This window comes from Pelodiscus sinensis, chromosome 6 (assembly GCF_049634645.1).
Source record: "Pelodiscus sinensis isolate JC-2024 chromosome 6, ASM4963464v1, whole genome shotgun sequence".
NCBI classification, from domain to species: Eukaryota; Metazoa; Chordata; order Testudines; family Trionychidae; genus Pelodiscus; species Pelodiscus sinensis.
This window is the reverse complement of record NC_134716.1, coordinates 45,000,334-45,122,229: the sequence shown is the minus strand read 5'-3', so window position 1 is coordinate 45,122,229 and position 121,896 is coordinate 45,000,334. Positions and strand designations below refer to the sequence as shown.

General features: G+C 40.3%; 1 long non-coding RNA gene and 1 pseudogene across 3 annotated transcripts; both read left to right on the top strand.

The window, feature by feature from the left end:
- The first annotated feature begins 384 nt into the window (after positions 1-384).
- Positions 385-100,834, top strand: LOC102450182 (uncharacterized). 3 transcript variants are annotated; one of them, XR_012905077.1, is made up of 5 exons: positions 385-511; positions 16,542-16,711; positions 19,132-19,225; positions 59,091-59,275; positions 99,854-100,834. It is a non-coding gene; the product is annotated as an uncharacterized LOC102450182 (long non-coding RNA). The 3 variants fall into 3 exon arrangements; XR_332499.4 differs by lacking the exon at positions 99,854-100,834 and adding an exon at positions 2,178-2,282 and having other exon boundaries at positions 405-511; positions 59,091-60,213; XR_332498.4 differs by lacking the exon at positions 99,854-100,834 and having other exon boundaries at positions 59,091-60,206.
- A 4,821-nt stretch (positions 100,835-105,655) lies between these two features.
- On the top strand, positions 105,656-106,831 carry LOC142830014 (uncharacterized; annotated as a pseudogene).
- Positions 106,832-121,896: the final 15,065 nt, after the last annotated feature.

Genomic DNA, 121,896 nt, shown 5'->3' with positions numbered 1-121,896 from the left:
AGTTGGACTGAGACTTATAGGCCATCAAAACTGTTTGATGGTAATGGCATCCAGTTACTTTCAGTGCCCAGTTGAAGTGGAGAGAGTGTGTAAAGAAGTCCCTTGAGATGTGTGATGGGGTGTCGAGACCCCGCACCCAAACCCCAGGACTTTGTGCCCTTACAGAGGGGCAACACAGACCGCTTACCGCTGGTGCGCCGGTTGTTCTTGCGCCGCGGCTCAGCTGAGCGGCGCCGCAACTCAGCTGATCGCCAACGCAGCTCAGCTGGAGCGACGTCTCCGCACAGCTGAGTTAAACTCAGCCCCTCCAGCAAGAGGGAGAAGGAGGAACGCGCCGCATCGGACGGGAAGGGGGCAGGGCACGTGAACTCCTCCGAGGTCGGCGGGGCTTTTAAAAGCTTGCCGACCACCGGAGAAGGGGGGGGGAGACGAGGAGAGCGCGAGGGCTACACGACGGGGGAAGAGACCAGGACGTGCTCACGGCAGTCTCCGCAGAACGAGACGCGAAGGCGTGAGTACCGACACCCCAAGGACGGGGATAGGCGGAAGAAGGAAGTAGACCAGGGCAGGGCGGCGAAATAGCCCATGGGCTGGTGTGTTTAGGGGCTCACCCCCGCCAGTCGGACAGAGACTCAAAATTAGTCTCTGTCCCTAGGGCCCTGGGCTGGGGCCCGTGAGTGAGGGCAGGCCTGGGCTCCCCATCCTTCCCCCTTCCGAGGAAGAGACTGACCTAGCCAGAATTGGCTCCCGGAGCGAGCTTATTGTACTACAAGGACGGGTGACCGCGCCTCGGGACAGATCGAGGACGGAGGACCCGGTCACAAGATGTAATTAAATAATTCACTATGTGCTGAAAGACCCCATATTTCATTACAAACCTCAATATGTCCAGTCTAATAAAAGATTTTTTCTCTAAAATGAAAGACTGGATAAGATAATGCACACCAATGGAAAAAATGCTACTCATCTCTGTCTCTCACACACACTCACTCATTCATTTTCTCTTCTTCCACTGATGTACAAAGAAATTAAATGTGTTCAGCCTTTATGTAACAAGGAGAAAATAGATACTCTATACAGCCGGTCCCTGAGTTATGAACTGGTTACAGACCAAACACTTGGCCGTAACTCGAAATGTTCATAAGTCGGACCCCAAGCTGTTCGTAAGCGCGGGTCGCGTTCGTAACTCAGGGACCGCATTTATGACCAAACCTCCCATTAAGCGGTCATAAATCGACCATTTGTAAATCAGGAACCACTGGCTGTACGTCCTTCACAATAGTCCACTCAAATGTATAATCTATTATCACAAAATTATAGTGAAATAATGTTAACATGTTTATAGTGCTAAATGCTTATTCACATCTTCCACAAATAATCAAATAAGGAGAAATGTAATCTTGAGAGAATAAAACACTCACAGAAAGAATGTTCTCAGCTGTTAGGAGTTTGACAAACTTACAAGCACTGAGAAATACTATGTGTGCAATTCTAAGATGTCATTTCATCTATAATTTAGGCATTTCATATGAATTTGACTATCACAAAAGTTACTGGAAATTATCAACATTTATACAGTTGGAAAGCTATATTTACGATAAATATAATTTTTCATTTTAATAAATTTACTTAAGTACAAATGTACAAAATACAGAGGTTTAGTTTAACTAACAATCACTAAAAGGCAATTCGGCATATGTTTACTGCAACAAGCACTGCTATGATCTAGTGGGACTACATAGAGGAATAAGTACTCAAAGCATTTGAACCTTAGTCTATGATACAATAAGTGTGGGGAAGGGAGGGAGAAAACCTTCACTATACCCCATCTCCATCAGCAAGTACTTCACAACAACTATCAGAGTAGACAGCCCAGAGTGCTCAGCTACTACCGTGATTTTTGCTTTAAAAATACATCAAAAGCACAAATAAACCATAGAACTGTCAGCTCAGAGGAAAGAAAAACTCATTTCACTTGTATTGGCGTGTTATTTAAAGCCCTCAGCTACACTGTATATCTTCTGATTGCTCCAGCCACAAGAGCTGCTTTCCTTTTTAATGAAGTGCATCATCTCACCTTATTTGTGTTGTACAAAGAGTCATTATTCTGTGTCTTTGTCCTCTGTGAACCCCTAAACCTATTTCAACTGCATTTTCTCTACAACTATCTTTCTCAGCAAATCTCTGAAGGAAAAATAAGGCATCCCTTGAAATCTTACAGGAATTTATAAAACCATCATTATAACTACTGAAGAGATGTGCAAGGACCCAAGAAATATTAGGTATTTTGTTGTTTCCTAGGATATATGTGAAAGGATGCTTCTTAACATCACACTTTGGAATAATTCTCCTTTGTTGTTCTCATCAATTCAGGGGGTTTAAACCAGAAATTCCAAATATTTTAAAATGGAAACTCCCCATTAAAATTGCTGAGGATTAGCATTGGATTTTCATCAGTTAAAAGATAATGTAGGGTTTGACCCTGCAGGCTACTGCAAGAAAGGAGTGGGGGGGAGCCAAAGTGCCAGGGATGGACAGTGTCAGGGATAAACAGACCTGGTCCAAAAATGGTATTTTATTTATTTATTGTTTTAAAGATTTTACAAAAATTCACTTTTCCCTGACATTCTGGTTTTCCTTTGAGTATTCCAACTTCTAGCACTCAGCTACCAATCGACTGGCATAGATAAATAAGGTAAAAAATGGGGGAAAACCTCAACTCTATGGTGAGCTAAGTACTGTGGAAGAGGAAGTAGTGGCAGGTTGTCATAATGGGAAAAACAAATTGGGGACTCTAATTAGTGTTAATTAGTGCCCAATTTTAAGATTCAACATTTGAGACTCCCATGAAACACTATCTCTCACAAGTAGATGTTCAATGCCCAACAAGAAACAGTCCTTGTCAGCCAACAAGCTAATCACTCCTTTCCCTGTACTTCACCTGATTGTGAGTAAAGAAGAACCAGGACTGCACACTCAAGTGTCTCGGCTCTATCCTTGCACTATCACCTTTTTTTATTTAACAAGCTCTACTCCTGTCAGGGATCGAAGCTGTATGGTGTTTTAGATGCTGCTTGTAATTATTAGAACTGGAAGCATTGGCTGTGGGGAGTCTGGAAACACAGGAAACAAGAAGGAGTGGGGAGAAGATTGGCAGGGACTACGGAGGGATGCAACAGCTTTGTAAAGAGGCTTCACTTTTGGTAAATAAAGTCCTGTTGAAGTTTGTTAGTACCTTGCTTGCATGATACAACAAGCTGCTCAGCAAATCACAGGATGCAATTTCCCTCTCTTACACTTAAACCTCATAGGGTTACACTGGTGTAAAACTGGTATAAGTATGATATTGGGTAGACAAGAAATTATCTGAATTTTTTCCCACTGTTTATAGCTTTAGTCATGCTAAGAGCACTCCTCAACATTAGCCCCAATACCATTTGTGTGCATCTAGACTGGCAAGATTTTGTGCAAAAGCAAGTGCTTTTGTGCAAAAACTTACCAGCTGTCTATACTGGCCTCTTGAATTTGAGCAAGAGCACTGACTTTGTAATGTACAAAATCAGTGTTTCTTGCGCAAATACTTTCACATTCCCGCTCAGGAAAAAGCCCTCTTGCACAAGAATACTTGCTCAAGAGGGCCAGTGTAGACAGGGAAGAATTGTTTTGCACAAAAAAGCCCTGATGGCTAAAATGGCGATTGGGACTTTCTTGCACAAAATCGCGTCTAGACTGGCCACGGATGCTTTTGCACAAAAGTATCCGTGCCAATCTAGACGCGCTTTTGAGGAAATACTTTTAACGGAAAAACTTTTCCATTAAAAGTATTTCCGCAAAATCATGCCAGTCTAGACGCAGCCTTTGAGTACACTATTTTTTAGACATGCTCAGAGCAAATCTAACTGGTTCCATTATGTTTCAGCTGGCTCCATTAGGGCTGTCTTCATTAGGTTCAGCTGAGCTGGAGTTAGCAATGAATATACATTTTTCAAAACTTTCCTTTGTGTAGACAAAGCTTGATAGAAACAGGCACATTCACCATAAAATAGGTCCATGGACATTCAGGAATATCTAAAATAAAGTTTATGGGAGATGGTTTCTATATATGTATTTTGTGAATTTTATGGATTATAGCTTTCTCCTTTTACATGTTTTCTGTTTCAACTTCATTACCTGCAAAGTTTAATGCTCTTTAATTCATGGAAAAATACAAAGCCAAATGAATCAATCTTAAAAACAATAATAGAATATAATCATTACTCTTCATTAATTTTTTTCTTAAAGTCAAACCATAAACATTTAAGTCAAACATATAAAAGCTGTCAAAAATAGATTTTCCAGAAATCAGGTAAAAAGAAAAGGGAAAAAAGAGGAACAGGAGAGTTATGAGACAAATATTTTAAAAGAGAACAGAAGGACAGAATGAGAGGAAATAAAGAAAGATCTGGAGTTTAGTAGGGAAGAGAAACTCTTAAAAAAAAGGAAAGGAAAGGAAAGAAAGCAAGTAGTTGAAAATAGATATCCAGAAGAAAACGTCTTATTAAATTAAGAGCTGGAAAAAGTATAACTATCTAGAAATCCTAAAGGGTTTTTCTTATATTTTCACTGTCATTCTTTTCCATTAGTATCATATAATGTACTGTCATGTACTGAAGGAGGTGACAGAGGTTCAGATGGAATTTTTATACTATATATTAAAACAACTGTCCTTCTTCTTGATGTTACTGCTTTATACATAGGGAGCTGTCACTGGTTTAGACATACTCTCACACTGAATAATTTGTTCACTCATTTTACTTCTAGGGTCACTTCTATACACTGATAAAAGAATTATTGCTATGGAAGGACTGTCCTCTCACACACAAAATGCTATCCTTAGCATGGCAATATCTTGGGCTCTGATCCTGCAAACACTTTATGTATGGTAGCAGTCATCATAGCCGTCAGTAAATCTAATCAAGTCATAAAACTTATGATAAAGACTTTGGTTTTGAATCACCTCAGCTGGTGGTTGTCACTAAAAGATCTTAAAAACAAATAATACTTTAAACAAATGCTTTAACTATAACATTGGACCAAAAATCACCAACTATTTCCATATTGGGGTCTTATAGTAAACACTGATCCATAAAACTGTGATGAAGTTTACTATACAGGTGTTGAGATCTAATTGTTTAAACAGCAAAAATAGATAGCAATAGCAATAATCTAAAAAAGTCATAAGCACATTAAAGTAGCAGTAAATGACCTACTGCTTTGAACAAATGGAGCAACTAAATGGCATGTTCTGATCATAGTAAGTTTTTACACTTTACACATTTTTAAGAATTTTTTGTATCATTTTTCTCAAACAGATGTAATATCTTCCCCATTTCTTAGGTTTTTGATCAGTACCCAGCACACTCAATGCTGCTTCTTTAGCAGCCTGAGGCAAGGCTAAAATATTCCTTTCCTATGCCAGTGATATCACCACTTCTCCTATGGAAAGATTTCTGAATCTATGTGTGCTTCAATAAAATCCAAATAAAACATACATGCTATATGACAGCTAGTCTTGGCCCAGCAACAGAGTCTTTTCCCCAGCAAGTGTTTGCCCCAGCATTAGAATATGTTAAGTATAGGCTGCCAGCAAATGTATCTGATAATTCTGGCTTGCCAAAAAACTCTTCCTAACAAGGGCAGGCTTTCCAGAAAATCAGTATGTCAGTGTTAAACTCAAATAAACTCAATTTGAAGGACAACTGTGATGATATATCAGGCAAATGCTATCTGGGAAAACACGGACCTGCCCCCCCCCCCCCCGAAGACCCTGTGCCTATGTAACACTAACAGACTGTGGTCATCAGTGGACAGAATTGAACCTGGGACCTCTGAAGCTTAATGCATGAACCTCTACTTCAGGGCTAGTCAACACACAGCCAATGGGCTGCATGCAGCCTGCGGCCCATTTGTTTGCGGCACATGGTGCAGTTTGGGATTACACGGGGTTCGACACATGGCCTGCAGGTGGGATCCTTTGAACATGGCCTCCACTGGATACACACTCCATAACAGTGAGGCATCTCCCATGTGGAGTGAGCATTGAAAGACGCAAGTGGGCAGGCTAGCTGAAACAGACGGGTACAGGGTGTGGGTGTTTCTAGCCCTCAGAGAGAAGGTGCCAGAAGTGCTGGGGCATTGTGGGAAGTGCTGGCTGCTTAGTCTTGTGGGTAGTGCCTGAGAGGAGCTGACTGGCTCACACTGGACATGTTTGTGTCCAGTGCCACAGCTTAATCTTTGCATTCATGCTCATCAGTGTGAAAGAAGCTATTTGCATATATATTTGCATGTATGTACAACCACAGTTCAGTTACAGCCCTCGGCATGTGCTGTGAGTATCATTGTGTCCCATGGGGCATCCAAAGTTGAGCAGTCTTGTTCTAATGCATGAGCTGAAAGCCACATGGCCCTTAGTTAAGGCTGTAGCAGACTCATTAATCTCTAAGTTGACTTAATATACATAATACCAGACATTAGAATAGTGTACCTTCAGTTGAATTTCCATATTCCCATTGTGGGAGGTCAATGGGAGAAAATCTTCCATCAACTTCCCTTACTCCTTGCGACTCTGTGGAGAAGCACAGTTGATGGGGGCACCATCAGTGATCAATTTTAGGGGGTTCTTACTAGACCCACTAAATCAACTCCTGGGAGGATGCTCTCTGGAGCGTCAGTCTCCAGGCAGGTATAGACAAGTCCTCAGCGTGCCCACAGAAAACCACACTCAGGAGGTGTTACATAAGAGCATTGTAGTGTGGGTAACTTGCAGTATTAGTTCACACTTTAAATAAAGCATATGATATTTAATATGCCACAGGTTCTGTGTGTGATGTAGTTTGATGTGCTGTCCAGACCACTGAGGGCTTGTGTCACCACTTGCTTTGCAACCTGGGTGCCTCACAGTGTTTTTGCTGCTATAGGTCCTGGTCTGGGATGCATACAGCTACCCTACATTCAGCAGCAGTAAGTCTATAAACACACACACACACACACACACACACACACACTCAGACACACACACAGCTGTTTCCGTCTGCCTTAGTCCCACCAAAACCAGCATATGTTGTAATATCTAACCTTTGCCTACACAGTTCAGAGAAAAATAGGATTTGTTTGTTCCTCTAAAGACACAAAACTCACCTTCTTGTTAATTTCACTGTAAGTACTGTACAGATTTCCCTTTCAACACAGCACTGGGTTGGTTTATAGTAAATAATAATAATAACATAATAAAATAAATGATGCTAAGAAAAGGGGAAAATCAAAAGGGTTACAAGCAAGTTATAGTGAAAGCATGTATGTACAATTCTAAGACTTAATCTTGACAAATATAGACTTTGTTCAAGATGGTTTCTCTCACCAGTCTCCCTTTTCCCAGCCATAGTTGACTTTCTCTTTTAGTCAGCGAGGTATAGCTGTGTCTATACACACACAGCGAGATATAGCTGTTAGTCTGTAACTTAAAAAAAAAGAGGTCCTGTAGCATCTTAGAAACTAACAAATATGTATAGTATCATCAGCATTCATGGGCACAACCCACTTCTTCAGAAGAGTGGAGCTTTAAATTTGGGTTTTTCTCCTTTTTGCTCCACCCATCTGAAGAAATGGATTGTGCCCACAAAAGCTCATGATACTATATATATATATATATATATATATATATATATATATATATATGTTTGTTAATCTCTAACAGTATGTCTACACTAACTCGTTAATTCGAGATTGGTCACCTCATTTGCCTACCTGTGTTGCAAATGAAGCCCAGGATTTAAATATCCCGGGCTTTATTTGCATGTTCCCGTCTGGTTGCTATTTTGAAATTTCACTAGCCTGAACTCACTGCCGCGCGGCTACATGCAGAAGTGACACATTAATTCGAACTGTTACTCCTCATTCCATGACTTAATTCGAATTAACTAAGGACTTAGTTCGAATTAAGTCCTTAGTTAATTCAAATTAAGTCGTGGATTGAGGAGTAACAGTTCAAATTAATGTGTCACTGCTGCGTGTAGCCGCACGGCAGTGAGTTCAGGCTAGTGAAATTTCAAAATGGCGACCTGACAGGATCATGCAAATAAAGCCCAGGATATTTAAATCCCGGGCTTCGTTTGCAACTCTGGTCGCCTCATTTGCCTACATAGCTTGAATTAACGAGTTAGTGTAGACATACCCTAAGGTACAACAAGTCCACTCATTGTTTTTTCTCTCAGCCAGGACATTCCAGAAAAGCACCAGAGCTTAGTATCCCTTGTCTTCCCTGGTGAAAGGTCTTTGCCTAAGCAGGTTTCTCAATTATAATTCAGTTGCTGGAAATTTCAACCCTGTGTTGGTTAAAGTATTCATCTTTTTCACCTTGCAAAATCTGTCTAAACGTGGATGACCAAGATGGCTTCTCTCCCTTTATATTCCAAATGGTTAATGAACTTGTTTCAAGAAATAGGAAGATCTCATGCTGTGATTTCCCTGTGCATGGTCTTCCCATGCCCCACCCCAACACACATTTTTTTTATTTTACATAGGAGACAAATAGCTGTAACATTCCCTTTTATATGAGCAGACTTGATATTAGTGAGTATCCATAATTCTTATGCAGTTTTTATACATACAATTTACAATATCAACAGTGTGTGATGGGCTTCAGAAAAAAAACACTTTTTTTACTTACTGTATGCCTGAAAGGCATAAAACTAGAGTTCTTGCCATTCTGAGTCTGCCCTGTTCCCAGCATATTTCTCACCCACAGCTACCCTTAGCTGTGCCAATGTCTTCACAAAGCAGTTTCTGGTCCATAGGACATTCCAGCTATGCCAGTTTCCTTGCTTTGTGGTGTTCTGGCCCACAGCTTTCCTAACAGTTCCAGACTTACAAAACTCCTAGCAGATCCTGAACAACAGCACTTTTTAGGCTATGTAACAGACATACCTAATACTGACTCGTTTCCCTGGCAGAGGTTTATCCTGTCAGCTACTGTGTCTAGCTGTGGTAGGCCTATTGCATCATTATGGAAAACTCAAGACAAAATGCTTCCCATATTTCCACAATCAGAATTCCAGAATATACTACAGCATCCATAATGCTTCAAGATCCAGGCAGGGTAATGGTGTCAACCCTATCCACTTGTGGTGGTTTGCTAGCATTTGATAAGGCACAACATTAAGTCAGTCTTTCCCCCTGGATCCCACAGGAATAATTTGCCCCTACTCTCCTAATTTGAACAGCCTGGCTGTGTCTACATTGGCCCCTATTCCGTAATAGGGATGCAAATGTAGCACTTTGGAATAGGCATGGCTGCCTTTTAATGCAAGGTATCTTTTAAGAAGTGGAAGTCCAATCCTAGTGAGATAAATAGAAAGGAACATAAACACTGTCAAATCAAGTGTAAACATGTAATAAGAAAAGCAAAAAAAGATTTTGAGGAAAAGCTAGCCAAAAACTCAAAAAGAAATAACAAAATGTTTTTAAGTACATTAGAAGCAGGAAGCCTGCTAAAAAACCTGTGGGTCCTCTAGATGATCGAGCTATAAAAGGAGCAATCAAGGACGATAAAGCCATTGCGGAGAAACTAAATGATTTCTTTGCTTCAGTCTTCACGGCTGAGGACGTTGGGGAGATTCCTGAATCTGCACCGTCCTCTGTAGGTGATGAATCTGAGGAACTGTCCCGGATTGAAGTGTCATTAGAGGAGGTTTTGGAACAAATAGAAAAACTTAATGTTAACAAATCTCCGGGACCGGATGGCATTCATCCTAGGGTCCTAAAAGAACTTAAATGGGAAATTGCTGAGCTATTATCTGTGGTTTATAACCTATCCTTTAAATCGGCTTCCGTACCTAATGACTGGAAGGTAGCCAATGTGACACCAATATTTAAAAAGGGCTCTAGAGGCGATCCTGGCAATTACAGACTGGTAAGTCTAACTTCAGTACCGGTCAAATTAGTCGAAACAATAGTAAAGAATAAAATTGTGAAGCATGTAGAAAAACATAATTTGTTGGACAAAAGTCAACATGGTTTCTGTAAAGGGAATCCTGTTTTACTAATCTGTTAGAGTTCTTTGAAGGGGTTAACAAACATGCGGACAAGGGGGATCCAGTAGATATAGTATACTTGGATTTTCAGAAAGCCTTTGACAAGGTCCCTCACCAAAGGCTCTTGTGTAAATTACATGGCCATGGGATAAGAGGGAAGGTCCTTTCTTGGATTGAGAACTGGTTAAAAGACAGGAAACAAAGGGTAGGAATAAATGGTAAATTTTCAGATTGGAGAGGGGTAACTAGTGGTGTACCCCAAGGGTCAGTCCTGGGACCAATCCTTTTCAACTTATTCATAAATGATCTGGAGAAAGGGGTAAGCAGTGAGGTAGTAAAGTTTGCAGATGATACCAAACTGTTTAGGATAGTCAAGACAGAAGCAGACTGTGAGGGACTCCAAGAAGACCTCACCAAACTGAGTGACTGGGCAACAAAATGGCAAATGAAATGTAATGTGGATAAGTGTAAAGTAATGCACATCAGGAAAAATAACCCCAACTATACGTACAGTATGATGGGGGCTAATTTGGCTACGAGAAATCAGGAAAGAGATCTTGGAGTTATCGTGGACAGTTCTCTGAAAACTTCCACACAGAGTGCAGCGGTGGTCAAAAAGGCAAATAGGATGCTAGGAATTATTAGGAAAGGGATAGAAAATAAGACCCAGAATATCTTACTGCCCCTGTGTAAAACTATGGTACGCCCACATCTTGAATACTGTGTACAGATGTGGTCTCCTCACCTCAAAAAAGATATTTTGGCCTTGGAAAGGGTTCAGAAAAGGGCAACTAAAATGATTAGGGGTTTGGAACAGGTCCCATATGAGGAGAGGTTAAAGCGACTGGGACTTTTCAGTTTAGAAAAGAGGAGACTGAGGGGGGATATTATAGAGGTCTATAAAATCATGAGTGGTGTGGAGAGGGCCGATAAAGAAAAGTTATTTATTAGTTCCCTAAATAGAAGAACTAGAGGACACCAAATGAAATTAATGGGTAGCAGGTTTAAAACTAATAAAAGAAAGTTCTTCACACAGCGTGTAGTCAACCTCTGGAACTCCTTGCCAGAGGAGGCTGTGAAGGCTCGGACTATAATAGAGTTTAAAGAGAAGCTGTATAATTTCATGGAGGTTAGGTCCATAAAAGGCTATTAGCCAGGGGATAAAATGGTGTCCTTGGCCTCTGTTTGTCAGAGGCTGGAGAGGGATGGCAGGAGACGAATCACTTGATCATTGTCTTCGGTTCACCCTCTCTGGGGCACCTGGTGCTGGCCACTGTCGGTAGACAGGATACTGGGCTAGATGGACCTTTGGTCTGACCCAGAACGGCTGTTCTTATGTTCTTATGTTATATGTTATGCCGCTTTTTTCCGGCTTGTAGATAAGCCGGAGAAAAGCGCCAGTCTGGACGCGATCCTCCGGAAAATAAGCTCTTTTCCGGAGGATCTCAAGTAGGAATAAGAGATCCTCCGGAAAAGAGCTTATTTTCCGGAGGATCGCATCCAGACTGGCGCTTTTCTCCGGCTTATCTACAAGCCGGAAAAAAGCGGCAGCCATGTTAATGCAAATACCGCGGGGGATATTTAAATCCCCCGCGGATTTGCCTATTCCAAAGTGCTACATTAGCATCCCTATTACGGAATAGGGGCCAATGTAGACGTAGCCCCTATGTTTGTCTTGGTCATTAAGCTTCAGTTGCTCCTCACTGGTGCTTAAATCAGTCACTTGGCCTCCATCGCCCATCTCTCCTCCACCAGAAACCTTTTCCACTCCTGCCGCCACAGCTCAGAACCTCTTGCCATGGCTATTGCCTCTGCTGGGGAAACATCGGCTTGGTCTCCTACATACTGTGTAGGACAAAGCATGACCTTGGTGCTGCTGACAGAATTGCCAAGCCCTTGGACAGTGTTCTCTGTAAAATGAGTGCTTGGGCAGCCTCCCAGGAGAGAGTCAGGTGCTAATTAGCAGACCTCCCCAACTCTGCCAGCAGCAAGTGTTTCTGTTGATGGTGCATTTCCACACATGCCTCAGTGCACATAAAATGTATTCTGCCCATGGATGGAAACAAATAGAGGAAACATTTCCCCTGTGAGAGGTGGGGCACAGGGCCTTGGGTGGAAGGGGCTAGGCTTGGGGCTAGCCTCCCCCAGATAACCTTCAGTGCTGCCCTGCCCACACCACCGGGCTTCAGTGGTGATTTAAAGGGCCTGGAGCTCTGGACAGTAGTGTGGTGCAGCAGAAGTGGCATGAAGCTCCAAGTCCTTTTAAATCACCAGAGCCCAGGGTGGTTGTTTCTTTCCACCATCACCACAACCACTCCCCCACTAGAAACCCTGGATCTCCTCTAGTCCCTGGTGGGGAGCAGATCTTTTCACCTCATAATCACTTAAAACTATGCCACTGAATCATTTGTTTTCAAATGACACCTCACCAGGTATACCTTGTACAATAGTATGTAGGGAGTGTCGACTATTTGGTGAAGAATTCTGGTCAGGGAATCCCACTCTCTGACACGAACATTGAGTTACTTTTTAGTGGCATTATTGTTACAGAAACCCACAACAGTAGAATGAATAAAACAGTGTGAAAAGATTGAACATTTTCATATGAGGTTGAAGTCAATGTATAAAGCAGCACAGATTTGGTACAAAAATTTATGTGTTTTCCTACCAAGAAGTGAAGAAAGAAACCAATTATGTTGAAGTACAGGATTGTTCTTGCACGATCAGAACTAGATTATCTAGTAGGCATTTAAAAAGGACATCAGACTTTCAATTATAAAAATGGTTGGGATTTTAATCAACTGGAGAAAATAAAATCTATTTTTCCAACACTGTTCTTGACAGTATAATACCTATCAATTTTTTGGGTTCCAGCTAATATAGATCCTCATTAAAGTGATCAAAAGGAATCAGAATTCATTTCAAACACAGCATTCCCTATACATTATGGCTGTGTCTACATTGGCACCATTTTCTGGAAAAGAGATGCTAATGAGACAAGTGGGAATTGCAAATGCCGTGGGGGATTTAAATATCCCCCATGGCATTTGCAATTCCGACTTGTCTCATTAGCATCCCTTTTCCGGAAAAGGGTGCCAATGTAGACACAGCCTATGAGAAGTATACGTAATAAGAAATAATCAATCTGCAGGAAATATGGCAGAAAGAGCCATAAAAAGTGTTCATATATATTACTCCTTGATAGTAATGTTACATTATTTTTCAGTTTGGGTAAATGTATTCTAAAAGAATGGCATGCTAAAATAATCACTGAATAAGTAACATAGATAACAGATTGATTTAGCATAGATGTGGAATAATTATACTAACGATGTCATCCTACTGTAACAAAGTTTCCTGTTAAACATTTAAAATAGAGAATTCCTTTTCACCTTCTCTCAGCAACAGCCAATCAATGGTTGTTTGCGTCATTCGGGGACTGATTAAAAAAGATATGTGACTGTGACCTAATTCACTGAGATTAGAAATGAAATACACAGATTGGGTAACTAGATGTGCAAATGGCCATTTATGAGGCCAGAGACCAATTTGAATGAATGTTTCTGACAACAGCATGCTTAATTTTTTGAAAGAAACAAGTCTTCATTACTTGAATTAATCTGACAACTAAGTATCTGATAGACTCAACAAATCTCCAGGAGAATCTAGTACTTTTAAAGGGACAGTTACTTCAGCAACCTGTAAAAGGAAACATACTCAAATAAAAATCTGTTCAAAACAATCCAAAGTTTCCTTTCTAAATGTAACCTGCTAGCTGCAATTCTCCTTCTGCAAAGATCTTTTTTCAGACAGTAGCACAAACAGATGGTTTTTTGCTCGTTAGGGAGCCTGTTGTAATAGTCTTAAGCCCTGAGACATAAAGGTCAATTTGTCATTACTTCAAATGACAGAGCTCAGCATTTATAATATGTCTTCTCCAGTAAAAGCTCCCATAAACATTGTTTCCTATTTCAGATGATAGATTACCAGGGATCTCCACTGTACCACTCTTTCCAAGATTTTTATTCTCAAATTGCTCATCAATATTTTCAAAATTGACTTCAGTAGAAGCTGCTAGGTGCTCAGCAGTTTTGAAAAAAAATAAGTCATTTATGTAGGATTCTAAATCTGGATTTAAAGGCCCAACTTTAGTTATTCATTATTGAAATCTTGAGTAGCAGTCTGTGGGATATCATATTTCTCATAGCAGATAGTAATTACTTTATCTTTTGGCGTCTAAGGATGAACGGTTCCTCTGATTGTCCTTAAAGTTCATAAATTATTTAGGCTCTCCCCTCTAAACACTCAAGATGACCCTTTTCGTCCTGTCCATGCATTATCTCAGTAAGGGTATGTCTACACTACCACCCTAGTTCGAAGTAGGGTGGTTAATGTAGGCAACCGGAGTTGCAAATGAAGCCCGGGATATGAATTTCCCGGGCTTCATTTGCATATTGCCGGGCGCCGCCATTTTTAAATGTCCGCTAGTTTGGACTCCGTGCCCGTGGCTACACGCGGCACGAACTAGGTAGTTCGGATTAGGCTTCCTATTCCGAACTACCGTTACTCCTCGTGGAACGAGGTGTACCGGTAGTTCGGAATAGGAAACCTAATCCGAACTACCTAGTTCGTGCCGCGTGTAGCCGCGGGCATGGAGTCCGAACTAGCCGACATTTAAAAATGGCGGCGCCCAGCAATATGCAAAGGAAGCCCGGGCAATTCAAATCCCGGGCTTCATTTGCAACTCTGGTTGCCTACATTAACCACCCTAGTTCGAACTAGGGTGGTAGTGTAGACATACCCTAAGTGACTATTTTGAGGGGGGCAACCCAATCTCCTGTTGGTATCACACCAAACTCCCTCTTGTTTGGTTGCCTAAAGCTGAGCAGGATTCTCTGATAACCAACATGTTGTCTGTGGTGCCATGAAGATAGTTCAATAGTATAAGAAGCAGATCAGCCTAATGTATTAAAACCAAGATCAGCAAAGAGACATAGGTGTCACTGCAATCCTCACTGCCCCAAAACTTCCATCAAACTCTCTCAGCACCTATATTTTTTCTATGTTCCCTAGGTAACAAAGTGTCTTCTGGGCATGCCTATCTCATGTCTCACATTGTGATTCTCAAAGGTAGTTTCCTGCCTGTCTCACCTGTGGGGCCTGATTTAATGGGTATGCTCTGAGCATGCCACAAAATGGCCCAGGGCTGGAAGGGAGGAGGCTGCCTATCTTATAATTGTTATACCAGTGATTAAAGGATTCGCCCATGAAGTGAAAGACTGCATTCAGTGCCCTGTCTACTTTATGAGAAGAAAGGATTTAACCTGAGGACTTTCCATGTCAATGCCTTAACTTCTAGGTTTGGAATATTCTGATGTGGGTCTCTCTCACTCACACCTATTGAAGTTGTTGTATGCACTGGGCTGGAGATGGAGTGAGTGACTTTATAGTCCAGGCTCTTTTACAGCTCAGGCTATGTCTAGACTGTAGGCTTCTTTTGTAAAAACCATTTTTTGGAAGAGAAAAGAAACTTCTTCCAAAAGAGAGCGTCCACACACAAGCACATTGAAAAAGCAATATGAATTTTCCGAAAGATAGCGTCCACACTGAATGGATGCTGTCTTCCATTAAAGCTGTGATTACTATGGCCACCAGGGCAACTGTGCTTTTTCCTCTTTCCTCTTCTTTCGAAAGAATTTCCTCTTCCCCATCCACACATGCCTTTTTCTGAAAGAGTTCTTTTGGAAAAAGGCTTCTTCCTCATAGAAAGAGGATTACCGATGCCGGAAAAAACCTCTGTTCTTTTTATTTACTTTCAGAAGAATGGGATTGCAAGTGTACTGGTAACTCAGGTTTTGTCAGAAAAATGGCAAAACTCTGTAGTGTAGACATACCCTCAGTAAATTCCTAAAAGGAAAAAGATTTTTGAAACTTCAACCATGATTGTGGAGATTTCTTTTATGATTTGTACTGCTGTCCCCACACTCTTTTCCAGTTATCAGTATCACAACAGGTTATTGATTATCTGATTCATATTAAATCAAAATTCAGAGTTAAAATGGATGTAGACGTTTTGTGCTGCTACCTGTTCTTAACCATATTCAGTGTTATATATTAAAACATCCAGAATCAGGTATGATAAGCAAGATGGACCTACAGACAACATATAAATTTGAGCTTAGTATTGCTCATATTGAAGTCAGTTTCAAGAATATCTCCTATTGGAATAGAAGCAGAATCAAACCCTACATTGGTATCGCATGGTACTGCATCTTTTGCAAAGGGTTAAAATACAGTCTTTATTAAGTGCTTTAGTATACACTATGCAATACATTTCCTGGACTTCTGATTTTGGGAATGGACGAGGCAGATTAGAACACTGCAACTAATATGCAATCTTCAATTTGACCTTTGATATATATTCCTTCTGTAATAACACACTTTCACTTGTTATTGATATATTTTGTTTTGCAGGGGATGGCTTTATAAGGCTGTGAAATAGCTATCTCAGTACAAGCTATATAAGAAAAGAACAAAATAAAGGAGGTCAGCAGCATCCATGAATGGTTTACTGGAAATCACTTTAAATGGCAACATCAATTCAGAGAGGAGATTTGTAATTTTCTTATTCCCAGCCTCTGTGGGTAAGTGATTTGTTTTCGCACTTGTGTATGAAGCTGGGAAAAATTGATCATATTTGCTTTTGCGAACATTCATGAAAGTAAAATATATTCATAAAAATGTTCTCCAGTCTCAATGCCAGGAATAGTGTACCTCCAACGGTATATAATAAGACTGTAATTCCATCATATGATTCTGGGACTGACGACACACCAGGATAGGGGAGCTCTGGTGGCATTTTCATGCTGTGAAAACTAGAACAGGGATTTATAGCTTTTATTTAAGCACAGTGGAAAGATATGCTATGCATTATAGTATTCCCAAACAACTAACTTTGCTAAAAGTGTTAGCGTTTAAAACATTTTTCAGATGAGTACAGCTAATCCCAAAAATCAATATTACACTTTATGTATAAAAATGATTCATTGCTTTAAAAAATGTTCAAAAATCTGGAAAGGGACAATTAAGGAGTTCACCTACCTCTCCGCTGCTTCTTCCCTCCTCATTCAGTATTATTCTCACTTAGCAATGACTTTCTGAAACATATGCTTTCATGATACACAATTGATAAGACTCAATATACATGTAAAACTGGTGAAATTCTTTTGTACTGTGTTATACAAGAGGTGACACTACATGAACCTATGAAAATTTACACTGACATCTGGCTGAGTTCCATTTTGTGGTTCTATAAATTATTTTAGAGATGGACCTGAACTGCAAATGTTGGTTGTAAATCCTGGATCTGCATAAAGTGAAAATGGATAAGACTAGTATTCTGGTTCAGGCTGATCTCTAAGGATCATAATCATAAATATGGAAACAGATTAATTTAAGGGGAAATCTCCAAAGACAAAAGGGAGTTTTGGACACCATATTCCCAGGGAAATCAATGGGAGTTCAGCACCTAACTTCTATTTGTGCCTTTGAAAATCTTCATCTTCATTGTTTATAAATCACATCTAGACTTAGCTGAACCTCTACAGTTATTGCTGTTCTTCACAGATAAGCGTTCAAAAACTCAAGTGAATATTCTGAGTTCATCAGATACTCCACTAATCAATGTCAATTTAAGTCAGATCAGGGCACAGATCCCTTTTTCCCCCTGTTTACAAGGATGCTTGTCTGGTTGCTGCTCCTTTCTGACACCTTAGGTCAAAGTGCAGAAGATTCAGTGGCTTCCTTAATTGAATTCGGCATGCCATTTTCTGCAGTCGGAGGCTTCCTCATAAGCTGTGCCCAGAGTGCATTGCATCATTGAAAAAAAGTCTTAGGACACACGTGATTTCTAGGTTAGAGATTTTTTTGCCAAGAACATAGTGCAAGATTGAAATCAATAATGATATTCAGAGTCCACAAAATAATCCATTGATGGCCATCAGAGAGAGCACTTGGACTACTAGTTAACAGAAGTGGAAGGTAGATAAAATATTGAAAGTCAGAAAAGATTTGTGAGTGAAGTGAAAAATATGAAGGTACAGAAATATAAGGAACTGGGAGCAACAATTCGGAGAGTGAGTAGTATGGTCTAGAGGATTGGACATCAGTCTCAAAGTTAGGTGATAGAGGTGCTCAGCCTAACTCCTTCCACTTTTTTATGACCTCGGATAGTAAGTGAGTAAACTCTTTAGTATCAGGGATGCTCTCTCAGAGGGTGTGTCTAGACTACAGGGTTTTGTCAACAAAGGTGGACTTTTGTCGACAAAACTATACCTGAGTCTACACTACCGCCGAGTTTTATCAACATAACGTTGACAGAACTTGGCAGTTTTGTCGATGATGGTAAACCTCATTCTACGAGGAATAATGCCTTTTGTTGACAGAGTTCTGTCGACAAAAGGCGTTATTGTATCTACACTGTCCTTTGCATTTACACTCTCATGTTGATAAAGAGACTTGCTTTGGCGACAGAACTGGATGTAGTCTAGATGCTCTTTGTCGACAGCATCTGTCGACAAAGCCTCTGTCGACAAAAGCGTGTAGTCTAGACATAACCAAAATGTGTATGTAGAATCTGGAACAAAGGGGTCTCTTGGCACTACCATAATAGAAATAAGGTATCTGGTGATCTTGGGAAAATCACTTCACCTATGAAATAGGCATGGTGATACTTCACTATTTTGTGAAGCACTTTGAGGTGTAAGGATGGAAAATGCTATATAAGAAATATTATAATAATCAGACCATGCAAACAAATACAATGAAGGCCCTGTTCATTCAAGCAAGTTTGTATATAGGAGTAAAAATGTCATGGAGCCAATTACAGGATTAGAATCTAGATCAACACTATAAAGACTGTAACAAAACCTTGTTCATAATCTTGTGTGCAATTCTTCCCCAAAAGCATTGAATAGATCATTGTAAACAGCTTGTTTGTCTTGAAAGGGTTATTCTACTGATGTGACTTGTCAGAGTTATTAATAAATGTTTTTTATTTCACCAGAACTTTCCATAGTGTCGAGATTAAGTGAGACATATTTCTTCACTTTGAGCTGAAAGGGAGAAAGCTCCACCTTCATGTCTTCTGTCACTGTAATGTAAGTGCGTTGAAAGCCTTCTACAGATACATTACCTCATGCTTGAAATTAAATGAAGCAAGGCATCAAATGACATTCATCAGTCTTTCTTAAATATTTGCCATATGTTCCATTGATGAGAAGAGTTCATTTGCAACCCAAACAAAGAAACTGAAGCATCACAACTGGATGATGAATATTAGCCATATGGTACAATAATTTAAAGATAGACTAATGAATAGAGCAAAACAAAGGCTTCGTTACAAGTTCAGTACCTGACTTCATTTCAGCTGAAAACTCATGATAGACCTGAATAATTATCATTCAAATGCAGTCAAAATACACTGATTAACCGTAGTTGAATATGAAACATATGCTATGTTCTCTTACTAACAAGTTTAAATGGATTTCACCTTTTATACAAGACTTTGAAGAATAAATTATTTATTAAAATTGATGCATAAAAATATACTGTTTAATTCCCCACACTACAAAGTGGTATGGAGAATTTTTCAAACTACAGCAAATTATAACCTTGTAATTGCACAGTGTATTATTACACAGTGTAAACATTTCATAATATCCCATATGAAACTTTCATTGTCATACAAATGTATACTCATAAAAAACTGGATTGAAATAAAAAGGTTAACATTTTGCTGTTTATTGGAAAATGGATTAAGTAGGACTACAAACCAGTATCTCAAACTCTTAGTCTACAAGATAAATAGAATAGGCATAGTAGTGTCTAATTTATCTCAATTTCTTCTGTAATATGAATTCAAAAATTCAAACTTTGGCTTTTCAAATGACCTGTACCAGTTTCAATTCATTCATAAATTATTTTCCAAGAAAACTTCAAAGAGTATTTGTTTAATCTTTTGGCATTATTATACACAAATGCTGCAGTGCTCCCATGCAAGAAAGATTTAAAATACAGTAATTCCTCATTTAACACGTGCCCACTTAACACATTTTCGCGATAGCATGATATTTTTTTTTTAGGGAACTTTTTTGAATTACACGACCATCCCCAGAATAACACGATTTCCCCAGCTGGCCCGTTGCCGACAGATGCGTGGCGCTTCCCCTGCCTCCCTACAAAGCAGCAGAGGGATCGCCGCTCGTCGCGCCATTCCTCGCTGACTCCCCCTTGCTGGACACCGTGCCCCCTCTCCTCTACCCCCGCTTGCAGGCTTGCAGCTGGGTTTCCCCATCCAGCCTGTCGCCAGCAGCTGCGCGGGGCTTACCCCACTCCCTGTAAAGCAGTGGAGGGTTTGCCACTTGCCACACCGTTCCCCGGCGACCCCCCTTGCCGGACGCAGTGCAGGTCCTGGCAGACCCATCACAGGGGCATACTCCCAAAACAATCCTCCTCCCCTCTCCTCCCCTTTCCTTCCCCAGAGCCAAACACCTCCCTTACCTGTTGTAACCCAGTCCCCTTTCTCCCCCAATCTTATGTCCTGGTCCCAACAGACACCACCGCTTGAAACACAACCCCCACCTTTTCCATTATTTTCAATGGGAAAATTGTCCCCGCATAACACTTTTTCACTTAACACGATCATTTTCTGAAACGTATCTATAGTGTTAAACGAGGAATTACTGTAGTAGTGGCATTTCTATAGCCAAACAAATGCATATCCAACTATATATTTCCTTTTGTTGCTGCTGGGCATCATTCTAGCCCCATATAACACTTATGAGTTTTGCCATTGAATTCATTGGGTGTAAGATAGGTACCACTTTACTGGATAAAAAAAAACAGAATTCTATCAAAGTGCATAATAAAGTTCTTTAACCCACTTCTTAAATTAAAAGTTCAAATCAATATTTAGCAGCTATGGATGGTACTCCCTTTCACTATCTTACTCAAATATAGAGAAAAAAAAAGAGAAACAAAAGACTACTATGATACATTTAAAGAGCAAAAGTATTGATTTCTTGAATCTACCATCTCATTACACAACAGAACAGTAGGCCTCTCTATTCTTTTATGTTGAAGGTAGTGTAAGATTTTCCACTAAGTTCAGACTTGGCACTAAGGATCCAGTCCACTGAAGGTAGCGGGCACTAAATGAGCAAACATATAATAGTAAAGAGAGTCAAAATGACAAACACAAAATGATTCCAGGGTACTATTTTCAATTCCAATATGGAGAGTTTAGCAAATAAATAAATTGTACTTGTGAGATCTCACTGCTTCTCATCCATATATTGAATCTCAATGCTTTTAACAGGCTAACATCCAAATTGCTACAAAGGTGTAATTATTAGTGATAAGTGAACCTCAGAAGACCTAGTTTGAATGTTTATCCAAATCTCTTTTGCTAAGCTATAAATATTAGAAGCTACTGGTGCAGTTATTCAGGAGTGGTCAGGATTTCCTGCCGAGGTGTCCTCACAGGCTCCTCTGATGATAATAACCAGACGGCTGCTTGCATGTATTCTCAATAATGTGTTCTCTGTTGACTTGTGCACTTAGTCTCCACAGCAGACCCCAAGAGAGTCCACAAAGACAACAAATCAGATAAGGACTGAAAGTGCCAGGCCAGGTTTATTGTTAAGCAAAGTACAGTAAAATAATTGTCAGTAGACTCTACTGAACCACTATGCATTTGTATCCCATAACAATGGAATGACTCAGTCAGTAGGAAATTTCCACTGCTCCTGAGGTCCTTTCCTGAACCTGATCTGTATCTGTGGAAAGTGGGTACCAAGGTGTCTTTTAATGAGCTTTCAACTTACGTGCTTTCAACTTATGACCAGTACCAATTACCTGAAAATAAGCGGCAGAATGGCACTTGCGCAAGAGGGGGGTTTTGCACAAGAAGGAGCAGTGTAGATTGATCCTTCTTGCACAAAAGCCCCTTGCGCAAAAATTGAGACTCATTATGCATTCAAATGAGGTGCAGCGATATTCATCACCATGCCTCATTTGCATATCTTCTTGCACAAGAAAGCTCAATGTAGACGTAGTCCTGTTCATGCTAAGTTTTGTGAGCAGAGACCTGCCTCTTGCTCACAGTTTAGCTTTGCTTTATATTAGCCATGTTTTGTCTGTTGGCTAGGCCTCAGGCCTCAAACCAGACCTATGTTACATGGGCTTTTGTTTTAGGCCTTCATCTTACTACAACTGGCTTTTTTGCAGAACTTTTTGGTGTCAGCTAAGTCAGAAATGTCATGTTGGTTATTTTCATATATTTGTTTCTGGTTTAGTAGAAATTCAGATTTTAAAAAGTGAAACTCCATTCATCCTCAGACTTTATGTTTGGTTTTTGTTTGAGATACACATTTTGTTAGTATTATGTTTTATCTGAGCTGTTTCCCACCATCTCTAATAATTGCAAATGTAGCAAGTCTTAAGCTGTGGGAGGAAGAGAGACTGACTCATTTGAAGCTTCTGCAAAATACAAAAATATGAGAATGATAGACACAGTTGGGATTAAGCTGGCATCATTAGCCATGGAAAAATGCCATTATCGTAATAGTAGAGAGGCAGAGACAGTTTAATTGGTATAATTAGCCATTAAAAATGCCATCGGAATTATTTCACTCCTTGAAAAGGAAAGCGATATTAACAACAATCATCAGCCATTAAAATTTGGCACTGCAGTACCCTAAAACAATCAAAGTTCAATTGGCTTGTCAGCCATTAAAATGCCATTACCATAATGAGAAAGAGAGATAGAAAGTGTTAAAGTTCAAGTGGCTGCCTTGTAGAACCAAAAGTATATAAATCTCCATTGTAGAATTTCACTTTTTGGGTATTTCAAAATATTGCACCAGAGGAAGCCAATTACAGTCAACAAATTCAGCAACAAATAGGCTGAAAGCTACTTTTACACATTTCCTTCATAATAAGAAACCACTTGGTTTCTGAAGAACAGGCAGAATTACACAATGACAATACATATATAGATAGCACTATGATATCTGTAGAGTCAGCTACAAAAGCCCAGCTGGTTTTCGAACTGGATAAGCCTATCTGATCTGATAACTGAGAAATATGGTTGAACTGTATATTATTTCTAGGCAGGAAAACCAGAATGTATATTCCATAGAACAGATCAAGATTTTGAAATTTGGTTTTGCCCCAATAGTTGGAAACAAATAGTTGAAATTTTGAAATGTTTTGGAATCATTTCATTAAAAATTAATTTCAGAGTTATAGTTTTTATTGTATCTTATTAAAATAAAAATTATGAATATGAATTATAAACACAGAAGTCAAACCAAAGCCAAAACCAAAACACCTTGACCTTATAAAATTTCAATAATTTCCCATGAAAATTTAGACAAAACTGATAGTACCCATGAAACATTTTAATTCATCAGTTCAGCATTTTCCAAAGATAAACTGTTCCATTGGACATTTTGTGATTAGTGCTAATTGTTTAATCAATAAAGTTAATCCCTCGGTATAGGATTTCCCTCTTGGAATAGGCAAATTGATCCTTTGGGGACTTGTCTGACAGAACATTTGATGCCATTGATCTTTTAAACTACCAACATGGCTATATAAAGTCACAGATCAAAATGCCTCTGAAATCACACAGCACAAGCACTGAGCCACATTGTGAGTGGCTTCAACATGATTGTGCAAAGGTGAGGGAGTGCATATGAGACTTCACACCACTCATGCATTTCCCTGCTCTCAGCAGCAGCCCACATATGATTGGAATCTTTATGTTCTCCTGAAACCACTTCTTGACAGCACATTGTAAAGACTAAAGCATCTCAAATGGTGCAGTGAGAAGGTGAGCTATAGCACAACTCCACTCTACCCCGCAGAGCTGGCTAGGTATGCTAGGAAATGTATAGCACACTTCCTAGAAAAGTATAGCGGTAGGTTTTATTTCCTTGAGTATATAGTTATCATCAGTGCTCCTGCTAATGTGGTGTAGCTCTACACTACTCCAGGATTTCAGGATTCAGGATTTCAACCAGATGCCAAAAGCAAAAAACCTATTGACACTTAGGGTGTGTCTAGACTACATGGCTCCATCGATGGAGCCATGTAGATTAGATAGATTGGCAAAGGGAAATGAAGCCACGATTTAAATAATCGCGGCTTCATTTAAATTTACATGGCTGCCACGCTAAGCCGACAAACAGCTGATCGGCTGTTTGTTGGCTCAGTGCGCTAGTCTGGACGCTCCATGCCAACCTGAAAGCCTTTTATCGACATCCCCGTTATGCCTCGTAGGATAAGGTTTACCGGGGATGTCGATAAAAGGCTTTCATTTCGACAGGGGAGCGTCCAGACTAGCGCTGTTTGTCGGCTCAGCGCGGCAGCCGTATAAATTTAAATGAAGCCACGATTATTTAAATCGCGGCTTCATTTCCCTTTGCCAAACAAACAAATCTACATGGCTCCGTCGATGGAGCCATGTAGTTTAGACGTACCCCAGGTGATAGTAGAGAAAGTGACAGCTATATTTCTCACACTTGTGAGTAATGTCTTCCATGCTGTGGGTTTTCCTATTTTAGAATCAACATATAAATACTATTTCAGCTATGATTTTTTTTTAAAGTATTTTTACGATGTGGGATCCCAGTGGATTCTAGCCAATTTAGGTTACATACAAAAATGTCTGGTAAGAGTTAACATAAGAAATTTACTGGACTTATTTGACAAAATGGTAACAATTGCACTCATGCAATGTAATCCTATATATTTTTAATCCCTACACGTAAGATCCACATTGTAGAAGAGAAAAAGGTTTCCAGTGCATCTATAGGTATTAGAAAAAGTTTTAAATAGGTGGAAAAAATCTCTACTCAGGAGATAAAGAAAATAGTTTACTGTTTCACTTATTGTTTCTGAAGATAAATGTAACTGGAAAAAAATCCTCAGAAACATGCTGGGTGTCAGAGGTTAAGTTATAATTTCTTATCTGGGATTTGATCCTTAATGGCTCAGTTCTCCCATCAATGGCTCTGTTCCCCAAGAGAACACGTGTGTCTCCCATTAATGTTAGAAGAATATAACATACCCCTACTTTACCAGTGAACATCTGTTTAAAATGCTTGTCTCAGCACTGTGTCCCTCTTGGAGGTAGATCAGGTTACACTCTACAACACTGAAAATGATGCAGCATAGCAGGAAAAAGAGATATTTAATTAGCAAAAAGGAATTGATTTTCTGTTATATATAACAGCATTTAAAACTGAGGCAGGGTCTTTTTTCACATCAGGATAGAACTATATAGAATATAATACCTATTTCCTTGCAAACGAGCTACCTGCATTACCATTGCTCATGAGGTGAACAGGCCCCCTGGGTCTCTCAGATTATGTAGCTGTGACAGATTCTATTTATTACAAAAATACCTGTGTAATAATATTTTTAACAGGACATGGACATCCAATCTTGCACTTTTCTAGGACTAGCGTCTCAGATGCAGCTTGAATGTCATGACATGCAGGCCTGTGAGAATGAGTATGCTTACTGTATCCCTGAACTCTGAATGCAGCCTCATTCTTACCAGGCACAATGTGAATATTTTTTAAGAGGAATGTCATGATCTAAAGATAATATCTCCTTGGCTTGATTTCCTAACGAAAAGGAAGACTAGGTCACAACAAGCCAAAGATCTCCATCAAATAATAACTTGTAATGGTCAGAGATGATTAAAGAAAGGTAACTACTCACTTCAATGATCGTAAGATCTCTCAAAAACAATGGAACTGTAACACACCAATGTGCATACATAAAAACCACCACACTACCAATCGAGAGCACAGTTGATAATCCTCAATACCAAAGGCAATAATCATCTACCACATGAGCTAAAGAAAACAGCTTTAATTGTGTGAGAGTAGCAAGCTGTGACAGTTGATATGGCTAGGCACTACAGGGAGATAGTCACAACACTAAATTAATGGTTTCCAGATATTTTTATAGGATAGAATCATCACAAATAGAGGTTTTTCGTGAACCACTTCTCTGACCATTTTCAATCACATAATATCCCTAGGGCAACTATAGTAATTGTCAGCATGGGAAAGTGAAATTAGGACAGTACTTAAAATACTTATAGTGTCTTTTAATTTGATATAGCAGCTGGAAACTGGCACCCTATGACCATTCAGCTCTCTGCTGAAAATCAGTAACTGGTCCACAAGTCACCACTCCAGTGGTCCGTGAACCACAGTTTGGGAACATCTGAACCAAGGCTATTTATTACAAAAAAGACCCACCTCTCTCTGATAGAGAAACAAAATTTCCCCTCTTCTATTTTGTAATATGAACTTGGAGAAGCAGGCCCGCTCCAAGTGAATTGTGAAGAAGCAAAGTACAATTCCTCAGATAAACATCAAATCAAAGCAGACAAAGCCTAAAAACTCAATATTCCTTTAAGCTAAAACCTGATTAGTAATACCTATAATCATGTTATCATGTTTTATCTTAATTAACACCAATTCATTTATTTAATCTATGTATAAAAGGGGTTTTGTTAACATCTTTTCATTAATTTGTTATTTTGAGGTTGATTATCAATTAAGGCATATCACACTTTATTATTTAAAGTATTTAATCTGGCATTTTGTGGATTCCTCTATTTTGAATCTGACTTTTAATTTACCATCCCAATTGTTTGTTTGTTGATTTATTTTCTATTAAATAATATTCTTGACTATAATAATCATACTTTGAAGATTGAGTGACAAAACATGTTTGAGTGTCTATTAATAGGAAATTATGCCCTATAACTTGCTTTTTATGCATGTGGCTGAAAGCCAAGTGTCTCCAAGCTCTGTTATAGATTTTGTTTTCATTGTCTAAAGTTATTACACAATTATCTTGTGAATAGGCACTTGATTGTCTGCAAAATACACTAGGTATTAGTTTGATTGTGCAATTGGCCATATATATGCAATAGTGTATTTGCTTGATGTATTATAAAAATGAATGTTAACAGTCAGGTGGGGCTGAATCAAAACTTCAGAAGTGAACATCTGCCTGACTTTTAGGAAGTTTAGATCTGGATCTAAATGTTGCAGTTCACGGCCCCTTGTTAAGAACAAGTCACTTCTGGGTGAAGTCCTGTTGAAAGCAGTATTCCTATTAGGAATTCAGAACAGCCATGCTAGATCAAATAAATCAAGAAGACTTTCGAGGCTAGTATCCCATGAAGAGCAATGGACAGTTTTAGCTGTGCTAGTGAAAGGTGCAAAATAATCCTGTTATGTGCAGTTCTGAGATCACTTGCTTCCATTGAAAGTTTCTTTTAAACCTCAATTAGAACCTGACTCATAACCTCAAATATGAAAGTTTATATCCCTTTCACAACTTGTGGAGTTTTTTTCCTTTTTTTAATATTTGCCTATTACAACTCTGAATATTCTTACTACCCATACAAAATGTCGATCTTTTTTGTGTACTACGAAGTTTCTGGCGTCATTATTAACTTATGAAATTTGTTTAGTAAAGCCTGAACTTGAGGATGAAAAACACTGCACAGTATAGAGTCTTTAGACTTTACAGATCTCAAAAATCTGTAGGGAACTTCTATTCTGGAGGATTGAAAATCAGTCCAATTTACTGTACTATAGTACATCTAAGTGTATTACAAAAAGTGGTGAGCAAAATAAAAATTAAAATTAATATACTTGCAGCTATACTTGCAGAAGGGCATATGTAAACATGTCTACGTTATCAATTTGATGTCTATTTATTGAGAACTGCTCATAAATGCAATTAGGATGAATGTCCCGAGCTAAAATTCTGACCTGTATTCTAGAAATATGCTGTGTGTTGAGCTAGAAAGGCTCAAATGGCACTAAACTTTAAGAAGGTAAAATCCTTAGCTTGTATTATTATGAAATTTTTATCTAAAAGAGAATTAAAAGCTATCATTTTGGAGAATAAGGAAAAAGTCAAAACAAACAAAGGAAACTGGACTCCTTAACTCCATTCATCTGAAGAAGTGGGTTGTGCCCATGAAAGCTAATGATACCATCTACATTTTTGTTAGTCTATAAGGTGCTGAAAAACTATTCGTTATTTTTTAAATTTCAGATTGGTAGTCAATATGTTATTTAAATAAACAAATGTCCTAAGTAGAACTGAACTACAAAGGTATCTTCAGATTATCAGTGGAGATTATTTATTTTCACAGATATGGATGTATTTAAAAAACAACTATAAGATAATACTATTGCTCCATACTTGCAATACAGTACACAGTTGAAAGATAACTGAACTTCTATATGTAGGTCAAAGCTCTCTAGTCCAGCAGAGTTGAGACCTGACTGGTGCCAAACCAGAGAATTTGCCAAACCACAGGAGGTCAATATTGTCTAGCAGCATCACCAGCACTTACACTGCTTAGTGGACTCTTAGAAGACATTTAGGAGTAAATTAGAGCTAACTAATTGCACAGAACACTGAGAGCCAGGACTGGTGCCTGCAAATAAACTTTATGGGACCATAGGAAAGTTGGCCATATCCATAATAAGTGGACATGTGACTAATTAAAATCATGCTGCACCACTGATGTTACCGTACCAGAGAGTACAGGACTAGAGAGATGTAACCTATACTATTGGAAACAAGTGCCATTCTTGCATTAACACACTTTCTGGCTATTTGGATGTTACACAGGAGAATTAGCCAAGTACACCTTTACTACTGCCACAGCAGAAGTTAAACATTGTGTTAAAATGCAGCTATAATGAGTGAAATTGAAATGAATGACAAAATTTCCACTTACTTCAAAGATCGGAATTTTACCCAGTGAATGGCAGATATGAGAACCACAGAAATTGATGAGCATTTTGTCAAATGACTCCAGTGGTTGTGGGATCAGAGGCACAAAGTATATGCATTTGCAGTTTCTAGAGAATGTTGTACAAAAAGTTATAGCATTCACTTATGCATCATCTTTTGGCTAATGAATCACATTTTTAGTGTGGTGAACAGTTTCCATCCTCTATGAATTGCTGACAAACACACTAGCTCTAGCACTTCACAGCTCCACTTATAAGTGCTTAAGGCAGGACCCTGACGAATCATTTTGGCAGACTTTCAACTAACATAAGGTATTGCCGTGTTCATAAAAGCATAAACAGCATTTTCTGCATCCATCTTCCTTAAAGAAAAGGCTTTTTTGAACACACCTATATTACATCGTAAATATAATAGTCTTCTTGAATTTCTTTTTGCATTCTGGCAAGGTTGAGCTGAAAGTAAAAAGAAAATAAAATTACCGCACCTCACTTTTAAATGTGGCAGCTGTTTTCCAGCTTGCTGAGGGAAAAGGAACAGTGCTTTGGTATTCATCAAAAGAATGGGAGGAGAGAGATTAAGAAGCTGCTTCAGAAAAGGGGAGTGGGTCAGCATGGAAACATTGACTTATTCCTTTGGGCCAGAAGGGCAGGGGGTGAAAAGGGGCATGCCTATCCAGGCATGAAAAGCAGAATTCTCCTTGAAGTATCAAAATACCAGGTTTGGTTAGGACCTGCTGCGTGTATCATGGTAGCTGCTCCCTTTTAGGGGAGCTAGGAAGGAATTTTCCCCTCAACTTGAGATTGACTTTGATGGAGTGTAGAGGAGTTGCCTTCCCCACAGCAGGTTCAGGCAGGGCTTTATTATGTGAGGAGTGAAGGGAGTGAGACTATATGTTGCAACAACAGTAGGGTGGTCATCCAGTGCAAGTACTCCATAAGGAAGAAATGTAGTAGCCAGATAAATGGGTTGGTAAAGTACTTAAAGAGAAGTTTGAAGGAGTAAAACAGAGAGATTTGGGACTCCTATGACTGGTGCAGCTGGGAGCCAAACTAATTTTCCAACAGCCTATCTTACCCCTAATTCAAGGGGGGAAGGTTGATAAGGTCCCAACAATGGGTTTGATTAGGGGATCTTGATGGAACAACAGCCTGGTGGATGCACCCAAGGATAGTAGATATTGAATGAAGACAGGGTTACCTGAACTGTATGCTTTTATCTGCTGGGTAATCTCAGACATCTAACAATAAAGATGCAGCCTGATTAAAGCCATATCAAATGGTGCCCTGTCCTTTTGGTATAGCTTGATAATAATGCTTTATTAGCTTGTGGTGCATCAATTGCTTAATGAATGTATTTTGATGCTTGCATTTCTTTATTTCTTGCACTAATTCTCCCCCCCCCCCCAACACACACACTTGTAAACAAAGAAACATAGGGTGGGGAGACAAGCCTAGAAAGCAGTTCACAGCCATTATGCAACATAATCCTATCAAAGAGATTATCAGATGGGAAAAGGAAGGCAATTTCCACTCTAGATATAGCCGTCTTCTCCAAAAGTTATATAATCCAGATGGGACACATATGTCCAGCACTAGTTTCTGGAACATTATCAGCAATGCTAGTATAACTAGATCAATCAGAAATAAATGTAACCAGCAGATTATCTGTTATTACCATTGGAGGGTGAAAGATTAAACTAGGAGCTACAAAAAAATCATCAAGTTTGAGTATTATCAATTTTTCAACCAAACTAAGGATAAAAGAATTAGGGGATGAAAGAGAATAAGCAAAGAAGGGGGTGCAAGCCATGACTAACAGAATGGAAGATGGAGCCCAGGGAGGCATAAAAAGAGGGGATGCATTTTCCATTGATAGCTGATTCTGCACAGATGACTTCAGCACTTAACTGTGTCAATAATGTAAAGAAAACATCAGAAGCGAAAAGGATATTAGTCTTTTTTTATATATATGTGAATTCAGGTATTCCCGACCGCTACCTTTATATTGCTAGTGCCCAACACTACCAGACGATGGCAATGTTACTGAAAGAAAGCAATGATATTTCTCCACACAAGTATTTATTGCGTATTTACTTGTCCAAAAACTTTGTTATGTCTAAAATATATATAAAGGAATGCCATGCACCATTTTCTGTAACTGGAATTGTTGGGGGTTTTTGTGTGTGCTTTTTTTCTGTAAATAGCATAAATTGTGTAATCTTTTTTATGACCAATATAAATACCATCACAAATGTGATTTGTTTTAGATTACCTTGCCACTTTGCATACAGAACCTACTGAAGAGTCTAGCAAGGAAAAGATTTTGAAATTCAGCACCAGTTCTATTTTGGCTACAGATGTCCCTATTATTCTAAGCATATATTCTGTACATCTACTTAGGGTACGTCTAGACAACAGGCTTTTGTTGATAGAGGCTTTGTTGACAGATACTGTCGACAAAGTCTCTGTTGACAAAGAGCATCTAGACTACAGCCAGTTCTGTGGACAATGCAAACTGCTTTTTCGACAGAGAGTCTAGACGCTCTCTTTTGAAAAAGCACAGTGTGGATACAATAGCGCCTTTTATCAACAGAACTCTGTCGACAAAAGGCATTATTCCTCATAGAATGAGGTTTACCACTGTCAACAAAACTGCTGCGTTCTGTCGACTTACTGTCGACAGAACTCAGAGGTAGCATGGATGCAGGTATAGTTTTGTCGACAAAAGTGAACTTTTGTCGACAAAACCCTGTAGTCTAGACACATCTTTAGTCACAAGTGAATGTCTTATGTACATCTTATGTACACCACACTGAACTGGGGTTTAAAACCATTGTTCTCCAAAGCCTACTCCTTGTTTTGATTAATCATTCATTTAAATACTTCATTAAAACCAGAGCTCGATGAACTACCATCACAAAAATGCTAAGTCTTTAACATGTTTGTGAACTTTTCTAAATTTTAAGTTCTGAAAAACTTGGGAAAAATACTGTGGACTAAAGTTTAGGGGAAAAAAAATCAGTAAAATCTGTGAATAATTCCCCAAATCCCTGTTTAGACTAAGAAAAAAATAACTTTTGCAGAATGCCTAAGGCCTCTGAGCAGTTCACCTTGAAAACATAAGTTAAGTAAATGAAAGTTAGAATACAGCAACTGAATTGTAAATGCAAACTATGTTACAAATCCTTCTGATGTGGTGTGCAGCATGAATATCCTATATACACTGTTAAAGCTAATGACAACGTAATAGTGGATATTGATTTGAAGCAGAAAATCAGCATGAAGTATTAGCTACAGTGCCAGTCTCTAAACTCTACTTTGAATTTGGGAGGAAGAATGTATGACAGCTGGGCAGCAGTTCAAATACAAGAGACAAGCAACAGTTGCAATAGCCAGCTAGCTATTACTGTACTACATTCTGTCACAATATCTAGTTCTTATCTCTATTGTGAATTTAAAGTAAGGGAATAGGATACAGAAAGATAAAGCTAATTTTTATAATTATTTTCCAATATGCACAGTTGCCAAATTTTGCATTCAATGACAATAGCTATAGATATCTATGCAATTGGGATATACAATATTTATGAAATTATATGTATTCCATTAAGAAAGTGTGGCCAATGAGATCACCATGGCTTCCCATTCCCAGTAGCTTTAGAAGTCCTGTCATGATTCCTAAGAGCATGTGACCCACACAAACTTTTCCCCATCTTTCAAAGTGTCCATCATCTCAAACTTTGCTGAGGTTCCATAACGGATACATGTATATACACAAGGTATATTTTGAGCTGTCTTTTGAAATGCAATCTCCTTCCCCTCTTCTCCCCCCCCCCCAAAAAAGTGTCTTTCAAAAGGTGTCTCTCCTAGTACTGGTACCACAGTGTGAATTGATCACCATTTCCCCAAGTTGTCTTATCTTTCTCAGAGACGATTATTATGATGTGATACAGTTTTGAATGGCACTGAAAACCACATGTGATGGGTGAAGGTCCCTTCAGATAAGCAAAGTACTGACAAATTTAGATGCTCAGCTTAATAGTTAATTGCTGTTTGAAAAATTAGACTGAAAAGATAAGTTTCTGGTAACTTTCATTTCTCTGGAAATTCTGCAAGAGCAGCCCATTTGAACATATTTTTGGAACTTCCAAGTCTGGGCAGAACAAGAAAGTGCCATGCTCTATAGTTGGGAACTGAGAACATTTACTCCAGTTTTATACTGGCTTGGGAGGTCCTCTGTGGAAAGCAATTCTTAGGGAATCATTTCTGCCCACTTTAAATGCTCCTAACATAGGCTTTGGGGAACTAAGAATTTTCCCTTCAGATTTTAAAGTGAAATTCAGACATATGGGCTACGTCTACACTGGCATGAATTTCCGGAAATACTTAAAACAGAATAGTTTTCCGTTATAAGTATTTCCGGAAAAAGAGCATCTACACTGGCAGGCTGCTTTTCCGGAAAAGCCCCTTTTCCAGAAAAGTGTCTGTGGCCAATGTAGATGCGCTTTTCCGGAAAAAAGCCCCGATCGTCATTTTCGCGATCGGGGCTTTTTTCCGGAAAAGACTACTGTGCTGTCTACACTGGCCCTTTTCCGGAACAGTTTTCCGGAAAAAGGACTTTTGCCCGAGCGGGAGCAGCATAGTTTTTCCGGAAAAGCAGCTGATTTCTTACAGGAAATCGTCACTGCTTTTCCAGAAATTCAAGGGGCCAGTGTAGACAGCTCGCAGCTTATTCCGGAAAAGCGGCTGCCTTTCCGGAATAAGTGGCCCAGTGTAGACACAGCCATGGAGTATAATGGATAAATTTTACAGGCCATTCTGTTATATAATTAGCCAGTTTCAGTGTTCCTTTCATTGAAAAGGGAAGGAGCAGGAATGTTAACTGAATAATTTCACATTATAGGCAGGTCCTCAACAAAACAAACAAAAATCCCTCACAAGTTAATTGTCTTAGAAAATTTGTAAGAAAAAACTAAAATATGGTGTTTTTCAGGGAAAAAAAGCTGTTCTGACAAAGTTGTGTCTTTGCGTGAGAAAACGTAAATGGTTTACATTACATTTAAACTAGAATACTCCCTCAACATGTATAATAACAAGGCACCAAATTCTTATGCCACGGTGAAATCCATTGTAAACTACTTCCAATTCTATGCGTATTTGAAGAGGTTTTCACCATTGACTTCAATATGAGTCTTGCAGACAGGTAGTTATTTTAGTAAAATAACCTAACCTCAATCACTACCCCTAAGCACCTCCAATCATTCCAAGGAAAAAAGTGCAACCCTCATCTGCAGCACTGAGATGAAATTCCCATTAAAGTACATATTGTATTTCATGTGTATGACCGCAGAATTTGGTCCATAATCCTGTTAGCTATTTAACTATCTGATCCAATGATCCTATGGCTTATTTGGGGTATATATTACAGGGTGAAGATACCTTTATTTTTTGTCTAACATTCATAATTTGTCCAAATTTGAATGAAAGGAACAATCCAGTCCAATCACAGGCACTAGAATGAACAGAGCTGGGAGTGCAGCAACACCCTGTGATTTGCAGTGGTTTCCATCATATTCAGTGCTTATAGTTTGGTTCAGTGGCTCTACAATTTGTTCCAGTATCCATGAGTCCATATGGTCAGTAAGAATTTTGTTTTCCTACCATAGAGCACAAAACTAGTGATGGGCACATCTCCTCGAGTTTTTTGGAGGTACATGACAGGCAAGTGCAGACACTAATTCAACTTAGCTCTTCATTAATATCAGCCACCTTTATAACAATGTGTTCACTGCAATGTGAAAATACCGTATAGGGAAAATAACACTTGATATTTCATAGGAATTGAACTGAACTTTATAATGCCACAGAATTTATTTCAGTTCTAGAATACCGTCCAAGTGCTATCAGCAGTTAACTTCATTATATTGACTAATAATCACAGAAATCATAGAAATATTGAATTGGAAGGGATCTCATGAGTCATGAAACCCACTCTTTTCCACCGAGGCAGGACTAAGTTTTATAGGCAGCGCCACATTACGAAATAAGCTATTTCAAAATTAACTCAAAATAAGCTATGCAATTTGCATAGCTCAAATTGCATAGCTTATTTCAAACTAAGGGTGCAGTGTAGATGCGACATAAAAATATGTCCACCCAGCAGTGTTATTCCAAAATAACTTAGTCCACATCTACACTACAAGCAGTTATTTCAACATTATATCAAAATAATATTGAGCTGGAGGACTTCTCACTCCGACTCCTGTAACTCTCTTTTTATGAGTAAGGGAAGTCAAAAGAAGAGTGCTCTTTCTCAGACTTCCTGCTGTGTAGACAGCACCAAAAGCTAAAGTAAGCTAGTTTGACTTAAGCTACTCAGTTGACATTGCTCAAGTTGCATAGCTTATTTTTGCTTTAGCCTTGCTGTGTGCATTTGCCCTCATAGACCATTAGTGATTTGACTGCCATTCCATGGAATGAGTCCTTTAACATGTTGACTTAGCATTTGCTACCCAAAAGAAAATATAATGTGATTTGTTTATACAGATATATATTACTTTTTTCTCTAACTTCAAAATTCAGGGGCAACTGGTGATGGGAGACATGAGGTTCACCAGTCATGTGACCAGCCCTGCCACATGACTCCTCCCTGTGCAAACCTTAGCCCAGAGAAGGGCCAGAACACCCTCTCTGCCACAGGCCACATCTCTCCCTACCCCTGTTCTGTCCCACCTACCCCCATTTTACCACTGCCCCACTTCTCTCTGCCCTGCCTCTTTCCCAAAATTCCCTCCCCCAAGAGATGTGGCCTAGAAAACTAGAGAGGCTGGAGGTCTAGCACTTGGAGCAACAGTTTCCCAGTACTCTCTAGCAGTGGGTGGGGAAAGCGGAGCTCGAGACACGGCTACATTGCTCCAATTCCTGCTGGTGAGTGTGGAAATGGTCCCATGCCCTACCCTGAGTAACACACTAGGAGAGCCAAGTGAGCTAGGGCTATGTTGCTCCACCCTCCCCCACTGCTGCCAGTGAGTGTGGTGGGGCCAGTTCCCTATGGCTGGTACCAGACCCTCATTCCTGCTAGTTCCCTCGGATGCCCAGAAGCTCTGGCCCCTTGCTCCTCCTGCCTACAAAATTTGATGGACACATGACCTCCTGTGATCCTCCCCCCCCCCCCACACACGTATCTCCCCTGTCTAAATTCATTTTGAAAAGAGGCATTGCTATCTCAAATGGTGCTGTGAAAAAACAACAAACATTATGCTAGGCCTCTGTCTTGCTAGTCTGACAATTGTTTACATTCAGACTGTTTTATGCTCAAGGAAGTCTAGTCTTTTTTTGTTTGTTTGTTTTTAGGTGCACATATATAGAGGAAAAGTGCATATCATTAGTTAACTTCAGGTGCTTGAAAAATAAGTGTAGGATCTGAGGGAAAATGATGGGAAAATATACAAATGTATATGCATGATCATGCAATGTGATTTAAGTAATCAGACACAGATGATAACAAAATGGAAAATGAAACAGCTTAGGCTTTGTTAGTGATGTATGGTAAATTGTAATAATATGAATAAAACAGTTTATGCAAAAAAGATGTAATGAACATAATTGCAATTGCAATGATTGCAATACTGCAAAGAGGTGTTCACTGAAAGGATTTTAAAGAGATTACAACTCTAACTAGGAGGATGGTAGAGTTTCATCTAATCAGAGGGTCTCCTCTTTTATCATGCAACATTTTTGGTGAATTTTGTATAACATTTAACTGAAATGTTTTTATCATGATAAAATGTCCATGCTTCATTACAGTATTTGCTCCATTTTGATTAGAACTGCTGCATGGTTATTCATACGTTCACATACGATAGTAGAGGATTTCTATAGATTCCATACTCCTGTGACTGAAAGATTGTAGGGATGTTAAATATTGGTTAATTTAATAGTCAGTTAACCTCATGAATTCTTATCATTTAGTCAACTATTCCCAGGCAGACCCTTTCTGGAGCGGAGGGGTCTGAGCTCCTGGACCCAGCCTGAGCTGGAAGCGAGCTTGGCTGCCTGACTTTTTATACACTCTAAATGCAGCGCCTCAGTGGGGGTACGTCCAGGACCCAGTGCAAACTGGGACTGAGCTGAGCTGCTGGCCAGCCTGCTAAAAAAATGTACTGGCAAGGAGTGGGGGCAAAATGTATGTAGTCAATAGCATTAACCTATAAGCTTTGGCTTATCAGTTAATCGGTTAATCAACTGTACTAATACATCCTACAAGATTTAATATACAAGCAACCAAAAGGCTAAAATCTCCCAATTTCTGTTTGGGATGAGGTTATGAAGCCTACACTGGCAGGAAAAAACACAGATCCACTCACAATTTATCCTCCTGGCAAGGCTTAAGGATTCAGTAAAATGTATGGAACAAGATAATATTATTTTCCCCTCTTGAACTTGGAACTCTGGTCTGGCATTTTGCCTGAAACTCTCACAAGTAGCATACAGAGTCCTAGGTATCTTATCTCAAGATAGGTCCCTACAAATGATAAGCTGAGATCTATTCATGAGCTCTCTATCGCTTTGAGAGTTCCCTGACTATTCAAAACTAAAGAGTTACTTCTTTCCAGCACTTTATTTTTTGCTTTTAACTCATTCGAAAGGATCTAAGTGTTTTTCTTTTCCCAACATTGACTGACTACTTTCTAAAGAGAAGCATTAACTTAATAACAAGCTCCATAAAGTGTTTTTGGACACACAACCTAAGTGATATCAGGTGTTACTGAGGGCAGCTTACCATACACTAATACACATATTAACTATCTCAGGATATTTGATTATCTGAAATAGTAAGTCCATAGGACCACATAAAATTCTGCAGCCAACTCTTCATAGACGGGACAATTGCTAGGTATAAAATTAAATAATCTTAAATAAATCATGGAAACCATTTCCAAATTTAGATCAAGTTCATACCATTTAGGTTTAATTCTGATCAAGTTTTTAAGGAAACAGATCACTTCTGAAAGAATTATTATATTCAAAATCAGTCATTTCTAGCACAATTAGTATGTATGGACTATTAAGTATGGGCTACACATCTGCTTATAAGGTTCTGTTTTTAGTTGCTTATAATTTTGCCAAAATTGAACAATTCAGGCTGAAATTTTCCATGAGTTTAAAGGGAAATGCCCACATTGAAAAACAATACCACCAGCCACTATGACCTCATGGTAAAACTAGTGGTTCAGGAGTGCACATTTGTTACTGCCTTTGGGAAATCTAATTATAGACTATGCCACCAGTTTGGGTGTCTATCCTTGTTTGCTGACAATCTGCCCTGAAATAGGCACTCATTTGTGAGCCACTCCAGACAATGTGACCAAAGACATCAAGATTCATTTGTACATCCTATATTTTCTCTCTCACCCACAAAATCTGACATGTTCTAAATATTTTTTGAACTTGAAGACATTTTAGGTAGGTGTAAACTTCTTTTATGACTTCTTCATTTACAATAAATTTTGCTACTCTGCGATGTAGAGAAGATTAATCTTACAATGTATCTATATATTCTATGATACAGAAAATTTTAGCTATACATTTGTGTGGCTATACATTTGGGGGTCTATAGTTTATTATGAAGTAGGAGTGGTTGATTTTACAACAGCTGCACATCGTTAATGACTGCTGCTTCATCAATCCTTTCCTCGGCCCTTTTTTACCCCATTAAGTGTCTCATTTCATAAAAAATAAAATATAATTTAGAATAATTCATAAAGTGCATTTATAAGATGCAGGCATCAAATATAAATAATTTAGTTAAATTTCAGTAAGAATGAACATTTGTCTCAGCTGCCAGCAAATGCTGCTTCTTTGGTGATTGGGTTATGTAAACTGCATAAAAGTGCATCAACCAAACCTGAATAGCAACAGATCCAACAAAGGACTATTCTCATCTTCATATGCTGGCATAAACATAACCCTAATTGAAATAATCTTCATAAGCCTTCCCTCTGTCATAAATATGTCTCAGCAAGATGCTGAGCAGTCTAGCCTTGTTCCAACAAAGCCCTGAGGCACATGCTTTCCTTTTAGCATAGTAGTCCTCCTATTGATTTCAGTTGTATTACTCATATGCTTATATACTTTGCTGGGTCACAGCCAGACTTCTCAGCACCTTCCAGAACTAAGCCCAGAGAGAATAATACCTTGTCAGCCGACGGTCAGGGCAGTGTGTGTGTGTATGTTTCCGAGAAAAGGTTTAACGTCCGTGCCTTTACTGCTAGGACCGGGGTCCCATCGCAGAGGGTGGCCAGCAGGCCAACAGACGCCCCGTTATATAGGAAGAGCTTATTACATCTTAGATTTCAGCTGCTAGAATTCCATAATTCCTTCGCAGCGGGCAGCCTTGAGGAAAGACTGAAAGATGCCCCAGTGGGTCCTGTCACCTGGGAGTGACACAGATCCAAACGCCCAAGCTCTCCCTATATCTGTCCCTTTATGACCGGCTGAAGTTCTTTTAAATTGTGCTTGGTTCTGTTACAGCAACTGAAGGAGTCAGGTTAAAGCTTAAACAGTTACAGGTTTATTGAGGAAGCTTATAAATCATATGGTTACAATGGCTATTGCTCTATTTCTTAACTATTAGCAAAATATAGGTCTTAAAAAAATGGTTACAAAAAAGAAGATAAAGATAGAAAAATAGAAATAATGGTACCAAGTAACAGCTTACTCTTGCTATGTGTACACTTAAGACAGAGGACCACATCCAGGTACCATTTTTACCCCCTTCTGTGCCTCTCGACTCCAGCATGTCAGGCCAGGGCCGGTCCCTCAATTCCTAGGAAAGACGAAAATACGAGGTGGGCGTCCCCATAGAACCTCGGGAGGTCAAACACCTAACCCGACCAGCAGGTAGAGGGTAGAATGACACTCAAAGTGAGTGTGTGCTGGGCCCATCTTTTATAATCATGGGGTCACGTATTTCTCTTTCTTATCTTAATTGCCAATTGATGCTGGTCTGTCTGCTGTGAGACCAGTTCTTACAAGGGAGTTGTGAACTTAATTTACACTTGTAAGAGAGATTTGAGATGATTAAATTTTGAAGTACTGGACATTGTTTTCTCAGTGGGAAATTCCTCTTCCTGGGACTGTGTGTTCGAATCAACATAGGTGCCAGCCGCAGCCTCGAGGCCAGCTTATTGACTTAACTGCTCTCTATCCACATATCTGTGTTTCAGCTTCTCAGGATCAGATGAGCCAGCATAGACTATGCTGATATTATTGCTCCTTCTCTGCCCTGTGCTTCAGAGAGGCAAATAAGATGGATGATATGGAGGCAGGCTGTCTGGCCACATTCCACCCCCTGATACGACACACCACATCCCAGGAATGCAAGATGGTGGCTTGCCAGTGCCTCTTGCCCACCTTGGAGGAATTTAAAAGTACCCAATGGCCTGATTAGAGGGTTTAGGATCTAGGAATTGACTAGGGATCTTTCCTGGTGCTGTGTATCAAATGTGCACACAAGAGATAGCTACATTATCTAGGCATTGCACAATACATAGGGTTATGCAGAAAAGGAGTACAACAATCAAAACAATTAAAACAGTGGTCATAATAGAGTGTAGGAAAGGAGTTAAGGAAAGTTCTAGCTGTTGGGCTAACCAATTTAGCCATGAGTTATTTACATTCTTAGTTACAGCATGTCTTATCCCATACCGTCCATTGCCACTTCCCTTGCCTCCCCCCAAAGTTATTTTGAGGACTGCGGTAGTCGCTGTCATCGAACCATACCGGTCCCCATCTGAAGATGTCACTCTTGTTTCACCAGTCATTTGGGCTGAGAGGGACAAACTCGATTCCCAGTCCAGTGGAGGAGTCAAGTAAGGTGTTCTGGTACAGCAGTAGCAGTTGGGATGAGGAAGAAGACCATGGCGAATTGGAGTGCCATGTCTCATTTCAATAGTCTGTACCTAACAACAGTGGTTGCAAGCGCTACAACAGCAAGCGGTATATATATATACAAAAGTTCATGGTGGTTTCCCGGATCCACACCAGCATTGGGAGGGATCCATCCCACTGGAGCGCTGTTCAGGGATATTGCCTCAGTTTCCTGTGATAAAACATAAGGTTTGCCGGTCTTGGATACAATCCAAGCCTCAGTAATGGTTATTGGTGTTCCAGACTCCTTTTCCCTTGTAGGAGTGCAGTGAATGGATTTGTGTTCCCAAACTGGGGTGTTGGGACAGGGCTATTAAGCGGTTTAGTCCCATGACTGTAAACAACCCTGTTGCCACTGGGGTTGAGTAAGTAAAACCAATTCCTGAAACAATTTCCACTTCAGTTAAAACATACTTCCACCCTTGCTTACTGGTGGGTAGTGTACCAATATAATCTACTTGCCAGGTTGCCCATAGTGCTTTTCCATCTTTTAGTTTGGCAAACCATTGTCCTTCTGTTATATGTTTCCTGAGTTCAGCACATAGGGTGCAAGCTTGTACCAGATCTATGGCTTGTTTGTGGGTGATAGGCCACCCCCTGGCATGTGCCTACCGCACTGGCTCATCGCTTTCTGTGTGTCCCAAGGTTTCATGTAGCCAAATGTACAGGCGTTCCCAATCCACCTGGGCAGCAAAAATTTGTATTGCTGCATCTGCTAGGTTATTTAACTGTGCAGTTAGAGTATTATTCTTTTGGACACATGACTTATGCTTAAGGCATGTGGGGTTGCATGCTGGTATATCCATTTCCAATATTCCAATCTATGGTACTGGCCCTTGCCTCACAAGCTAATTGATTGCTGCCAGCTCTGCAAGCTTGAGCTGTTCCTTCTATGTTTGTGGTCAGGGGTGCGGTGGATATGTCTGCTGAGACAGCAACAGCCTTCCCTGTCCACTTTCCTTTGAAATAGCCAGGCAGCCTGTATTCACATATAATGTTGAATTTAAAAGCAAGCCAAAAGTGTTATCAACTCAGCCTTGAAAGAGACAGTTAAGTTTCAAAGCTTGAGTTTCTAAACTAATAATTTGGTTTCTAGAAAGTTAAATGTCCTTTGAGTGCCCAACACAAGCACCAACCAATTTGTGCCTTGTCTGTTTGCAATTTTAAGCAAGCAGACATTATCCAAAACAAAATAAAACTAGTTCATTTGAAATCCACAAAATAGAGTTACAATATAGAGCTCATTCTTTATGCAGTTAACCAATTAAGTTTCAGTAGAATCCCTAATTTTCCTTTGCAGATTTAACAAAGGTGTTCATAGACAAAATGTTTACATTTGATTGTTTCTTTGCATAGATGGTTTGCATAGTGCTTAAGGAAGAGGCTGCAAAGAAACAAGGTGTCATTTTTAAAACAAGATTTCCCTTTACATATTACAACCATCACTTAATTCCTCCATTCTCCCATGGAGTCCACCTTTTATCTTCACATTCCCTCAAATCACTTGCTTTGTCCTTTCAAAGAAAATGTTTCTCATTCCTAGTAACTTTCCAATGTCTGCTCTACTTTCCTTATTCCTTCAACTATGTCCATATAGGGCTCCAAACTTTTGCCTTCCCCTTTTCACATGCTAAATGACTTTTCCCAATGACACAGGTTTGTCTACTATTAATTTGGTAAGGAGGGTGAGCTTGTTTACTAAGCCTCATACCTCCTGGTCCTTTTCTTAAGCATATTCCTGAGGGAAGAAAAACAAAAAAAGTAAATCTGAGAGTTGCTTTAACTCTCAGCACCAATCCTTAAGGGAATCTAGCTTTGTCTGAGTACTGAGGGACATGCATTTCTACCTCTCTATGTCTGCAGCAGAGGTATCAGCCAATTTTGAAGAACACCTCTTTACAGGTTTTCCACAGAAGACAAAAGTTGCAGCTGTTTCCCTCTCCTTTGAAGTTGAGGGTTTACATATACACAAGTAAGTTAGTCAATTTGTCTTCTAGGTCTGAAATTGTATGGACAGCAATTAACACTTGATCAGACCAAGGGCTATGCCCGAATCTTGTTCAAAAAGGGATAACATCTTTTACAAATGCCAATTTCTCAGTCTTCTCTCTGCCTTCTTAAAAGACTGCTTACATTTAAACTTTTCCTAGTATACCCAACCTCCTATTGGGACTAAAATAGCAATACCAGTACCTCCTTTTCTTTCTTTCTGGAGGGCTACAATTTGAACTTTCTGATCTCAGCTAGTTTGCTAATCAAACTTAGCTATTACCTGCAAAACTTCTTTGTGTTGCCAGCTAGGGCATTTACATCACAAAGGAAATCACAACCTGTTGTGGCTCTTGGAGCTTTCACAGCATTTTAGTCTGTTTGCAGTTTTTTGCTCATTTTATAGTTTACAGGAAAATGTGCAATCTTTGTTTACAACACTACTTAGCCACATTAAACTTTGCATAGAGTGTAACTCTTTCTTTATGCTTACAGTTTTCCTGTACCTTCATTAAACAACTTGGACTAAAATGGTCTTACTGAAAGTAAACCAAACCAATCTGTTTTAAACCTACAAACAAACAAGATTACTGGACCTTAAAACTTCATTTATTACTTACACTATATATATATATATATCTACACACAGATACACATACATTCTCTCTGAACCTTTCTTACACTATTTCTACATAGCTGTACAACAATTACATTCCCTTTTTATTCATTGGGGTAGTTCAGTTCCAATAGAACCCCCTCCCTTTAGAGTTCTTTTAGCAGTCTCTCTAATCAAATGTACAGATTTGAATCAAATTTGCCTGGATTATTTACAGACATTCCTTTGGAAAAAGGGCCCATTTTTCCTTCAGAATGACTGTAAAGAAACCACAGTTTCCTATCTACACCATTTTAGCATTTGCACAACTGCATTTGCTCTCCATTCTCTGCAGAGTTTAAATTCTGATTCTCTTTCTTAAAACACTTTCTTATCTCTAAAATAAAAACTGGCCTTGTTTCAGATATTACTCTTGTAAGTATGCTTAAGGACTTAGATTTCCAGTACTTACAGCCTTTTTCTCAGTTCTACCACAAGGCTTTCAATCTTATCTGTTACCTGCCTGCTTGTCTGGGCCTGATCCTGTTTTCCTTTTCTGCCTGCTTGTCTGGGCCTGATCCTGTTTTCCTTGCAAAAATGGAAAGTGGCTCCTTTCCACAGACTCAGGCTTTGTCCCATTCTTTAGCTTGCAGGCAGTTCTATACTTACAGAACTGCACCCACAACTTCTCAGGATTTCCCCAATCCTTTTCTAACATTTCTCTATCCCATTTTGGGTTGCCCCAACCTTCCTGGGCAAACCCTTTCTCTATACCACTAAAATCCATGTCTATCATGACAGGCTTCATGTTGCTGTATGTGAACCAGTAGCACAATCCTGCCGACTACGCCAATTCTGTCAGCCGACGGTCAGGGCAGTGTGTGTGTGTATGTTTCCGAGAAAAGGTTTAACGTCCGTGCCTTTACTGCTAGGACCGGGGTCCCATCGCAGAGGGTGGCCAGCAGGCCAACAGACGCCCCGTTATATAGGAAGAGCTTATTACATCTTAGATTTCAGCTGCTAGAATTCCATATGTCAGCCGACGGTCAGGGCAGTGTGTGTGTGTATGTTTCCGAGAAAAGGTTTAACGTCCGTGCCTTTACTGCTAGGACCGGGGTCCCATCGCAGAGGGTGGCCAGCAGGCCAACAGACGCCCCGTTATATAGGAAGAGCTTATTACATCTTAGATTTCAGCTGCTAGAATTTCATAATTCCTTCGCAGCGGGCAGCCTTGAGGAACGACTGAAAGATGCCCCAGTGGGTCCTGTCACCTGGGAGTGACACAGATCCAAACGCCCAAGCTCTTCCTATAACTGTCCCTTTAGACCGGCTGAAGTTCTTTTAAATTGTGCTTGGTTCTGTTACAGCAACTGAAGGAGTCAGGTTAAAGCTTAAACAGTTACAGGTTTATTGAGGAAGCTTATAAATCATATGGTTGCAATGGCTATTGCTCTATTTCTTAACTATTAGCAAAATATAGATCTTAAAAATGGTTACAAAGAAGATAAAGATAGAAAAATAGAAATAATGGTACCAAGTAACAGCTTACTCTTTCTATGTGTACACTTAAGACAGAGGACCACATCCAGGTACCATTTTTACCCCCTTCTGTGCCTCTCGACTCCAGCATGTCAGGCCAGGGCCGGTCCCTCAATTCCTAGGAAAGACGAAAATACGAGGTGGGCGTCCCCATAGAACCTCGGGAGGTCAAACACCTAACCCGACCAGCAGGTAGAGGGTAGAATGACACTCAAAGTGAGTGTGTGCTGGGCCCATCTTTTATAATCATGGGGTCACGTATTTCTCTTTCTTATCTTAATTGCCAATTGATGCTGGTCTGTCTGCTGTGAGACCAGTTCTTACAAGGGAGTTGTGAACTTAATTTACACTTGTAAGAGAGATTTGAGATGATTAAATTTTGAAGTACTGGACATTGTTTTCTCAGTGGGAAATTCCTCTTCCTGGGACTGTGTGTTCGAATCAACATAGGTGCCAGCCGCAGCCTCGAGGCCAGCTTATTGACTTAACTGCTCTCTATCCACATATCTGTGTTTCAGCTTCTCAGGATCAGATGAGCCAGCATAGACTATGCTGATATTATTGCTCCTTCTCTGCCCTGTGCTTCAGAGAGGCAAATAAGATGGATGATATGGAGGCAGGCTGTCTGGCCACATACCTTCATTGTGTTTACTGGCGTTGTGGACTAATCAAACTCAGAACTATATGGTCATTCAAGAATTAGCCCCTCCCTAACCGATTTTACAAGCAACACTCGCTGCTTACAGCACGAGCAGTTAAAAAGGTTTTGCGTTACAGTTTTAATATCAAATGTACTGTGATCAGTTCATTATCATGCCTGCAAATGTAACCCCTGTCCAGAAAAAATAACTTGATAAGTCAGACATCCTTATCAAAGATTATTCTAACACAAGCGATGAGGAGTCCTGTGGCACCTTATAGACTAACTGAAGTGTAGGAGCATAAGCTTTCGTGGGCAAAGACCCACTTCGTCAGATGCATGCATCTGACGAAGTGGGTCTTTGCCCACGAAAGCTTATGCTCCTACACTTCAGTTAGTCTATAAGGTGCCACAGGACTCCTCATCGCTTCTGCAGATTCAGACTAACACGGCTACCCCTCTGATATTCTAACACAGGCAAACATGAAGTTGAAAATACTCATCTACTTTCTCCCTTCTAATAATAAGAAAGGAAAGCGAACAACTTATAAAAATATGGCTTAGTAGTTAGCTGAACATTCTAACTGACTCCCAGTGCAGTAATGAATCATGTCATGCCGTGATCTGGAGAAAAATTTTCCTTCTAAAGAGCTGGTTAATGCTCTCTAGCTGAGCAACAAAAGAGTAGAAATGGAATGAAGGTTACTTTATGCAGCAGGGGTGAACTATCCTGAACAAATCATTATTTCCATTGTTTTGCTTTTGTAATTTTTCTACATCTTTCATAATCAAAGGATATCTGGGATTAATCTGACTTATCCCCTAATGGAGTACTTTACAACAGTTCACCTTGGGAATAGGGTCTGAAGTTGCTCTGGGAACTAAGCCATTATAACAATTTTGTTTAAAGATGGAGGTCCAAGGTCAGAATGCAGAAAATGCTCACTCAAGTGTGCAATTGCATGTGTTCCCATAATAATGGCAAAAATGTCCACTCAAATGTATAACAGTATAGAAAGATGTCTACCTAGGTTTGCCACACCCACTGTGCACAATCACAAGCTCCACAGACAGGAGCGCTGGTATGATAGCTCTGCCCCAGAAGCCAGTCTCATTTCTCCTCAGTAAAGCAGCAGCCATAAGAATTATGAACACTCTTTTCCACAAATGCAACTCCCTTAGGGTATGTCTACGCTACAGTGTTATTTCAAAATATCTTATTTAGAAATAACACATCTAGACACGAAATGCATTTCAAAATAGCATTTTGCTATTTTGAAATAGTGTGTCCACACTGATAGGATGATGAATCGCATTTAAGGCCAGCCGGAACCGGTTCTGGCAGGGCATCAGGTCAGGAGTTACCTTCAGGCAGCAGCCACACAAGGTATCTGAGACTTGTGCTTAAAGGGACTCCCCCGACAGCCCGGTCTAAGGTTTCCCTGCTTACTTGCCTACCCTCACTGAGGGACAGCAAAGCATTTTTGTTTCTCTGTGTGCTGTGGTTGCCCTCACTCAGGACACCACAGCACTCTGCAGCATGGAGCCAAAGCCGCCCCTGAGCACTTTGGTGCTTCTCCTGGACTTTCTGCAGGATGTAACAGTCTTCCTGGTGTGCCCCACTGGGGGCCTGTGCCTCATTCCTCCCTCATGTCCTTCCACTTACCCCTCCCTAACACCCCTTCCTGCTGTACAATAAAAGGCACATGTGTTCATTATGTTAGAGGGACTCCAATGTTATAATGTTTAACTGTTCATAATGGTTATAGTGAAATTGTTGTGTACAGAATTTGGGTAAGGTGCATGCTTAAAATGTCTATTGTCATCATTGATTGGAAAACAAAATGGAGATTACCATCAGAGCTCTGTCGAAAGATCTGGATTTGTTTCCCGCCAGAAGTATTTGCACTCATTACCAACTTAGGCACAAGGCACAAAGAGGCTTGCACCAGGCACACAGATCCTTGGCACCCAGCACAAAATTGTGCACACCACCCTACACAAGTTTTCCCTCCAAAGGTTCTACAAAAGCACTGCACCCCAAGGGAGGGGATGGTCAGTGTTCCGGTATGTGTCTGTGAGGACAGCACAGCACCATAGAGGGGAAAGGCAGAGGGATTATTCGCAACTGCGGTGGGTTCCTACACCATGCTGTGATGAAGGCTCAGCACTGGTGATCTGGGATACACCAAGCAGAGGTGATCTCTACCTGCCTCGGACCATAACATTGTCACCATCCCTGAAACACTCTGTTGTGGTGAAGGCCCAACAAGAATCATCTCAGAACTGCAAGGAATCACTTGCAGTTCCTCCCTAAGGGCTAACCTGAGCCCAAAGGTAGAAGGTAGAAGGTCGCAAGCAGCAGTACCACCATTGGCAACACAGAGACTGTTGTAACATTTAAATACCTTACCTGTATTGGGGATCTTTCTGTCTCCCTTCTCTTCTATTTTAGGGTTGGGGGTTGGATTTGTTGGTGCAGTTTAAACTCTTACAATATATTAGTGAACTCTAATCTGGACTCCAAGCATGGTTTTTTTGGGGGGAGAAATCACTGGTGATCAGATACGGTGTCAGGGGCCTCCCTTCTGGTAACCAGGGCATTTAACATCATCAACCAGATCCCTTATCCTAAATTCTAAATTAATTCAAAAGATTATGCTGGTTACTGAGACTCTGGGGTAACAATTACAACAAAGCCTCTTTATTGAACAAAACTATGGTAGAGGGGAATGAAACTGAGGTGAGACTGGGGAAAGACGGTGGGAGAGAGGAGGAGAGAGGGTGAGAGAGGGGAGGGGAAAACCTGGAAGAAGGGAGCTGGCAGGGGGAGATAAGGTGAGGAAGGGGGAGGAGAAGCTCAGGGTTCAGGGTTGGGGGTCTCGCCAGCCCAACTGTCTCCCAGCATCGTAGGTGCGGGGGCCTTGGTATCCCTGGGGGTGTTGAGAGGGTGGGAAGGAAGAAGCAGGAGGGGGAGGAGTGGGGGGAGGAGCGGTAGCTGGGGAGGCAGCAGGGGCTGGAGCAGCAGGAGGCAGCAAGCTCTGCCCCAGGGTCGATGACCAGGATGTGGTCCACGGCATCAAAATAGGGGCAGGGGTCTGGGTCTGCCCCTGGTTGGGAGCTGCTCCCTGTGGCCCTGGCATACGCCTGCCGCAGCTCCTTTATTTTCATGCAAACCTGGGTTCGCATGTGACCTTTGGTGGCCAAGCTGGCAGCCATCTACCTGTAGACGATTGTATTCCTCAATTTAGTGTGGAGATCATGGACGTTCGAGGCATCCCCCAAACCTGAATTAGGTCTCTGATCTCTGCACTGGACCAGGCAGGTGCCCACCTTTTCTGACCCTTGGCAGACTTCTGTGGAGGGCTGGCTGTCACTGGCTGCCTGACTCATGCTGGGGCCACTGGGTCAGGTGCAGCAACTGCTGGCTCTGGGCTGACAGGCTTGGAGGGAGAGGAATTTTCTTGGTTGTACCCAGAGTGGCCACCAAGGCACCCTGGGAAGGGCTGGAGGCCCCCTATTTCAAAATAAGTGTCTACACAACACTTATTTCAAAATAGCAGATTTGAAATTGGTGCTATTCCTCCTGGAATGAGATTTACCAATTTCGAAATAAGCCTTCCGCTATTTCGATTTAATTTTAAAACAGTGGTTTGGCTATGTAGATGCTAGGAAAGTTATTTCAAAATAAAGGCTGTTATTTCGAAATAATTTTGCTGTGTAGACATACCCTTAGTGATGCTTCATTTTTATACTAGTTGATTTAGCAAGTAAATGGAGGGTAATACTCTTTTTCCCTCCCTTCAGCCCCGCTTTTGATAACTTGGTTCATCTGCCTTTCCTTTTGCTCTGTATGCCTTTTGATTTCTTTTGCATCCTGTATTATTTTACAAAGTTTTTTTTTTAAATGGCTTCATTTATTTTGTTTCCTTTCTTATTTATAGGGATTTGGTTTTTGGACTAAGAAAACAATGCTCATAATCGCCCTTTAACTACTTTGTTCTGTTCACTTCCACTTTCTTGACAAGGGCTATTCAGCTTGTTGATACACTTGCAATTGCCAGGAAGACAGAATGGTAAGAGATCTTAGTTCATTGGGATGTTGTTGTTCTTCATTATATCTTTCAGCACTCATGTTCCTGACAGCCTAGTGAGCTCAAGCAGTCAAATTGGGAACAGACAGCTAACTAAAAATACATTTGATTACTGAGACATAATAGTAAACCAAAGTATTTGCAATACTTCACGTAAATAAGTCATAGACAAAGGAAGGGGAAATAGTGTTTTAGGGGTATAAATCATGCTTACAACAGGCCATTGTTTATTGAAAACCAGACCCAGACGATCAATTGTAATCATTAATACTGCAACACAGTTTCAGCCAACCACTCTATACTTAGTAGCAAACCTATTAAATGTCAATAAATAGTTCAGTCATGGTTTTGATTAATGTGTATTAGAATTGCAAGGTAATCCTGTGATTTTCACTTTGTCAAATACTGTGCCTTGTCAGTGCATGCCCACTTATTTCCAACTTGATACATTTTATATTATTTTACAAATTGTTTGATCCCTTTGTGACTTTTGAGAGAGTGTATCTCTAAAAATACTACTGCTTCTGTAACTTCCACTCCAATTCACTCGATGAAGTGGATTTTACCCATGAAAGCTTATGTCCTAATAAATCTGTTAGTCTCTAAGGGTATGTCTACACTTGCAGCCTAATTCGAACTAGGGCTGCAAATGTAGGCATTCCAAATTGCAAATCAAGCCCAAGATTTAAATATCCCACGCTTGATTTGCATCTTCCCGGCCGGGCACCATTTTTGAAATTTACAAGCCCAGAATAATTGCCCGCATCTACACGCGGCAGTGAAGCAGGCGTTCGAAATAAAGCCCTAGTTCGAACTACCTGTTATTCCTCCTGCAATGAAGTTTAATAGGTAATTCAAACTAGGGCTTTCTTTCGAACTCCCGTTTCACTGCCTCGTGTAGACACGGGTAGTTACTTCGGGCTTGTAAATTTCAAAAAATGGAGCCCAGCCAGGAAGATGCAAATCAAGCGCGGGATATTTAAATCCTGGGCTTGATTTGCGATTCCGAATGCCTACATTTGCAGCCCTAGTTCGAATTAGGCTGCAAGTGTAGACATACCCTAAGAGTGTGATAACACTGTACCATTATTTTGAAATAACCAGTGTTATTTCAAAATAACAATGTAAGCATCTACAGAGCCATTCCATTATTTCAGAATAATTCCAAAATCTGTAAACCTCATTCTATGAGGAATAATGCCTATTCTGGAATGGCTATTTTGAAATAAGGTGTGTGTAGACTTTCCACTTCTGCTGTTTCAAAATAGCCCCCTCCCCAGTGCCTCTGGGGTTCTAAATTGAGATAGCACATCTACATCAGAAAAGCCAGCCTCAAACTAATTTTGAGGCTTCCCTGCTGTGTAGATGTGTTATTTAGAAATAAGCTATTTCAGAATAACTATTCTGGAATAGTTTATTTTGAAATTGCTGTGCAGTGCAGATGTACCCTAAGCTGCCACAGAACTCCTCAATGTTTTTTAAAATATGCAAATTTTTCTGGTTTTATCAGAAAATCCCCAGTATATTTTCAATTAAAATATGTGGCACATTCAAAAAAGAAAACAACAACTCATATGCTCATATGTGTGAAACTTATTCGATGCATTAGCTCTATTTAAATTTTGCCTTTAAAAATGTGCTAACATTCCCACAGTTGTCACAAAAGAGTTAATTGTTCATTGTGTTAGGTCCCTTTTGTGTTTCTTGGTGTAGTGGGAGCACTAATTAGTGCCCACATAAAAACTCTACACAGGTAGTCCGTCTTAATGTTTCTAACATAGCAGACATGACTGGAACATTGCTGTTCTTTGCATACTTATGGATGAGAACTATCCCTTGATGTCACCAGTAGTCAAATAGTCTTGGGACTGCTCTGATTTACAGTGTGATTGGGAAAGCCCCTAGCTTGGGGGCTTCTCTAGAAAAGAAGCACAGGACCTCTGGAACATTATTTTTGCTCTCCTCCTGTGAAGTCCCTACAGTGACCACAGTTCAAACAGAAATGGGCATCAGATCTAGAATTCAGCATTCTATCCTTCTAATATGGTATAGCAGTTGTTTTTTCTGACCTCCGGGGATTCACAGGATATCAAATCCCCAACTCTACATAATTCTAACTATTATCTCACCATCCTTAAAATTCTTTTCAATGACCGCTATGACAGATATGACAGTTTTCTGCAATATCTTTGGGAGATCTTCCTGTATTATGTGTATGTATCATTGTGAGCAACTGATAATACATAATTCCATGGAAAGGGTGACCATAGTTTATCCTGGGATGGAGAACTGGGATGGTTATGCAAATTTGCTTAGGTTGTAACTTCTCCAGAGAGATACCACGTCCCCTATACTAGTTCAAATTGGATTCTCCAGGATTCAGGAGAAACTGAAATGCTGCCCAGATGATTATCAGAGTGCCCACAGCCAGGTTTTATGTTTTTAGTGGTGGTGCACATTTGCACCTATCTCAGTGCATAATTTAAAAAAATATTCTGTATCTGGACGGAAAAGATTAGAGGGAACATTGGTGATAACTTAAAACCATGGACTATTATGCTACATCACAACCTACAAACAGGAAGCAAATACATTCTGTCTTGCTGGGAATAATGCAATGTAGGTAGGGAACTATGTAACCTAAAATACTCTGATCAGGAGGGAGGACAGAATCAGCTCTCTGCCCAAGAGACATCTAGGGAGTCAGAAGAGTGAGAAGCTGTGCTGGACCACTGAGAGGGAAAAGATAGATATTTTCACGATAGCAATTGCCAAGAGGTAGAAGTAACGTTCAATGCAGTAGGAGAGCTTGCAATCCCAGTTTTTCAATGGCATAAATAATTAAGCACTGACTCTAGGAAGTTGTGAGAACAACAACTGCTAGAATTGAAGTAGGAGAAAAAACTGAAATGGTAATCCCAATAACCTCATTTTCAAAAGTGGATGTTCCTATGTACCAAATTATTTCCCTAAGTATTGTTGATTAATGTTATTTTTGAAAAGTGTAAATAATTTCCCAAAATTAAAGAGATAATTATTTGTCTCTTAACTATAAAAGAAAACAAACCTTTTGCACAAGATCTGTATATCTCCTTTTTTGAGGCATAAGGATCTTGCGCAAAAGGGTTTTCTGTGCAAAACGGACCCATCTACAGTGCTAGTTTTTGCACAAAAACCTCTGGCACAAAAAGTATCAGAAGAGATTATGCAAATGAAGTGCGAGAAGTTGCTAAGGAGCACTTCATTTGCATTGCCTCTTCTGCAAAAAAAAAGAGGCAGTGTAGCTCTAGGGTGCATCTACACAGCACCCTCAACTCAAAATAAGCCACACAATTTGTGCTATGCAAATTGCATCTCTTATCTCAAATCTATTTCAAAATAACAGGCTATTTGGAGCCATCCCTTCTCCCTCATGCAATGTGGTTTACCGGGATGGCAAAATAGTGTACCAGTTATTTCAAATATTTCAAAATAACGTGTGGCTTGTGGAGACACAGTGTAGTTATTTTGGGATACCTGTGCAGTGTAGACATACCCCTAGTCATTTCAGAGTGGCTTGGCATTCTTCCTTTTTGTGAGAATCCAGCTCAGGTAAGAAGTGCCTGAAAATCATTACTATATTTGACACATTGTTTGGTGACTCAAGTAAAAAGAGCAGAAGAGTGTAGCTGGTTTCAGTGATGTGTTCATGCAGTGGGGTGGTACTCTTTTGCTGCGAACACCCCATTTGGCCAAATGCATGTGCCTGCACTGCCCTCAGTCTTCAACCTTTTTGGCTACTCAGCCAGCCAAGTTTTGTGTGAAGACACAAGCCCTTCCAGGGTACACACCTAATAGTGACCAATCCTGGTGCCCTCTGCTAGTGTCCCTTTTATGTGTCAGTATGTTTCCCCACTTGGGAGAGAATGGTGCCTCTAGGATCTCTCCTCCTACAGACAATTTCTTGCCCCTAGGTCAGGGCTTTACCTCAGCTCACCATAGTTTCACACTAGCTCCCCACATAGCTATCCTTGGGTGCTTCTGCTCCCTTGAGCCAGTTAGCCACTCACTCTTCCCCTCTTCAGGAATCCAGAGACATTCAAATACTTTTATATGATCTTTGCAGCCCCTAATTGGCCAGTTCCTCCACAACCACTCTAGCCTCCTGGAGGACTTGTCTATGGCCTTTTTTCCGGGGCCGGCGTGTGGCAGAACCACAGGGCCTCCAGCAGGGGGGCTCGGGGCCTCATCCATCCCATCACAGTCCATTAGAACTGGTTTTGTCATCAATTTCATCAGAGTTGTCAGGGTTATCTCCAACTAATGGTTTTTCCTGGCCCTGGTCAATGCAATTTTTGGAGATGTTAAAAAGGCATGTAATTGTCCCCCAAATGCTACTAGCCTTACTTTTGTGCTCTGCCTTCAGAGCTGGGCTTTTTATCAGTAACTGCCATCTCTGGTCCCCCAGTTCTGAAGGCAGCAGTGCAGAAGTAAGAGTAGCATGGTATGGTATTTATACACTTACGTCTGCACTGCTAGTGGTGGGGCACTGCCTTAAATGCTGAGCTCCAGCCTAACAGCTTTATTCTCCTGTCATCCAGCTTTGAAGCACTGAAGTAAAAATAGCAATACTGTGACCACATTCCTCCCCCAAAATAACCCTGCAACCCCTCTGCAACTCTCTTTTTGGTCAGGACCCCCCTATTTGACAGACAATGGTTACCCCCATGAAATCTATATAGTATAGGGCAGGGCTGGGCAAAATATGGCCTGTGGGTCACATCCAGCCCCCCAAACCGCCAGATAGAGCCTGCAGATGCTGAAGGGAGCTTTAGGCAGGCTCCCTGTTTGCCTCACCCCACCCACACATCGCTTAGAAATACGGATGTGGGGCAGTTATTCTTTTAAAACTGTGAGTCCGTAGGGCAGAGGGAAAGCTTTAGGAGCTGTTCCCGCCCCAGCACAATCCCTTTGGTAGGTTTCTGGCCAGAAAGTGGCCAATGGGAGCTGCTTGTTTCAATAATAGGCAACCATGATGCACATGGGGCTCCAGAGCACATGCCTACAGCCTGTTCAGGGACGGGTCAGGTAAGGAGGCTGACTTAGGGTCTGCTGCTGGCTGGTAAGTCTCCTGGCACAGTCGACCTCTGGTACCCCAGTCCCTCACTTTTTCAACCTTCTGCCCTCCACTCCTGCCCCCTACTCCACAAGCCCAAATCCTCTACCCATAACCCCTCCCAGATCCAGCACCCCAATCCTGTCCCAGACCATAGTCCCCTCCTGCGCTCGCTCTCAACTCAAATCCCTGCACCCTCTCCTGTACCCCAATTCCCTGTCCTAGGTCACAATCCAACCCCCTCCAGCCCAGCGCCCCAGGTCACAACTGCCTCCTTCACCCAAACTCCCTCCCTTACTGCAAGCTCCCTTCTGCACCTAGCCTCCATCCCAGACCCTGCACCTCCTCCATTAATAGCATGGAAGAATGCGGCGCTCAACCACTTTCCAAATTCTTGGAATGGCTCCCCATAAAATATTATTGCCCACCCTGATATAGGGAATAAGTATACAAGACTAAATTTCATAAGGGGAGACCATATTTCAAAGTTGTGAATTTGGTATGGACCTACCTCTGGATAAACAGGGGTCTCGGTCGTAGGATCAGAAATGTAGCGCTGAAAGGAACCTCAAGCTAACACCTGACTCCATCTAGAATATCCCTGAGAGGTGTTTGTGTAACATTTTCTGAAAATCCTCCAGTAATGGGAATTCTACAGTTGCCCTCAGGAACCTGTTACAATGTTTCACTGTCCTTTTAGTTAGAAAGTTTCCCCTGATATCTAACTTAAATCTCTCTTGCTGCAAACACCTTAAAGCCTGGATTAATTCATCCTTTCTAGGGACAGGCCTATTAAATTAGGTAATGAGGATCGCAAAGTAGAAACTCTCTCTGATGACAAAATCAGGCAACTTTGATTTGAATCTGAGCAAATGATACCTATCACTTCATTTCCCACTTTTCCATTTATTGGCTCTGAATAATTGTAGAGATAGACGCAGAACAAAATTGTGCCCTAGGAGTAACATCCTGTGCCATCCTATTGTTTAATGTGTATGTAACAAATGTTGCTGTCTTGTATGAGATTTTATATGATTTCCTCAGCTTTGTAATTATGTAGAGTAATGTAGCCTGTATGAAAAACTAAATTGACTGCATCCACTTGAAAGAAAACAGTTCCAGTGACTGAGTGTGTTTGCCATAGCATCAAGGGAAATGATGCCTCTTATCTGCCAAGCTATTTTACTCTGAACTGCATGACCTATGGTTTGAAGTCATTACCACAGTATAGATATGCAGTATGTGGAATCAAGAATGATTGGGTTTTGGTTTTCATAAGAGCTTCAGATGACTGGAAAAGCTTTTCCCTTGATCTTAAATCACAAAAGAGCATAATGCCCTTCCAGATGGTCTCTATGTTTATTTAAAGGAGAACAGTTATTTTAAGCAGCATCCCTAATCTAGCCTCATTCCCTTTTTTATAAGATTTTTGTGGTGGTGTTATTTTAAAACATGATTATAATTTGTAATGCATGTTAGAAATTATAACTTGTGAAGGGGAAGTAGGGACTGCACAAATCTATGTTTTTCCTGTGGATATCTAAATTAGGATGCTTTTACACAGCAGTGTTATTTCAGAATAATGGCTATTATTCTGAAATAACAATGCGAGCATCTACACAGCAATTCTGTTATTTCAAAATAAATTTGAAATAACGGATGCCTTATTCCGACTTCTGTAAACCTCATTCCATGAGGAATAACATGGAATAACATAGGGTTTGTCTACACTAGCCCCCTAGTTGGAACTAGGGTGGCTAATGCAGGCATTCGAACTTGAAAATGAAGCCCGAGATTTAAATATCCTGGGCTTTATTTGCATGTTCCCAGGCGCCGCCATTTTTAAATACCCCATAGTTCGAACTCCCTGTCAGCGGCTACACGCGGCACGGACTAGGTAATTCGAATTAAAGCTCCTAATTCAAACTACCATTAAACCTTGCAAGGAGGTTTAACGGTAGTTCGAATTAAGAGATTTAATTCGAACTACCTAGTCCATGCTACGTGTAGCCGTGGGGAGTTCGAACTACGGGGCATTTAAAAATGGCTACGCCTGGGAACATGCAAATAAAGCCCGGGATATTTAAATCCCGGGCTTCATTTGCAAGTTCGAATGCCTACATTAGCCACCCTAGTTTCAACTAGGGGGCTAGTGTAGACATACCCATAGCTATTTCGGAATAGCAGTAGTGTGGATGCTCTACTGCTGCTATTTTGACATAACTCCTCTTCAGGGCTATTCAAAGTAATTACTCCTCAGTGCCTCCTGGGGCTCTAAACTGAGGTAGCATGTCCTCATTAGTCCACCTTGGACTAATTTTGAGGCTTCCCTGTAGTGTAGATGTGCTATTTTGAAATAATTATTTCGGCATATTTCTTCTGGATTAATTTATTTTGAAATAAGCGTGCAGTGTAGACATATCCATAGAAAGGAATGTGAAAGAAAAAAGGCTAATATATGTAATACTTTTACAAAGAAATAATATCCACTTACTGTTTGACTATCTAAATTGATTCAACAGTAATATATGATCATCAAAAGCAAGACGGGTTTTTTACAGTCCAATAGTATGTACATTTGAAACAGTAATTAGTTGCACTTTTGGACTGCACTATTAGACTTGGTAGCAGCAGAAAATAAAGTTAGTGACATGTAACCTTTTGCTGCAGGAGGCAAATGTGGCCTTTTACTTTGTAGAGATACATACTGTACCAAAAAAGAGTTAAAGAGCTTTTGATAGCACAAGAAGTACTTTCAGATGCTAAAACACATTAGGAAGTTACTTGTCGCAAAATCATAGTTAGGGTTGAATTCTATTTTACAGTTAAAGTAGGAATTCAGCCTTTATGTATGAAGAGAATATAGCATTTCTTCTAAAACTGATAACGCTTGCTGTTTGAATACAGAATGAATTTTCTAAGACTTTACAAGTGAATATGTAATTAATTTAAAATATTAATTAAAAACTGGGTTTTTAATGAAGTTTAGCATCTGTGCTAGTTTTCCTTATACATGAGTTATCTTGATAATGAAACATGGACTAATCAAAATATCCATATAACTAAAATTAAGTGACAAATTAGTGACACCATAAAATAGGAAGGGCATGAAAATCCTAATGTGTCTTTAAAAACAGTTTAACCCCAAACCATGGACACTAAGATGTGTTAATCATTATCCCTTTGTTATTTCATGGCATCATTTCAGGGCAAATTTAAAATTGATTAGTTAAAGTATTCAAACATTTGCTTAAAGGAAATGCAAATATTTTAACTCTATATTTCCTGAGTTTGCACTGCTAGCTCTTGGGAGTCTCATAATATTCTTGTAATGCTTTTTACTTTTTACATTGCTTTTATACTCATATCCTCAACTCTGTTTTAATGTAGATATTTTGTTTGGGTTTTTTTTAAGGGGGTGATATAATCTGCTTGAAATATTACATATCTGATTAAAATGTAGCACATAGTCAGAAAGTGTTAATCAGCTCATAGTCTGAATGACCAAGGTCAACCTTTAAAGACTCGTTGGGGAGATGTGTAAATTACATCAGTTGGGCCATTACATCAGGTTAGATTAGAACTTTGAAATGTGATCTTGCATTGTTAGAGTATTAGAATGGTAGATGTTTGCTCAGGTCATGTGATGTGAACAAATAATCCTTGCCTGTTACTATAGTTTTGATTCAAGATCAGAAGAGAATATTACCATTTATGATTAAACTTGATTAAAGCACTTTGTGTCTCTTTGAAGGCTGTGGTAAACTGTATGTGAACTGAGGCTTCAGGAAATAGCCGAGTTAGTCTGCTATAGAAAAAAACAACAAATGGTCTGGTAGCACTTTATAGACTAACTATTTAATGCAGGGATGGGCAAAAAACAGGATCTAGTTCACTAGAACTAGCTCCTGGTGGGCCGCTGCCACTATATTTACCTATACTTCCACAGAAATGGGCAATTGCAGCTCCCCTTAGTTGTGGATCATTGCTCACAGCCAATGGGAACTACTGGAAATGATGTCCCTGTCCACATCACTTCCCACAGCTCCCATTGGCTGAGTGTGGCTATCTATAACCAATGGGAACTGCAATTGCCCATACTTGGGGAGGTGCAGGTAAATATAGCAGCAACCTGCCACAGGCTAGCTCTGTCAGACGTCTACCATTTTATTGCCCATCCTAGTTTAATGACTAAATTACCTTGTGCTATTTGCCCTGATGGTTGGTAACAGAACATTACATTTAAAATGTATTATGTTTCCCAGGTCAAGATGCTGTTGCAAAGGAATAAAAGTCCCTTTCGGCGGGATCCATTTTTCTCTCAGATTTGCTTGAGGTTTTATACACCTGAAAACTCATCCATAAGGACTGAGATCCCAGTCATTGGCCGGAATCACCCAGGATATGGATTTGAACTATAACCATACACTAATTTCTAAAAGAACTCTTTGTAAGTACAAGATCACCATCTCTATTATGTATCTGTACCTCAAGAATTGAACTCACATCTATAGGTATATTAATCTTTTAACCAAAACTCTCTCTTTTTTCATTTAATATAAATTTTAGTTTAGTTAATAAGAATTGATTGGGGATAAAGTCTGAAATATTTATTGACCCGAAAGATAATGTGACTAATCCTCTGGGATTGGACAACTTTATCTGACTTGGGTTTCTGAGTAGAAGCCTGTGGCTAGATACTTCAAGGAAACTGTGTTATATGGAATTCTGATTAAACAATAAGGTAATACAGAAGCAGTTTTGTGATGATTTGGTAAATATAAATATTGGCTAATCAGCAGCTTTGGGGATTGGCTGTCCTATTTTTTGCAGTGCACTTATTTGAATGACTCCCCTGGAACTATGGTTATTGGGGGAGGAGGAAATGGGTTGCTTTTAAAATTTAGTTTAGAAGAAAGAATGAATACAGGAAATAGTATCATCTTATTATCCATAAGTGGCATATCTCATATTGACCTAAACTATAAGGTGTGCAAAATCTAAAACCTGATAAAGATGCTTCTTGGTGAAAGGTTGTGGTGTCGAAGGTTTATACAAGAGGAAATTGACAAGTCTAGTTGTAACCTCCTGTGTTTCAGGAAAGCAGAATTGTGTGTATTCTGTAAATAAACATTATCATACCCTGAATGTGTGTCACTGATTTCTGTTCCAATAAAAAAACTGACCTGCATGGCTCGGAGGTCTGCTACTGTCATCCATGAAAAAAACACTACCATACCTTGCTGTGATCTGAACCACGTGAAAAAAAATCTGGTCACCCTAGATATCCCTTGTATGGGAATTGTTAGCAAATGCTAAATATTTAATGTCAACCACTGCACTACAAACTCTATAAAATTAATGTTTTGCTCTCTTCCTCTTGGTACCTAATCTTCTGTTTGTTTAGATACCATTGGAACCGAAATCCAAGAAATGTCAATCTAGCACCATTTGAAAAAGCTCTGTAATAAAATTCAGCCCCTTAAAATGTGAAGGTTTGGGAAATTTGTAATACCAACAATCCTGTACTTGTTGGTTATATCAAAGATGAAAGAACAATAAATTTGAGTCTGTATAGCTGTGTTAGTATTCTGAATAAAACCTCACTTTTATCATTGTTCTTATTTGTAAACATGAAAAGCTAACAATTGCTTGCACTGTACCGAGAAAGCATCATTTATGATAAAAAGGGATGATCACATATACTCTAGACATGGGGAATAAGATTAGACATAATGTCTGGCTATGAATACTTCTTCAGGCCTCATGGAAATTTAATTTTAGCCATTTGATACTGAGGTCTAATGGCTCTACCAGGGATCTGGGCTTTTAGAAAAAAAATAAAACCCCTAAACTAGACAGCAGATAATACAAATTCTGGATTGTTTAGTCATTTTTATTATAAATGTCAAAAAGTAGAGCTTACTGTCCCTTAGCAGTATAACATGACATTGATTGAGTGCTAGAAATTGTCCCTCTCAGAGTAGCGGTTTATACAGTACCTGGGATATAACATGCCTTGAGAGTGAATGGATTTTTTGCTCCAATAAATATGAAAATATCAATGTTCTTGTTCAATTGTTGATTTTAGAGTGTCTCACTTCCATTCTTTTTATTAATTTGATATTAAATACAATATTTTGATCTTATTTAAATGCTATAAATTGAGTCATATATTTTATTAAATAATGCCAAAAGAGACTTTTTCAGAAAACAGTAAGTCCAACGCATCAATGCAAAAGAAAAGCCCCATCTTTTTAGTTCTAAGTGGGGAAAAATTAATAAGAATAGTCAAAGACATTACAATAAAGTATAGCAGGAAACACTTGTTTATATTGATTCAACCCATGGGCTAACTAGGTCTACACTACAGCTTTTTCCAATTTTTTTTCAGAAGAGGCTTTTCCGAAATTTGGCTCGTCTAAACTGGGCCAAATTTCAGAAAATCCCCCTCTTTCAGAAGATCCCTTCTACTTCTTGGAATGAGGAAGACAGGTCTTCTGAAATAGTGTGTTTGCACTTCCGCAAAAAAAAAGCAGAAGAGCAAATGTGTTCCCTGGTCGCAGAGGTATCCTGGAAAAACTCCGCAGTGTAGACGTATCCTAAGGGACATATCACCAGTCAAGAAATAGCTCTAAGACACATTTTCACTTGCTCAGTCTCTGGCCCAACCACTGGCATAATTTGTAGCCATTCCCTGGCTACAGTAGTTACCTAAAAAGCCACTCTGCTAGTAGGGAATGTCAGAAGTGAAGACAGTTCAGTCTTTTACCTTCCTGCCTGTGAAAACATTCTCAGTCTACCTAAACCACACCGCTATACTAGGAGAGAAAACAGGTGAGTTAGAACTAGTTTAGTGCAGCTTTACATCACACAGGAATTTTCTTTGTCAGGAGAAGTCACTTCAGAACAGCTCTCTGACCATCTGCTATGCATGATCTGAGCAAAAAATAAGGCAAGATGCCAGAATTGAACAGTAAATATTCATAGAATTTGTAGAAAAGAAGGTGCTTTATAATATGGTCTGTTTCATTATAATTGCTTCAGCACAGACATAAGAATTTTCTATAAATTGAACAAATGAACCAAATTGTCCTTCTCAATAAATGTAAAACTTTGTGCTGGAAGTTTAGACTTTCTTTCAATACTGTGTTCCTTCCTTTACATTTTAGACATCAGAAATAATAATTTAATTTTTCCTTAGTCATCAATCCACTTGATCCACAAACTCATTATCTTTCTTAAAGAGATCCTCTCAGGCTATGGCTAATCTGCCTGGGGGAGGGGAGGTTCAGAAGAAGATATGCAAATTGCACTCACATTTGCATATCTTCTGATTCTTTTTGCGGAAGAGGTTTTGTAAACCTCGATTTATGAGGAATAAGAGGTTTTGTGAAAGAAGTTTTTTTCCCAACATTTGGCCCCGACTACACAGCGCCAAATAGTAGCAAAGCCTCTTCCACAAAAAGAATCAGAAGAAGATATGCAAATGCGAGCACGATTTGTATATCTTCTTCTGAAAAAAAAGGCAGTGTAGCCGTAGCCCCAAGCTCCTCTGCTACAAGACAGCTTGAAAAAAGAAACAAAAGAAAACAAACTGTGTCTTTGATAGCTGACATCTCAGTCCAGATAGGCACACACACAGACCTCCTGTTTCTTTCCAGGACACAAGAATCAAATCATCACCTTAAAAAAGGTGATTTTATTAACAAAAGAAAAAGATATGATTGTAAAGCACATTTAGTTGCTAGGTGTTAAAGAGCAACTGAGTAAAGCAAATTAAAACACCAAGAGCATCTGTGGGTACGCTCTTAGAGAATGAATTGGGGATAGATTTACAGAGGGAAATTTAACCAAACAACCAAAACAAAGAAAAATGCCCTGTTCGCGACTAAATACACATTTTCCCTTTATTTACTCGTGATCCCTTCCTGGTTCAGTCCACTTACACATCCTGAATTCCTTGGAGGCATGGTAGTCCTGCTTGGGTTTAAATCATTCTGTTTTCCTACACCTCCTGACTTAATTTACTCCCACAAAAAAATCAGGCAAGATATCTTATACAATTCAAATTTCAACACCGTATCTCATTGGTTCTTCTGTTTCCCTGCCAACCCTTTTGCCAGCTACTTGAGCTTAACCAGTAGGTCACAGTGCTGGCCAGCACTCCTCCTATCTATCACAACATAACACATCTGTCAAATTGTAAACGCTATATTCGAGAAAATAAAGGCAAAGAAAGGTTAAATAAGATCCAATACACATAAACCCAGTGACTAATCAGCAAATTCATTTGAGATAGGTGCCACTTTATTAGTTTCTGATATGACAGAAATACAGTTTCTGCAATTGCTATCTCATGTATATTTTAGAACATCGGGGAAATGTGCCTTGCTAAACTGCTCTTCTTTAAGATAGAAAGGAATAAGTATCTTCAGATACTGGGAATGGAGCAGCCAAGAATCATTAAGCCATCCAAATAATGATAGCTGGTCCCATAGTTTTCTTGTGATTGGAATAACGGTCTGGAGCATGGAAAGGGTAGTAATAACTGCATCCCCTTCCCACTCATATAAACATAGCCAAAGACAAACTGTGAAATATAGTAACAAATGTGTCACCTAAAAGCCCATAAGCCAACAGAGATTGAGCTTTGTAAGGAAAACAGAGATGTGGACCGATGCCTAGGAGTGGAAGAAAAAGAAGCAGGATGCTGTTTTTCCTCACATGTGAAATAGGCTGAGGTTTGTCTCCTATGGCCATGTGAAAACTTAACTGGTAACTTTTTCTCCCCATAACTGAAAATAAAACATCCGGTGTAGCTGAATTCATAGACTCATAGGGTTAGAAGGAAACAAAAGGGTCATATATAATCTCACCCCCTGCCAAGATGAAGAACTTGTTGTGTCTAAACATCAAAGACAGATGACTATCCAGACTCCTTTTGAAAACCTCCAATAAAAGAATGTTCACAACCTTTTCCTCCCACAGATATGAAGTGTTAATGCAGTTCATCCACATTTCTCAATTTTTAGATGTTTAATAAAACTTTTTGTTAAAGTCCTGCTGACTGGGGAATTCATTAAGTCTTGGAGAAGAACAACCCTACATTTACCTTACATATGGAATCTGTTAGGTTCAGAACTTTGTAGAACTAGAGACTTGTGTTCTAACTGAAAGTTGACAGATTAGGAGATCCTCTTCCAGGGAAGTGTGTTGCAGATGGTTAAGGTGAGTAAATACATGGAGAGACACCAAGTGCCAAGAAGAGAGTTACAGTTAACATGTAAAAAGGAGAAAGCACTTAGGGGTATGGGTACGGGAATAAAGGGGGTCTCAGCATTGGATCTGACCTACACGGAGCTGAAGGCAGGATCCAGGCATAAGAGCCTGCCTTCATAATTCTCTGCAGAAACCCCAGCTTGGAAGTAAGATGACCCTCAGCTGAATTGGGGGCCCCTGTGTAACAGGAAAGAGGGCAATCCAAGGATTGCCTCAGGATTAGCGTCCTCTCATAAATTAAGCCACAAAGTTCCCTAATTTGAGGGTTTACTCTAAGTTAGGCTATCCAGTTACCCAATCTGCTGCCAGTAAAATAAGGCTTCCAAATACACCATATATGGAATCAATAGGTAGGGTCCAGGGAAAGGTAGCTGCTCCATATTAGGAAGCAAAGGAGTTGGGTCTGGGAAGGAGTAATCCTCACCATATTAGGAAACAAAAGGATGATTTGGAAAGAAAGGAATAGGGCGGGTACGAAGAGAAGGATAGGGATAAAAGATGCTGTGACCATACCTCAGGGATCACTTCGTTGGTTGCAAGGCGGAGGGGAATGAGTGGTCTGGATGCTGTAACCGAATAAATCGCTTCTTACTACTCCACCCGGCTTCATCCATCATTCAGCCCTGCAACACGGGGAAGATTTTATTTTATGGTTGCTGAATATCATGAACATAAAAGAAAGGACAAATATACTCCACACTTTGCTGTATAGAGAAGAACAAAGAATAGTCCAAATTTATGGAAAGATGGCACCTGGCTCCCTATGAACTCCAGCGAATCTTTGTTGTATAAGTCATATAGGTCTGAGTTTCACAGGTTTTCCAGGTCATCTGGAGATCTCAAAATGACAGAACAGACCTTCAGTGTAGCATGGTCCCTGGACAATCTTTGGTAGGAAGGACAAATCTTTGTAACATGAATTGAATTTGTGTCTCTCAAGTGAGTACTTTATTCACGGGGTTACTTCTATGGCCCAAGGACACTGCCTCTTTTTTTAAAAAAAAAATGTAGCAATGAAACTCCAGGAGAAGATTTACTCCCACTGATGGTGGAGCTTAGGCCACACTCTTCTTCTTGGCATTTCCTACTGGTTTGCTTGGACAGCTGGCTCCACATGCTGGCTTCCTAGATCCCATTCTTAGGCATCGGTCTCTCTCCATGTATTGCATGAAGAGCGTGGGCATGTAACTCAACACTAGAATCCTCTGGGGGGCATGGTGGCAATGCATCGCTAAGTTACCTTAGTAGATCTAGCACTATATGTTGAAGTATTCACTACTATCAATAATAAGAAAAACACTACATGTTAGACACAGTATTTTTCTGCTATTTCCTAAGTAAAATGCAAATGTCCTAAAGTGATTAAGGAGTTTTCCTGTGCATATTTGAAAAACTGACCTGCTAAAGCCTGGATCCTGCCCACATGGATGTTAATAGCTAAAATCCCATGAATTTCACTGGGAGCAGAATCTGGCACCATTTATACGTATTGGCTTCCATGTAAGTTTCATTTACAGAAGGTGTAAAGTAGGGATGAGCATGTCAGGTCTGGTCCACCAAGGTTATCTAGCAGACCCCCACCACTATATTTACCTGTGCCTCTGCAGGTATTGGTGATCACAGCTTCTGATTGCATCATCGCTCCTGATCAACTGAAGCTGTTGGAGGTATTCTGGTCCATGCCACTTCCCACAATTCCTATTGGTCAGGAATGGTGATCTACAGCCAATAGTAACTGCAATCACTGGTACCTGCGGAAGCGCAATTTTAGCAGTGGTGGCCTGCTGGGGGCTAACTGTGATGAACCACTACTGTTTTCTTGCCAACCCCTGACCTAAAGGATCAGGATCCTCTAAAAATGTTCCTTGGGACTGGGTCTTCTTCCAACCCCCACCATTACCACATTTGTCTTGATGGCATTTTGGCACTATACAAATAACAGGATGATAATCGGTTTTCAGATGTGCAGCAGTGGCAACCCAGGCAGGTGTGGGTTTGTTTCTATTTAGTTTGTTAAAAATAAAACTATTCTACCATACACTCTTAGAAGGGTAAAATTGCTGACCATTTCCAAATAATTTTCTGTAAGAGATGAGAATAAGTTGATTGGCTTTCACTATAGGTGTACATTTCTAATATTATGTATGCTGACAAATGATTGATAGCATTCCAACCCAAGCTCAGAGTGTGTGCTGATCATCTTAAATCACAGCCAAGTAAACAACTATATATCTCTGCTGCAAGAATCCCAAGGAACTCAACAGAATTTATGAACTAATTTTGCAGACATATCTTCTAGGACAAACCGCAGCTAGCATTTTAAAACTGGAGTGTGTACATTTTGGCTCTGAACCCTATATTTAGGCTCCTATATAAAGCCAGCTCGTTTTCAGATGTGCTTAACACCTGCAGCTCCCCAATGAAATGGTCAAAATGAGCTGCATGTGCTCACGTTTTTTGTGAAAGCCAGTTTACTTATTGAGAAGCCAATATATGAAATGGAAGTTAGCCAGGTTTGGAATTTTTTGTCTTACATTACACCACCACTATAGGCTATATTTCTCTGAAGACAGATTATAAAAGCAAACTAAAAGGTGACAATTTCCATTTTCAATTACCTATCAGTTAACATTACTTGTGAATTTTACTATCAAAACCTAAGTAAATATATTGCATTCATATGTGTGGCTATTAATAGGAAATGACATAGTGGTGCAATTTGCATATGATTTACCTTTTTCTATCCAAATTCATGACTGTGACTCAGTTTCCTCACAGGAGACAATCTCCCTTTGGCACATTGGCAGCTTGGCACTGGATAAACAAAACCTCAAACAAAATAAACAGGCCTTCCACAAACAAGATCTATAGATTTGGGGGTTACATAATCCCTTGCCTTCTCATGCTAAGCATTTGAAAGGTGTTCATTTTCCTATCACCATAAACCCAGCAAAGAGAATTCTTTGGATCTTGTCCCAACTTCTAGAGGCTAGCCTCTTTTGTTATTCCATTTCCACTCCAATGGTTTTATCTTGTTTAAATAAAGTACATACAATGAGCTAAGCAACAGGGATTTCCCCAAATAATTAAATATTTGATCCCCTCTGAATGTGGCACAAGAAGGGGGTGGGGGTGGGGAGTATCAGCTCTCCCAGGCTCTCACTCAAGGAACCTAAACCAAGAAGTACTTGTCCACTTCATTAAAAAATATACACCTCACTCTACTTCACTGTTCCTCAAGCTACATTCTGTTCTCCCTCTTTACATTTCTTTCCTAACTCTTCCTATCAGTCTTCCATGGAGTGCCTCTTTTTCTCCTTCATAGCCTTATATTTATTACAATTCTCTTCAGGGAAAATTGCCAGCCCTGGCCCTGGTCCATGTATTATGACTCTGACCCCAGTTATTTACTCAGCAACCCGCTATTCTTTCCAAATGCCTCTTCCTTCTCCTTGATTGTGAAACTTTCAGAAACTCCCCACTATTTCTTGTCTTCCACTTAGTAAAGGAGCACAACTGATCCTTTCTTCATCACTAAAAAGCCTCCTAACATACTGCTATTCCAGTAGAAGAGTCCCTAAAAAGGAGAAGACCTTTTATTCCATTTTTCTCTTCCCAAAAGAACTTGCTCTCAACTTCCTGTCACCTAATTTAGTTGATTTCCAGACTACAAGTGGAAGGAAATCAGGAATTCTTCCATGAGAATTGTTCTAGACTTACAGTGAAATGGTTTTGTTGCTTTTAATATGACATAAAATTTAAATATGGTTCTATTAGGCCTAATTATCAAGATGTAAATATTTCAATATATGATATTAGTAGACAGAAAATTTAGTTAAGTAGAAGTAAATGTTGTAAATATATATCTGTAACATATGAGGTGGAGGAAGGGGAACAACAAGAGAAAGCTACTTAAGATACTTGCTCAAAAACACATTGAAAGATATTGACAAAGATTTGTGATGGTTGATAGAGTTTGAAATCTTCATACTTTTGGGCCTTGAGTCTGCTATCAATCAATGAGGCATTTAGATTTTAAAAGATGAAACTTTATGACCATTAAAATAAACTGGCAACAACACAGCAAAATATACAATGTTTATAACCTAAAATAAAAATCTAATAAGTCTTCAGGCAGCAATGTTCTTACTTTGTCTATCTGTACATTCAATTATAATCAATGGAAATAATTTTTTCCCAGTTTGTATGTTCACAGGGGAATTAATGTTCACCCATACACATTGATAAAATTCTAATCCTTCCAAGCCTGCCAAATAGTCAAATAGTTTCCTGGAATATATCCCAATAAAGTAACCATTCATCTTCAGTATGTCCCAGTGATTCTTGTAATTATATTTTACTTCTATATATAATTTGTCCCAAAGTACTATGTATTTTTTCACAGTAAATATACACAGCTTCTGGTATGGAACACAATGGACAATAAGAACACTAAAATGAACACAGCACAATAATGAATGAAGGGAAGGAAAACAGCTTCAGTTTTTTAAATTGAATTTGAAAAATCCACACTTTATGTAATTTGTCTTGAAGGTGGAGGTTTTTCCCAAATTCTAAACTCACGCCTGAGGAAAATAAATTATTTCAAATCTGACATTTAGACCATTAAGCTGAGCCCTCCAGCTCAGCCTCCAATATCCATTGCTAATGTTTGCACCTTCCCTATTGTTTTCTTTTGTAATACTGCTGCTCTCTCTCTCTTCCTAAAAAAAGTGATTTTGCCAGACTCTCTTCTCTAATCCTTCTCAATTTACATACCCTGCGAGTATCAACACTCCCCTTCAGCCCTCAGCTCTGTAAAAAACATGAGGGCTAGCAAACAAAGGATTTTGATTTCTCCTGAGCAGTATTTCTCTTTGCTCTGCCAAGCTGTAGTATCGTCTAATAATCATACTTACACAGTGCTTTATATAGTCTCAGCATAGTGCAAATATTAAGTAATGAATTTGTGCAGAGAAATGCACAAGTAAGTTATTGCCTCTGATTTACAGCTGAGAAACAGAGACAGAGAGATTAAAGTACATGCTTAAGGTCAAATAGCGAATCAACATTGGGACCAATATGAGAACTCAGGTCTACTGACTTCCAAGGCTAGTGCTCTAAGTTGCTGAGTTCTTACTGCAAGCCTTCAGCATCTTGGTCCAACTGTAGAGAGACTACCTCCTTTTGGTTTATAGAACAGACTACAGATAAATTATTATGATCCTGGGAACTGGCTAAATACACTCAGGCTAAAGTAATGGTCCCCTTCTGCAACAGGTGGGTTTGCACATAGTGTGAGTAGCTGACAACTGGTTTGCCGCTGTAGAGAGATGGATTCACTCTCATTCCTCACTCTGCATGGTAATAAATGGGAATGATAGTAAATCGGTTCTAACTTTTCAGTAATCAAAACATTATGCTATTGGTACTTGTGTGAGGTAAATATTTTCTTATCTGGAGAAAGTATACAAAACAGATGTTTATGGCTTGATTTTCAAAAGGTGTTGAACAAAGAGAGCTCCCTCTGACTTAACTAGGGACCACAGAGATTGAATAAGTATTAATATATGTAAATAGAATGGTCTTATGATTAAATCACTCTCATGGACACAGGCAGATTTGATTTCAGCTCTTGGCTCTGTTAGGGTGCGTCTTCACAGTACCTTAAACTTGAAATAAGATACGCAATTTTCACCGCACAAATTGTGTATCTTATTTCAATTTTATTTTGGCACGTCTGCACATCACTAGATTTTTAACTAATGCACTATTTTGAGACATCCCTTAACCCTCGTGGAATGAGAGTTACTGGGATGCCGAAATAGTGCACCTGTTATTTCAAAAAATATTTTGAAATAACGGGCAGCTTGTTAAGATAGGAGTGATAATTCCTTACCTGAAAGAGGGTAGTGAAGAGGGTTATAGAAGTACACAGAGCGCGATGATTTCCATTGTACTATGGCACAATGCATAAAGCCAGTTCACAAAAATCTGAACTCTCCTCTCCCATTTACAAGGCCTTCAAACTTCATGAAGTATCTCCCCAATGCCACACCCAAGTCACTTTTTCCAAATTGCTTTGCAATGTCAGTTGGAGAACACAGGTTGGGAAAAGAGAAAAAAGAAATAAAGGAGAATGTGTCTATCTAAGTAATGAAATGGGAAAAGTAATTAGCTGTATTTCCTGCTGATCCTTAGCAATCACTGGCAATTCAAGAAGAATGACAATTGTTTTTCTTAAACATTTTAAAGAAGAGATTGCTAGAAGTCCTTCAAATGTGTGACTTATTTCACATTTTGAAGCTCTGTATTTCAGACTAAGGATGTTAAATTGCAGTTAATTGACTAGTCGACGGAATTACCATTGATTAGCTGATAGGCACTTCCACATTCCTCCTTTGAGAGCCCATGTTGGGGCTCTTGTCCATTTCAAAGGAGGAATGCGGAACTCTGTGTACAGCCTGGGACCAGAGTGAAGTCCCACTCACTCTGGGCTGCACATGGCGTGCCTGCTTTGAAATGCACAGTAGTCCCCACTGAGGGCTTTTTTGCTCATGGAGCCCAGAGTCACATTATTGGATTTTAAGGGAAACAGACACTGGAAGGCATTTGCCCCAAAGTCTGTACTAAGGGGGCCATGTGAGGTGTCAAATGAAAGCTTATGTTCTACTGATTCTATGTATGCTGTTCATGTACTTGTGTGATATCTGTATGTGGAGTTATGCATATGGACTATGTGCTTATACTGAGAATGTTCTCTGTCTGAGACAGAGCAATGGACTCTGGACTACTTGTTGTAAAGAGCAATTGTTTAGTCAATGACTATGCTAATTAGCAATGTTCTAGGAACAATGGCTCTCAAGGTGTCCAATACACACCTGAGGAATGCATCTGGAGACCTACAAACCAGCCAATATCATCGCTGCTGACATGGGACACAGGATAAGGTCACTTGGAGACATGACCCGCTCCAGCTTGGAAGGTACCAGGGATGGATATAAAGATCCCCGTCTAGACTGGCGCTTTTTTCCGGCAAAGTCCCGAGCCGGAAAAAAGCGGCAGCCATGTTTATGCAAATGAAGCGGGGGGGATTTAAATCCCCGCTTCATTTGCAATTGCGATGTGTCTAATTTGCATCCCTTTTATGGAAAAGGGATGCAGTCTAGACACAGCCAGGATGTTCACCAGAAACTTTTAAGATAGCAGTTTATAACATCTCTGCTATAAGCCTGCATCAAGAACTTGGTGATTGGTGCATGTAATGTATTCTCATTAGTAACCTTACTCTCATACTTTTTCTTTCTTCTGTTAATAAACCTTTAGACTACGTCTACACTGGCCCCTTTTTCGGAAGAGGCATGCTAATTTCTAACTTTGGAATAGGGAAATCCACAGGGGATTTAAATATCCCCCGCTGGATTTAAATAAACATGGCCGCCGCTTTTTTTCCGGCTTGGGGAAAAGCCGGAAAAGAGCGTCCAGACTGGTGCGATCCTCCAGAATAAAGCCCTTTTCTGGAGGATCTCTTATTCTTCCGAAGAAGGGCCAGTGTAGACGTAGCCTTAGATTTTAGATTGGCCCAGCATGATCTGTGGGTAATATCCAAAGCGTAAACTGACTGAGAATCTGTGGTTTATTCGGGGTAGGTGAGATTGGGTTTTATAACCCCTCACCTGTGTGTTAGGCCTGGGGCTGATTGTGGCACAGGGAGAGCTGGAGTGTCTGAGGGGTTTTGCTTGTAAGGCTTCCTGCCGGCCGGATAGGCATCTGAAGAGCTTGGCATGACTGGTTTGTGACCTGTTCGGAAAAAATCTCCAGTCTGGGGCTGTAAGCAGCCCTGTTTTGAGCAATTTTCCCTGAGCGGACGCCCTCAGTGGTGCCCAGACGCGGCCCAGTCTGTCACACCCAGGATTAGCGGGGGACTCATAGTCCCCTGCTGACTCCAGGCTCCATGCTACACTGCATGCCGCTAGGAGCCGAAGGTCATCTGGGGACTCCCCAGCTGATCCCGGGTTCTGGGAAAATGCCATGGGGTGCTTAGGGTCAACTGGGAGTCCCTGTGCAGTGCTGCCACTTTGAAGTACCTCTTCCCTCCCCCTATCTCAGAGGCAGTGGGAGGGGGGAGGGAGGAATATCGACTAGCAAATGCTTATCGGATAGTCAACTATTCGACTAGACTTTAACATCTTAGTTCAGACCTAACCTAAGATCAGGACCAAGTCCCATGTTTCATAGAAGTAGGTGATGGTATCTAAAGATACCATGCATAAATCACATTGTTTGGATTAAAAGAAAAAGAAATAATAAGAAATAAAAAATTTCTGCTGGAAAAATGTCTTTGAGGCAAACTTAGCATGAAATCAATATAGACTTTTGTAGAGGGAAACCACAAGGAGCTGAATCAAAAGAAGGTCTCTGTTTATTAAAAGACCAAGCAATTTACTTAAGAATTGGATATAGCCTAATATGTGAGACTGAGGTGAACTAGTAAAAAAGTTTGTCTGAAAAGTATTATGATGATACAAAGGAACCCCGAGCTATAGTGACTTTAAAGTTACTGAGTTACTCCCAAAGGGGAGCGGCATTCTGAACTGTAAGCATATGGGCTATGTCTAGACTGCAGGCTTCTTTCGAAAGATGCTCTTTCGAAAGAGCATCTTTCGAAAGAGCATCTTTCGAAAGATCGCGTCTAGACTGCAGGCGGATCTTTCAAAAGAAAAATCCGCTTTTTCGAAAGAGAGCACCCAGCGAGTCTGGATGCTCTCTTTCGAAGACGGCCTCTTTACATTGAAGAACGCCTTCCTTCGAAAGAGGAACTTTCGAAGGAAGGCGTTCTTCCTCGTGAAACGAGGTTTACCGCCATCGAAAGAAAAGCCGCGTTCTTTTGAAATAATTTCGAAAGAACGCGGCTTGAGTCTGGACGCAGGGGAAGTTTTTTCGGGAAAAGGCTACTTTTCCCGAAAAAACCCCTGAGTCTGGACACGGCCATGGTGTCTAAAGTACACAAGACCTTCAGCTATGATTTCCCTGGCTGTTGGAATTCTCTTCTGCAACCTGTCACAATTCAGAAATCATTCAGTTCTTAATTCTCATCTTAAAAAGTAAATTTTTAGTTTTAAAATACAGTTTCCAGGAAAACACTTTTGGTACACCATGAAAAGCAGGAGTACAGAGTTTGAATTCAGTGGCCCATTATTTTGAAATAATGGGCTTGGTAGTGAGGATTCACAACTTATAAATTCAACCTGGGGGGAGGAGGGGTATTTCAAAATAAGGTCCTAGAGCAGACCAGGGCTGAGCTTTATTCTTCCTCTTTACTCCCCAAACCAACTTCAGGTCCTTCAACCAGTGCTGATTTTGGGGAAGAGCAGCAATCCAATCCATAATTCCCTGTCTCAATTGGGTCTTTTTGCAGGATGACTAAGCCTACTTTGCAGCTAAGTTTAAAGACCAATAAACTAACCATTATGTGGCTAGCGTACATACACTCTGCAATGCAGTCAGTATTTGGGGGTTTTGTGATTTTAAGCACTGATTAACCTTAACCTCTCATATTACAAATATGAAATCATAGGAGGGCTTGATCTTTCAAGGTTCAGAGGGCATTTAATAATATCCTCTTCAGTTGGTTTTATCAGGGAGTATGTGGGAGAGGAGGAGATCCTGAAAGTATAACAGATGTCATGTACTTCTTGTAAGCAGTAGGTTGCAGAGCAGCTACTAACAGGTAAGCTTCTGTACCAGATATTGACTGACTACAGAGCTTACTTTCAGGCAGATACATACCATCAGAACCCTTAGTGCTGTGCCAGGTACATTTAAAGTTAGCTAAAATAAGGTATTCTACACACAATGCCTGAACACATAATACTATTTAGCATTTCATTACCATAGGGATGGAAGAGATATATGGAAAAGTGAAAGAGGAGAAATGGGGAAGGCAAAAGGTAGTGGAGGGAACACAGGGAAAGGAGACATAGAGGGTATTTCTAGACTACAAGCCTCTTCCGACAGAGGCATGTAAAATAGGCTACCCGACATAGTCAATGAAGCCGGGATTTAAATATCCCCTGCTTCATTAAAATTAAAATGGCCACCACGCTGTGCCAGCTCAGCTGATCGTTGGCACAGCGCGCGAGTCAAGACGTGGATCGGTCGACAAGGGAAGCCTTTGTCAACCGCTCCTGTAAATCTCATTTCACGAGGCATAAGGGAGCGGTCAACAAAAGCTTCCCTTGTCAACCGATCTGCGTCTTGACTCGCGCGCTGTGCTGACGATCAGCTGAGCCGGCACAGTGTGGTGGCCATTTTAATTTCAATGAAGCAGGGGATATTTAAATCCCCACTTCATTGACTATGTCGGGTAGCCTATTTTACATGCCTCTGTCGGCAGAGGCTTGTAGTTTAGATATACCCAGGGAGTGTGAAAAGAACAACTGTAGAGGGAATAGAGTGGAGAGAAAACTAGGGTGTAGGAAATATGAGAGTCAGAGGGGATTGTGATGAGGGAACAAGGCATTAGACTGATTTGGGTTTTGTGAAGGTGATTGATTGTGGCAGGAAGAAATCACATGCACTGAAAAATTTCAGGGAACTGCAGAGAACTGCTGCAGGTCTTCTCAAAAGTTGTAGGCTCTGGCAACGTAACATGGATGTATGCTTCAGAGGTGATGGGCCTTTAGCGTCGGAAGTGATTTTTCTCCAAATATATGCTGTGAAATCTTTCCAGTGAAAAGGCGCTTTATAAAAATATGTGTATTAATGAATCTTTATTGCTTTGCAAATCAGACCCCAAATTCTGTAGCGTTGTTGCTTATCTTCACTGGTGCATGTCAAGAGCAAACACCAAACACCAAAAAAGAGAGGTCGCATTTCCAAATACTATTGAATGGTTATTTTTCCTAATGATAAACTTTGAAATATTTCCTAAGGGATTCTCTAAAACTTAGATTTTAAATTGCTTATTTAACATATTATACATTCTTTCAGACATGTTAAACAGGCAGACTTAAACTATTAAAATGAACTTGTTTTTATTTCTTTCCTCCCAGGAGTAAGATAGCCTTCATTTTATGGTTTTGCAAATACAGATAAATTAAGCGGCTGGGGTGTGGGGAGGGGGAAATAAGCAAACTTACACTTTTCTTACCTAACAATTTCAGCAGTTTTTGATAAAGCACACTTAAAAAAGACTGAAAAGAGTGAGCTTTGATGCCTTAACAATGCGTATGCAATGCAATTCTACCAAAAAATAATCTCCATGTAATCTACAGAATTGATTCCCCAGTAAGTAATGTTGCTATGTTCCAGGGATTTGATGAAGATGTACTGAAGAAGCTAGCTGAGAAATTAAGTAAAGCACCATTTAAAAACTCACAGTCCAGAGGGATGGCAGAACTAAGGCAGCTTTGAGCCACTTTTTCATGTTACCAATCCTGGGCTGTTCCAGAGAAGGCAGAGGCCACAGGCATGAGTTCAACAATGTTGGTGGCTTGTCTAAGTCACAGAAGCATCCCTATACTGTTCCTTGGGCTTCAGGGAAAACCAGAATCTTTGTAGCACTGCATGAAAAGCTCTAAGTATATTGATGTTGGAAAATCAAACATTCCTGTAATGGACACATGCTAAACTTTTATGCAATTCTTCTGCTTTCTATTGCCTTCTTTCCTCCAGTCTTGTGTCTGTTTATTATTTATTTAGGCTATGTCATGTTCTTGGGGCACAAACATTGTCTCCAATTAATGTGACCAGATGCCCTAATTTTATAGGGATGTACTTGATATTTGGGTTTTTTCTTATATAGGTTCTTATTACCCTCACCCCCATCCCAATTTTTCACACTACAGTGTCTCTATCACTCTGTCTCCAATATACCTAGTACATTTTAGCATCTGTTAAATAAGGAATTCAAGTTTTAAAAACAGATCAGCATAGCATGTGTTACAGTATATTTGTTTTTCATAAAATTGTTAATATCTGAAAAGACCTTTCTGACCTAAGAGCTTGGGAATTTGAATTTTTGGGCTGGTGTCATAAAAAAAAAGATCCCATTATCTGCCTTTCCCAGTTCTTTGAGGGATAAGCACTATGATGATTATAACTGCATATCAAACACTTGTCTGTATTTGTGATTAACAGGTTAATTCTTCATAATGCTAAAGTAATGTAAAACTCAAACTTACATATACCTGTGTTTTTAGCTCTCTCATCTAAGTGACGACACATTTTAAGTTGCACTAGAAGACTGCCTTCATACTAGAATCTACTGGACATGAATATTCTGTAGAACATTTGGAGATTAGTGGTTCATGGAACACATTTTCACCTAGGTAGTTGTTTATTAATAAAGACATTTGATTAATCTCCTGAAATTATTTTACAGCCATCAAATTATTAAGAGGAATAGTTTAATGGCAGGGACCCACATACAGTTATTTGGAGAATGAATTATCTGTGATAGTCACAGATGAAATTAAAAGTTTAATGTAAAGATGCATTGCAAAGAAATGAACAAATGGAGAACTTTGCCACTCCAGACCCATCTGGTCAAGTGTGTGTGCCTGGACTCTCTTTATGTCAGCCTTTTGGCTTCCTAGCCTTTCAGCCGAATCACACCCGTGTGTGAATCACTCAAAACCCTTCCCAGGATACACACTTAACAGGGGCCCATCTTGATGTCCTCTGTAATGTGCCTCAGAGTCTGTTTCTCCACTCTGGATGAGAGTGGCACTTCCAGGTCTTTGCTTTCTGTAGTCAAGTCCTTGGCCCTAGCTCAGGGCTTTACCTCAGTTCATTAGTCTCATTCCTGCGCATCCAGAAATATAATTTATGCTATCATGTGCCGAAAGTGTCCATCTGCTATGTACATTGGACAAACATCTCAGACACTTCGCCAAAGGATCAATGCCCACAAAACAGATATTAGACAGGATCACAAAGAAAAAACAGTTTCTTGCCATTTCAACCAGAAAGGACATTGTCTCAACGACTTAACTACCTGCATCCAACTTCAAAGACCTTTTAAATCTGCACTTGAAAGGGAATCCTCTGAACTGTCATTCATACTAAAATTCGACACTTTACAAGTGGGTCTCAAACACACACTCTAGTTATCTTGCCCATTACAAAGACAGCTTCTCCAATTATCACCTCTAATATCATTAGCCCACAGACATTTACCCCCTCCCCATATCCTCCTTCTGCTCTGAAATTTGATTTGTCCTTTTCATATGTGTTCATTTTTTAAAAATTGTATCCTTTGGTATATATGGTTGTAACTATTTTCTTCCACTATTTGATCTGAGGAAGTGGGTCTGGCCCACGAAAGCTCATCATCTAATAAACCATCTTGTTAGTCTTTAAAGTGCTACATAGTCCTGTATATGGGTATGTAGCCAGCATGGGTTTGTGAAGAACAAGTCATGCCAAACTAATCTGATAGCTTTCTTTGATAAGATAACGAGCCTTGTGGATAAGGGAGAAGCGGTGGATGTCATATACCTAGACTTTAGTAAGGCATTTGATACGGTCTCGCATGATATTCTTATTGATAAACTAGGCAAATATAACTTAGATAGGGCCACGATAAGGTGGGTGCATAATTGGCTGGATAACCGTAGTCAGAGAGTGGTTGTTAACGGTTCTAAATCCTGCTGGAAAGGGATAACAAGTGGAGTTCCTCAAGGGTCTGTTTTGGGACCCGTACTGTTCAATATCTTCATCAATGATGTAGATATTGGGATAGAGAGTACGCTTATTAAGTTTGCAGATGATACCAAACTGGGTGGGGTTGCGACTTCTTTGGAGGATAGGGACATAATTCAGAATGACCTTAGCAAGTTAGAGAAATGGTCGGAGGTAAACAGGATGAGGTTTAATAGAGAGAAATGCAAAGTGCTCCACTTAGGAAGGAACAATCAGTTCCATACATACAAGATGGGAAGCGACTGTCTAGGAAGGAGCATGGCGGAAAGGGATCTAGGGGTCATAGTGGACCACAAGTTGAATATGAGTCAACAGTGTGATGCTGTTGCAAAAAAAGCAAATATGATTCTAGGTTGTATTAACAGGTGTGTTGTAAGCAAAACTCGTGAAGTCATTCTGCCGCTCTACTCTGCACTAGTTAGGCCTCAGCTGGAGTACTGTGTCCAGTTCTGGGCGCCACATTTCAAGAAAGATGTGGAGAAATTGGAAAGGGTACAGAGAAGAGCGACAAGAATGATTAAAGGTTTAGAGAACATGACCTATGAAGCCAGGCTTCATGAACTGGGCTTGTTTAGTTTGGAAAAAAGAAGATTAAGGGGGGACATGATAGCGGCTTTCAAATATCTAAAAGGGTGTCACAAGGAGGAAGGAGAAAATTTGTTCCTCTTGGTTTCTGAGGACAGGACAAGGAGTAATGGGCTTAAAGTGCAGCAGGGGAGGTTTAGATTGGACATTAGGAAAAAATTCCTAACTGTCAGGGTGGTCAAATATTGGAATAAATTGCCAAGGGAGGTGGTGGAATCTCCCTCTCTGGAGATATTTAAGAACAGGTTAGATAGACATCTGTCAGGGATGGTGTAGACGGAGCTTGATCCTGCCTTGAGGGCAGGGGGCTGGACTCGATGACCTCTCGAGGTCCCTTCCAGTCCTATGATTCTATGATTCTATGATATTTTTTACAGTCTTTTACTCCGTAATTGGAGCTGTCCATGGTTCTGACATTCCCTCAGTCAACTAGTCATCTCTGGTCTTGTTTAGTTCTGCCCTGCAAATAATAGCTGCTTTGCAGTTCCTTTTGTAGGCCTTCCTGGCCCCTGATTGGCTGGAACTTCCACAGCTTCTGTAGCCTCCTGGAGGACTTGTCTATTGTCCTTTTCTAGGATGTGGTATGGTAGAACCACAGGGCCTTCAGTGGGAGGAGGGAGGACAGGGCCTGGTCTACCCCATCATAGTGCTTAAGAAAAATATTCAGATCTCTAGAAACCCCATTCAAATGTCACCTAAATTCCTTAAGCACAAGAGTTTCTGCTGGTAAAGTCCCCATGGCACTTAAATTTACGCCAATGTGCATATGCAAAGCCAATCAAGTTTTGACTCTCAGTTTATGCCTAAACTCCAGCGGGATCTTCAGATTAGTCATTTCCCAGCTGTGGGTCCATTGCAAGGTGTTTATGGGGGCAGGGAAATGAAGGAATGGTTCTTACTTGTTAGAGAACTCACTAAGAAGGTGTTATAGTCAGGTTCACATCTCCAGTGTGCTTCATGTGGAGCAGGAACTTGAACCTGACTATCTCAAGTGAGAACTTTAATAACTTGGAGAGTCAGCCACTCTCTCTCTCTCTCTCCAATGGACATCTGAAAAAATGAGTTAGAATGAACTTTGGAGCTCCACCTGCTGTTTTTCACAGTATTTTCTACTTGCAACTTGTTAAGGGTAAATGGAAAGTTGTAAGTAATACTATTCTGGGATAATGTTCCTAATTGTATGGATCACCTTCTTTTATTTGCAATTCAAAATAGAGTAAGAGGACAGACTAAAGAGGTCAGGATTCAGTCCTTCTCTCATTGATCTCAATGGAACCAAAATGAGCATAACTAACAATACTTAAGACCTAGTCAACACTAAAAAATTAGGTCATTTTAACTACCCAGGGTGTTAAGTTGACTTATGTAACCATATAGATACAACTAGTATACAGAATAATTCTTCCATCAATCTGTACCACCCCTAATACAGGTAGATTTACTATGCCAATAAAAGAACCCTCCTGTTGCTAGAGGCAATGTCTACTCTGATGTGCTACAGTAGCACTGATCGCTGTAATACTTTTCAGGTACACAAGCCCTAAGATTGTGATTCATCAGTGAGCTTAAGTACATTTCTAACTTTAAGCATATATTTGTTAAGTTAATGGAACGATGAATAGTCTTAAAGATAAGCTTGTCTGTAAGTACTTATCTAAAGCAGGGACTCGGGGAATTAGATACAACACTATGCACATATGTGAAGGATGCAAACCCCAAGAAATCAGAGTAACTCATTTAGTGTAGCCTAGGGAGTGTTACTGTCTAACTGAGAAAGCAATTAAAAATCAAGAGTTGACAGCAAATACCCATTTCACAAAATCAAACTTTTCAGTGGGAAAAATCTGAATGTTGCTTAAAAAACAGCTGCCTGTCAGGAAGGTTCTTGTCAGCATCACTTTCTGCCTTCAGGGAGACCATGATATTGACAAGATCCTTTCCAAGTAGGCAGTGCTATACTGAAATTTTTCATTTCAAGTCTTCCAAAATGGAATTTTAAGGAATTACTCACTCCGTGACTCAAATTCTTGTTTTGGTCACAAATTAGAATGATTTTTCCTCTCACCCAACCCCCAAATTTTCCATAGGTGGGAATTCCATTTCCGAGCTAGCTCTAATTAAAGCCTTTTCACATGAGTCAATTTATACTAGATAGGAAAAAATGTACAAAATGTATATCACCAAGGGAACAATACTACATTAGGTGGGCATGGATAATATCATCTAACAGGTAGTTTTCTTTATTTTTCATGTTTCCCAAGACAGGCTTTTGCCAGTTTCTGATTTCAGCTGCCTTTTTCCTAACAGCTATTTTTTCTTTTAATTCACAAGAGCAAATTAATAATCACGAAAAAAAACCTTTTAAGATAGATAGATAGATAGATAGATAGATAGATAGATAGATAGATAGATGTAATTGTTTAGTTTGTATCACCAGCTGTGGGTCATGATCAATTAATATGAAATTATTTGAAGTAATAATACAGTAACAGCTACTGTAGATGAAAGACATGCTTTCATAATTGAGAGTGAAAAAGTTTAATAACAAGTATCATTTGAAAATTGTCTTTGATATGGAGACAGTAAGAAAAAAAGAAGCAATCTATCATGGGGTAGTAAGTTTCCATAGCAATAGAGGCAAACAGCAGAAAAAACCAAAGTAACAATGTCTCTTATTTATTTTCTCCCTAATATATTAAATGACAAAATCACACCAAATATCATAATGATGTAATTATTTTTCTTTAAGGTGTTCTTAACTTAATGTGACAAATTCAGTACTGATAGCAGTGATAAAACTTAACTGAAGTCAGAAAAATAGATTAGGAAACAGAAATGAATTAAGAAAGAATAATCTGAGTCAATAGGACATTATTCAGGATTAAATGAATTGTGTGTGGTTGAAAAATTAATGGTTTAAAGAGAGGTAGAATGGCTAGCTTTCAGTCAAATTGACACTAATGTATTTGAATATAAACATCAATAGATTGATCTCTGATATGAGGAAAAATGTGCCAGTATGAAGTAGGGACTGAAGGCTGCTGCCACATAGATTTTCCAACCCTATTTCCACACCCATGATGAAGACACACAAGGACAGCAGTGATTGCTGCAGAGCTAATGGAGAAACAAAATAGAATCAAAACTTACACAAAATTACTACATTCAGAGCCCAACCAAATACTGTCCCTTTTATGAGATCAAATGGACTCTATGTTCACTCACACAAACAATCCTTATCAGTTGTACATAAGGTGTGTACACCTTAATCCTATTCCCTTTGAAACTGCATGTGTTTGTGCTTGTCATTGGAAAAGCCAATTGCCAATCTCTCTGGGTATGTCTACACTTGCTTCCTTGTCTGAACTAGGGATGCAAATGTAGCATACCGAAGTTGCTAATGAAGCACAGGATTTAAAGATCCTGCGCTTGATTAGCATATTCGCGTCCGGTCGCCATTTTAAAAATCCACTAGTCTGAAATAACTCGCCACGTGTAGACGCGGTATTCCGAAAGAAACCCCTTCCCTCAGATTAACTGTTACTTCTCGTGCAATGAGGAGTAACAGTTAATCCAAGGGAAGGGGTTTCTTTCAGAATACCACATCTACACGCGGCGAGTTAATTCTGACTAGCGGATTTTTAAAATGGCGACCGGACGCGAATATGCTAATCAAGCATGGGATATTTAAATCTCACGCTTCATTAGCAACTTCAATACGCTACATTTGCATCCCTAGTTTGGACAAGGGAGCAAGTGTAGACATATCCTTTGACACTGTGGTAAAGATTGTCCATATCTCCTGTGGAAGTGCATGCATAACTGTACGTGACATTCACTTACCCAGGAGGACCTGCTGAAGGCCTTCAACACTAAGGCTGGAGGAGGGGATCAAATTAGATTTTCAGCCTTTAATCTACAAACGAGTTCAACAGTTTACTTATGGACATTCTTTGCAAAGTGCCTATCACTCAGCGGGGCAAGCAATTCACCGCAGATAATTCATTTGGTAAAAATGATCCCTTTTACTTGTTTCTGAATTGCCTATAAACAGATTGATTTTTATTCATTGGCTTACTAATTGCAATTATTTAACTAGTTTCTACCAAGTGATGATTGCTCACAAATGGTCTGCTGTGAATATTCGGATGAGAAACTAATATATCTGTGATTTTATTCTGCTTACCCAGGTTACATTATATTGGTTCTGTTTCAATGGGATTCCAACACACAAGCCTATGAATAAATACAATAAGAGCACTTCCAGAGCAAATAATCCAGAGCACTTCCAGAGCAAATAATTCAGTCTACAAATAATCATGTGAACAAAAATGGGCTTGTACAAATGCTTTCAGAAAACTGAAAATGGGATAGAAACACCACATCAAAATTGCATTAACTCCTATTGTTTATTTAATGATACATGGTGGTTTTCTGAGAGCCACTAAAGTGTCTATTCTCTATTAATTTAAAAAACACACATATACCTCTTTGATCATGCTATCTGTTTTGGGTCTGCTGTATTCATTTGTCAATGAAATGCAAAATTAGATCATATTTACAGTCACTATTTTCACTTTAGACTACTTCACTGCAATTAGTTTAGGAAAATAATCTACCAGGGACCTTTTGCAGGTTACTGAAAGGTTTATGTTTGCAACATTATTCCATCCTGATTGAATGTCCACAGACAGCATGATGCCGCTAACTCTTTATTAGATAGTTATTACACTTAGAGAAACTGAATTAATTTTGATGAAGGGGTTGTGATGAATAGTTTACCTAATAATAGTTACATTTTGCTTTATATAGTGTTATTCTCTGAGCCAAATCCCTAGAATTATTCAAAGCTGTCAATCAAAGTCTATTAAATGTTGAAGGTCAACAGTGTAACATAATTTTAAAAAACAGAGACAAATCTACTATCACTTCTAATTAATATAAAACACATCTATCTATTTTTAATGATGAATAATTGGTTTCCAGCCTGGAACAACTGCTGGGTATGTCAGTATTTGCAATAATAGAAAAAGGCTTTCGCTGACATTAAGTTGATGTTGCACACAGAAGAATAAAAATCCAAAGTTCACATTGCAAAATATATATTATCTGAAATGAAAATCTAGCAATTAAGATTAAGTTAACAAAGAATTCTATTGCATAAAAGCAGATATTGTTCTTTTTCCCAACACTTACTTTTTCTGCTTCTTAAGCTGCAAGAGGCAGAGTGCATATTTAGACTGGCATGCTTAACAAACCAAAGAGAACAATGACTTTGCATGATAACACATATTTTGTGTACTTTTCAAGCTGCAAGACTGGCAGAATAACGGTAACACAGGGAACAACAGAAATCAAGAGCAAGAGAAGAGTTAGGCAGAATCACTTACAGAATGTCAAAGCAATGACATTTCAGGGACAGGAGAGCAGAGCAGTAGTGCCTTCTGACACATGTTGAAAGCAAGAAGCAAGACTGACTGAGAAATTAGAGGAAAAGGTCAGTCAGATAATCCAGATACATTTTCTGAATTATTGTTATCTGCTCTGGAGCAAAGACCATTAAATGAAATTTAGCAGATAGCAAACTCTTGCTGTTTAAAAATATAGGTGTCCATCTGGTGACTGATGTATCTGTGTATCTCTGAGGATTTGCTTTCAAATCATCAAGCGTCAATGGGCTTTCCTTCCAAAGTACTGAATCCAATGACCTTTGTGAAGGCTGCCTGTTATTTCCACTTTTCTTTAGCTAGCAGATGGGTCTTTGGGAGAATTGTCAGATGTGAACAGGATGGCCAGGAACATTTATGAAATCTTTAAAATTTTATCTATAACACTTTAAAAAAGTTGTTCCACACTCTGAAGGTGTCTCCATTGATCTGAAAGGAAGAAACCATTCAGGTGAATAATAACTTCATCTGCTGCAAGGTTTCCCTAACATCTTCATTTATTGCATGAATGCATCTTTCTATTAAATTCTCCTATCTCCTCCCCTCACAAAGCAATGAATACTATACCATCTTTGAGGGTATCATTTCTAAAGCTAACTTCAGTTAATTCTTATCAAAGATGGTTGAATTCCAATACAGTCTAACTCCAAGAAAGGTGATAGTACCACATCTCAAGTGTACTGGCAACATCATGTTGAAAATAAGCTCCATTTTTCTCTTAGTGTGGAAATTATGTACTTCCATTTTACAGTGAAACATGCCATTCACATTATAAAAATAGATTTCACTTCAAAATAAGAAGTTTAGTGAACCTGATGTATTCACATTTTCTAAACACAATTTCTCAAACAACAGCATAAATATCTGTAAAGCTCTAGTCTTTTTATAAGAGTCTTTTCTTGTTTAAAAACAAATCAGAGGCACAATTTTCATGTGGAGGAGAAAGCCTAGTCTGAGTCTTATAATAGTCCCAGAAGATTTCTTGGCTTCTGCATTGTGTTCAAACTGCCAATTTTCAAAGATGACTCAGGATTAACTTTTCAAAAACATCTAACCATCACAGTAAGTGCCTGTCTCTTTTAAAAGTGTCAGTAAGGCCCATAAATCACTTAGTTTTAATGGGAATTTTAGAACAAAATCCCTTCGTCAGATTTGAAAATTTCAACCAAAGTAAAAAATATTTTTATTACTCTACTTGTGAATACTGAACTTGAAAACTCTGTTGAGTCTCATACAAAAGTTTGTTACACTTTCTTTCTTTAATCTGCAATTTTTGTGTTTAGCTAGGAATAGAAATAAAAGTGGCAAAATATACATTCTTGAAAAGATGCTCTAGTCCAATTGGAAAAAAATATAAAAGAAAAGCTGAAGGAAAGGTTTCCCTATGGAGATTTCCAACCGAAACAGATTTAGAGAATTTCTAGATTTCCTATACCTACAGATACAAAGCTTCTCAGGATTAGCCTAACCCTTCTGAAAAAGATAGACTAAGTTAGTTCATAAATGTGGGTCCCTTTTGAATAAGCCCTTTAACTAATGTTTAACAATAACTCCTGGTCAGCACTAGAAGATACATTTTAATTCAGATTCGCAACCTTAGCTAAGCTAATTGCATAGCTAAAGTCAAATATCTTAGCTCGAATTTTGGCACCATCCACACTGCGAAAGTCAAAGAGAACACTCTCCCTTTGACTTCCCTTTCTTCTTGAAGAAGCAGGACTGCTGGCATCAACAGGAGTCTCTCAGTTCAAATTAGAATAGCTTCACCAGCCCGCTTATTTGAACCCTGGAAGATTGAGTGAGGCTGTTTCAATCTTCTCTGTGGTATAGATATGGCCTAACATGGTCGATTCATAGGTAATGTCCACTGTGATGAAATTTCATTTCAGTAAGATAGGTATAATTTATACAGAGGGGACAGAAAGAGGTAGTTCCAGAATGGGTGAGAAAAGGATATAAAAAGTATATAATAAAAAAAGAGAGAGTGCGAGTTAACAGTTTTTCTGGCCTGTAATTTAGCATAAAATTATGAACAGTAAATTGTATCACCTTCTGTATCGCTTCTGAATTTGGAACTGAACACCGAGTATCAAGAGTTTCACAGGCATTTAGGTACTAAATGGGTGTTCAGTGGCATCAAAATACCTTTAAACATCTAACCCCAAGTTCCCAAAACACAAGTCTAGAATCTGTTTTTACCTACTTTTCAGCTCTCATGTACAGTGGTTGTGTATTCAGCTGATTTGTCACCTAAGTAACTACTTATGGGCTCAGTGATGTTGTGATCTGACTATGAAATGCTGGGATTTTTTTTTTAAGTGCAAGCTTATCCTGAATTTCCTTAGTCTACTTGCAAGATTTGAGCTCCTCATTGATTTCTTTTTTCAATTCCTGTTTATTTTAGTAAAGATTTTAGACTGGAAGTTCCCTTAATTTGTGACATTACTGTTATAGCCAATGTAAATAAATATTACATATGTATTTTCTAGCTACAGAAGGGAAAAGCATTAGAAGCATTTTCTAGAGTTTACCATGTGCTGATTTTTAAATGTTATCTTTAAACAAAATGGCTGGTTCAATTAATTTCAATTACTGTGAGATATTTCTTTATTGGTCAGAGACCATAACTACCTAATTTCTATCTACAATTCCATTACTTGTGGATTTTACAGCTGTGTGGGGAGGGAGATAGGGAGAGGAATCAAATCATGTTTAAACTGGTGCCTGTGGTTGTAACTATGGTGTGGCTACAGTTTGAGAAGTGCTTTTGGGATCCTTCACATTTCTTTTTTCTTTAATTATTGATTAAATGAAACCACTAACATTAATATATTTTCCTATAAAAATTCAGTTTGCTTTTAAAAAAAGGTATTTTGAAATTAAAACAAAGTGTCATGCACAAGTTGGCAAACTAAGATTGCTATTTCCATTCTGTCAGAAGAAAAAAAAATCTGACTAGGAAATAAATATGTTGCTACGTTGCTTTGTGTCCAACTTTAATTTCTAAAAGACAATTATAAAGTAATGAGCTGGTCCAAAAGGCTACATGTACCACTCTGCATACCTGGCAGTATATTTGAGTTTGAAAGTAAAATGAGTTGCCAGAAATAAATCAGGAACATAAAATAATGAGGACAGACAGCTCCATTCCTCTCCAGTCTTCTCACCTGCTTCAAGAAAAGATTACTTCAGGACATTGGACCTGCATTCCCTCATACACAGTATGTGTAAAATAACTCTTAAATATGTGCTGATGGGCACATATTGCTTCTGCATTCATAGTTTTATAATAGTGCCTATCAGAGTCTCTAAAGGTGTGTGTAGACTACATCCCTCTTTCAACAGAGGGATGTAAATTAGACACTTCAAAATTGCAAATGAAGCTGGGATTTGAATTTTCCACACTTCATTTGCATAATCGCGTCATGGCACTCTTTCGAAAAAAGTGCTATTTCGAAAGTGAAACCGCAGTCTAGACACGGTTCTTTTGAAAATAGAAGCCTTTTTTTTGAAAGATCCTGAAAACCTCTTGTGCAAAAAGCAGTTATTCTTCATAGAAGTGGTATACCTACACCGCAAAAAGCCCTCTGTTCTGCCAGTTTACTGTAAATTTTCATGCGCAAAAACATGCTTGAGGTATGGACATTCCATGTGTTTTTGCGTAAAAACCCTGTAGTGTAGACATAGCCCCTGTGTCTACAGCTACAAACTATGCAATCTCCTGCAGCATATGCAATCTCATTTCAGATGGGATCCGCATGCCCCAGTCAGAGGAAAGTTATCAGAAGGAAGCAATGGGTGGGAGTTCCTGCCAACAGTCCTGCCAGCCAGGCTTCTGACGAGATCGAATAAACTGCTTCTCTTTTCTGGTGGCAATGAGAGATGTGGAGGCAGGGTTAGCCCTCACAGTACTATACTTGTTAGTTGCTTTGGGGGTCCACAGTAACCAGCTGAGGCTATGTCTATACTGCACCCGTTTTGCACAAGAAATATGCAAATGAGGCTAAGCATGACATATCACCAAGCCTAATTTGCATAATTAATGAGTGCCCACTTTTTGCACAAGAGGCTTTTGTGCAAAAAGGAGCCATCTACATGGCTCCTTTTTGTGCAAAACCCCCCTCTTCCACAAGAGCCATTCTTCCACATTTTTTCCAGAAAAATGGCTCTTGTGCAAGAGGAGGGTTTTGCGCACAAAGGAGCTATATAGACGGCTCCTTTTTGTGCAAAAGCTTCTTGCACAAAAAGCGGGCAGTCATTAATTATGCAAATGAGGATCAGTGATATTCCATGCTTAGTCTCATTTGCATATTTCTTGCGCAAAACGGGTGCAGTATAGACATAGCCTGAGTGAAGCAGCCTGGAGAGCAGAGCATCCTGAGGAACCAGAGATAAAACCTCTTGAAGCTGCCTACAAGTTGGCTACCCCCCTAGTAGGGCAAACCTGGGGAGAAGGAAGTTAGAGATGGATGCCATCATGAGAGCTCAGACTCATGGATAGAATGAAGGTGCCTAAAGAATCATGACATAAAGCTCATTTGTGAAAGTGAATTTTTACTTCAAAGACCGGTTGTCTGCTTTTCCATACTTTCCACAATGTGTCCTATCCAGGTGCTTCATTTCTTTATCAAGAAGCACCGAGGATATACAGCATTTCCAATGCTTTTAACCATAAACTGACAGCGTAAACCTATTCAGGTTTGTGCCTGTAATAGATGCACCATTCTTTGTAGCAACCCAGGTATGCCAATAGCAGTAGGGAGGAGGGCCAAGGAAGTAGTTGCTCCAGGGCTCAGAGATTCTAAAGGGGCCCAGGGCTCCTGGACATCATCATGGCTACTGCAGCAGTGGCAGTGACCACAGACTTGACCCCTTTAAAATCGCCACCCAGAGAATCACGTGGTGCACTCCAAGCAGCTCAGAAGCTACTCTGTACCCATGCCTTCTGCCCAAGGCCTTGCCCTATCTAGGAGCATGGAGCTTCCTCCCTGATCTCGCTCAGGGGCCTGTGGCGGCCATAACTACACTTAGAGTAATCTCTTATGGCATAAACATCCGTCTCAATTATCTTCCTCTAGATTTCAGTGGTCTTATATGGTGGTGAGTAAAACATCATAGTTCTATAGCTTCTATGGAATCAATGTCCCTGACATAAAATACTGGACAAAATCAGCACAACTTCCTCACCTTTTCAACAAATGCGTTTGGCTTCTCTTTGGAGTCCCTCATGCAAAGATAACCCTTCCTCCTCCTCCCCTTCCCACCCCTCCTCCCCCAAAAAAACCAGCAGCAGCAAAATATAAACTAACTTCTACCCATCTCAGGCCTAAGTCCCTAAGTTTTCCCTAGTTCTCCATTTTTCTATAGAATGCTGACAGTACTACTGCTTCCCTGGACTTCCTTTTTCAGAGCCCATCACAAGAGTTAACTCTAGTTCTGTAGACTTCTCATGGGTCTCACTTTGTCTGGTTGCTATTAGATCATTAATTCCACAGAGAAGGAACCTCCAGACTATTTTTTTCCAGGGTCCCCTTCTTCCAACTATTTTTAATTTCTTCCATTTAACACTTCCCTGAGTCAAAAACACCCTCCTGCTGTAAAAAGATGGTGCAAATGAACTCACAAGCTCCAATTAGCCCCTTCTTGGCCTATAGAATTTATATACCCCAGAACATGTCCATATTGTATTTACTGCACAGCAAAAAGTATAGATTTTTCTGAACAATTCTCTAAAATTGATGTTCTTTGATATTATACACACATGTAGATTGCTGTGTGTGTGTGTGTGTGTGTGTATGTGTGTGTGTGTGTGTGTGTGTGTGTGTGTGTGTCTAAGAGATGTATCTGACATTGCTCAGGACCTTAATCCAATTAAATTTTTAAATAAAAGGAAAATATACATGCTTCATTGAAACTATTATATTTCTCAAAAATACAGTATTATTTTTATGAAGTTAATGTTAGTATTTTTAAAAGGGAAATTCTATCAAGTATATTTTATTTCTTCACCCCCTATAAACTCTTATAATTCACTATGTTTTAACAAAGAGTTGTACTTAATTTGGTTTCCAATAACATTGTCTCCTAGTTTTCAAACCATAACCATTGGTTTACCTGTACCTAAACAGAGCAGTACTCCAAATTTCACCATTTTATATCTTTTTCATAAGATGTAATGAGAAGCCATCCGATTCCAGGTTCATCCTATTTTTCTGGCTCATCTTGGTTCATCTCTTTTAACATTTGCAGTTATGTCAGTTTTGAGGACTGTACTTAATCTGGTGATTCTCTCTTTTCTGTTTGCTTTTATGAGAAGCAATCCCATTCTATGAACATCCTGTTTTTCTGGCACAAGTAAACTTTTACATTCCTTGAAGTTGTGTTGAAAGGAAGCTGAATTTGGTGGGCCTTGCTCTTACCATTTAGGAGGATCTCTTGATCAAATAGGCAGACAATATATATTTTTGTCAGGACAATGATCTCGATTCTATCATTATGGAACCCAGTCTTTCATCTTCTTTCACAGCCATCACTTGGGAAACAGCCATGAAAACTTGGAGGTTCACGTATTTTCCATGTTAATGGAATAGAATCAATCAATAGGATCCTATCAATGAATACAATCAATGAATAGCATGCTCATAAAGAAGTTCTTATGTACCTCCATGTATGGAAATTGCTTTCAAAGTAGCTTTTTCTGTATATGTGGTTTAGCTGATACAATGAGATCTATTAAGGCAGTGAAGAAAAAAAATACAATGTTCCTGACTATAAGAGTAAGTTGGACATTAGGAAAAAGTTCCTAACTGTCAGGGTAGTCAAACACTGGAATAAATTGCCCAGAGAGGTTGTGGAATCTCCATCTGTGGAGATATTTAAGAGTAGGTTAGATAAATGTCTATAACGGATGGTCTAGACAGTATTTGGTCCTGCAGTGAGGGCAGGGGGCTAGACTCGATGACCTCTCGAGGTCCCTTCCAGTCCTAGTATTCTATGATTCTAAGAGGGCATCAGTGGGAATATCATCACTTCAAAATGCATCATATTATTGCTGGTAAGGTATGAGAGCAAACTGAATGGCTGTAGAGAAATGTGGCCAATGTGCCTTTTATAAATTTAAACAAATAGGAGTAATTAATTTCCTACAACTAAAGCCGTGACTCTGCTTCCCCTTAATCCACCAGACAGTGCAAAATTAGTTGTACCTGTTAATAGGGGTATCACAATGCACTCCCTACACATAGCCCTGGCCTATACTAGGGAGCTATTTTGAAATAACATCCCGTATTTTGAAATAATAAACAGAGCGTTCGCACTACCAAGTCTGTTATTTCAAAATAACGGGCTGGTTATTTCAAAATCTGTACTCCTGCTTTCATTGGAGAATATGCTTATTTCAAAATAGTTATTTCAGGAGTTATTTCAAATTTAGTTACTTTGAAATAATTTCCTAGTGCAGACATGCCCATATACACTTACCTGCCACCAAGGAACAAGAAGGTGGGGGTGGGAGAATTGGTGACTGCTGTCTCTTGGATTGGCACAACTACATATCATCTCTTACTCAAAGCTCAGTCTAGTCCTTTTAACACTTATCTCTGCCTTTCTTCATTCATTTCCATTTCCTTTTCTTCTCTTTTTTCCTGATGTGCCAGAATATTTAATTTCATTTTGTATAGCTTTTATCCTCTTGCACATCATTAGTTTTCCTCACTGAAGCTTTGAACAGTCATTACTATGGCGTCTTTCTTTTATCTTTCACTTGCTTTGTATTTTGTTTCTGCTTTTGGGTTTTGACCTCTCTGTTTCACCCATTGTTTATTTCATTCCATTTATAAAATAATTAGGGAGGTTTTTTTAAATGATTTATTTTTCTTCAACTTGTTTGCATTTTTATTTTATCATTAAATTATTTTAGTTTGCTCTTTCTCCATTTGCTTTATTTTCAATGGTAGTTGATCATCTTATTCTGCTCCTTCACTAAGTCCACATCCCTTAAATGAATCAGCCACAGTAGCTGGCCACCTTTATGGCACATTACTTGGCTATCTACTGTAAATGGCTCATTACAGCTGAACTAGCAGCATAGCTATACAACAGTAGGGGGTGTTTAATTGCTTAGCAACTACCGTTATGCTCAGATGAATATACACAAATTTGAGGCTGTAAAAACAGAAGAAAATTCCCAACTTCCCTCTCCTACCAGACTAGATACTTCTCACTATTTTTCTATTTATTAGCTGAACTTATGTGCTAGGATATGATCAAAATTCAAGTGCTTAAGAAAGGCTGCATAATGGATATCACTTAGTGCCATGTCATTTTCACCATCTCTTGTATTTGTGCATCAGCCATGTGCCACACAATTGTTGTTAATGTCCTCCTCACACTGAGGAACTGCTTGCTGCAGGATGAAACCTGTATCTGCACTTACAGAGATGGGAGAAAACTGGTTTGCAAAGTGAGGGTACAATGTCTCAGATCAAATGCTTCATGGGGTAGCTGAGTTAGTCTGTACAGGATAAACTTAAAAAACAACAAATGGTCTCGTAGCACTTTATAGACTAACATCTGAAGAATTGGGTCATGTCCACAAAAGTTCATGATACCATCTACATGTTTTGTTAGTCAAGAAAGTGCTACCAGACCATTTGTTGTTTTTTAAGTTTATCAGATCAAATGGTTGAGGGGACAGAGAAGATCTTCACTCTCTCTCTCTCTCTCTCTCTCCCAAAAGCAACATGGAGAGGACAGGCTGACCAGAAACATTCCAGGGGGGAAGCTTTCATGAGATGGAAACTATAATAAAAATCTAGGGATCAGAAGAGTAACCCTAGATATGTTAAGCAAACAGCTTCCCATTTTCACTGCTTGTAATAAATCTTGCCTTTGTTCAGATTACTGTTCTTGGAGTGATTTCATGCAGTTTGCCTTCAAAGAGAAGAAAACCCTGTTGCTCGGACTGCTACTGAAGGGTATAAAGTTTACATATCCCCATTCAGCATTGGTCCAGATGTCTTTTCCCAGTGACTTGTTGTGTTGCCATCAGGCTGCTTTAATGGACAAACTCCTTGTTGACTTCTACAGGAGATACTAAAAGTTCCTAAGGGAGATTAGTTCAACCATAACATTTTACTGACAGGATTAAAACTAAGGCAATCAGCCAGTGACAGCAGGGAAGTCAACATGAAGGGCATTCCAAGTAATAGAAACTATACAGAAGCAGAAACAGTCCATTTAAGAATAACTCCTAACAGAACTAACAGCATAATAGCAACTAATAAATATGAATCACCAAAGAAAAAACAATATCCTGTGTAACCTTTGCTTTTTTAATGAAATTATGCAGGTAAAAGTTAATAGCAATTGAAACTATTGGCATGCCAGAGTTTCGTCTGATCAAAAGGTGTTGGACTGATCTAATAGCAATAAAAAATACGAAAGGATGTTATCTGAAGTAGCTATATGAACTAAGTGCTTCTCTATGGCTACGTCTACACTGCAGGCTTTTTGCACAAGAACAGCTGTTCTTGTGCAAAAACTTGCTGGGTGTCTACACTGCATGCACGTTCTTGCTCAAGTAAATTTACAGTACAGCATCGGACAACAGGGCTTCTTCCAAAAGAGTTATTCCTCTCCCCACGAGGAATAAGCCCTCTTGCACAAGAGCTCTTCCACAAGAAGGCAGTGTAGACGGGCAACATGATTTTCTTGTGCAATAAACCCCTCTGGCTAAAATGGTAATCAGAGCTTTCTTGTGCAAGAGAGTGTCCACCCTGCTATGGACGCTCTTGAGCAAAAGCACATCTCTTCCACAAAAGCACATGGCAGTGTGAATGCACTCTTGTGGAAGACCTTTTGCACAAGAACTCTTGTGCAAAACAGTTCTCGCACAAGAAGCCTGCAATGTAGACGTAGCCTAATAGTATAAATTGCATTGGGTAAAAGCGAGCTACAAGCAAAACCAGTTTATTTTTAAAACTATTTTTCATTTGTTAAATGCTTGGTAAGAAGTAAACCACTGGGGGCTCTTATTTACATAAGCTCCAGTAATTAAATCAATTCCATGTCCATTAAATTCAGTTCAGACCAAAAGTCTGAGCAGGAGATGTACCAGAGCTCCAAAAGCATTCACCATGTTGAATATTTTCATGCACAGTTTGCAAAAACTGAGTGACATTTTCAAGTACAAAATTAATTAGATTGAACGTCAACAAGAATCTTTTTCAAAAAGTCTTTGAAATGAAAATGGTCACATCTGCAGCATAAGTAGATTGTATGAAAAAATCTAAGATAGAAATAAAAAGGTAGAAGGCAAAAAACTGTACCTAAAATCATTTTTGCTGAATTCATATTCTTTACTGTAAAAGCCAAGGGAGATTTATTTCAGGGAAGTTGTGCAGGTCTATGAAAACTAAAAGTTAACTCAGGAACATTCAAGTTTTGGGTTTCTCATTGGGTTTTAATGGCTTTTCAAACCAATTATGTATGGCGTGAGTTGAAAAGGAGGCAATTATTAAACATACAAAGCTGTATTGAGCTTTTAACAACAGAACAGTGGCTAAAAATTGGTCATTTGAGGGATGAACAAAAGGGAACGCCACCATCCTGGAAATCGGTAGGAGAATATTATGAGTTCACAGCTCCAGCAGAGTGAGCTTTAAAGCTCTACATTACAAAAGCCCTATCTTCCTGTGGAAAAACAAATCTGTCTCCAGACACACCACAGTAGCACCTGAGATTAGTTAAAGTGCTCAAGATAATAGTCCTTAGATTTAAACATCTGGGACTGGGGCCAGTGTTCTCAGTTGTGGGCCAGTGACTGTGGAATTTATCACTCCCATACCAGACAAAGTCTGATTCTACAGAGCTTCAGGGAAGAGTGCCAGGTTGATCTAATCTCTCAAGCATCTGCTTGAAGTGGGAGTTTGGATAGACGGACTTTTACTGTTTGAACGTAAAAAGCAACAAATAGTCTGGTATCACTTTAAAGACTAACAAAACATGTAAATGGTATCATGAGCTTGTGTGGGCACAGCCCACTTGGTTTGGCTTTGTTTCTTGGGGTGAGGAGGGGGGAAAGGGGAAGAAGAGGCAAAAAATTGTAAATTTTCTACCCAAGTCTATACAGATATTATGAATAATAACCAAACAAAAGTCCTATCACAATGATATCCTAGTACCAGTTGGCTGGTGACAGAGGGCATTTGAATCCACATCTCCAGGGAAAATTCACTCGGTTGCTTAGACCGCCCCATAAGATTAGCTCAGTTGCTCTAATGGTCTCAGTGGCAGATGCAATATGGTGTGAGCAGGGCCAGGGATCAGCTATTTGAGGAGGTTGACTACATTTCTAAAATTGAAGTGGAGCTGCAGCAGTGCTCTATGTAAATCACCTCCAAGAGGGAGTAGCTAAGAGATCCAAGAGCCTGTTTGCACTGGTGCTGTAATTTGCTGCACATGAGGAGAGAAAAGTGTTTCGCACCTCTGAGCCAGAAAGGTGCAGTGTAGCAAAGTGGCAGTGTACACTTAGCCTGGGAATGGAACTCCAATTCTGGCTCATTTTTCTAAGCATTAGCAACACTGTTCAAGAAGACTGCCACTTCTTATCTTTGAGAGGTGATTGCTAAACAAAGTAGACGAAAAGGGAATGGAACAAAGATCTGAACTAGATTTCAGCATAAACCACAAATTTTCCCAAACCCCACTGCTGTTGTTGACTGAGCTCCATTTCAGAGCTATTAGCACGCTCTCAGGCTGTCCTGGTTGACTGAGTCAACAAGATGAATTCCAGCACTGCTTCTGACACTGGGAAGATATTTTCCCTGCTATCTTTCCCTTATTCCTAAATTGCCATATAGGCAGTTTTTTGGAACAGAGATCTGTAAAAAGCTTCTAGGAAGGAAGGTGGGAAGCTGTGAATTATATATATTCTATAGGTGAGGATAGGGGACAGGAATAGGTACCCCAAGATGAGTAATAGTATGGGTGGTTGTGAAGGACAGGCATGTCAAATGCTTCTGAGGTCTCTGAACTATAATAGTTTTTGTGCTTAGGACTGAGGCCTTATAGTAAATAATTTGAAATCTCTAAACCAGTGTTTTGAAACTACATATGTTGCTATTTTGATGTCTGAAATCAAATGTGTTCTTGTCTTGCAGTCTCAGAAATTAGGTGGTTGAAGGAAAAAATAGCTTTTTATGCTTAAAATACTCACTTCCTACTGTTGGTGACATGCTCTTCTCTACAAGGGAAGTGTTTGGATGACAAATTAATTCTCTCTGCATCAAGATGAGAAAATACCACATGCTGTATTGCTTGCTGTTTCAAGATAAAAAACAGAAACTCTGCAAGTGTTTTACAACATGGTTGCTTAAATGAAGTCTTACAGTTTCTGGGATGCTCATCAGACCCAATGGTGTTTATACATCACTGTTCATACAATGCTAAAATGCTGTTTTAGTCTTTAGATTCAAATCAGACACTAAATTGTGATCAGAGTTGCTTGCTTACTTAGGTTATAGCTTTGGAATAATTTATTGCTCTAAGTGTTGTGCAAAACATCCAACAAAAATACCAGTTGCAGAATTATTTACTGTAAAATGAAGCCACCTTCTGTAATGAACAATCTCTGCCTTTTTCTACACTTCAGGCTTCTTGCTCAAACACTTGCAGACTGTCCACACTCCAAGCCCATTCTTGCACAAGAAAGTTTACAGTAGATCGTCAGAAGAGAGGGCTTTTTGTGCAAGAGTTATTCTTCTCCCCATGAGGAATAAGCCTTTTGTGTAAGAACTCTTGTGTAAAAAGGCTAGTGTGGATGAGAATCTGGCTTCTTGCACAAGAAACCCCTATGGCTAAAATGGCCATCAGAGTTTTCTTGCACAAGAGAGTGTCCACACTGCCATGGACGCTCTTGCACAAAAGCACATCTCTTGCGCAAAAGCACATAGCAGAGTGGACGCGCTCTTGTGCAAGAACTTTTGTGCAAGAACTCTTGCGCAAAAAGTTCTTGTGAAAGAAGCCTGCAGTGCAGACATAGCCCAAGTGTTTTTATTTTTCTGTTACTAAATGCAGACTGGAAAATTTTGAGGACGTTAATAGTTTTGAATGGTAGATAATGTTGTGGCATAGTGGAGTATGTCAGCTATTGTTTTCTCCAATGTTTTCAAAAAGTACTATGAAATATTGATCCAAATCTGTGAAATACCTGCTATCTATATACAAAACTTGTGTGTCTAAGAAATGCTGTTTGAGGCCAGACCTTTTTTTTTTTTTTTTAATTATTGAAGGCTCTTGTCATTCTTCATGAGGTTTTATTATTTTAAGAGTAGGGGAATACCCAATGAATATTTCTGTCTGTGTGGAAATACAATTTATCTTGTTGATGGATGAGAACATTTCAACAATTCTAGTAAATGTACTGTATACAACAAACGAAGTGTTCTGACGACTCCACTGTGTGTGGTTGGAAACCAAATTACTCATTCTATCTTAACTGGTTGTCTTGCCACTAACTTTGACCTTGTATGCAGCTGTCAGGCAAACAGTGATAGTAGAACAACATGTATAGTGGTGGTGCTGAGAGCCATTGACCCAGATTGTAAACCCTATATATCATTGTTGGGGTCACTGGGCATGATCTTAGGTAACTCGGGGGAGTGGAAGATCACAAGGATTGATGAAGCGCCCCCACTCTAGGTCCAAGCACCCTAAAAGCCCCCTTCCCGAAAGAGAATGTGCCCCCATGATGGCAGCAGAGACTCATAAATAGGGGTGTCAGGGGAAACGGATCATCCTGCCCCCGGAACCCCGAGTAAAAATGAGGGTGGGAAATTCGGAAATAAACTTTTTAGTGGACTCTGGGGTGGCATGAACCGCTGTAAACCAACCCCTTCAGCTGCCCGTGGCGGACTCCCTCACTGTGGTGTGTGCCACAGGAAAAGGAGCCCAGTGTATGCCCCAGCAGAATGCACTCTGGGAAACAGAACTATAACTCACAAGCTGGTCTATCTCCCCGAGTGCCCAACGCCGCTGCTGGGACAGGACCTGCTTTGTCGCTTAGGTGCCACCCTGCATTTCACCCAGGATGAAATAACCCTTACCTTACCCCCCAAGAATGCCTGGATAATGACTCTGGCAGCTGAGCCCTCTGCTGTGCAAGCCTCTGAGTGGAGCCAGTAGGAGGATCAGGTGTACCCCTAGTATGGTCATCAGGGGTCCCGGGAAAGGCCACACACCAAACCCCTGTCAGCGTTAAGCTCCACCTAGGCAAAAGGTTTGGAGCCCTATGGGCATAGTGGAAGGAATAAGGAAAGTAAGAATACAGTCATCAGAAAGTTAAATTAATAGGAATAAGAAACATTTTCTTTGGAAAGACGAAGCAAGTGATTTGAGGGTATGTGAAGGTGAAAAATGGACTCTGTGGAAGTGTAGAAGGAATTAAGCGATTGCTGTAATATATGAAGAGAAACCTGCTTTAAAACGTGACCTTGCTAACCTGTCCCTCCCTTAACCCGGCCACTCTTTTACCAGAGACAGAGCAGCAGGAACATGACTGCTTGGAGATAATAGATGCCCAATACTCCAGCCGTCCGGACTTAAAGGATCATCCGCTCTCTAATGCGGATTGTGAGTGGTACACTGATGGTAATAGTGTTGTAGTAGACGGGCAAAGGAAGGCAGGCTATGCTGTCGTGACCCTCCATGATACCGTGGAAGCCGAGGGTTTGCCTGCTGGGACATCTGCCCAGCTTGCTGAACTGGTAGCCCTGACCTGTGCACTCGAACTGTCAGCGGGAAAACGGGTCAACATCTTTACCTACTCTAGATATGCTTTTGGAGTACTACATGCTCATGCTGGTCTGTGGAAACAGAGGGGCATGCTGACAGCCCAAGGCTGCCCGGTCAAGCATGGGGCCCACATTCTTCGGCTCCTAGAAGCAGTGCAACTCCCCTCGGCAGTGGCGGTGGTACACTGCAAGGCTCATCAGAGGGACGACCAAGACGTGGCAAAGGGAAATGCCCAGGCAGACAGGGAAGTCAAGTGTGCTGCCACCCTGCAACCACTGGAAGCATAGAACGCCTATATGCAGGCCCTCATCCCATCCGTGCGGGAGCTCCCGACCCCTCAGTATTCACCTGAAGAAAGAAAACTGGCCACCAAGCTCAGGCTCCGGGAAAAGGAGGGATGTCTCCATTCCACAGAAGGAAAGATCCTCCTATCGAAGGACCTAATCCGACCAGTGCTGCGGAGACTACATCAAACCACTCACGCCGGCAAAGAATCTCTAACTCAGCTTATGAATAAATACTTCTTAACCTCTGGACTTCGGCCCCTAGCATCTCAGATACAGGCCAACTGTCTGGTCTGTCAAAAGAACAACCCTCGACCAGGATTTTCAGTACCACCAGCTACTCTGGAACCCACCCCAGGCCCGGGATTGGTTTGGCAGATAGATTTCACTGAGCTCCCGCAGACTCAAGGGTTCAAATACCTCCTCGTCCTGGTGTATCGATTTAGCGGATGGCCTGAAGCCTTCTCGTGCCATAACTGTACAGCCAAGACTGTGGCTCTCAAGTTTGTCAAGGAACTCATCCCCCGCTTCGGGCTTCCCCAGTGGATGGAATCTGACAACGGAACCCACTTTACATCCAAGGTTGTCCACCACATAGCAGCCGCCCTACAAATACCGTGGAAGCTCCACACGCCATGGCGACTGCAGGCCAGTGGAGTGGTGGAACGCACAAATCAGACCCTTAAGCATCACCTCTTGAAAATCTGTCAAGAAGCCTCCCTACGGTGGCCTGATGCTTTACTCATTGTTTTGCTCCGCATCCACACTCTCCCAAAGGGTAGATTAGGGCTTAGCCCCTTCGAAATTATGTTTGGAAGGGCATGGCCTATGAATGGGACACCGGCTATGGCAGGGGAGTGGGAACAGGGATGCGGCTTTTTCATCTCAGTATACGTGCTCTCTGTCTGCTGTGCTCTCTTCTCTTCACAGGTACACCAAAGACTCACAGCCTCTTCCACTGGATGCCCCTGTCCACTGCTTGCAGCCGGGAGACTCCGTGCTCATTCGTACCTGGAAGGACGAGCCTCTCCAGGAGAAGTGGAAGGGACCCCACACCGTACTGCTGGTTTCCCACACGGCAGCAAAGGTTGAGGGACACAAAAACTGGATTCATCATTCGCGTCTCAAAGTAGTGCCCACATCGCTGCCAGCAGAACAGTGGACTGTCCAGCCCGCCAGCGCATCATCCACTGACACTCTGGGACTTAAGCTGTTGTTTAAAAAGCGCTGAGGGGTTAGGGGTTCTGTTGGAAACATAGCTGCCCTGTCCAGTAGACTCACAATGGGTTCTAATGCAGAGTTTGCCCTACTAATACTTTTGGCCACAGATGCCAGTCTCTTGTTGTCTCCCGTGTCGCCCACCATGCATGCAGGATGGGGAAGGGCCTCTGCAAACTTGGCTACTAACACATATGAAACCCTAAAGGTTGCCTTCGCCCGCGAATTTAATCAGCTTTTGTCCTCAGAATATGAGAAAACTCAGACAAAAGTGTGTTGAGTATTCTCAAAGGAGGGAGCTGTTGGGGTTACTGGGCATGATCCTCGGTAACTCGGGGGAGTAGACGATCACAAGGATCGATGAAACGCCCCTGCTCTAGGCCCAAGCACCCTAAAAGCTCCCTTCTCCCCCTTCCGCCCCAGGCATAACTTTTCTCTAGCTCGCTGATAGCTGGGAACGGCAGCAAGACCTTGAAATTGCCTAGTTACTATCAGTGGTATAGAAGAAGAATTCAGATGTGTTTCTGTAGAGGGAGGAGGAGGGGGGGGGCTGGCAGCATGTCCCAGCATGGGAAACTTGCTACAGTTCACTATATTCCTGTAAGTAAACAACTTGGGTATATAAGGAGGGAAAACTGCTTACGTAGGTGTGCTTGATCTGAGGTCTAGTCTCCTGGCACCTATTTGAGCGTTCAAATAAACTTTTTTTGCTTCTCCACACCGGTGTGTTTATTGGAGCACGCACACCGGGCAACGAACCCAGCTGTTGCTCCCTCGGGCACCCTGTGTGCCGGCAACATCATGGAAACCATTTCAAGTAAGGGTCTCAGGCAGCACTCAGCACCCCACCTATGGTGGCAAACTGAAAATTTCCCTGTTACTTCATAAGGGTGCTGTCAAATGTTAATATTTATAAAATGCTTTGAATTTTAAAATCACTATACTGCACAGTTTTTAGCCACCTTTTTGGGTGAACTGAAAGAATTTTGTTCCAGAACTCAAGCCCCTATTTAAAGAGTTCTACACCATATTACAGGAGAGAAGAAACTATTGGGCCATTTCATATCTGATCTCTTCCAGATAGGTCTTTTGGACCTGTGCAGAGAGCACAATTAGCTGACTCTTCAACAGCACCCCCACCATTTCACAAGCTTGATGGAGGTTCTCTCTCGAACTGTGTAAAATGACAGCTACATAATGTTGGTGAATTCAATTCCTATTTAGGCACAGAACACGTATAAGAGCACAATATTCTCCAATAGCCCCACTAGAACATCTCAACTGTGTGTGGTAGTACAGGGATCAACTCTTCATGCATCTCAAATCTCTGAATATTGCCGGTAAAAGGGGGTCAGAATAAAACTGGGCCCAACTAGGAACAGACCTCTCCCTAGCACCTCTGATCCCAGAACTAAGATGGGAAAACCCTCTACTCCAGGAAACTAGGGCCCAGGATATAGTTTCCTTTTCCCCCCAGACATGTTGACTGAGAAAAACTGGACCTGCAGGTCCAGGATACATTTAAACGAGATGAAAATGGTACAGGCAATGGAAGGCAGAATTATAAGCAGAAACTATCACTTTTCTATAGCTTTCTCTCTGGGGATTCCGTAGGCAACCACCAACTGGGTCTAGATATATAAAGCTTTTTTTCAGTCATGCTGCTGTAGAGGGTGCCCAAGAACTACAGCTGGCATAGAGTCAAGGAAGGAATGAAGGCAGGCAGGTTACCCTAATAGAGGAATCTGGAAAAATCTGTGTGGGAGTCTCTTAGATTCATGCAAGAGATAGTTCCCTGTGGATGGGATTATCAGGCCTTTTGTTATTAGCTATTTAGATATGGAAAGATTTCCAAAACTCTGTAGAGGGAAACCACTGGTATTGATGTGTGTGTGCAAACAACAACATCTATTAAGAGCATCAATTTATGCATTATCCTCAAGAAGACAAGACATCACATGCTCTGTGGGCTGCAAATGCCACCACAGCTAAACTTTTGCATGCAAAGATGGCACTATGACAGTTATGTGTCTCTTCAAGCCTTAAGAGGATTTTAAGCAGTGTATATGTATGTTATGATATAAAAACTCTAGGCCGTTATTTTTAATTAGTGACTTTGTGAGTTGCTATCATGGGAGGCAGATTTAAATTATATTACCACAAGGCAAAAGCTATTTTCAGCAGCAGGACAATCTCAGAACTAGAACTAGGAGTCAGCCATGTGTTTTGTCTGATATTTTGGAGGAGATATCTAGCACCAAACCACTTTTGAATGTTACTAATGAACATTTGCCTGAGAAGAAAATAGTCTCCTGCATTTATTTTAAATATTATATTTTAGGACTGTCAATTAACTGCTGTTAACACATGCAATTAATGCAAGCACAAATTAGCATTTTTTAACATGCATTTAACCATAGCTCCTTTGGGCAGAAGTGCAGCAGCAGCTGCTCCAAAGAACCTGGTCTGGTCAGGTAGAATAATGCAAGCTGCGGCTGGTGGGTGGGCAGAAAGAGAAAAAGCTAAAGCTAGAAAGAGATGTATTTCTCATCCTGGCTCCAGCGAAGAAGTAAAGACCTTTACACCTCCACCCATGTGACCGTATTTCTTAAAGTAAAACTGCCAGAAGGGCTTGCTCAAGCTTCCCTTTTTTGCAGGGCTCACCTAAGCCACCTTCCCTATGATTACAGGGGGCCAGGGCTAGCCTCCCAAGCAGCATCTGGGACTGACCTCCCTTCAAAACTCCCCACTGTCCACAGTGGCATCTGCCTCCTCACAACCCTATGCTGCCTGCATCTGTAGCAGGAGCTGACCCCTGGCCCCGAGCCCTGTGCTGCTCAGAGATGGGGGTGATCCAGAGCCATGTACTGTCTGCAGCTGGGGCTGATACTCCCCTCCTCCCAAACACCATTATGAGCTCTGCGCCACCCACAGTTTGGGGCTGAGCCCCTGTGAACTCCACACTGCCAACTGTGTGTCCCCAGCCCCCCACTGCCCGTGGCTGGGACTCACCTCCTTCCAGTCCTGTGCTGCCCACATCTGGGACTAGGGCTGACACCTTCCCCATGCTGCTTGCAGATGGGGGCTGATCCCCCTCCACCCCAAACTCTGTGTCCCCTGAGGCTGAAACTAATCCCTGTCTCCCCCCAGTTCTGTGCATCCCCCGTCTGAGGCTGATCCCTCCCCCCCCCCCCCCCCCCCCAGCTCTGTGCTGCCACCACTCTCTGCTTTGCATCAGGGACAAATTTCTAGATTTGGTGAAAATGTAGGGACAGCTGGGACAGAACTGAAAAGGGAACCATCCTAGCTAAAACAAGATGCATCTCCACCTGGTCAGCCCATACTTTATTTCTCCTGGCTGGCCCCTCACTCCTGGGACCTATTCTCCCCCCACACACACACCTCTGCATTGTGCTGCATTGCCCATAGCTGGCTGCTCACTCTGGGGGTATCCCATAGAGCACATAGGTTTGGGGAGCTCAGTTTCCCTGCACCATCCTCTCCCCCTCGCCCCCAGAGTATGATGAGTCCTCAAATTAATCCGCCCGCTGTTGCAAAAAAGGGCTCACTCTGCTGAAAGGAGCCCACCTGACTCAGTGAAATGAAGTGAGCCTGGCAATCCTAAGATCAGAAACCACCCTTCCAGAAGCAGGAGCAAGCCATCTCCCTCATCAGCCTCCCTGCAGTTGGGGCTGACCACCCTTCCCCACCCCCAAGCTTCCTGTTTTCCCTGATTCTCCTCCTGCACAAGTCACTATCAGGCCTACCAACAAGAGGGATACTGGGGGGCAACTGTTCTGGGACTCAGTGACTCAAAAGGGCCTGGGCCTCTGTTCGACACTGCTGCTACTTACATCTCCAATGGAGCACTGCATGCTCTGGGCAACACTGAAAGGCTGGCAGGGGGAAACCACAGCAGGTCTGGGCAGCACTGACTGTTGGCTGCCCTTAGCCCTGCCCCTTCTATCTTAGGCTCCACCTCTTCTGTAAGTGCAAGGTCAGACTCCTCCCCCACCTTGCCCAGGGGCCCAGCAATTTTGTTGGCTCCCCTCTGGATATTGTTACCTCTCCTTCCATGTTCTTCCCCCAAAATTAAATGCAGCAATCTAAGATAAAGATCTCTTTGGACAAGAGATGAATCTCGTGAGCTCAGAAACCCAAACCAAGAAAAGCAACATGAAGAATGTACCTTTCTTCTCTGAAGCATTTCTCCAAAGTACTCACTTTCTGAGATAGTGTTTTTTTACTCTTTTAATAAGCCAAAACTCCTCTAAAGGATACATACAAAATAGGGTTCAAATGGCAAACCCTGCAGCAGCAGATGATAAAAAACCCTCCTGTGCAATTCACTCCCCTACTGAATGTTAATCCTGAGGTAAAAATCTTTCTATGTCCATGGCAAGGACTCTTTTAAATAGGACACAAATATATTGATTATATAGAGGAATTTATTGAATCATTCCAGACATTGACACAGTTCTACTCTGTTTTCATGATCTGGAGTTAATAAACTATCAGAAAAAGTTAATAGATCAAAGCAGCAGCATTTCAGGTCTTTTGAATGAGAAGCTTATGTTTAATATACTTCAGATATTTCTCTGGCTAAAAAGACTTATCTGTAGTTACTGTTGTGCTGAGTTCCAATACCACAGAAGCACTTCAAGTCTGTAGTACCATCTACGTGCAAAGCATGCTTTTACCTCCAGATCTTGTGCTATAGATAACCTACCACCAGCAAATGAATCTAGCCTGCTGCAACCAAGTACAATTGCAGAGTTTCAGGATTTCTACCATGCCATGGATCAAACAAAATAAATTTTAACCAGTGCTATTAAAAAGTGGATAGCTATGGACTGCAGACCACTCAACATTGTAAATGACAGAGAGCTAAGAGATGTTATTCAGATAACATCTTCCAATCAGTCCAATACCTTGCCCTCCTGTGGAACCATTATATAATAAACACATGACCTATAAAGCAATGAGAGGACTACAATGTTTGGGTATGTCTACACTAGCCCCCTAGTTCAACCTAGGGAGGCTAATGAGGGCGACCAAAATTGCAAATGAAGCATGTGATTTAAATATCTCGCACTTCATTAGCATGTTCCTGGCATGTTGCCCTTTTAGAAATTGACTAGCCCGAAGTAACTGCCCGCGGCAGTGAAACAGGATTTCGAATTAAAGCCGTAACTCAAATTAGCTGGTAAACCTCATTGCAGGAGGAATACCAGCTAATTCGAGTTAGGGCTTTAATTCGGAATCCTGTTTCACTGCCGCTTGTAGACGCGGGCAGTTACTTTGGGCTAGTCAATTTCTAAAATGGCGACTGGCCGGGAACATGCTAATGAAGCACAGGATATTTAAATCCCGCACTTCATTTGCAATTTTGGTCACTCTCATTAGCTTCCCTAGATCGAACTAGAGGGCTAGTGTAGACATACCCTTGGTGCTTCTGAAAAATGCACCGGTGATCAGTAGTCATCCTTGGGCAATCACAGCTGTTTTAGTGTCATGACTCACCTTGTTGATGCTTCATTGGCACTGCAATTGTTCACTGTAACAGTATCTCAGACTGAAGAGAAGCATTATGCTGAAGTATGTGCAGAGCACTGTGTGGATGTTGTAAAAGAATGGACTATTCAAAAAAATTAACATTTAGTACTGACAGTACATGTAATGTGATGGTAGCAACAGCTAGTCACTTGCCTTTTGAACACACAAAATGCATGTAGTGCTCAGTGATGATGGTTTTGAAAACATGCTGGCAAAATGTAAAAATCTTGTGGGCCATTTCAAACACATTCAGGCTAACAGTACAGAGCTAGGAATCCAACAAGCTGCAAATGGACAGAAACAAGAACTTCTCGTACAAAATATTTCAACCAGATGGAACTCCACATTAGCTATGATTCAGCACCTTCTTGGCAAAAATGCTACTCTCACAAATCCACATTTGCTCTCCCAGAGCACCATCTACCAGGGTTCTGAAAAACTGCAAAAGCCAGAAACACTGGTTGAGCCTTGCAGGTTTGTGACTGAACTCTTGATGGGGAGGGAGAGCAACTGTATGTTTCCTGATCTGATTTTTACCCCCATTCTGCTATATACACCACATTATGGTCGTCTCTGATGATGTTTCTCTCCATTCTTTAACATATGTTGTTAGATTTAAGAACACTTTTATGGCAGATTTGACAAAACACAAAGAAGGTACTAATCTGAGATTTCTAAAGATAGCAACCACATTAGACACAAGTCTTCAGAATTTGAAATGCCTTCCAATCCGAGAGGAACGTGGTGTGACACATGCTGTCAGAAGGCTTAAAAGAGCAACACTCTGATGCAGAAACTGTAGAACCTAAAGCACCAAAAGAAAAAAAGAAAAGCAACTTTCTGCTGATGGCATCTAACTCAGATGATTAAAGTGAACATGCATCAATACAGACTACTTTGGATGGTAATTAAGAAGAATCCATCAACAGCATGGATGCATGTCATCTGGAATGGTGATTGAACCATGAAGGGGCATTTGAAACTTTAGCACATCTTGCTACACCAGCTATAACAGTGCTATACAAACACCTGTTTTCACTTTCAGGTGACACTCTTAATAAGAAGTGGGCAGCATTTTCACATACAAAGCTTGACAGACAAGTTTGTCTGAGTGATAGGCTGAAAAGGAAGTAAGACAGAGTGGACTTGTAAGCACTACAATTTTACATTGTTTTATTAAGTATAGTTATTCTTTTTTATATAATTCTACATTTTAAGTTCTACTTTCATTATAAAAACATTGCAACTACAATATTTCAATTAGGTGAATTGAAGGGGTTTTTTTATAGTGCAAATGTTTGCAATAAAAATAAATATGAAGTTAGCATTCTGTGTTATAACTGAAATAAATATTTCAAATATATTTGAAGATGAAGTAAACATCCAAAATATTTAAATAAATGGTATTCTATTACTGTTTAACAGTGTGATTAATCATATGAATAATTTTTAAAAAAATATCTCAACAGCCCTATTATGTTTGTATAACTCTGACCATTTCAAAAAGCATGAACAGCTGAGTATGATAATAATTCAGTTTTTTTTATGCTTCAGAAAAGTGCCTTATGGCTGAACACTCAGATTTACTATAGCTAAATATATAAACTATGACATGCATGTCTTTTGTGAACTTCCTACATACATATCTACATCACTCTGGTTTATTCAGTATTGTTCAGAATATTCATTATTTTAAATGAATTGTGTGTGTGTGTAACACAGATGAGGTTTATAAATAAATAAATTCCCTATTCATTCACATAAACACAGAAACACCACAATATTCCCCAACTATGTGCTAGAGTAAAGACCTTTTCATTTATTCACCATGCTTATTGACTCTTGAAGCCAATGAATAGGGGAGAGGAGAATATGGGGCTCCACTAGCATTCCCCCATACCATCTAGATCTGTGCAGAGGAGACCATCCACATACACTCCATCACCCAAAAAATCATAGAACAACCATGATGTTTGCTGCCGTCACATTGTTTATTCTGCTTCTGTATTTTCTCTCTTCTCCTACTCTGTGTCTGTCTTCTCTATTTGGATTGCAAGCTCTTTGGGGCAAGGACCATCTACTCACATATTTATATAAAGCCTAGTGTGAGGAAGCACCATTCATGGATAGCCCTTCAGAAATGCTGTAATGAACATGATTAATAATTAAATACATTTGATTTTATGCTGTTTCCATTCTCCAGTGGGGGCACATATGGGGTATTAAGATGAAGCAAAAATCTACAGCTACTACAACAGATGGATATAAACCTGGAAGAAAGCAAGAGAGAACGACATTTTTACATGTACATTTTTAGATAAACTATGCCAAACACATTTACAAATTAGGAGAGTGAGCAAAATTTGCTCACTTTTTTCAGCAATCTTAAGTGTTTCACATAGGTGACAAAGAAATGGAAACTCTGTCACATTTGCTTGAAGCCAACATCTTAGATTCACTCCTATTGAGGAGAAGTTGTCTGTGGTTGTTAGATAAATGTTTAAATCAGTGTTTTCTAACAGATAAACTGAATATTGCATGGTAAGCACCGATTTGATTAAAAATAGGAGTTTTAAAAACAAAAAGAAAACAAAGTTTTAAAAAAGGACGTTACTGTGCAAGACTAGTATTAAACTGTTCTGAAACCTAGCAAGGTGCACAGTATTAAACAGCTTTGGACCAAGGATCTAGCTAATCAGATAGCCACCATATTATCAAAGGAGATGTGTTCCCTTCATTAAAGGTTTAGAGTCCAGTTCATTCGACTGAAGAATTCAAGTTGTGACTGCCAGAAATGGATAGTGCCTGGGAAACAGAGGGACAGTTGTACAAAACCACAAACTCCCTTCCATTGGGAATTTGGAACCATCTAGTTCAGCCCACGATAGTGAAAAGGCCAGGAATCTGAGGAACTAAGTTAGAGTACCTGGGACATGTACTGAAACAGTACATCTCCTGTAAAGTTCCCACCAGCAGGTCTCCAAGGGCATATCTACACATCAGGGCAATGGTCAAATTAAGCTACACAATTCGAGCTATGTCAATTGTGTAACTTAATTCAAAAGAGTGTATTTCGGCTTTTGGCACTGTCTACACAGAAGGAACTTGAAGGAAGAGCACTCTTCCTTTGACATCCCTTATTCTTTGTGAAATGAGGGTTACAGGAGTCAGAATAAGAAGTCCTCCAGCTCGACAGTATTTTGAAATAAAGGCTTGTAGTGTAGACATGCTCTTTGTTATTTCAGAATAAGGTCAAATATTCCAAAATAACACTGCTGTGTAGATATAGCTCTAGTGGCCCACATGAGGGGTTGAAATTCACAACCCCATTAGAAAGGAAGTGATATGAGAACAAGATCCAGATTTACCATAATGATCTCTGGAGTACCATCCATGCTAAAATCCGTTCAAAAGGGGCTCTTTTTACAATATTTCCATACATGCGACAAGTGCCTGAAATTTTGCTAGAAAACCTTTTGGAAAATATCCAGCCCATGTGGGTAGGCGATCCAACATTTTATAGACTCCAGAGCCTTCAATATCATCCGAAGTACTAATAATTATCTGAACTTAAACCCAAACATTTGGGTTTGGCTAGATGAGTCCTCTGATCTTGACATACCGAGAAAAGTACACAAGATTTTCCAATTGTTTTTCTCTCAAACCTTTCCCAAAGTAATATCATGCATGTTCATCCAGTAGCTATTTAACTGACTTCCTCACAATACACAAGTCTTCTGAATTGATCAGAAATCATTTTAATCAATTCCATGCATTCCCAATTCTTAAGCTGTGCTTTGGATTTTACAAGAACCCACTGAAGCCCAAATACTTTGGGATTTATGTTTATTACTGATTTCTTGCTAAGAAAGCCCTTTATAAAGTCAAAATGTAGCTAGTTTTCTCATGGCATTTTATTATCCTTTAAGCAGTAGAATACCAGAATCAGAACACATGCCAGAACCATAAATAATTCCCAGAAACATTTTTTAAAAAAACAGTGAACCTGAAACAAACAAACTAAAACAAATTTTCACTTGCACTGTACAGGGCAATATAGTATGCTATGCTGCATTCTAAAATAAATATATAGAACCTGCAGATTCTACTACCTGCTACACTACATCAAAAATAATACATACTGGCATATCATATCGCCATCTTCATACCAAGTCCTATTCACACATACTGTAGTAAATACAGGAGGTCTAGTAGTTTCTGAATCACAAACCTAGTTTCTGAATCACTACGGAAGTCCAAAAGCAATAGCATGGTTTATCTCAAAGGACAGCTTTCTGGTACATGCTGCAAACAGTAAAATGGGAAATTTCTCTAGTTTCTGTAGAAAAATGGATTAGCAAATGACGAACTACTGTTCTAATATTCATAAACAAATGTTAAGTTGAGAAGAGAATTAGGTAGGTGCCAGGATGTGGCATCATACAATATTAAACATGAGCACACAAAAGGCAAAATTTGCTAATATACAACAAGTTTGTTTCTGCTTTTATGGCTGAAACTTATTCACATAAGAGAATATTCCTGGAGCTGTCAGTATTTGTGATTACAGGCAGTCCCCGGGTTACGTACAAGATAGGGACTGTAGGTTTGTTCTTAAGTTGAATTTGTATGTAAGTCGGAACTAGTACATATTGTAGGGGAAACTCTAGACAAACATTTCTCCAGAGCTCAGTTTTATTCTCCCACACCTCACTTCCCTCAGTCCTTTATTCTCAAGCTTTATTCTCAAGACCCTCCTTCCAGCCGACAGCGGGGGGTGTTGGAGCTGCCCAGGGGCATCCGCTGGGCCAATGGACACAAAGCTGGAGGGGCGGGGTGCCTCCCCCACTGTCGCTGCCTCCCGCGGCACGGGGGGCGCTTCCCCTGCAGTGCTCAGGGCAGCGCCGGCTGAACCGCCTGTCAGGAGGCACGTCTCGGAACACGACCAGGTACCTACGCAAAATAAACCCAAGGACAGGGAATAGCAACACAAGTGAGGGATATCTACAGGGTGAAAAACTGCAACGAGCGTTTCTCCATTGAGTGTAGTGCTGAGGGCTGCGGATAGACATAGCTCTGGGACACCTTAAATTTCAAGCTGCTGCCGTGCAGGAGCCTGGCTGGCGGTGCACAGGAAAGAGCCGAGCACACAGCAATCCCCTTCCAACACCCCACCCCACCCCACCCCCGGAGGCTCCTCCACGGAGCTGTGCAGAAGCGGCGGGAGGGGGGGGGGCACGGACGATCTCTTTTACACACGAAATTATTAGCAGGAAAAGCATGGAGGAAGGGAGGGAACAGGTAAAATGTCAGCAGGAGCAGAGTTAACCCTTCGCTGCAGGCAGAGGTGCCGGGGCAGCCTTTGGAGGCGAAGCGCCACTGCCGCCCCCCATTGCTGCCCCCGCAGCCCCAGGGAAGGTGGGGAGGGGGTGGAACGTTCCCCGTGAGTGGCGCGCACCAGGCTCCCCGGCCAGGGGACTCTACGGCACGGGGCTCCAGCGGCAACAAAAATGTCAGCGGGTGAAAAATTTAACCCGTCACCTGCCAGCCTCGGCACGGGGAGGTTTTTTAAGTGGCTCTGGCGGCACTTCGCATCCCCTTCCCCCACTCCCCCCCCCACAGCCGGGCTCTGGGGCTGGGGCAAAGCGCGCCCCGTGTGCCCTGACTGGCCGCTGCAGCGCCCGGAGGCCGCAGTCCGGCGCAGGGCCGGGTGTTTAATGGCGGAGGTGGATTCCCCTTTAAATCTCCCCGCCTGCCCCTCCTCCCCAGTTCTCCCTCTTACCGGCTCGCTCCTCGCCCTCCCTCCGCCTCCTCCTGCGAACGGGACTCCCAGCCCAGTCCCACAATGCACCGGGCGCGCCGGGCTCCCTCAGCACCGCCTCAATGGAAATGCCGCCGCTGGGGCGCAGCTAGTGCGGGGTGCCTCCCCCACTGTTGCCGCCTCTGGCAGCGTGGGGGGCGCTTCCCCCCAGCAGACCAGGGAGATGCGCTGCAGCTTTTTTCACTGCGGAGGACACGGGTGGCGGAACCACGGCACATCTCAGCGGTCCCGCCGCCCACGTCCTCCGCGGTGAGAAAAGCTGCTCCGCGTCTCCCTAGTCTGCTGGGGGGAAGCGCCCCCCACACCGCCAGAGGCGGCGACAGGGGGGGAGGCACCCTGCACTAGCTGCGCCCCCCCCCCTTTGTAACTAGGGATCCAACATAAGTCGGATTGATGTAACCCGGGGACTTTCTGTATCCTAGAAAGGTGGATAATAGAGCAGCTACATGAATGGCTCAGATATAACATGTACATAATTCCTTTTGATTATAAAGGAAAGTCTGAAACCAAGCGTCTTTTCTTTCCAAAGAAACTAAAAGCGTATGTTGTACAGCATGCCTGAGAGATTACCGTATATTATATGGGCCATGTAGATGCATCAGAGCTTGCACTATATGGAGTATTATGATGCAAACAAATACTGCAGACAGTGTATTTTATAGATAATTCCAGGAATCCAAATAGTCTACCAATCTGGCTAGCCATCTTATGGATTTCTTTAGCACCTATAGTACTTTTATTTAAGAGCTGACAATGATCACTGGGCACACCACTTGTATGCAAAAGAGAGATTTAAAATCGATTCAGCATTATTCTTGACTGTTCAGCTATCTCCTATGGTAATTAATGTGTTGCTTTGATAACATGCTGAAGTGTCTGATCAATAATTAAAGCCATAATTTCAAAAGTCATAAAAAGCACTCTTCTAATGCAGTTTTAGTAAATTAAGAAATTTTCAAGCTTCTGAATGATGGTGGAATGTGGCAAATAATTCATTTATGATAGCCACCGCTGTTACTTCTTGCTTTTGTAATTTTGTAGATGAAGCAAGATGTTGAGTTTGTTTACTCACTTCATTACTTTCACTTGCACAAGTAGTAATTTTTCCCCAGGACTTCTGATACTCCATTTAAAACTTAAAGGAGCATTTCCTTATTTAATGTTTTCGCTTCTAAGGGAACAGTGTCAAAATCTTTTAGTTCTAACTTCTAAATTATCTAGCCCATGTTCCAGGAATCTTTCACACCACATGTTTGTGCTCTACAAGGGACAGATATGATGACAGTTACAGGAATGCAGGGAGATCTCATGGCACCCTGAGATCAGTGAGGCACTGGGAGATCAGTGACACAGCACAAGTCACTCTGAGGGGAGCGGATGCAGAAAAGTCATAACTACACTCTCTCCTTCCACAGCAGCACCTGGACCTTGCTGGGTGAGCCAGGCTATGCAGTTTGCAACATCCAACAGGAGTATTCATATTGTGCATACTTTCCCTGAATGAGAAAGCTCAAAAACATGAAACAATAAGTGATGTTGCTAGTCTATACTTGTGAAGACACAAGTTCCCGAAGTATGTGTTGCAACCTCAAGTAGAGTCACAGCATCATTAGATGGAGTTGCAATCCTGATTGAATAAACAATAGGACTCAGAAGTCACAAGATGATTCTGTCCAGACCCCAAATTTGTCTGGACTTGCTCTACAAAATGGTGTCCTCGACAGAGTATGAGCTTCCACATACAGTGCATGAAAGATCATGCTGCATGGAGGACACCATTTTGTAGAGCACAAGTTTCTGTTTGAATCTGTGAAAGCACTGAGAAGGTTGCAGGACTCAGCCTAAATCTCAAAATAGAGTCATGCATACAAAATATTTGGGAGTTGCTATTGTGACAGGCTTCCCTTGGGCTGCCACGTGGAACTGGGGTATGACTAAGCCCTCAGACTCACCAGCCTGGGCTACCGCTCCTGAAAGACAAGATAAAATCTGCTCTTCCAGGTCTTGCACTTATACAGACACATAAGCAGGGACACACCAAGCTGTGGTTACATTAATTCTTCTCCTCAGCCATTCCTGAACTAACAATAGCAAGGTTACAGCCAACTCCCTGCTCCAGTCAACTCCACAGCTTCAAACCCCAGACATTTATTGCCTTGCCCTGGTTTAAAACAAACAAACTGACCAGTAAAGAAGTAAAAATTACTACCCAGCCTTTCCCTCCTTCAATCTGGACAGGACAATCCACTAGCCCCTAATCCTGAACAGATTTCCCTTTTGCACTTTAAACACTCCAATTTAGGTTAAAAAAATCTTAACTGCAGAAAGCTAGATGTTACGTGTTTATAAGCCATAAGTGTACCAGAGGAAATTGCCTAAGAAATAAAGCAAAAATACAATTTAAGTTCTCAAACCTGGATAGGATTTGAATCAAGCAATGTCTCATCCTGTTAGATAATACAAACAGTCCACCGAGCATCCATTTACAGGCAGTTTTCCCTCTTTCCAGCCTGGAACTCCCCTTCCTAGTTACATCAGTAACATGAGGTCTTTTTTCCTCAGGTTTTGTCTAGTAGGGGGAGTGAGGACTAGAAATATGTCACTTCCCTCTTTTCCAGCTTCTTCCATGTGGAGTCAGACCTGTTTCAAGCAATATCTGCTACTAGTGTTTGTGGAGAAGTACAAACAACAAGATGGAGACTACTGTCATCTGATGTAATCACATGCCTTTGCATGCTTTGATGAGTCATCATGGCACCCATTACCCATATTCTGGCTGAAGCTTTTCAGGTAAAAGTAAGCTTTTCCTATGTCCAATTGACTTCTGAGTCATTATTATGGAGAGACCCTTCACAATGTGCCAGCTAGTGGGGATGTAAACAAATTTTGTGGATGTTACCCAGGAGCAAACATATCAAATATGGATATAGTCAATATAGTCATAACTCCAGATACAAATGATGCAAGTGTACAAATAAGAGAATCCTATTCAAGCAGATTGTAATTTTTCCATTGATACTTTATATGATATTTTGTGCAAAATGTATCCTAATAATTATAAGATAATTGTATTACTATAGTAAATCTGAGGTACAGAGTGTCACAGATGCTTAAAAATATTCACTCATATTATCTCTTAGAATGAAAATGGGGCTGCAGGTTTCCTTCTAGAAATTAAAGAGAGACTTGTGAGGGGAAATTTAGCAGAAGGCTATGTATGGGCTAGACTCAATCATGATTTTCGCCAGTGTAACTCCACTGACTTCAATGAAACATTCCAGTTGTACCTTAAATCAGATGAAAAATTAAATATTACATTAAAATATGGTTAAAATATGGGAATATAAATCCTGATGCTTTGGCGTATGAATTACCACTTACTAATTGAATTAGGAAGAAGCATCCTCGGTAGGTAGGCTACTGTTTAGTTGTTTCTTCCACCTTCCTCAAAGGTATTAGGTCTTGGCTACTGTCAGACACTGAACAGACCACAGATCTGGCTCAGTATGTCAAGTCTTATGTTTTTACAGCTCTAGTGTGACTGAGATAAGAATTTATCATATTGTATCTAAGCAAGTCACTGCCATGAAAAGCCCTTTATGGTTCTCTTTTCAAGAAGACATTGTAACCATTTTTCATTCCATTCTCTTTGCTTTCTATAACTGTATTTTAATTTTCTTTCATCTCATATTTATCCTGCTTTTACCATTTCTGCATAATTACCCTTCCAACAATAAATTATCAATTTGAAAACAAAATAGCGCTGTTACTTTTATAATGCCATTTCTTATCATTACAGAAAGTGCTTCTAATGGGAAAAGCAGAAAAAACACTGCACCCATATTTAGTTTAATACCTTGTTTCATATTCGTTCAGACCTTAAACACAGGAAACCGTGTATAACAGGTGGCCAGAGGACACCTAAAGTGAATATTTTTGCGCCTCTATAAACTAAGTATGTGGATCTGCCAAAAGAAAACGTACAGGTCCCAAAGGAACATTATCCAAAAATAACAATTACAAAATAGACAATACAGCATAATTCCAAAAGAATTGCTAGTGCATATCAAAAGAAATATCCCTCTTTCACAAATACAGTACTACACTTTGATGGGAAATTATATTGTATGTATAGTAATGCTTACAAGACAGGCAGACAAAGAAGAAATTATAGACACAGAAATTAGCAGAACTCTCTTTCATGTCTACCCTTTCCATCAAATGTGTAATAATATTTTGCTAGTGATGCTTTAAACAGCTGTCAGGTTTTCCTATAGAAAACACATGGGCTACATCTACACTGGCATGAATTTCTGAAAATGCTTTTAACGGAAAAGTTTTCCGTTAAAAGCATTTTCGGAAAAGTGCGTCTAGATTGGCAGGATGCAGTGCGGAAAAGCGTCCGTGGACAATCTAGACGTGGTTTTCCGCAAAAAAGCCCCCATAGCCTTTTTCACGATCGGGGCTTTTTTGCGGAAAACAGTACTATGCAGTCTACACTGGCTCTTTTGCGCAAAAGTCATTCGGAAAAAGACTTTTGCCCAAACGGGAGCAGCATAGTTTTTCAGGAAAAGCACTGATGATTTTACATGAGATCGTCAGTGCTTTTGCAGAAATTCAAGCGGCCAGTGTAGACAGCTGGCAAGTTTTTCCCGGAAAAGCAGCTGATTTTCCGGAAAAACTTGCCAGTCTAGACACAGCCATGTATACATATACCTGTTCAAAAAACTTAGGGTGTGTCTACACTGCAATGTAAGCCCAGGGTCAGTACAATTTGAGTTAGCAGACCCTGCTTTTGTTAAATTAGGACTTAAACACATACGCTAATTTGTATTCCCAGGTTAAGAATTGCTGAACCCAGAGTCCCCTGCCTGTGGCTCCCAAGTGTACACTGCATGACCAGTCAAATCATGGAAGATTTGACAGCCATCAGCATACCAAGAGTCTGATACAAAGCCCTTTGAAGCCAATGGAAAGATTCCCACAGAAGTAGCTGGATTTTGGTTCTCATTGCAATACCCACTCCAGCATACTGTTATTTTAAATTTAACAATACTATCATTTATGTTCAAAGATCATCAGTATTCTTTCCAAGTTGGGTAAGTAAATCTGTTCCCCTTCATTCCACACTCCTGATTTTTTTTTCAAAACGGTGGTTGGACCAGTTAGTTAGCTTCTATCTTGTGCTGATGACCCAATGGGCATGTCTAGTGAAACTTGCTTTCACTTTCAAAAAAGGATATTCAAATTCAGTGCAAATTTGCATATCTTCTTCTGATCGCATTTTCGAAAGAGGATCTTTTGAAAATGAAAGTAGTCTGGATTTGGTTTTTTTTAAAACCCTTTTTCCTAAAAAAGGTTTATGCGTCCAGACTACTTTCATTTTCAAAAGATCGTCTTTCGAAAATGTGATCAGAAGAAGATATGCAAATTTGCACTGAATTTGAATATCCTCTTTTGAAAGTGAAAGCAAGTCTAGATATGCCCAATCATTGACTGTTTAGATCAGTGGTCACCAATCAGCAGATCAGGATCTACTGGTAGATCTTAGAGCCTCTGACAGGTGATCCTGACTGGTTTGGCCAAGAGGCTATCAAGTGCCAACACTTCACCTGCCCCTCCCCACACTGCGCCTCATTTCCTGCCCTTTGCCTTGGAGAGGCTTCCCCACTGAGGAGCCTCCTGCTTTCTGGGAAGGGCAAAGAGGTAGAGGAGGGTGTTGATATCAAGGTTCCCCCTCCCACTCTGTATGCTTTCTGCACAAAGCAGAGAGGGACAGAACAGGGCTTGGGATGGAGTTTGTTGGCTGCTTTTGGGAGTGGTCCAGGGCCGGGAAAGGGAGGAGGTCTGCCTTAGCCCCACTACACCGCCACCTGAGGGAAGCAGTGCCCAGCTGGAGCCCACCTCCTGAAACTCTACCCCAGTTATGACGCCCCTCCTGCACCACAAGCCCCTGACCTAGCCTTGAACACTCCTATATCACAACTGCCTGCCCCAAGAGCAGCTCAGAGCCCCTCTCTCACTACAGATCCCTTAATCCAAGACTAGAGCCTGCACCCCAACTCTCTGCCCCAGCCTGATGAAAGTGAGTGAGGATGGGCAAGAGAGGGAGGATGGAGTGACTGGGGGGGAGGGGCCTTGGAGAAGGGGCAGGAAAGACGCAGGGCAAGGGTATTTATATTTGAGGTAGATCTTGGATTGCACTTACATTAAAAAAGTGATCTCATGCTTTAAAAGATTGGAGACCACTAGTTTAGAAACACATGACTAGGAGAGCACATACTCATTGTTGCATAAAAAAGCCTCCGCCTGAGCTTACTTGATTTCACACATGCATTTTCTGAAAATACACAAACTGTAAAGTCTAAGGTTTTAAAATGCAACTCATTGTAATCTTTGCAACTGTGTAACTCTCAGCAACTTCACTTTATAAATTCAGAAACTTACTGTAAGCTGCAACTTTATAACCTTTGGAACTCTCAGCCACTTCGTTTGTAACTTGATCTAAACTGCATTCTCCCCTGAGTGATGGAGAGACAGAGTGTGTGTGTTTTTTTGAAGTTGCAATGCTAAGGCTAGAGCACAAGGTGATGAGTCATCAGACATTGCTGCTTTGCTGGATAAAGAGAAACCTGGGCATGCTCCCTGGTGACGCAGTGGATGAGTCACAGGGGCCATTCAGACACAATATAAGGAGAGGAAACACATGTGAGACTTTTTTTCTTCCCCTGCTCCTGAGAAACTCTTTGCTACAGTCAGTGTCTTTTCTAACCACCTTCCCAGCCATGATGAGCAGACAGACCCTTCAGAACCAACATGCCTTGGCTCCTTCTGCAACCCATATGCTTGTGTAAGTGTGTGAGTGCCTGAGGGCAGGAATGAATGTGTGCTGAATGAGAGAATGAATGGAGAGGTGGGTGTGTGTGAAAGAGACCTCTATTCTCTTTAGTTTAAAACTTTGGTGGCAGCTCTGTCCCCTTTAGTTTAAACCTTGGGTGGCAGCTCTATTTTTGTAGTGCATACAGTGGAGTGCTAATTCCTCAAACAATAAACCCATGCTAGTGTAACCTTTGGTGGTCTCCTGTAGGGATCTTTTGGGGTATCACTCATCTACTTTTTTTTCCCCTTTTTCCTCCATGCATCTCTCCTGCCAAAGACAAAAGGACTAGAAATAGCAAAGGCACATGTGTGCCTGCGTGGGAAAAGGAATCCACATTCTTGTATGTTGACCCCTCTATTTCTCCACATGTGAGAGAGACATTTTTTCTTATGAAAACTGCATCCATATCATTTTAATTACTCAGATCAAAGTTTTACATATTTTCAAATTTTTATTTTTGGTTTCTATTTACTTGTATATTTTGTGTAATGAAATGAAAATCTGAAAGCATGTTCAAACACAGTATGCACCAAACAAACCAAATTTCAACTTAACAGCAGCTTCATGAGTGTTTTATAAAAGTATTTAAGCTGTATACATGCTTTATAAAGATTATCACAACTTCCAAACACTGAACATCATCATCGCCATTGACAACACCTGCATGATAATGGCCCCAGCAGTCAATTTCCCCTCTCCAACTGAAGGTCTACTCTAGGGAGTGGTAACAGCCAAAGGAGGACAGGTTTCTAGATAGAAAAGGCAACCAATTTCTCAGCAGGCTTGGGAATCTGCATGCTAATACACTGCCTTTGTAGCTCCAGGGCTAATTCGAAAAAGGTTGCCTTCACCATCCTGAAATTCTATTGCAATAGCTGGTCACCCCAGGTCTATAGAATAATCTTTTTTTCCACCAATTGAACCTGATTTCCTGAGGTCAGAAATAGTAATGGATGTGTGATGCTGCTCTGAGAACAGCTTCTATAGTAACAGTGGCTCAGTGTCTTCCTCCTCCCACTGGTACTACTGGAAGAGCCACTATGGTAGCTGCATCAGCTGCTTAGTGGTGCAATCCCATTAAATCCCCCCTGCATTGAGAGTTCAAATAGAACTCCAACAGCATCTGCATATTTGTTGTTGCCAGAATCCCAATATGCAGTATGGTTCCATCCAGACTGGCCAATGGCAATTTGAAAATGACATTAGTCCAGCCAGAAAAAGAGGAACCATGGGAGGGAGAAAACAGAGTTATGGGATTTTTGGACTGTAAACCCAATATCCAGAATTCCACTGACTTGTCTTCTAGGTATCCATGCACAGTGAGAAAAAAATCATAGAATGCACATATTTCAGCAGTGAATCAAAAGGCTGTGGGATACATACCCAGAATGTCAGGCACTTAGTGCGTCCCCGGCCCCTGTCACATGTACGATGAGATGAAAACAAAACAAAACACGACTTCCTTCTGTGCACTCTAGTATTGCAGCTTAAAATACTATTAAGTTAGGGAATGTCAACTCACTGAGAACTAAACTCTCCCTGTAAACAAGCCTTGAAGAAGACCCTCCCCAGAGTGTCTGATAGTCCAGTGGGTAGGTTACTCATCTACAAGATGAGACTTGAGGTCATAGCTCTGCTCCACATCAGGCAGAGTATGCTTCTGAGCCCAGATTTCCCAAATCCGGGGGCATTGGGCTATTACCTACAAAGGGTAGGGAGCACCAGTAACACCTTCTTTCCCCCTTTTTTGTAAGAAAAATCTGACCTGGCTAAAATACCTAACACACAGTTGTGAAATCTAAGCAGACCCAGAAGATAGACATCTAACTCCCTCCCCCAGGATGCATGGTTTAGACAACATTCCTTTCCTTGGCATTTCCTATTGGCTAGCTGACATTTGTGGACCCCATTCTTAGGCCTTTAACTCTCCCCATTAATTATATAGGAAGCCTGGATGCATAACTCAGGGCACATGAGGTGCCTAAACATGGGTGTTTCAACACCAAGCCTAAATCTTCTTGGTGGCGCTAGCCCATTCTATCTAATCTATGGGCAGAAGGTTTTTGTTACCATGACTATCAATCCATTACTGACTAAAGTACTAAATTCACTTTAAAATTAAAAAATATTACTTTGACATTTATAAGGCTAATAACAGTAGATAAACTATTTCTTGTGAACAGCAGCTACCACTGTGCACAGAGGGGGAACATAATCTAGTGCTGGACCACAGGATGTAGGAAGAGTCAGGAAAATCTAGTTTTTACCCCTGACTCAGCCATTGATTTACTGAGTGCATGTCTAAACTGGGGAGTTATTTTGAAATAACTCCTCTTATTTCAAAATAACAAGGTGAGCATCCATACTACCAAGCCTATTATTTTGAAATAAGGGGCATGATATTTTGAAATAACTCTTGTTTGTGAAGAGGAATAAGCATATTTTGAAATAGTTATTTTGGGAGTTATTTTGAAATAACTTATTTTGAAATAACCTGGCAGTGTAGACCTAGCCTAAGTGACTTTGGGCATATAACTTGGTATTTTTACTTCATTTTTACTTCATTTTCTCTATCTTCTGCTACTAACAGAGTTGTATGGAATTTTGCAAATAAAAAAATTATGAGAAATGGCTTTTAAATAACAAAAAATAATATTTACCCAAAAAATCCACTTTGGTCCAAGTTTTCCAGTTTTCCAAAGAAAAAAGAGAAACTGGGTATTTTTCCATCAAATGATTAGTTTCAGTAAAAATAAAATAAACTTTGGAGGTTTTGGTTTAACACTTTCTTTAAAAAACATACTTCCATAAGCAATTAAAACACAAAAAGAAAATAATTGTGTCAAAAATTTCCCATGAAAAATAAGTAGTGTTTTTTAACTAGCTCTATCAATAAACATATTATGGTGTTGCTTAAAGTAATTAACAGCAAATGGAGTATTAATTTTGCTGGCTGTGGTACAAACACATAATAGCAACAATCTCTGCCATCCCTCTAAAATTAGCATGATGATGATGTCCTTCATGGGGGTATTGTGAAACTTATTTTATTGTCTAGAAAGTGCTTTGAGATCCTGAGATAGAATGTGCAAACAAGGTATTATGTGTTGACATCCAATTTACATTTTTCTTTTATTCCTCACACATCAGGAACTATGAATTTTCCAAATATAGAGAGATTATACACTGAAATGTGAGATTCTGTGCTCCAGTTGTTTCTGGCTCAAATAAAAGCAATGAATACCAACATGTACTAATTCCCCATACCCACGCCAATGTAGCTGATCTAAGATGTTTAGATATTATGGAGAGCATCCAAACTTTTTAATGTGGATTAAAACTCAGTACACTTGCTGAACCTTTTTAGGTTCACCTGGCACTAATTCTGTTCATGAAGAAGTTTTCTGATTCACTAATTTTATCTTTGATATCACAATCCTGGTTTTAACTTTCACTGTCCACCTTTTTATTTGAATCAGTTTTGAATGTCCAAGGACT